Source organism: Rhinopithecus roxellana, chromosome 7, assembly GCF_007565055.1.
Source record: "Rhinopithecus roxellana isolate Shanxi Qingling chromosome 7, ASM756505v1, whole genome shotgun sequence".
Lineage (NCBI taxonomy): Eukaryota > Metazoa > Chordata > Mammalia > Primates > Cercopithecidae > Rhinopithecus > Rhinopithecus roxellana.
This window is the reverse complement of record NC_044555.1, coordinates 136,133,606-136,277,784: the sequence shown is the minus strand read 5'-3', so window position 1 is coordinate 136,277,784 and position 144,179 is coordinate 136,133,606. Positions and strand designations below refer to the sequence as shown.

At 41.9% G+C, this 144,179-nt stretch overlaps 2 protein-coding genes and 1 long non-coding RNA gene across 7 annotated transcripts; 1 reads left to right on the top strand and 2 right to left on the bottom strand.

Annotated features, from left to right (window-relative positions):
* Positions 1-41,042: 41,042 nt before the first annotated feature.
* LOC104664546 lies at positions 41,043-113,834 on the bottom strand. The gene is made up of 6 exons (XR_004058292.1): positions 113,818-113,834; positions 113,480-113,562; positions 110,483-112,806; positions 110,264-110,352; positions 97,821-98,004; positions 41,043-44,091 (listed from the first exon to the last, which is right to left on the bottom strand). It is a non-coding gene; the product is annotated as an uncharacterized LOC104664546 (long non-coding RNA).
* A 5,174-nt stretch (positions 113,835-119,008) lies between these two features.
* Positions 119,009-128,852, top strand: C7HXorf40B (chromosome 7 CXorf40B homolog). Of its 5 annotated transcripts, XM_030934165.1 has the most exons (7): positions 119,009-119,673; positions 120,377-120,443; positions 123,722-123,854; positions 123,956-124,237; positions 125,095-125,273; positions 127,787-127,853; positions 128,540-128,849. In XM_030934165.1, exons 4-6 carry the CDS (start codon positions 123,985-123,987, stop codon positions 127,838-127,840), a joined length of 486 nt encoding a protein of 161 aa, XP_030790025.1. In that variant the 5' UTR covers positions 119,009-119,673; positions 120,377-120,443; positions 123,722-123,854; positions 123,956-123,984; the 3' UTR covers positions 127,841-127,853; positions 128,540-128,849. The 5 variants fall into 5 exon arrangements, with proteins under 5 accessions (XP_030790025.1, XP_030790024.1, XP_030790026.1 ...); XM_030934164.1 differs by having other exon boundaries at positions 127,787-128,852; XM_030934166.1 differs by lacking the exon at positions 119,009-119,673 and adding an exon at positions 119,688-120,239 and having other exon boundaries at positions 127,787-128,587.
* Positions 128,853-132,140: 3,288 nt separating this feature from the next.
* LOC115898649 (heat shock transcription factor, X-linked member 3-like) lies at positions 132,141-133,660 on the bottom strand. The gene is given in 3 exon segments (XM_030933672.1): positions 132,141-132,619; positions 132,622-132,709; positions 133,178-133,660. Coding segments are annotated over 3 exon segments (1,050 nt in total).
* Positions 133,661-144,179: the final 10,519 nt, after the last annotated feature.

Genomic DNA, 144,179 nt, shown 5'->3' with positions numbered 1-144,179 from the left:
ACGGCCCCAAAATTTAGCTTTCAGGAAACTCAGTGGGCATTCTAGTCACCTCAGCCAGCTGCCTCCATTCCATGACAAAACCAACAGCTTGAAAAACAGGCCCTGTAGGAGATGGTCAAACAGCTTTCCCTAGTCAGTTCCTTCCGAGTGAATACTGTCATGCGGTTCACTGGATACTTTGAGGAAAGTAGCCACAAGGCAAAAGAATTCTCCAGTGAGCTTCCCCAAAATCTACGGCATCAGCTTAGCATCACAGCATACTGCTTAATTAAGATGACTCTTTTTCTCATCACCCTTTCCACCTTAATTCAGTATCTTTTAGTTAGCTGTCAAAAGGCTGTGCTCTTTGCAACAGCTGCTGCTCCCCTGGCTGCCAGGGCTGGAACGTTGAGGTCGCCTGGCAATTTCGTAATTCTGATCCTAAGTTGAGGACAGCATCATGGCAACACTTGAGTGTCAGGGCAGAATATCCAGTGTAAACACTTCATCCTGAGTTGGCTTCTGTGGCTTGTTCAGCACATTTTGGATTTATTACCCTCTCTAACTTCTGTGACCTCGAGGAATGAAAAGCCATTTTAATAGTAGTGTAAGTAAAGCTAATTTAAGAAGGGAAATCTGCTATATAGATCAAATAATGTCTTTCAAACTGAAACGAGTGACTTTGGGGTGACTCATTGCCTTGGATTATCCTTTTGAATTATTCATGCTTCTTTTATTTCCTCCTTTAACATAACTGAAAGCTGGCATCACCATCCTACCTCAATTCTGGGGAGCGGGTAGAGATGATAAGGATTCTATTTACTAATATTTGTAATGGATACTTTGAAAATAAAGAAGAAATTTTAAAAAAACAGCTGCATTGAGACAGTGCCTACTTTCACAGAGCTCAACACGTGTTGGCATCATCTATTTGATGGCATCTATCCTCAAGGTCAATTTGTAAGTATGAATTGAGTGTCTACCATATGTGAAAGAGAACATTCCATGCTGTAAGCACAGAAGCCTAAGTAATAATAGATGTGATGCTGTCATTTGAGTAAGAAGAGATCAGGAAATGGAGAGGGAACCTGAATTTCTGAGTACCTCCTGCTTTGTACAAAAATGAAGAAACTTAAAAGTGGGTAGATATTAAGTAGTTTTTCCATGGCCATACAGGCAGCATGAGGTAGGGCCAGGACTCAATCCTAGTTTCTCTGACTCCAAAGACTGTGATCTTTTCACTATACCATGTTGGTATCTAAAAATATAGGTCTTCAGATCTGGGGCAGGAAATTTACATAATGATCCCAGAATATCTTATCATGCCTAGCAAGGAAGCTTTCAAAACCCACAGGATTCATGTAAAAAGGACTCAGGGGCCAATTTAAAGAGGTTCCCTATGGCCAAAGAGGGGCCAATGTGAGCCTCAATATAAGAACAATGAATCAAAACATATAAAATATGTTTAAATCCATGAATTCATTATTATATTTTAAAAATAATCACTCATTGATTATATTAGTGGATGCCAGTGAGCTAGCTCATTATTTGGAATTAGGCATTTATCCTGCCTTCTTATATAAACTGTACCACTGGATAACCAAGTAGTAGATGTACAGAAATATTCCAGCTAACAAATAAAGAAGAAATAACAAAATACAAACATCACCATTTTTGTAACCCTTAATGAATGAATGAATCTAGGTTTGATTGTCAGTGGCTGCTAACACCACAAAAACAGAGACAACCAGATAGTATGTGCCTCTAAATGTAGAGCAAAAACTATATATGAAACAGTCGACCAAAAACAAAACTAAAAGCAAAGAAACTTAAGCCTCTGAAACCAACTATTAATTCAGAGAAAACACAGAAGACTGCAGAGAATGTTAAACTTAACAACGAAAATGCAATGAGTAAAATCCAGTATAGGAAATGCTACATGGAAAATTACCCATTTTCTTCAAAAAATAAATGGCAAATGGCCAGGTGCGGTGGCTCACATCTGTAATCCCAGCACTTTGGGAGGCCGAGGTGGGCGGATCATGAGGTCAGGAGATCGAGACCATCCTGGCTAACATGGTGAAACCCCGTCTCTACTAAAAATACAAAAAAAAATTAGCCGGGCGTGGTAGCGGGCGCCTGCAGTCCAAGCTACTCGGGAGGCTGAGGCAGGAGAATGGTGTGAACCCAGGAGGCGCAGCTTGCAATGAGCCAAGATCGTACCACTGCACTCCAGCCTAGGCGATAGAGCTAGACTCCATCTCAAAAAATAAAAAATAAAAAATAAACGGCAAAAAGAAAAAAGGAGGGGAAACTGTAGATTAAAAGAAAGTTAAAGGTCATATAAATCAATTATAGTATCTAGCCCATATTTGGAGTTTTATGACAACTGTAAGATAATTGGAAACTTTAACACTGACTGGATATTTGTAGATTTTAACACAGTTTTGTTCATTTTTAGATGTAATTTTTGAATTGTGGATATATTTTTAAAAGAATCTTAATCCTTTAGAAATACACACTGAATTATTTACAGATTAAGTGTTATGATGTCTGTGAATGGCTTCATGATATTACAAAAAGAGGTAAAGCAGATGTGGGTATAGATGAAACAATAGTGGCTGGGTGTTGATCATTGTTGAGGCTGGGTGATGCGTATAGGGGGCTCATTATATAGTTCTATCTGCTTTTGTATATATTTGAAATGTTTCATAATTAAAAAGATGTATCTATACAACACACACGTACATGATTTGACGATACATGCATGCATATATGTGCCAAAATTCTTCTTCTTGGAATTGATCCTGTGGATACATAGTGGAACCATACCACATGCATATGTGAGTTATGTAAATTCAAATATATACACTCGGTATACAGAGAGAGCACAAAGAGGCGAGAGAGTGGGGAGACAGAGACAGAAAGTTAGAGAGAGGAGAGAGTTGAGGGAGAGAGGAGACAACAAGTGAAATGGTATAGCAGGATGTGCCCACCATTTTGCTCAATGATCCTGCTGTGCCCAAGAGAGAACATAAGGTAAAAGCTGTGGTTCTTCTACTCCATCGGTAAGTTTCAGTCCCTGTGTGTCTCTCATACAGTGAGCATCTCACAGTGATTGTGGTGTTTAAAGATACACATATTTCATTCAACATAGCTCATAACCACAAGCTAACCTCTTCATCTGGTGCTGAGCCAATGACTCAGTGATCTACTCCAACATTGGGGGCAAATAGGCTCTGCTGGAATAATGAAGATATGGCATGTCAGCCTTCCTGAGGAAGTTTTTGTTGTTGTTGTTTGTTTGTTTTTTGTTTTTGTTTTGTTTTTTGAGTCAGAGTCTCGCTCTGTCGCCCAGGCTGGAGTGCAGTGGTGTGATCTTGGCTCACTGCAAGCTCCGCCTCCTGGGTTCATGCCATTCTCCTGCCTCAGCCTCCCGAGTAGCTGGGACCACAGGCGCCCACCACCATGCCCAGCTAATTTTTTTTTTTTTTTTTTTTTTTTGTATTTTTAGTAGAGATGGGGTTTTACCATGTTGGCCAGGATGGTCTCGATCTCCTGACCTCGTGATCCGCCCACCTCGGCCTCCCAAAGTGCTGGGATTACAGGCGTGAGCCACTGCGCCCGGCCTCCTGAGGAAGTTTTAACGGTGGTTTTGACTCTATGGGATATTCATGTTACGTGCTAAATATAATCTAGCAAAAAGGTGTTAAAGTCCACCGTACCTATATATGTGTGCAAGGTCATGTGTCAAAAGATATGTTTAATGTTTAATATGTCACTGTAATATTTAAAAACTGGAAAAATACTAAATGTTCACTAACAGAGAACTGGTTAAACATAGTGTGTTTTCACAGTAGAATAATTTATGGAGTCATTACAAAGAATAAGGTTGATAGCTTCCATGTAATAATAGGAAAAGATGTCTAAGATATACTGTTACATGAAAAGAAAGCATGTGGTAGAATAACATATGTAGTGAGTTTATATTTTTGTAAATTACAAAAAGAATAAATACATACCTGTAGAGACATATATATCATTATTCTTTTACAACACATTTCTAAAAGAATACACTAGAAACTAGTAGTAATGATAGACTCTGAAGAGAGGAAATAGGACTTTAGAGTGAGAAGATAACTTCCTTTTAATTGCACACTCTTTAATATAGTTTGAAATTTTAACATGTGCATGCATCACTATTGAAACTTTTGTTGAAACATTATACACATATAGAAAGGTGCACAGTCCATATCTGTACGGTTCAATGAGTTAGCATAAAGTGAATACACAGAAGTAACCACTACCCAGACCCAAAACAGAACATTGCCAGTCTCCAAAAGCCCCATCATGCACCTATAATTTTCCTTTTTCTCCCCTTGGAAATTAACTACTATCCTGATTTCTAACACCACAGTTTAGTTTAATATGTTTTTTTAATCTTTATAGAAATTGAATCAGACAGTATGTATTATTTAGGGTCTGACTTATTTCAATCAGTATGTTTGCAAGAGCCTTTCACGTTCTTGCATGTAGTTATACTTTGTTCATTTTCATTACTGTAGCGTAGTCTATTGTACAAATGTATTGAAATTTATTTATATATTTACTGTTGATGAACATTTTGGTTATTTTCATTACTTGACCAGTACTAAATTAATGCTCTAATGGACATTCTTGCATATGTCTTCTGCTGAACACTGGCAGTGGAATTTCTGGGTCATAGGGTAGGTATTTGCTTAGCTTTAGTAGATACTGCTAAACAGCTTTTCAAAGTGGTTGTGTCAGCTTACCCTTCAATTAGCTGTGCATACACACAATAACAAGAATGAAAACAAAATCCTACTTCAGTTCACATAAGCAGTGTTGATTTGACTGGTATTTCTGTGTTGTTTGTAAAAATTAAAGACATGAATCACTATGTTACCTAATATGTTTATTCAACATTCCTGTGACAAATGCCTATTTGAGTTTTGTGTCAGGGAGAAGTTGACATTTAAAGAGGAATATATCCCTCTTCTGGTTCTCAAGTTATTTATGCCACTGTAACTCTCACCCTTATCTGCAAAAAAAATCAGTCAAAGTCAGTGCTCAACATGCATAGTGTTCTGATCATGAGGTATCTGGTAATATCTACTCCTTCTTGAAACACGCAATTCTTCTCTATGTCTTACTTTACATGATACTTAAACGTGGTAAATTTCTGCAAATCCTTTTGGAAATAAAGGGAGGAGGAGGTTAAATTGTAAATAAATAAACCAAAAATAGTTCTAGCCCCAGATGGTGAAGTTTAAAAAGGAACTGTAAGAAACTAAGGCTAATGCAGTCCAAACAACAAAAGTGCACAAAGAAAGCAGTATAAAATGCAGTGTTCAGTAATGTGTGATTTGCCAACCACCATGCACATGGCTGGTGGCCAGGACAATGTCAGGTTTGCATGAGTTTCAAGCTCTCACAGAACATACTGCCACATTTTGTCTTGATGGGCGAAAGGTAGAAACTCCCAGGATTTGGAACCTTGTGACTCCTGCCCAGAGGATGAGCCCCTTTCCCCAGACAAGGGTCCAATTTATTCTTCTTGAACTGGAAAGAAATTATCCTTTGTAAGAGACACACAGTCTACTACTACGTCTCTCAGTCAAGTATTGCCACCCTGGAATATCTTCCTATCTGTGCCTCCAGGCAGACAGACGCCCACATCCTTCTTGCTCACTACCAGAAGGAGCCCTAAGCAATCAAAAGGCCCACTTGTCTCTCCTTTGGATGCTGTTGTGGTGTTCATTTAATACTTGATGAATGTATCAATAGATTTCTTAGATGTCACAGTAGTGACCAGATAGATTCAATAAGATTTTCCATTTTGCTGGGGGCTAAATCTCTGCTGAGTTTGAAACTGGTATCACACAGAGTAAGAGTTCAGGGGAGAATGCCTGGGATTCTGGAAGAGTATATGAGGCTCTAGAATTTAATTGGAGGTTTAGAGAACAGATAAGGTATAAAGGCAATAATTAACATGAAGTTTGGGAAATCACATATGTTGAGTAATGTATCTACAGACCAAAGCAGAGGGAATAGGTATTGGGAAAGGAGATTTGGATTAGTTCATGGAGGCCCTTCTATTCCAAATTAAGGAATTTGGATTTTATGCTATTATTGAAGATTTTTGAGTAGGGCGAGACGAGATCATAGTGCAAATAATATTTCAGGAGATGAATCTGGCCATGATATTCAGCACATACTGGGACTGGGGAGAAAGATAAGCAGGGATTTCACTGCTACTGCTATGATTCAGGCAAAGACAACACATATGAAATTGGTTGAGAGCAGCATGGACGGAAAAGCAGAAACAGAGAAGAGGACAAAGGAAGAACTGCTGGGTTCCGAAGTGATTAGGTGTACAAAAGGAGGCAGAAGGCAAAGCAGGCTTGGAGCCAGGAGAACCAGGAGACAGGCACCTCCATTACTGATGGTAGCATTCTTTGTAATAGCAAAAGATTAGAACCAACCCAGATATCTGTCAACAGGGACTCCCTGGTTGAATAAGCTATGATTTCTCTTCAGGCTGGCATAGGATGCAGTTATAAAAAACGAACGAGGAAGAGCTCCATACAATGACATACGAAAATCTGTAGGATATGTTAAGTGGAAAAAACAAAGAAGCAGGGCAGTGTTTATAGCACGTGATACATTTTGTGTGAGAAATATGGGTGGAATACAACTACTAACTCTCATTTGTTTAATATTCAAACACATAATAGATCTATAAAACAAAACCTAATAAAAATGATTACTAAAGAGGGAAGAAGGAAAAAGAATGCTGAGCACAATGGAAACAAGACTTCAAGAATATCTCCTTTCATATGATTCCAACTTTGGAACATATAATCAATGTAAAGATAAATTCAAAAGAGAAGGAAAACAATCCCTAAAACTGAGGGAAAAAAATGAAGCAAAGGAATTAAACTGCGTATCAAGTTGGAAACATAACTCCACAGGGAAGGAAATTAGTTCAAGCAACATTAAAATATAATACTTTGACTACCTCCCTAACAGGACTTGACTTTAAGAACAACAAAATAGCAAAGCAATCTTAAACTGCATTTCACAGTCTTAGCAGTAACACTTGAATTGTTATTTTTAAATTGTTACAAATATCATGTAGGGTAATGCAAGTAATTATGTTGATGTCATTAGGAACCAAGACTTTTAGAGTAAGAGAGAAGAGATACAGTTAAAAATCACAAAAGATAAGTAAAAACCCTATGCTCTTCAATTTGACTTTGAAATATCAGTATAAACTCATCACTTCTATTGTTTAAAAAATATGTTATCTCCTAGCTCTTTCACTAAAAAGTAAATACATGACAATCTAGTAGCGATGAGGAAACCCAGCCCTCAGACTGTGCTCTCTAAATATCATTTCCCATTAACGGGAGCTAGAGCTCTTTGGATAAATGGTTGACCCCTAGTTTGGGTTTGGAATTGTGTAAGATGAGCCTGAAGCATCCTATATAACCAAAAATCAAGGAAGCTATCATGACAAAAGAAAACAGAAGCCAACTTAAAAGATGTAACTTAACAGTTATTATATATATTATAACTATAGATTATATATTACATTATATATAACTAGTTATAATATACAACCATATGTTATAACTATAGTTATAATATACAACTACTATATATAACTACTCTGCCATTATTACATCAATTAATTATATCATAATTAGTACTACTAGTTATGATATATACATAAAATGACTCTGCCATTATCACAATTAATAATTCATTATATATAATTCATATATATATATTCCTTATGAATTGTATAAGGAATATATATAGGCGTTACCACTATATGAGAAGATAGAAGAATTGAAAAATTGAAAGGTATTACTGCTAATAAAAAGAGAGAAGATGGGAAGAGAAGTCAGTTCGGGGAAAAAAGATGAGGATTTTGAGACATGAAGTTTGGGAAGTCAGCCAAAGAACCAGGTTTAGATATGCAGCAGGAGGCTGAAGACTCAGACTTGGAGCTCAGAAGAAATGTCAGAGCTGGAGAGAGATTTGGGAGTCATCTATACAGATGCCTCTAAAGAGCAAAGCCTTGGGATTAGATTAATTTTCACCAGAAAAGGAGAGGGCAGGGCCAGGACCAAGCCCTAGAGAATATTTATATCACACTGGGGTGCTAGTGGTGGTAGGGGGGAAATGGAAGAGGTAGTGGTGAGGAAGGAGGAAAAAAGAGACTTGGGTGGGTACGGTGGTTCGTGCCTGTATTCCAAGCACTTTCAGAGGCTGAAGTGGGTGGATTGCTTAAGCCCAGGAGTTCGAGATCAGCCTGGGCACTGTGGCTGAAATCCTATCTCTACAAAAAATTCAAAAATTAGCCAGGCATGGTGGCACACACTTGTAGTCCCAGCTAATTAGGAGGCTGAGGTGGGAGAATCACCCGAGCCCAGGAAGTTAAGGCTGTAGTCAGCTGTGATCGTGCCACTGCACTCCAATCTGGATGAGAGGAGTGAGGCCCCATCTTAAAAAAAAAAAAAAAAAAAAAAAAAAAAAAAGAAAAAGAAAAAAGAGTCAGAAAACACAAGGAAACCCAAAATAGTTTTGTCTTACAGAGGCCAAAGAGGGAAATAATGCCAAGGAAAGAGTGGTCAACAGTGTTAAATTCTACAAGGTTAAGGAGGATAAGGCCTCAGAAAATGCAACTATCTCTTACCCCAAATTCCTACCTTATATCCAAATTAATTTCAAGCTGATGGTGACCTCACTAATAGTGAGCCTGTAAGACACTGTCTTAACCATCAGCCTCCATCTGTTCCTTCATTCATTCCTTCCCTCAATCCCCCGCTCCCCAGTCATTCATTTAACCAACATTCAGAGTGCCTACTCCAAGCAAACCCCTGCTACGTTCTGCAGATACTAAGACAAATGAAATATCGGCCCTCCAGAAGCTCACGGCTTAATGAGGAAGACAGACCTAGAAATATAATTACAGCATACTGTTAACACTTCAGAAATGACTTATTGAATGTAAATTCTGGGGCAGACACTATGGGAGGCACTAGAGATACAAACAAACAAGTAGTTGTGCCTGCTGGGAGCTCAGAATATAGCTTGGAAGGCAGATAGAATTATAACATGTTATGATATGAAGTACAAATAAAAAGAACATACAAATTATATGAGAGCACAGAGTAGGAAATGAGGCTTATGAGGAAGTCCTGTGAGGTAAGGGATATTCGTATGCCCATTTTACATATGAGGAGATTGAGGCATGGGGAGATGAGGTGATTTGCCCAAGGCTATATAGCTGTGAGTGGTAGAGCCAGGGTTCAAGTGTGGGTTTGGGAGACTCAGGAGTTCAGGCTTTACCCACTCTGCCATAATGCCCGAAGGCCTCTTCCAAGACTTCCCATGCTCTTTCCACTGTACCACCCTAGTTGCACTTTCAAGGGCACACAGTAGGTGCTCAATGAGTGTTTGTTGAATGAATAAATGGATAAATAAATGAACGATGCAACCACATAGGGTTGCTGAGAAGGTTCTGAGATAAGTACTTTGTTAATTAGAGGTCATTGGATAGAGTCACTGTGTAGGATGGCAGGTGAGGACAAAAAGATTCCACACCCAAGTGAGAATCTCTGGTGTGTGGGCCACTATTACCAAAGAAGTCACATCCAACAAGTGTGTTGGGATAGCTAGAGACTGGCATCAGGGAGCTCTGACAGTAGAAGGAAGGGCGTAAGTCACAGGGGCTGGAAGGGGAAGTGCCAAAAGCCAGGCAATATCTCAACCCTAGAGTGCTCATGCTGTGAATGAAAGGGTCCAGGGCCCAGTTACCCAAACTGGGCCACTAGGTCAGAGCCAGGTCAGCTTGGTCCTGAGTCCATCAAGCCACTAGCCTGAGGTTCGAGAAAGTCCTCTGAAAATGGGGGGTGGTGGGGTGGGGTGGGAAAGGAGAATGAGAAGGATGATGGAGAGGAGGAGAGGAAAAGTGAAGGTCGACATTTACCAAATGCTGATGTTGGCCAGGTGCTGCACTAAGTGCTTTCCAGGCTGTCAGGTTACCCTCGCAACATCCTATGACAGATACTTAACTTCCCAATTTTCTTGGCTAAACTTGCCAGCCAAGGGCAAGGGGCTCTGCTCTCTTCTTCATGCACCTGTACAAGCCCTGCCTGCAGATAGCAGTGGCCCCTGCTGATGGCTCTAGAGGAGCCTAGTGAGCATAGTAAAGAAGTGTGAATCAGCTCCAAATGATACTTTCCCATTACAGAGAAAAGGGGATGGGGTGGGAAGAAGCAAAGTTCCAGCCTCCTCCTGTGAATTCCTGAGGTTGCCAATCCCCAATCTGTAACATTGAAGATGCTAACAAGGTCATGCACAGGGCTTCTGCCATACAGCTTAGAAAGTCTTTTACATACATGACTTGATTATTATGCCCCATTAGTGAAAACAATTAAAAGACAAAAACAACAATAAGATGGTTTTCGGTCATGGAGATTTTCCCCAAAAGATTATTTTTCTCCGCTTCAATCCATATATATTTCCCAGATGTCCTCTGGTCTTCTGCAATTTCTACTAAGAATTTCAGCTATCCTAACAAGGATGTTCAAACATCATAGTTTCTACTAACATATGGAGCCCATAACTCTTGGCTCCAAATTCATTTCCCTTTCCACCACATCTGGCGCCTATGCTGCCAAAGGGATAGGAGAAGGAAAATCAGGTTTCACAGGAGCTGGGGTGTTATTCCTAGATTTTGTCTCATCGGCCCCCAGTTCAATTTCCTTCTCCTACTCAGATTCCTACAGTTGGAACTTCCCCCTAGAGGCTAGGGCCCACTCCAGTTCCCTGACCAGCCCATTCACAGGCACGAAGTCAATGCATGGCCTCAGCCCTGGGCTGGAGCATTAGAATTAGGGTGCTCTCCCCTGTCTGGGACCCCCTAGAACAGCTGTCTGAAAGAGCTGTAATGCTCCCAGATTAGAACTCTTCCCAAGCCTACCTCTTACATTGACCCATGCTTAACAGCTGGTCTTCTGCTTTGACTCCCACTCTTAAGACCTAGAGTTGTCCTGCCTACCTTCTTACCCTCCTTGAAACTAAACGCTAGCCTAAATGAGACAGCATCTTACTTAAATCTTCCTTCAACACCTGGCGCAGAGGATGGTCCTCAATACTAGACTAATGCTGGATAGATGAGTCACTCTACCTGCCTTGTTTTTGCCCATCCTTCTCTCTGGAACTGGCACCTTGACTCAGTGGCTAGGGTGTGGCCACTGGTTAGAGGTCTTGCAGATGATGATTGCCCAACTGGCAAAAGAGCCAAGTAATACCCACATACTCCCTAAGCTGTGTGATTTTGAGTAGGTTATTTAACTCCTCTGTGCCTTAGTTACCCCCTATGTAAAGTAAGGAGATACTATTGCTGCCTCACAGGATTGTTGCGAAGACCAAAAGAATTAGTATATGCTAAATACTTACCAGTGTCCATACAAGTGTCTTCTTGTGCTATTGTTATTATTATGTTAGTAATGCTGTATTCCTCAGTATTCACCATTTTCTAGAATATCACCGAGGCACCTAGCTCTGTGTGGAGACTATTCTTCTCACCTTCTTGTCTGCCTCTACCTGTAACAATGCCACTTTCCCAAGCCTGTGTCCTGCTCAGTGGCCATATCCTGTACCAGGGGTCAGCTATCTTTCCTCCCTGACTGGCCTGCTTCTGTCATTGAGACCATGATTTGAGGTGCACAAGTCCAACATTAGGACAAACAGCCACTTCTAAACCCAAAGATTGAGTAAGCAAACCATTCTCTTTTAGGCTAGGAAATAGGAGAAAGCACCAGTATGGTCTGAGAAGCAGCAGTTTTGGAGGAGTGAAGCAGAGATACAAAAAGCTGGACTGTGTCTCTGGCAACTAGGTGCAGTTGTACAACCTCCCAAAGGCTAGGAAGCCCACTTTCCTTGATGGGAGAGCTACCCCGGGAAGTGTTGGCCAACAGAACAGGGAGACAGCTAAGCTGTTGCTTTGTGGGGGATGGGGACCTGCCAGTGCAGCTCCTGACACACCAAAAGCGAATCCTAGCATCTCAGAAACTCAGGGTTACATTCTGAAGAGAGAAAAATGGCCTACCAAGAGCACTTGTTTGTTGTTCAGAACCCTGGTGTAGCCCAGCTCTGCATATCTGCTGGCTCAGAGAATGTTTGACTGAGGGACATGCTCAGAGCTCATTTAGCCAATGAGCCTTTCTTCTACTGGTGAGAAAACTGAGGGCTTCTTCTGTCCTCTGCATGGCTTTTTAGAGGAGTTGCTCTATCCACATACCATACATGAGCTTCACTTCAAAACTCATCTCAAACAATGCCAAGCCTTGGAAACTGTACCAAAGCACTCTTACCTTCCTGTGACTCACAGGGCTTGCTTTGTTCCGCACTCCCCTATCAGTCATCTCAGTGCCTCCTGATTTTGGTTCCTCAGTTTGGGCAATCCACTTGGACTTCCTCTGGCTTGTAGACTTGAAAATAAGTCTATAAGCCAGAGAAAGGCTTGAAAAATACCTGAGGGCTGTCCCTTGGGTATTTTCACTACTCTGGTTGTGCTGCCTCAGGCAGTGTCTGTAGAGAGAATCTCTCCTTCAGCCCAAGCCAGATCAGTTCCCTCATCTGTCTGCCCCCCAACAGATTTTAGGTCATGAGATTCAGACACTACGGCCCAGAAAAATAATGATAGTAACACAAGCTCCTTGTCAGAGGTGAGATATTTTTTAACTGTTAAAATAAAGAACAGAATGCTGGTACAAATCTCAGCTCTAGCTCTGCAGAACTACATGATTCTGAATAAATTATTAAACTTCTCTGAACCTCAAATTTCCTCCTCCATAAAATGAAGACTAAATGTAATATTGTATGTACATTCCTGGAAACAGAAAGTGATCACTAAACTGTAGTTAGTATTAGTAGCAGTAACAGATAATCTAATAACCTGTGCTTCTTCACTATCTATCAAGCTGGTGCCACAGAGCAATTGTTCAGTAAGTGTTGGGTGAAAAAGATGATTCCCTATTCAACAGGCGCAACCACCAGGTGGGGCAGGTATAGAGAACTTTGGTCTCCCCAGCGATGGAGACCTGAGGCTGAATGGTTAAATGACTTGTCTCAAGTCACAATTACTGAGCAGCAGAGCTTGGATTGGGAACTTCTGTTTCTTGACTCACTGTTTGTTGTTTACTGTTTTAATTTGCCTGATCAAATTTAGGCCAGAAAGGAATTTAGAGATTATCTAGTATAATCTCATCATTTCAAGGTTCGAAAACAAGCCAAAGAAATCAAGGATGTTTCTCCTAGAGCTAAACAGCTAGTCAGCTGGGGAGTACAGCACAGATCTCCTGACTCCAGCTTAGTGCTCTGTCAATAATGTAACAGCTTACTTTGCAAAAATCACCTTTCTGTTTGTAACTCAGCAAACACAGTCATTCTAGGTGCAGAGCTGCTATAGCTTTCTAGGAAAACACCCAAATGGTAACTGCAAAGGCCTTCTGCAATAACAGGCCCACCCTCAGTGTACCAGATTCATTCTTCATGGAAAGTGCACCTTTGGTGTGATTTGAAGGAATGTGTCAACATGAAGCCCGGTGACAACCAAGTGTGCCAACAGCCACAAGCTTCATGGTGTGGAGTGCCATCTTTGAAGCCGACCCTACAGTACCACTGGTACGTAAAGCATGAACTATGAGAAACAGCACCACTTGGCAGTTCCTTCTAAAGCAATAAAGACAGTTAAATGAGGCCCAAAGAGCACAGGATATTATTGTTTACATGCAACCCTTATCCCATGGCTGTAGGAAATGGAGCCAAATTCCACAAGCGCTTTCGTTATAAGAGTGCTCTGCAAGACAGAGGAGGCCAGCATTGTTGCTTGGTCTGCTGTTCTCTCTTGAAGTCAGCTTCATTTGAGAATGAAAAATGTTGTCAGACCTCAAACTCCAATGCTGGGGAAATGTATTAGGTTGTTCCACTTGCAGTTAATCTGAGGATGCAAAAGTTAAATAAGCATTGTGTTTACCTCAAATGAAATACATAATAAGGAAGGGGCAGAGGTGAATAACTCATTTGTCAATGTAACTAGAAAGGGATCTCCAATAACTTCTAATTTAAAAGGTTTTGAATTTTGAAGAGTTTCTGATGGAACAGGAGGGGATGTTTCCTATAGAAGAAAATCAACACCTTAGATTCTAATACCACTCTTTATTCCACCTTCGAAAAATCATCAAAACACAGTGATTATCCACACCTGTGCTATTGCACAATGGTGGCTACAGAAGCATATGATTGATGGAAGAGGCCTGACTCTATGTCCATGGCATGCCCTGGTCAAGCACACAAATCAGGAGTACCTTGCCCTACTCCCCCAAGCACAAGTAAGTTAATAGCAGTGTTTGTGGGCTCAGTAAATGCCGTATCTCTTGGTTTTCTCTGCTCCTATTAGAAACAGCTAGCAAGTCTTGGGTAGGTAGTCCATCTTAACATGCTTGCTTGGGTCTTGGCAGTAGAGGATAAAAGCCTTTTTGAAAGCACCATCTTCACGGCCAGTCTCCCAAAATGGTAACATTTTACAGTTGGTTTTACTCTTACTGCATTCATTCAACATATTTACTACAGGCCACGTTCTGCACTTGGCATTAGAGACAGGGAGAAGAATAAGAAAGGAAGCAATCAATTTTGTCTTGTGGAGGAACGATTGGGCTTGATACGATTTGAGTTGTTCCTGGAGGACATGAATAGTGCTTCAACAGGCATGGGGGTGGGGATGGAGTACTAATGAGAGAGAAGATGTAAGAAGGAAAGAAGCTGGCTAATGGCTCATACACTTATTTGCTTAAACAGTTTGAATCACTGGATTGTAAATGGTTGAGGCTGTTTTGTTGATGTGAATGAGTATATTCATGGAAAACGTGCTTGTTATTAAAATGACGCGATGCCTTTTTGCAAAAGACCGCATGTAGTTAAAAGTGCTCCCATAACTATGCCGGCTTCTAACAAACAGGAATTTGGTGTGTATCTAATTGGGTTTTAATGGCTCTGGCAAAATTAAGAACTAGAGTAATTTGATATGGCTTTTTTCATTCAAACTTTGTATCATCCTAATCTCCTTAGAAACTATAAATTATAACTTACTTTCATCAGACTCTAAGCAAAGCCCATAAGCAAAGGAAAAAATAATTAATCAGATATTTTTAGTTTTATTAGATAACAAATATTACAACCCTGGCCCAATGTCTGGTCAGTAATGCCACAGAAAAAAATCGTTCATTATTTTGCAGCCTATTGATGAGACATTTTGCAAAAATCAAAATTATCTTCTATGCCATTAGATCTTATGTCTGTAAAGATGTATTTTACATCTGTACCCCTGATGGTAATACGTCTATGTCATTAACTGGGTAAGAATCTAAAGCTGATAATCAATTAATTCTTCTTCATTGTTATCACTGTTTGAAATTCTCAAGGGTCTTCTAGGGTTCAGGAATCTCTCCTTTTTAAGTTCCAATGTCCTGAAATACATACCTAGAGAATTTTAGGTATTTTCACTTTTTTAATACATAGAATCAGTTATGCCAGTTCTTATCAAAATTGCAAAATTACAACTAGTCCTCTCTCCAGAACCAAACCCTGGCCATGTCACATAATCCAGAGATGGATATTTCTACCAAATAGCTAAAAAACGATGAGGAAACCACTGGTAAAACAGAAGGGCCTGTGGATGGATCAGGAATCTGAGTAGGGTAAATTAGGGAAAAGGCAGCCTAGAAAAGAAGAGGGCCAAGCACAATGGACAGGAGTTAAGGTAGGAAAAAAATTTTTAATGTGTCCATTTTCTCTACTTACTACTCTGAGAACACCATTCTTTTCCCTGCTTTGCCACTGGGAGACATTTAAACAGTAGACTAGTACCCACTAGGTGTGAAATCAGGGCTGGCTGGGATGATGGGTACTAGATATCAACTGCATGTGGAATGACCAGGCTTTAAGAGTTTTTTCCCCACTTCCATCTGTATCTCGACACCCTGAACACTAGAGAACTACAACTACAGAGGATTCTTTTGAAAGAAAGCAATGCCAAGGCTGAGTTACCATTTGTTATGCTAGAGGCTCTCTCCCCAGCAACACAGCTCCCCACTATCAAACTTATTGGGTTGGGAGGGGCACTAGGCAAGGCTTAAGTTTTAGTTGCTCCCCATAGTTACACATTACAATCCAAGACAGTCAAAACCCTAGTGGAATAGGAGTTCACAAGGAAAAACAGCTAACGAGTATTCACTGAAAAGCATAGTGGAACAATTGAGAATAGCAGCTGAAACTGGTGGAGGTCGTCCACTCTCCAGTACTAAGTGAGTACAAAAGGTCTATGGCAAGAAGGACTAAAGAGGTTGTAAGAATCTAGCCACTATGAGTTCTCAAAAATGACTTGTCAAGATTCCTTTCTAGGACAGAATACCACATTAAAGATAAACTGCTAGGAGTGAAATCAAAATTGAGCAGGATCATTGCTTCTGCTTCTGATATGACTGAATAAACTCCTACTGATTGCAATCCTCCTGGAAACAGCAATTTTAAACACTGAACAAAATATACATAGAAACAACGATATAAAGAGACTGGAAAGTGAACAGAAGCAGACATATTCTTAAAAGGAGTTGACATTTGAATAAAGGTATGGCATAACGTGAGCAACCTATTTTTACAGCTTTTAGACTAAGGGCAAGCCAAAGCTGCCAAGTGGCTAGCACACTAAGAGTAAACTGACAATCATTCTGATATGAAGAACCAAAGAACAGAGCTTGGGACAAACTAAGCCACTAGACAGTTGGGGGGAGAATCCTGTAAAGGAGAGAGAGGCCAAGATAGAAGGAGCACTAATTTCTGTATATACAATATCCAAGTCTCAGTTGACCCCTGAACCACACATACATGGCACGGACTCTAGCTAAGGATAAAAGCACTGAACTAACATTTTAGCTACCAACCAAGAGACAGAATTTAGTTTCAGTCTAACCAAGTTAACTATCTGCTAAAACAATAAAATCAGTATTTTTCAGACACAGAACCCAGAGTCTCCATAATATAATATTCAAAAGACTCAGAATACAATCCAAGGTTACTCAATATATGAAGAACTAGGAAATTGTGATCCATTCCAAGAGATAATACAATCAACAAAGAGAAAACCTAAGATGATTCAGATGTTAGAATTAGCAGACAATAATTTTAAGGCAACTAGTAGAATTACACTCAAGGGAGTAAAAGAAAGTATTTTCACAATAAATTAAAAGATAGAAAATCACAGCAGAGAAATATAAACCATAAAAAGTGAAAATTACACAATTGGAAAATACAATTTCTAACTTAAAATCACTGAATAGGCTAAATAGGCTTAACAGCAGAATGGAAATAAAAGAGGGAAGTTTCAGTAAACGTAAGATAAAACTTAAGTTATGCACTCCCATAGATAGAGAACAGAGAGAAAAGCATATGAGAAAAAAATGAACAAAGTCTCAAGAATGTGTGGGGCAATATCCAAAGGTGTAATGTACATGAAGTTAGAGTTCTAGAAGGAAAGGAGGAGGAGGAGAATGGGATAGGAAAAAATTGCATGTGTAATGGTTTAAATTTCCCTAAATTTAAAGATTCTAGAGGCTCAGCAAATCCCAAGAGGACAGAAAACAAAGTCTGTGAATATCATAGTCAAACTGCTGAAAACCAGATATAATGAAAAAATCAAAAAAACAGCCACATTTTACACAAAGAGGAGGAAAAATGACTCAATTACTGACACCAGAAATGATGGAGGCCAAAAGAGAGAGGACCAACATCTTCAAAGTGATAAGAAAAAGAAGCCAACCTGGACTTGGCGAAGAACAAGATGGTGGAATAGAAATCTCTACTGATTTTTCCTCTGTGAGGACACTAATTTAACAACTATCTACACACCAAAAAAAACACGTTCTTAAGAACCAAAATCAGGTGAGCACTCACAGCATCTGGTTTTAACTTCCTATTCCTGAAGGAGGCACTGAAGAGATACGAAAAAGTATTGAATCACCAATGCCACCCCTCCCTCATCTCCCAGCGGTGGCAGTGTGGTTCAGAGAGTGTTCCTGTGTATCACAGAGAGCGAGATTGCAGCAATTGTTAGGCATTGAACTCACTGCTGCCCTGTAACAGAAAACAAAACCAGACCAAACTCAGCTGAATGGAGGGAACATTTAAGCCAGCCCTACCCAGAAGGGAATCAGTAGTCACAGTGGTTAGAACTTGAGTTCCTGCTAGTCTTGCAACCACAGGTTAAAGTGCTCTGTGTCTCTAAATAAACTAGAAGGGCAGTCTAAACCACAAGAGCAGCAACTCCTAGGAGAATCCTAGTGCTGAACTGGGCCCAGAGATAGCAGACTTTGAAAGGATTTGGGTGTTATGATCTAAACTGTATCTAAGCCCTTTTAAAGTAGATTCAGCCGAGATAAACCAGAAAACTATTAGAACTGTTAAACAAATTCAGTAAAGTTGCAGGATACTAAGTCAAAAGCAACATACAAAAATCAATAGCATTTCTATATGCCAACAATGAACAATTTGAAAAAGAAATCAAGAGAGTAATCCCATTTTTAATAGCCACAAATAAAATTAAATACCTAGAAATTAACCAAAGAAGTGAAAGAGCTCTATAATGAAAAGTATAAAACACTGATGAAAGAAATTGAGGATACCAAAAATGTAAAGGTATTCCATGTTCATTGATTTAAAGAATCAATATTGTTAAAATGTCTATACTACTCAAAGCAATCTACACATTCAAGGGAATTCCTATAAAAACGCCAATAAAATTCTTCACAGAAGTAGAAAAAAATCTTAAAATTTACATGGAACAATGCAAGACCCAGAATAGCCGAAGCTATCCTAAGCAAAAAGAACAAAACTGAAGGAATCACATTACCTGACTTCAAATTATACCACAGAGCAATATTAACCAAAACAGCATGGTACTGTTATAAAAGCAGACACATAGACCAATGGAACAGAATAGAGAAACCAGAAACAAGTCCACACATCTACAGTAAACTCATTTTTTTATGAAGGTGCCAAGAACATATATTGGTGAAAACACAGTCTTTTCAATAAATGGTGCTGGGAAAACTGGTTATCAATATACGGGAGAATGACACTAGACCCCTACAAAAATCAAATAAAAATCAAATCACCATATACAAAAATCAAATCAAAACGGATTAGAGACTTAAATCTAGGACATCAAACTATAAAATACTATAAGAAAACATCTGGGAAACTCTCTAGGACATTGGTTTGGGCAAACATTTCTTGAGTAATACTCCGCAAGCACAGGCAACCAAAGCAAAAATAGATAAATGGGATTACATCAAGTTTAAAAAACTTCTGCACAGCAAAGAAAACAATCAACAAAGTGAAGAGACAACCCCCAGAATGGGAGAAAATATCTGCAAAGTACCCATTTGACGAGGGATTAATAACCAGAATATATAAGAAGCCCAAATAACTCTATAGGAAAATATCTATTAACCTGATTAATAAATGGGCAAAAGACCTGAATAGACACTTTTCAAATGAAGACATACAAATGGCAAACAGGCATATGAAGAGGTGCTCATCACCACTGGTCAGCGGAGAAATGCAAATAAAAACTTCAATGAGATATCATCTCACCGCAGTTAAAATGGCTTATATCCAGAAGACAGGCAATAGCAAATGCTGATAAGGGTGAAGAGAAAAGGGAACCCTCGTACACTGTTGATGGGAATATAAAATTAGCACAACCACTGTGGCAAGCAGTTCAGAGGTTTCTCAAAAAACTAAAAATACAGCTACCATATGATTCAGCAGTCCTACTGTTGGGTATATAACTAAAAGAAAGAAAACAAGTAGATCAAAGATATCTGCACTCCCATGTTGTTGCAGCACTGTTCACAACAGCGAAAATTTGGAAGCAACCTAAGTGTTCATCAACAGATGAATGGATAAAGAAAATGTGGTACTTATACAAAATGGAGTACTATGCAGCCATAAGAAAAAACAAGGTCTTGTCATTCACAACAACATGGATGAAACTTGAGATCATTATGCTAAATGAAATAAGCCAGGCACAGAAAGACAAACATTACATGTTCTCACTTACTAGTGTGATCTAAAAATCAAAACAATGGAACTCATAGAGACAGAGAGAAAAAGGATGGTTAGCAGAGGCTGGGAAGGGTAGTAAAAGGGTGGGTGGGAAGTGGGGATGGTTAGTGGGAACAAGAAAATTGTTTGGAAGAATGAATAAGACCTAGTATTTGATAGCATGGGAGGGTGACTATAATCAATAATAAATTAACTGTACATTTAAAAATAACTAAGAGTACAGTTGGATTGTTTGTAACACAAATGATAAATGATTGAGGGGGTGGATACCCCATGTTACATGATGTGATTATTACATATTGCATGCTCATCTCAAAACATCTTATGTACCCTGTAAATATATACACCTACTCTGTACCTACACAAATTAAAATATCTTTTTACAGTCAACCCAGAATTCCATACTCAGCAAAAATGGTTTTTTTAACAATGAAGGCACAACAAAGATACTTTGAGATACAACAAAATTCTAAAAAAAATTGTTATTAATCCCTTGTCAGATGGATAGTTTGCAAATATTTTCTCTCATTGTATGGGTTGTCTCTTCACTTTGTTGACTGTTTGTTTCCTTTGCCCTGGTGTGGTTATTACGCGTTGTATGCCTGTATCAAACTAGCCTATGTACTCCATAAATATACACAACTACTATATACCCACAAAAATTTAAAATTAAAAAGATAAAATAGTGAAATTGTTAAAGAATAAGGGAAGAAAAAATTCTTTGCCAGCAAACCTGAACCACAAGAAATGCTAAAGTTGTAGGAGAACAGCTCTACCGCATGGTGCTCCAGTGATCATTTTAGTCTCCATATGGGCCACTTAGGCAAGCCTTTACCATAATCTGACCTGGGTCTTTGGAGAACACCACGCAATTCCTCTTGGAGCAAGGGAATATAAACAGCCTGGTGAGGAACCATCCCAAGGCTGTTTTTCATCCATCTCCCTAATGTCAGTGAGCACAGAACTGTCCACCTTGTTCCACTCCCTTATGATACAGCTGTATAAACATGTTTGGCTATGGTTTAGAGTTGGTTTCTCAGTGTCAGAGCAACCTGTTATTCATGTCTCCTGGTTCCTCTGGTTCAGTGTAATCCTGTTGGACTATGGATACGGGCAGCTAATGCCATGTTGATCTTGCTGTTACTGTCTAAGTAATAAACTGAATCTATCTGGGTTTGTTTTTCCTTACTGGCTGAATCTATGAAAATGTGACAAGCTGACCTAGCAGCTAGACAAGTGATCCTATTAGCTTCACTAAGCACGCCAATGCTGCCTAGATACTGCTTGACTTCTTGACAAAAGGAAGTTCTTCACCAGGCTGAGGGAAGATGAATCCAGATGGAAATGCATATATTAATTTTAAAAATAAAGCAGAAATTAGAAATATCTGGGTAAATATTTAAAAAGCCATTTCATTCCTCTTAATTTCTTCAAATACATAGGATTCCTTAGACCAAAAATTATGACATTTACTTATAGGCTTCATATGTAGATGTAATACATTTGACAACTATAGAAAAAAGGATAGGGAGTGGTTAAATTGACCGCTAATGTTGTAAGTTTTCTACATTTTATATACAATCTTATTTTCTTTACTTAAACTGAAAAGTTAGAGATATGCATACTACTAATTCAGAGAGCACACATTAAACCCTACTGTAAAAATGAGTATCTAAAAAGCCAAGAACTTTTATGTCATGCAAAGAATTTGGAGTAAAATGCTTTCAAATAATTATTTGCTTTAAACTTGAAATAGGTTAACATTAAATTATTTTACCTTATCTTGGTTGATGAAAGTGTTATTTGGATAAATGAAAAACATTTTTAAAGGCAACAAATAGAATGAACCTGGGAAGACTTAACGTTGTAAAAGTGTCAATGACCCCCAAATTAATGGGTAATTCAATGCTATTCCAATTAAAATTCTAGCATTGCTTTTGAAGCTTTTTCTTCTGAAATAATTACAGACTTACAGGAGGTTGCAAAAATAGTTTACAGAATGCACTGAATGCTTCCCTTGGCTTTCCCTAATGGTGCATCGCAGGTGATTATAGGAAAATACAATTAACTAAATTACAGAGTTTTTCAGTTTTCACCAGTATTTAAATGCACTCGTGTGTGAGTGAGGTATAGTCCTGTGCAATATTATCACATGTGTAGATTCACACAATAAACATCACAATCAAAACACTGCTTGCACCACCACAAAGGCATTCCCTCATGCTACAACTTTATCTCCTTTCTAATCACACCCACTCCTCATCCTTGTTCCTGTCCCCTGGCAACAACTATTCTCCATCACTGTATTTTATCATTTCAAGAGAGTTATATAATGGGAATAATATGGTACTGACCTTTTGAATTGGCTTTTTTCACTAAACATCAAATCCTTAATATCCATGCAAGATTTGTCAAGTAGTAGTACATAGTATGGATGTAACACAGTTTGTTTATCCATTCCCCCATTTGAGGGTATTTGGGTTGTTTCCAATTTAGGATTATTATGAATAAAACTGCTATGAACGGGCCAGACGTGGTGGCTCATGCCTGTAATCTTTGGGAGGCCGAGGTGGGCAGATCACCTGAGGTCAGGAGTTAGAGAACAGCCTGGCCGATATGGCGTAACCCCGTCTCTACTAAAAATACAAAAAATTAGCTGGGCATGATGGCAGGTGCCTGTAATCCCAGTTACTCGGGAGGCTGAGGCAGGAGAATCACTTGAACCCGGGAGGTGGAGGTTGCAGTGAGCTGAGATCGTGCCACTGCACCCCAGCCTGGGCAACAAGAGTGAAACTCCGCCTCAAAAAACAAACAAACAAACAACAAAAAAAAAACTGCTATGAACATTTGTGTACATATTTTTATGTGCACATGAGTCTTCACTTATCTAGAATGAATGTCCAGGAGTGAAATTCCTAGGTTTTATGGTAATTGCATGCTCAGTTTTTAAAGAAATTTCCATACTTTCTTTCAAAGTGGTTGTACCATGTTAAATTCCCACAAACAATACACAAGAGATTGAGTTTCTCCACATCTTCATCAGCATTTGGTGTTATCACTGTTTTTCATTTTAGATATTCTAATAGGTATGTAGCAACATCTCATTATGGTAATTTGCATTCTCTGATGCCTAATGATACTGAACATCTTTTCATGTAATTATTTGCCATCTGTGAATCTTATTTGGTGAAATGTCTCTTCATGTCTTTTGCTCATCTCTTAATTGGATTTTTTTCCTGTTGAATTGTGAGATTCTTTGTATATCCTAGAAATGAGTCATTTGTTGGATATGTGGTTCGCAAATACTTTCTCCCTGTCTGTAACTTGTCATTTATTCCCTTAACAGCGTCTTTCATAGAGCAAAAGTTCTAAATTTTTTAACTTTTAATTTTGTAAAACTTTTTTTAAGAGCTCTAATTTACAAACATTTCCTTTTATAGATCTTGCTTTAGGTATCAAGTCTAAGAATTCTTCACCAAACCTTAGATCTGAAATTTTTTCCTATATTTTCCTCTAAAAAGTTTTATACTTTATATTTTACATTTAAGTCCATGAAACATTTTGATCCAGTTTGCTTTAAAATACATTCTGAGTAAATGGATAATGGGCAGGAATACTCAATTCACTTCCTCACAAGAAGAAATATAACTGCTAAACAAATATACAAAATTCAGTCTCACTATTAATCAAAGAAAGCAAATTTGCAGTAACAATAAAAGTTATATTTTAAGCAGTTAAGTTAGTAAAAAATCAGGCCATTTTTCCTGCAGAATTCTCCACCCTCTAGATTTGGTTGATTGCATTGACAGTTTTTGGTCTTTTAAAACAGGGGTTCCCAACCTCCAGGCCATGGACCAGTACCAGTCTGTGGTCTGTTAGGAACTGGCCACACAGCAGGAGTCGAGCAGCAGGCAAGCCAGCATTACCACCTGAGCTCTGCCTCCTGTCATCAGTGGCAGCATTAGATTCTCATAGGAGTGCAAACCCTACTGTGAACTGCACATGCAAGAGATCTAGGTTGCGGGCTCCTTATGAGAATCCAATGGCTGATGATCTGAGGTGGAACAGTTTCATCCTGAAACTACCTCCCCAGTCCCCCGTTTTGGTCCATGGAAAAATTGTTTTCCACAAAACTGGTCCCTCGTGCCAAAAAGGTTAGGGACTGCTGTTTTAAAATGTAGGTTTACTATTCAGGTGTTGTGAAGCCAAAGATCAGGAGACATCTGTCACTGAAAAGACAGTTTGTGGCCAGGCGTGGTGGCTCACGCCTGTAATCCCAGTACTTTGGGAGGCCGAGGCAGGCAGATCACTTGAGGTCAGTAGTTTGAGACCAGCCTGGCCAACATGGTGAAACCCCATCTCTACTAAAAATACAAAACTAGCCAGGTGTGGTGGCACATGCCTGTAATCCCAGCTACTCGGGAGGCTGAGGCAGGAGAATCACTTGAACCCGGGAGGTGGAGGTTGCAGCAAGCCGAGATTGCTCCATTGCACTGTCAGCCTGGGCGACCGAGTGAGACTCTGTCTCAAAAAAAAAAAAAAAAAAAAAGAGAAAAAAAAAGAGAGAAAAGACAGTTTGTTACCCACAATTCCAAAGGGAGGGGGAACACCATGCCACAACATGCAGGGCCACATGGGGAAGCACCAGCCTCAGTAAGAAGGCAAGTCTCCAAGAACTTGCTCCTTCAGGATCTCACACCAAGGTTGGTAAAAGAGGTGCTAACTACAAGTGAGGGCAGCAGGGCCTTCCAGTTTCTAGACAAGATTGAAGAGGATGATTATATCCATGGACAATTAATGAATTATCTTTTTGTGACTGAGAAGAAGCTACATAAAATACCAAAACTAATCAAAAATTAAAAAGATAACAGGGGCTTTAGTTATCTAATATAATGCAATAGGAACTGAAATTTAAGCAATCCAATTTTCTAGTTGGCCACAGAAGTTCAGATTCTGACCTTCCCACCTCAGAGGTAAGACCGTGCACAATAGCGAGGAATTGAACAAAACAAAAAGGACCCCCAAGAAGTGGAAATTCTATACAAAAGCTCTAAGAGGAACAGGGAGGTTTCTTTCCTATTCAACCCATTCTCCTCCCAGGAAGGTACAAAACAAATGAGGAAAAAAGAGAAGTTTTGGACCTGGTCATTGGTCTCTAACCTGTTGACCTCTTATTGACTGTTCATTTCCTGTTACAGGAAAACTCCTTTCCCTTTTATTTCACAATCTGGCACTTTTAAGTTCAGGATCCTTCACTTAGCATCTAAAGCCTAAAGCTCTTCACAGCATGGTCCTACCCTTTCTTCCCAGTCACATTTATTTCTGAGTCATAAAGCTTAGTGGCTAAAAAGTTAGGCTTTGGAGTCTGACAGACTTGGTTTGAATTCCTGTTCTGCCATCTCTTAGCAGGTGACCAAGTTACATAATTGTTCTGAACTTTATTCTCCTGATTTGTAAGGTAGGAATAATACCGCCTATAACAAATGAGACTGATGTGGCAATTAAATAAGAGAATGCATGTAGAACACTTAACACTATGCATAGCACAGAGTAATGACTCAATACATAGGGACTATTACTAGCCCTAAATGGATCCTATGATCTTCCACCTTGTTACTTTTGCCCAAGTTGTTCCTGCCTCCTAACATGCCACTACCTGTAGAAATTATATCTGTTGTTTATGTCTAGTCCCCAAGGCTACCTTTTCAAGAAGTCTTTCCTTTTGTTCCACCAGGATATCCTATCCCTGCTTTGAACCTTCAGTTCATTTGTACTCTTCCCTTGGCACTTCCTTCACACTGATAAGTGTACCTAGGCACTGCCCAGGGCTGACCTTGCACTGAGCAGATGCTTCATGACTATATACTGAATTAAATCCATGTGGTGTCCAAATGTTACATGATTTTCTGGAATTTTAAGTAAGAATTCCAAATACCTGAGAAATAATTCAATTAATTCCATATGCCAAAATTGCTGCTAACACCCTCAACTCAATGTTATTATAAAAACACATGACCAAAAACTGAATTGGGGGTGAGAAAACATGGAGGAGATAATGGTGAGGAAGAACTCTCTGTTGGCACTTGCTAACGTGATAATGTTGGCCTCCAGGATGTGCCTGTGTCATATATTTGTTTTGGGGACCTGCCACTGCCATTTTCTGCTTTGCCCAGCCTGTTTTCTTTGGGATTAGCAACAAAATAACTATGAAAAGTCTGAAAATAGTTCACAGGCAAGCATCTTAAACATCTACAAATGCTTTTTAGATAGATGAAGAAGATGGCATTTGTTTACAACAGGGAAAAGACATAACTTTGATGCCCCTTACCAACCTTGATGTCTCTTGTTCTGCCTGCCTCCAAATATCAACAAATAGTGTCAAGGGAAAGTAAACGTGGAACACTAACTACCTATCCACCTCTTCCCTGGAAAGCAAAGGGGTCCAATACAAGACAGGTGCATCACCCATACAGCCTCAGTGGGCACTTGTTATAGAACCACAGATAAGCAAAAAGTACTGCCTCACTGAAGAGGGAGGAAGGGAGATTTTTCACCAACTCTGTGGAGATGCACTGAAAAATTCCCCCCAAAAAGCAACCCTAGAATCCCTTGTGGATTACTTTCCCTTCTTTTTCCTGGCCTGGGAATGTTTACTGGCATGCAAGCATATAATTTTCCATCATGAATGACTCAGAGGGAGCTTAAGTGTCATGGAGAACCAAATAAATGATTAATTCAAGTGGATTCAAACTAAGCTGCTTTTAATATTTTCATGGTGAAACGAATAATGCTCAATTATCTTCAAGTCACTCATAGTCAAACTTAACACAGGAGATGATCTGCTGAAGTGCAAAATATTGACACACACTGGGATGTCACTTAATCCTCTGTGCACAAAAACCAGAGAGAACAACCATTCTCTTGAATGGAAGCAACCCTAGCTTCATCTTCTGGCCTGTAACTTCCTCCTTTCCTTCCTTTCTGGCACAGACATTTAATAAATACCTCCCATGTGCAGAACCCTGAGAAAGGTACTACTGGTAATACAGAAATGAATAATACTGCATCCTCAGGTAGTTTATAAGCTTAGCAGAAAAGATACGATTGTAATAAAAGCAAAAATGAGCCACTTGAGATTCTTAAAGAATAGCCTAAAAACTCCAGACTGGCTCCCTCAAAAGAACTCTATCCTGGAGATGTCGTCACAGTAAGAGGAAGACTGACAGATCTGAGAAATTAAAGGAACATTTGCGAGAGGATTCTGGGGAAGTCATCTCACTCATATTTATTATAAATTCTCTTTCATTGAACTTATTTCAAAGACAGTCTTTGTGGTAAACTTTTTGAGGCCTTGGATGCCTTAGAATATTTCATTCTTACATTTAAATGATACTTAGCTGGGTATAAAATTCTAGATTCTAAGTTTTTTCCCTCATTACTGAAAATTAATGTTCCACTGTTTTCTTCTATCTGGGTTGCTTTTGAGTATTGAGGTGTCAATATGATTTTGTTTCTTTGTAGGTAATCTGCTTTTTCTTCCTGGGAAGGCTTCTTTTTTAAAATTTTACTACTGTGTGTCTAGATATATGCTTTGTCTCATAAATCCTGGTTAGCAAACTCTGAATCTTTTTAAACTGAGATCATCCATACTTTCCTAAGATTGGAGAATTCTTGGTCTTTGTTTCCTCAGATACTTACATCCCCTCCACATACTCTTCTCCCTCTCTCTTTCTAGTACTCTTATTAAACTGATTTGACATTTCTCCTTCTAAAGTATTTTTCCCCTACAGTATTTTTCCTGTACTTCCCAACTGTTTATCCCTTTCTGATGACTTCTGGGAAAGTTGTTCAATCTAGTATTCCAGGTCAATAATTTATTCTTCATCTGTATCTGTTGTTATTAACTCCTCCACCACGTTATTTCAACTCATATTTTCATAGCTGCTATTTCTGAATGATGTTCTTTGTTTGTAACTGCCTATTCCTGCATCAAGTTACCAACATTGTCTCTTAGCTTTTCAATGATATTCTTGTTGTTTTCAATCACTGTTTTGATTAGTTCATTCATTCTGCTTTGTCTAGTACATTAAGATTGTTGTCTTTCTTTTGGGGTAGTTGCACTCCTCAAAAGATATGTTATTTAAGAAGACCGATGCTCAGTAACTTCTAAATTTATTTATTAATACTTAGTGCAGCTTTTTGACTGAGGAGACCATTTTGGTTATAACTTCAAAACAGATTTCTCAGACTAATGTCAGTGATCCTACTCTCATTCTATTAGGTTTAGGTCATACATTCATCCTTCCAAAGGTTCATTCACCCATCAAAGAGACAATCTTACAAATAAGATAAGGCATCACTGTGGTTGTTACTGCTGTGGTTGCATAGCCTGAAGTATCAGTTGTGTGTGTAGTTTCTTGAATTAGACAACAGCACTAAATATTGTGAGATATTGCTATTTAAACTTTAAAATACAACGTTTAGCGTCAAAGTATGCCAGCTCTAACATCCCTTCACACTAAGTTTATCATTTAGTTTCATAAGGATATACTACTCCAAATAAACATCAATATTTTATGTACAGATATTTCTTTAGAATAAACCAAAAAATAAATTTACTTTTACATGTAAAGCATGCAATCCCACACAAAACAACAAAGATGAAAGTCTGTATGCAAAGGGTCCAATTTGTAACTTACCGTGCAGTAAAACTCAGTCTTTAATCATTTTCTTGCTAATCTTATTCCTAATTATAAGCTGCCTCAGGGCATTTTCACAGCTTTCACCAGTCTGTCCCAGTTTAGTTTTAGGTGTTAAGTCTATAGACTCCAGCTGCTAAACACTAGATTAATAAGTCCTAAGAGTTCCAATATCTCAGTAAGCACTTTTGCCCTGAGCCTAATCTTAACCAGTAATCAGCCTTTGCACAGTTCCCATGTCTCAGCCCGTTTCTCCAACTCTCATTTTTCTCTCCTTCTTGGAGTATCTGAGCTGCCTTTTTTGCTAGAGGCATATGAAGGCATTGTGCCTACCCCAGCTGTTCTTAATTTTCTCTCAGATCAGCTCTCTTGAAGGATTCTCTGCAGGTCCAAAGACACAGCCCTTGCTTCTAGGGTGCAGATGAAAAGCTGGAGTGGAGGGAGAAAAAGGGCAGTTCACTAACCCATAATGACTAATCCTAGTAAAATAAAGGGCAGGGCCCTTTTAATAAACAGAGCACTCCAGGAAGAGGGTGGAGCCAACTGAATAAGCCCCAGGCTCTGATGAGCTGGGGCTGTCATACCAACAGGAGTTTGCTATTCAAGATGTGGACTATCTCTACTTAAGGCAGTTCTCTACAGCCAGGACATCACTCTCTAAGGCCATCCTTGCTTCTCGCTGTCTTTAAGTACCTGGCTCTAACTACCTGCAAAACCAGTCTCCTGCCTCAAAGCAAGGGCTTTCCTTCCCTGTCTAGAGAGTTAAAATGGATTGTAGGAGACGCTAGACAAATTTAGCTCTCTCCTCCATAGAAGCCCAGTGTTTTGTGGTGTTACAGAAAAAGCCCTGATATACCAGTTCACATGACCCATAATTCTGACTGAATTCATGTGCCGACATCCAGAAGTGCTGCTTGAAAAATGATGATGTAATGATGCTTTATGAAAAGGAATGAACCTCTGAGGTGAAAAGTCTTACCGTAAAATGACACCTGGCTAGAGTAGATAGGATAGTGCCCATGTGCTATTAGCTTTGGAATTAGTTTCCCACTGGGATAGTGGTAGAAACATTTTAATTTTTTGTCTCATCCTATTTAGGCCAGCAGCCAGTTGAAAACAAATCCCTTCAGAGCACAGCAACTTTGATGGAGGAAGGGCGGACTAGGGAGTAGGAGAGTATAGTGGAAACCTATGAGGCGGGACCAAATGGATGAGGTAGCAGTGGTTCTCAGCTCTGGCTACACATTAGAATCTCCCAGGAGGCTTTCTTTAAAATTTTATTTTGAAATAATTTTAAAATTACAGAAAAGTTGCTAAAACAGCAAACAGTTGCTGCACACACTGCATTCTTCATGTCAACATTTTATATAACCATCATAGAGTTATCAAAACTAAGAAATGAACTTTGGCACAATATGATTAAACTAGAATTTATTTGCATTTTACCAGTTTCTCCACTACATTGCATCTTCTGTTCAGGGTCAAATTCAGGATTTCACATTGCATTGTCTCCTCTAATCTATGGCAGTTCATCCATTCTTCTATGTCTTTCATAATCTTAACACCTTGAAGAGCACTGATCAGTTATTTTGTATAATGTACCTCAACAGTTTTCCCATTGACGTCCTTTTCCTGTTCCAGGATGCAATCCAGAATATTATGTTGCATTTAGTCATCATATCTTCTTATTTGCTTCCAATCTATGGAAATGTATTAATGTTTCCTTGTGTTTCATGATCTCAATAATTTTAAAGATAAATGGTCAAGTACTTTGTAGAATATCCCCCAATTTGGGTTTGTGTAATGTTTTCTCATAATTAGACTGGGATTATATATTTTGGGGAAGGATAGCAGAGGTGAAGTGCATTTCTTATCACACAGCATAAGGGGTTCAAGATATGAACATAAACTTACCAGTGATGTTAGTCTTGATTCCTTGGTTAAGGAGATTTCTGCCAGGTTTCTCCACTGTAAGCTACTTTAAGAAGTATTTTATCGATATAATTGTAGAATCAGATGAAGTTGTAAACGTAATACAGAGAGGTCCTGTGAAACCCTCACTCAATTTTTCCCAATGGATACATCTTATGTAACTATAGTACTATACCAACACCAGGAAATTGACATTGGTGCAAAGTATTTGTGTAATTCTATGCCATTTAATCACATCTGTATTCTTGTAACCACCACTGCAATCCAGAAACAGAACGATTCCATCACTACAAATATCTTCCTTATGCTACCTCTTTATAGTTACAACTCCCCTCACCAGCACCCCTAACCTTTGTACAGCACCAATCAGTTCTCCATCTTTTTAATTTTATCATTTTTGAGATTATATAAATGGAATCAATCAGTATATGACTGTAAGGACAATGGCTGTGCTGCAGTCAAGTATAGGCTGAGGTACACATCCTGCACAGTATGACACAGTGGGATTGGAGCACAGGCACACAATCCCATGCATTATATAATCACACCTATGTAGCCATAACATGGGAAGGTTCATCACCTGGCTCTGAGCCATTATTGTCTGTGAGGTGCATAAATGCAGCACTGACAGTGTGAGGAAACTGCTGAATAAAGCCATGTCCCACCTACCTGGAACCTAACAGTGACCTTTTGAGATTGCCTTTTTTCACTCAGCATAATGCCAATGAGATCCATCCAAGTTGTATATATCAGTAGTTTTTTTTTTTTTTTTTTTAAATCATTGAGTAGTATTCTATGGTATGGATGTACCATAATTTTTTTTTACTATTCACCTATTAACCAAACACCTGGGTTGTTTCTGTTTTTTGATCATTGAAAACAGCTCTGCTATGAACATTCATGTACAGGTTTTTGTATGCATGTATGTTTTCATTTCTCTGAGATACACACCCAGTAATATGATTGCTGAATAGTATAGTAGGTGTATTATTAGTTTTGTAAGAAACCAATAAGCCATTTTCCAGAGTGGTCATACCATTACCCATAAGCAATGTGGAATGATCCATGCATGGAGCTATAGTGATATCACATTATGGTATTAACTTATATTTCTTTAATGGTTAGTGATGTTGACTGAACTTTTCATGTGCCTATTTGCCATCTGTATATCCTCTTCAGTGAAATGTCTGTTGCTGTTTGTTGCTTATTTTCTAATAGGATTTTTTTATTCTATTGAGTTTTGAGAGTTATTTATATACTTTGTTGGATATGATTTACAAATACTTTCTTCCAGTTTATAGCTTGTATTTTCATATTTAGAAGGATCTTCCATAAAAACCTCCACAGAAAGTTTTTAACTTCGATGAGTTTCAATTTATCAACTACTTTTTCCTTTTATGGATCATGCTTTTGGTGTCAAGTCTAAGAATCTGTTGCCTAGCCTTAGATCTGGAAGATTTTCTCCAGTTTTCTAAAATATGTTTCGTTTTATGTTTTACAAACTTACATGATCCATTTTGAGTAAATGTCTACATAAGGTGTAAGGCTTAAATTGAACTTTGTTTGTTTTGCCTATGAATGTCCACTTGTTCCAACACAGCACCATTTATTGAAAAGTCTATCCTTCCTTCATTGAATCACCTTTGCATCTTTGTTAAAATTCAGTTGGGAATATTTATATGGGTCTATTTCTGGGTTCTCTATTCTGTTCCATTGATCTATATATTTAACCCATCTGGCAATACTGCATGGTCTTGGTTACCATAGCTATATAGTTAGCCTTAATGTTAGATAGACTGATTCCTCCAACTTTATTACTCTTTTTCAAAATTGTTCTAGCTATTCTAGGACCTGTGTCTTTTCATATAAATTTTGGAATATTACTCTGATTTAAGTTCTGACAAGATCGTGGAAATCATCACTCCCATCCTGACAAGAAGAAGCAGGACAAACAAAATCAATGACTTTTCATGAATCCTTCAGACAAATGAGGTTGTAGGGAAATCTGGAGAGTCAGGAACATCCAGAGAGACATAGCTGCAATTTGCTTGCTTGGACCGGAGTCACTGGAGTCATAAACTAGTAGGAGTACCAAAACTGGCAATTTGAACAAATTGCTGGAGGCTGAGTGTAGACTACTATGAGAATGACAAATTGAGGACTGCAGGCATAGGGAAAACCCCAACATTTTGTTGTCTTTACCTTCCAAAAAATCCAACAAGTTCTTACAGTAAAGATCTGAGTAAAATTATCTTGTGGATCTGTCAGCGAGAGCAAAAAATAAATATTGTGAAATATGCCCAGAGCCTTCCCCTTAGCATTGGACAACTTTACAGGGGAAAAGATTTTTCTAGAGTCTTATCTAAGCTGGGGAAGGGCATTGCTCCTACCTACTCCAGTCCCCTCTAGCAAAACTGCAGAAAACCAAAGGAAAAAAATCTTGAAAGACAAGAGAGAGACAGAAAACAACTTATAAAGGAATAAGGAAAAGAATTACATCAGGCTTCTCAAGGAAACATGCAAAAAAGAAGAGAGTAGAGTGAAATATTTAGTCTTGAAAGAAAAAAAACAAAAACAAAAACACCAACCCACAATTCTATATCCAGTGAAAGTATCCTTCAGAAGTGAAAGGGAAGTGAAACAGTTTTCTCAGGAAAACAAAACAAAAACCGACAGAAATGAAAACCAACTGGCCCTGCAAGAAATGTTAAAAGGAGTTCTTCAGGGGGAAAAAGTTACAGTGATCAGAAACTCAGTCCTACAGAAAAAAAGGATGAGTGTAGACTGTTGGAATATATGAAGGTAAAATAAAATCTTTTATTTATTTTTCTAATTCTTAGCTGATCTAAAAGAACTTTTTTTTTTTTTTTTTTTTTTTTTTTTTTTTGAGACGGAGTTTTGCTCTTGTTGCCCAGCCTGGAATGCGATTGAGACGGAGTTTTGCTCTTGTTGCCCAGCCTGGAATGCGATGGCACGATCTTGGCTCACCGCAACCTCCGCCTACCAGGTTCAAGCGATTCTCCTGCCTCAGCCTCCTGAGTAGCTGGGATTACAGGAAAGCGCCACCACACCCAGCTAATTTTGTATTTTCAGTAGAGACGGGGTTTCTCCATGTTGGTCAGGCTGGTCTCAAACTCCCAACCTCAGGTGGTCCGCCCGCCTCGGCATCCCAAAGTGCTGGGATTACAGGCGTGAGCCACCATGCCCGGTCCAAATATAACTGTTTAAAGTAACAATAACAACAATGTATTGGTTGATTATAGCATATGGATAAGTGAAATAAATAGCAATGTCACAGAGGATTGGAGGGAAGATTTGATAATACTCTGTTATGAGGCACCTGCACTGTATGTAAAGTATTATAGTGTTATTTGAAGGTAGACTCATAGTTAGCAATGTATATTTTAAACTGTAGGGCAACCACTAAAAAATTTAAAAGAAGTATAATTGATATTGTAAGAAAAGAGATAAAATAGAATTCTATAAAATATCAATTAAAAACAAAGAAGGCAGACAAGAGTTGGGATATGAAAATGAAAAATACAATAAATAGAAAATAGTTACAAATGTAATCCATATTAATCTAACTATATCAATAATAACTTTAAATTTGAGTGACCTAAAGGCATCAATTAAAACAGAGGGGATAAAAAAGACACAGCTATATCTTTTCTCCAAGAAATCTACTTTCAATATAAAGACATATGTAAAAATACAGAGATGGAGAAAGATATACCAGTCTAACATAAAAGAAAACTGGAGTATCTATATTAATTTCAGACAAAGCAGAATTAAGAACAAGGAAGATTATCAGGAATAAAGAGGGGCATCATACAAATTTTAGAACCAGTTTACCTACAAACAAACTTTGTTGAAATTTTGATTAAAATTGCATTCAACCTGTAGATCAATTTGGGACAGATTTGACAACTTCACTGGGTTGCGACTTCCAATCCACACAGTGTTTCTCTCCATTAATTTAAGTCTTCCTGATTTATTTCATCAGCATCTTGTAATTTTTGGCATACATATCCTGTACATGTTTTGTTACATTTTGTTAAGCTTATACCCAAATATTTCATTTTTTTGTAGCAATTGTAAATGGTATTGTATTTTGAATTTTGGTTTTGATGTGTTCACAGTTAGTATTTGAAAATGTAGTTGATTTTGGGGGGCTGACATTGTGTTTTCCAACCTTACTGAACTCAATTATTAACTCTAGAAGTTTTATTGTAGATTCTTTGGGATTTTCCACATAGACAATCATGCCATCTGCAAATTGGGAGAGTTTTACTTTCTCTTTTCCAATTCAAGTGCTTATTATTTCTTTTTCTTGCTTTATTATACTGGCTACAATTTCCAGTACTATACTACATTGAATAAGAGTGATGAGAGCACCTGTTCTTGCCTTGTTTCTGATCTTAGCGCATTTTTCACTTTTTCTGATGCAAGCATTTACTGCTATATGTTTCCCTCTCAATATTCCTTTAGCTGTGTCCCACAAATTTTGATATGTTGTATTTTTATTTTCACTCTGATTACTTTATTTTTTGCTCCATGGATTATTGAGAAGCGTGCTGCTTTGTTTCCAGGTGTTTGGATATTTTCCTGATATCTTTCTGTTGATTTCAATTCTTCTAAACTTCTTGAAGTTGCTCTAAGGTCTAGTATATAGTTTATCTTGGTATATGTTCCATGGATGCTTGAAAAAAATGTATATTCTGCTGTTGTGAGGTGGAGGTTTTTATAAACACTATATTCTGTTGGTTAATAGTCTTGTTGAGTTCTTTTACATCTTTGCTGACTTTCTAATTGTTCTATCAGTTGTTGAGAGAGGAGTTTGAAGACTCCCACTATAATTGTGAATTTATCTGTTTTCAATTCTATTGAATTTTGCTTCACAGATTTTGTAGCTCTGTTATTTGGCACACACCCATTTAGGATTGCTGTCTTCTTGATTCACTGACCATTTAATCATTATTTAATGACCCTGTCTACCTTAGTAATTTTCTTTGTTCTTACGTCTATTTACCTAATGTTAACACAGCCATTCCCACTTTCCTTTGAATAATATTGGGGTGATATATCTTTTTACTTTCAACTTACTTATATATTAAATAGAAAATACAAATAGTAAATCGTAAAACTACTAAATTTCCCTTTCATGCTTTATTAGAACTGAGTTAGAAAGTCCAGCTCACACTCAATGAAGGGGAATTTATCTCTACCACCTGTAGGGTGGAGTATCAAATAATTTGTGAACACATATTAAAACCACCATAGTAATTAATACAAATTTGGGAGCTAATAGTTTGTAGCTATGTAAATATCTTGTCCTCTGAAATTATTACTGTGGTGTATTCTCTCATTACCTATTTCTCTAAGAAGGTCTAATTCTTTTTAATTGAGAATGGTATTTAGGTAACAAGATGTAGTTCTAGGTAAGCTTAATTCTACTTCAGTGTTGCTGCTTCTAGGCCCTCTCAGTGGACAGAGATCTGAAATACAGTCAGCCTTCAGTATCCACAGAGGACTGGTTCCAGAACTCCCTGTGGAGACCAAAATCCATGTTGGATACCATGAATGCCCAAGTTCCTTATATTAAATGGTATAGTATTTGCATATAAATTACACACATCCCCTTGTATACTTTAAATCCTCTCTAGATTACTTATAATAGCGAATATAATGTAAATCCCATGTCAGTAGTTGTTAGACCATATTGTTTTTCCTTTGTATGTTTTTTTATTGTTATATTGTTATTTTTTTATTGCTTCCCCCCCCCCAAATACTTTAATCCACAGTTGCTTGAACTCACGAATGCAGAATCTATGGATATGGAGGGACAACTATATACATATACATATACACATAGATATATATCCAAGAATACATCTGCTGAATATTTGTGTCCCTCCAAAATTTATATGCTGAAATCTTATTCCTAATGTGTTGGTATTAAGAGGTGGGTCCTTTTGGGAAGTGATTAAGGGATAAGGGCAGAAACCTAATGAATGCGATTAGTGGCCTTATAAAAGAGGTCTAAAGGAGCTTCTTAGCTCCTTACCCCTTCCACCATGTAAGGACACAGCAAGAAGGCACCATCTATGAAGCAAAGAACCCTCACCAGACACAGAATCTGCTGGCCCTTTGATCATGGACCTCCCAGACTCTAGAACTGTGAGCAATATATTTCTATTGTTTATAAATTACCCAGTCTAAGGTACTCTGTTATAGTCGCCTGAACAGACTGTGACAACACGGTATCAACATTCATTTCTGTATCTACTTATCTTTACAGATAGACAGATAGACATATTTACTGGTTTTTCATATGGATCTCTCTGACGCTAATCTAGTACCACAGGGTTTAATTCTAGCTTTCGCTCTTTGCTTATTTCTACTTTCTTTCTACAACAGAGTCTCTGGAATGCCTTTAAAAATGCAGATGCCTAGAGCCCTATCCAATGCCAATTAATTTGGATACATCCATATATTTTAAATATAACCCCAGACAAGACTGGATATGTAATTTGTGGGGCCCAGTGCAAAATGAAAATGTGGCATGCCTTGTTCAAAAAAAACAGAGAAAAAGTGCCTTTAAAGGTATTAAAATATGGCATGCCTTGTTCAAAAAAACAGAGAAAAAGTGCCTTTAAAGGTACTAAAATATAACGATGTTTTCCTTTCTTCTGTGGTTTCTCATTCAACCTGCCATGGTGTTTCCTCTTTGCTATTCAATGTCATTCTAAGTAAAGAAAAACTAAAATTTTAAATCATTAATAGATATTTTACTGTTCATCTTTATATTGTACGACACAGTGATATCTTAAATTAAAATATCAGAGCATTTAACTCCTATGCAGAATCACCAAAATTGTACAATTTGTATTTCATACTTCATCTCTGGAAGGTGCCTTGAGCTGGCTGGAAGAGACTAATGCAAGTCAGATTCAGGAAGGTTGGAAGGAGAAAGAGAGGGTCTCTCCAGACATGAAGCAGGCCCAAAGGACATTCTCTTGGGCACGGGGATAGTCATGGGCTGAGGGTAGACCCTTGAAGGCACCCAGGAGCCCCACCCAGTGACTTGTGTCTTGTGTGTGTGATTGGGCCTGACAACTATTGGGTCCTCCCTTCCACCACTCACCAGACTGACATGCTGTGCCTTATCAGAAGGCAAGGAAATTGAGCTTTAGCATCTCTCTTCCCATGGGCCCACCATCCCATCCCACAGAAGACAGGCAACTCCCAAGGATATTACAACCTCTTTACTAGGGTACACTTAGGTACCTAAATCAGGGATGGACAAGAGGCTTGCTGCCACTGTGTTTCCCACTGAATGTACCTGGTGCTGTGAGACAGGAGCAGAGATGATCGGTGTCATGCCCTACTTAGAGGGGCTGCAGGGTGCATGCATCTGATCCTGACTCTCCCAACATCCAGGCTTCTGCTGGGGATGGATGAACAAGTATGAGAAAGGGGGGCCCAGGTAAGGCCAAGGGCACCAGAAATCAAGGGAGTGGTGGCCAAAATCTCATCCTGGAGATGTGGGCAGTTGGTAGGAGGTAGACCCATATGTGAATCAAGATTTCAAGCCCCCAGTACATGCTTCATTGTCTCATTATACTTCACTTACAAAACACAGGTTCGAAGATAAAAATTACTAAGTTTCAAATGGAAACCACAGAGCATTAATTTCCCAGCATGGCCCTCCCTTCTGTGCAAGGGGTCCTGTGTAAATGCACTGGTCACATGTCTATTAAGCTGGTTCTGATCTCTGGAGATCCTAATGTGCAATCATGGTTGAGAATACTGAGCTACATACTATAAAAATAGGTGGTCAGGTTGGTTTTGCTCAAACTCTCAGGCTACCAGACCTTCCACAGAAAATAATGGATGGAGATACTGACCTAACAGTTGCTGAGAGGAGATCAAACTGGGTATCACTGCCTAAGGCAGTGGCATTATAGTGATCACAGTAAGTAAGCAGAAAGGTCAAGCCCTCAGTTTTGAAGAAAATCTCTAATTATCTCTCCCTCTCAGAGCCCACGGTCCTATCTCAGTGCCTGCCGGTTGCAGGTTGGCCTGCCTTGCCCAATGTGAGGGATTTTAAGACACAAGTTATACACATCTAATCAAATTGCAGGTGCCAGGTAAGCCACCGAGGCCACCTTTCCCAGACTCTTCTCCTTTCACTTATTTTACCTACCAGCAGGCCAAGAAAGTACCTCAGGCTGCTCCAGGCAGTCACTTGGGTCCTGGGTTCAGTGTTCATCAGCTAAATTCCAGAACTAGAATACAGAAACCCTCTCACCTTTGGCCCCCAGCATGATCAAGCTCCTCAAGGGCCTTCTTTCTTTGTTATTCAATCTTGACTCTTTTTAGAACCTTTTAGCCTGTGTCAACTGCTTGGCACATAGCAGGCACTCACTCAATGGTTGCAGCCTGATGGATTGGCTCACTTTTGGCTTGCTCATGGAACAGTTCTTACATTCTCTCCCCTAGCTTCCATTGCCTTCTTTGGCTCCTCATTCAGGCAGAATGCCTTCCACCTCTCAGCATTCTCTCTCTGACCTTTCCCTAGTACCCAAATGTACCTTTATGATACCAGTATAACTGCATTTACATTACAGGGCAAAGAGAAGTAAAATGAGTATATATCTGGAGATTTATCACAGGCCCTTTCTGACACCACAATCAAGTGGGGTTTATCACAAGATTGTAAGGTTGCTTCAATAATAGAATAATTCAATTGATATAACTGATCATACTAACAGTGTAAAAAAGTCACGTAATTGTAGCAGTTGATATAGAAAAAGCACTTGACAAAAGCCAACATCCATTAATTATTAAAAATAAATCTCAGCAAACTAGAAATAGAAGTAAACTTTCTCAACTTTAAAGAACGTCTCCAAAAAACCTACAGATAACATCATACTTAATGGCGAAAATCTAAATGTTTTCTCCTGAAGGCTGGTAACAATGTAAGACATCCACTCTTACCACGTATTCCGTATCATTATGGAAGTCTTAGCCAACGCAGCAAGGCAAAAATCAATCAATAAAAGGCACACATATCAGAAAAAAAGAAAGAAAACTCTGTTTGTAAACAGCATGACTATCTACATAGAAAATCTCAAGAAATCTACATAAAAACTCCTAAAAATAAGTGAGTATTATCAAGGTGATGGAAAACAAGTCAACACACAAAAATCAAGCATATTTCTATATATTAGCAAAGCACCACTGAAAACCAAAATTTAAATATGTGTGTGTGTGTGTGTGTATATATAATTTATAATAGCTCAAAACAAATTTAAATACTTAGGTATAAGTGTAACAAAATATGTACAGATTCTTCATCCTGAGAACCATAAAACCCTGATGGAAGAAATCAAAGAAGATTTAAATAGAGTTATACCATGTTTATGGACTGAAAGAAACAGCATAATTTAATGCAATTCCAATCAATATCCCATAGAACTTTTTGTATTTACAGATAAGTGGAATGTCAAATTTATATAAAAAGCAAAGGAACTAAAAGAGCTAAAACAATTTTTAAAAAACAGAATAAAACTGTAGAAATAACACTATCTGATTTTAAGACTTACTGTATATACACAGTAATCAAGACGGTGTGTTATTGTCAAAGGGAAGGACACATAGATCAATAAAACAGAAAACAGAGTATAAAAATGGCTCACATAAATATGGCCAACTCATTGTTGACAAAAATGCAAAAGCATTTCAATGGAGAAATATGTTTTTTCAACAAATGGTACTGAAATCATTGTATAACAGTATGAAAAAAAAATAACATCAACCTAATCTTATACCTTATACAAAAATTTACTCAAGGTGGATTATAGATCTAAACATATAACATAAAACAATAAAATGTTTAGAAAAAAATAGGAGAAAATTTTCCTGACCTTGAGTTACCTGAAGAGTACTTGGATATGACATTAAAAGCATGATCCATAAAAACAGAAGTTGATAAATTGGACTTTATCCAAATTAAAAAATTTTGTTCAGTGAAATACACTGTTAAGAGAATGAAAAGACTAGCTACAGACTAGAAGAAAATATTTTCAAATCACATATCTTACAAAGGTCTTTTATCTAGAATATAATAAAAAACTCTCAAAACTCAATAGTAAGAAAAAAGTTCAGTTAGAAAATGGGGAAAATACATCAAGAGACATTTCAACAAAGATGTGTAGATAGCAAATAAGCACATGATATTTTCAACATTGTCAACTATTAGAAAAATGGAAATTAAATCTGTGATGACATAGCACTGCATAGTTGCAAAAGAGACCTCATGGCCTTCAAAGCCTAAAATATTTACTTTCTAGGGCTTTACAGAAGCACTAAAATATGCACTTATCCACAGTGTTCTCAACACATCTGGTGGGCTACAAACAAACGCTGAGTCTACATTTCATGTATGGCTGTCAGGTCTGATCAGAACTCTTACCAGTATTGGACAGTATAGGAACTGCACAGCATTAGAGCCCAGGGTTTGCCCTCAGCTAAAACACAATCTTCCACCCGCCCCCGCCACTTGTTACTATGTAAACACCTCTTTACCCTTTAGGACTTAGCCCAAGCACCACCTCTTCCTGAAGTCTTCTCTGACCACTCATTCCCACTCCAGGCTGGGAAAGGAACCTTCTCTTTATTCCCATGATACCCTCTGCATGCTTTTGTCACTTTGAAATAGTATTTGCTATGGTCTGAATGTTTGTGTCACTCCCAAATTCATGTTGATACCTAATCCCCAAAGCAATAATATTAAGAGATGGGACTTTTAGGAGGTGATTAGGTCATGAGGGTGGATCCTCATGAATGGGATTAGTGCTCTTATAAAAGAGTGCTCAGAGAGTTTATTAGCCTCTTGCCCTTTTCACCATGTGAATATGCAGCAAGAAGGGACCATCTATGAAGGAGAGAGCCTTCACTAGACAACTGAACTTGTTGGCACCTTAGTTTCTGGACTTTCTGAAGCCTCAAGAACTGTTAGTGATAAATTTACGTTATTTATAAATTTTCCAGTCTAAGGTATGTTGTTATAGCAGCCCAAATGGATTAAGAGTGTCTTATAACTGTTTGCTTGTCCCTCTCTCCAAGAGTATAAGCTCTTTAAGGAAAGGAAAAGTATCAATCTTTCTATCATCACTACTCAGCAATGGTGACAGAAATATAGTGATGGGTATATTTCATAAGTGCTTTTTGAATGAATGGACAGATGGTTGGATGAATGGATAGACGAGAGAGAGAGAGAGAGAGAGAGAGAGAGAGAGAGAGAGAGAGAGAGAGAGAAACTGAGAGAGAGCGGGTAAGTCCATTTCCTAAAGTCACACAAGTTTTAGCCAAATAAGGACATCCCTTAACAGCAATCTCATCATCTCTCTACTATGGGATTATTTGATATACTCTCTCACCCAAGCCACGTGTATGTGTGTGTGTGTGTGTGTGTGTGTACATGTGTGAACCTACTTTTGTATGATGCTGTGACAAAAGAGGACTTATTTTATCAGCTGCAACCCACAAAAGGAGACACCAAAGCCAGAGCCCAATTATCCTCATTTGATTCAGACCCTCACTGTGATTGTACATGGTAGCCCCATTGTTAGGGTTGCATACTAACCCTGGATTATTACCTCTTAGCACTCACAAGATCATTCAAATTCCACTTGCCCTCACTGAACATATACTCTATGCCAAACTGAGTGTTGGATACTTCCACATCAAATGCCTCACTGAATCCTATACCAACCCTTGGAGGTAGGTAGTGATCATTACTTCCATTTTAGAATGAGACAATTGAGGCATAAGTGCTAAACAGAGAACAGATACTCAGCTCAATGGGAAACTAGATAGTAAGGCACTTAAATCTTAATCCCAGATTATGCCATTTTGATTTTCCATTATGAAGCCATGTTATGAGTCAGGGAGTTATTAAAGGTTTAATTAAAGGTTTTTGGAAAGAAAAGTTTTCACTGCAATAAGTAGCACTCTAGGTAGGGGAAACCTGGTCATCTGAGTTGATCCTGAATTAGGGGCATTTGCCCAAGTCATTGGCTTCCATGCCTGCAAGGTATAAAAGGAGAGATATCACCTGATTAAAGGAAAGACTCTCTGGTTGACCAAGGGCCTACGTGTTCTAGTGTATGGATGGGGGAGCTCATGGTGTCTTCGTCTGCAGGAGAAGAGATATTCTCAAGAGTTTCTTTCAAATTAAGAGATAAAAAGTGGAAGTAAAACAGAGAAGTGAAGGAAAGAAAAAACACCATAAAATGCCATTTCTTCTGCCTTAGCAAGATCAGTTCAACACAGTATGTCTCTCCTCTTGCTTCCTTTCTAATTTCACTCCTTAGATCACACATAAAGTATTTAGCTTTATGACTTTTATTAAGACATAATCATTAGTGTAAATCACAAGGTCAAAAAGCCATACACCTTTAGGGAAATCCAACTTGATGTGGTGATCAGTAATTTGTGTATTCAGGATCATCAACCCTACTGCATCTTTTAAACATCTATCAAAACTAGTGCTGATGAATGGAAATACTGCCTTCAATTTTAAGAAATCTTATGGCATAAATAATCCAAGCTCAGATAGCATTCTAGTGACAAGATAGGCCAAACCAAAATGGACTACACAAGTGTAAAGGCCTTGTGTTAAGAAGAGTTGAACCATATCTCACTCAGTGTAAAGGTTTTCATTTGAAGTAGATTTAATGTGGTCCATTCCAAACAGGCCCTTTGCAATTCACTGGGAGCTTTAAGAAAGGTGGGAAACTTTAAAGGCACACTTTATTCAAAAATTCTTTGTTGGACACCTGCATACAAGAGTGACAATCATTGGCAAGAATAAAGGTTTTATCTCATTTCCACAGTATATTTTATTTAATATGCCTCCAATCAGCAGTGCTCTACCTCTGGAATTCCAAGCTCAACTTGTATCTAAGCACTGTCAAATGAAAAGGAGATAATAAAATTACTAGTGTGTTGCAAGGTGATTAAATTTACATAATGACTCTGGATTTGATTAAATGCCAGATCCCCCTCTAAAAAAATTACCTGTAGAGGCATTAAATCTTCCAGCCACACACACTTCACTGCGTTTACACTTTATCCACAGAAGCTCCCGTTTATCTTAGCAGAGATTACTGCCATCCCACCACAGGAACACAGCATGCAGGTAATGCCTGGAAGCTTATTTAGAAGAGTGGCAGGGGCTCATGCACTGATTTGCAGAATAAATATCAGAAAAATGTGAGAGAGACAATCATTGTGTTCATCCAGAGAACAGACTGTACTAAAGACTCAGATGCAGACTTTTTCTACTCTACCAAAAATGGAATGGCTTCTTAAAATGCCATCCAAACACGTTCTCCTGAAACTCAAGGCTTCCCCACTACTAACAAATTCTAAGGAGCTTACCATGAGCTGGCCTTTCCAGGAGCACACTGGTGAGAATTGAGGCTATGGTGTGTCAGATTTGGAATCCATTCCTGTCAAGCTGGTAGGTAACTAATGCATGTTCTCTCATCCTAAATATCATCTCAAAATAGGATTGCATAGTGGAATATTTCCCTATTGCTTGTTTGCTGCATGGCCCTGGCTGGCAGTCTTTGGAATAAAAACATTCACACAAACAAGTAAAAAACCTATGCATTATAACGATGACACACAGCCAAGCAAACAGCACCATGATACGGCTTCCAGAATACCCATCATGCCTATTGAAAAAAATTACACAACAAAAGAGCTCTGAAATATGATTTGCTTCTAGAACATACCACTGCAAATGGTTGGTACCAGCTAAGAGAGAAAAAGAAGTCTTACCACTTTCCAATAAAACATCAAGAATAGGGACTGTAGCATCAGCATGTTGTTGACTGGGTCCAGACTGCTTTAGTCAGATAAAAGCAATTACTTCTCTACTATGACTGATGTAAACTGGTCACTCCACATATCCCTAGCTTCAATAACAGGCAGAGTCTTGGCTGGACAACTACCGAAACCTAAACCCCACTAAAGCTCTTGCTGTTGTTCAGTGTTCTGTTATCCAACCCTTTCAAAGCATCACACTGTTTGCTATTAAATATGCACCAATCTCTTGCCAGTCTTCTGTAGAGATTTATTTTATTTTACTTATTTTCTTTGCAACAAAAGCCACATTCAAAATCTTCTGTAAAGATTTAGAGGTAGCTATGGTCCACCCATGGCCTACCTACAGTACACCTGTACTGCATTCAGTGAAGGTAAGACTCAAGTCTCAGGTCAGCATTATCAGTAAATCGTAGAGTTAACCACAACTGTAGCAGGCGGGTTGCCTCAGCAACCTGTAACAATACTTTAGCATATGTCCGACCAAGAGTACTTATGAAATAAGCTATAAAAAGTGCCATTATTGGCCGGGCGCGGTGGCTCAAACCTGTAATCCCAGCACTTTGGGAGGCCGAGACGGGCGGATCACAAGGTCAGGAGATTGAGACCATCCTGGCTAACATGGTGAAACCCCGTGTTTACTAAAAAAATACAAAAAAAGAAACTAGCCGGGCGAGGTGGCGGGCGCCTGTAGTCCCAGCTACTCGGGAGGCTGAGGCAGGAGAATGGCGTAAACCCGGGGGGGCGGAGCTTGCAGTGAGCTGAGATCCGGCCACTGCACTCCAGCCTGGGCGACAGAGCAAGACTCCGTCTCAAACAAACAAACAAACAAACAAAAAGTGCCATTATTGGGCTATTTTTTATGTGTGTAACAATTTGTATATAAAAAGACCAAATTTTCAGTTGCCAGCACCAAGTAAGGACTACATACTAGTGGATTAAAGACTTCTAGGCATCTTTTACGGCACTTAAGAATATGTGTGAGTACAATAAATAAACAGTTTGAGATATACAGGATGTCTTTTAGTATTTCAATTTTTTTATTATTTGTTAATTTTTGTAATAATCATTTGGAAGGCTAAAACTGAAATTTGTTTCCCTGAAAAAATGTTTTTATCACATTGGTTATTATGGAAGAGTTATTGTGAGTCATGAAACTGCCGTGTTCCATTTTTCTTTAAAAAAAAAAAAAAGTCCCCAGGGAACTCAGGGAATTAAACTCATAAATTTAATTTCAATATCTGGTAAGCTGTGAGGACAATTATTAAGGCAGTCATTTATGAGTATCTAGGGGAAACCCAAGTGATAAACAGTAGTCAATACAGATTCTTCAAACACAAATCATGCCAAACAAAGCTAATTCCTGTTCATGATAGAATGACAAGCTGAATGGTGAAAGAGGATGGAGCAAAGTTAACATATCTTGGAGAGAGAAGCATCTGATATAATTTAACCTGACATTCTTATAGGAATGTCAGAGAAAGACCATAAATAGAGCTGGTAAAGAGAAACCTGATGGCATAGCTAGACTGGTTTGGTATAAGCTCAATGGAACATATTACAGAGTAGGATAAATTTCAGATGCAATACCACCCAGATCATGCATAACCACTCTTAGGTTATATCAACACAGACTGTAATCATAGTCAATGATTACATAGTGTATGTAGTTACATACACTATTGGGGAGAGAAATGAATAAAATACATTATTGATATATCAGAGATGTTTAAATCAACTTATGTGTCACATTTTTAAAAGTCAAGTATTTCTCACAGAGAATCTTCACCAAATGAGTACAAATGTAACTAGAAGGAATTTGTCTGTAAAAGGGGCTACTGAGAAAGAACCAAGTGCTATGATGACAGGAAACAGACTCCTTTGTGATTCTGAGGGGTGGGTATTCAAGAGTCCCCTTAATCTACAGAGCAAGTCCACACTCTTAGTCTAGTATTCAAAGCTCTTCATAAACTGGGTCGGACTTACCTCTCCAGTTGTATGCCATCCTGCTCTCCACCTTACCAGACTAATTGCCATGCATTCCCTGGGATTGCACACCTGCAGAATGTGTGGTTCTTCAACCTAAACTACCTTTCACCTCAATGTCTTCCTATAATAATCTCATCACCCCAAGACAAAGCTCAAAACCACCTTCTTTCAAGCAACATACTTCCAGATACTCTAATTCGAAATAATTTTTTACTCTTCCAATATTCCCGTAACACCTTGTTTAAACTTCTGTATAGACCTTTATTATTGCCTTCTTTGTATGAGAATTAACAGTGCACATGTCAATTTCCCATTACAGTGTGAACTCCTGGAGAGTGAGAGCCATGTCTTATTCATTCTTTATCTTATTCACAGCAGGCATTTGACAAATATTCATTGGATTGGATTGGAACTGGAATAAACACACCATCTAGACATTCGTTATTGGGAATGCCCCCACAATTCCAGGGCAACTGCGATTGGTTTGGCCTTTCCCTTTCCAGATTTTCAGGCTTATTTTCCAGTGCTAGAAATAAACTAAAAATAATAAAACTAAAAACATAAAAACAAACCCCTTTGTAACCATTAAATTTCTATCAGACAGTGAATAAAGGACAGTTATCTAACATCTGAAATGCCCTTCCTTTTGGATACTGAGGAACTAGTTAGAGATACAGACTTGCAACCCCTACTTTGACCCAAAACACCAAGACACAAGAGGGAATGGTCTTTTATTTTATTTTCCTGATCAGAGTTCTGTAGTTTCCTTATCAATGTTACTCACCCTGGGTGTTGCCTCTTTGAATTCAGATTTGTGTGAATGAGGTTTTCTAAGAGAAACCTTGGTAACCAAGAGACAGTTTCTATCTCTGCCTTCTTCTGGTGGACTCCAATCCTGGCTCTCCAGCTGCCTTGCCTTTGTGTTTTAGGGATTCAGAATCAGGATGCGATCATGGCCCAATCACAGAACTGAACATTTCTAAGTTCCTCAGTGTCGCCCAAGGACAGAGTGGACACATGGTGTTCAGGAAGGAAAACCAATCAAGTTAATTTTCATCTCCATGGAACATTTGCAAGCCGCCAGAATTCTTCAAGTGTGAGAATGCATAACTGGGTAGTGCCCTCGATATAGAGAAAAAGTAAAAGAAACCTGAAGACAGCAAATGAACACTGAATTTATACATTCAAAATCAAATTCAGTGCCCTCTACATAAAACTTATCAAAACCTCAGGGTTTTCCTAAAGTTACATTTCAACCACGTAGCCTTTAAGGGAGTCAGCAAGACTGAATGTGCTGACATGGAAAGGATGGAAAGGTACACATGTGACATGGTTTCAATGTGTGTCCTCTCCAAATCTCATGTTGAAATGTGATTCCTAATGTTGGAGGTGGGACCTGGAGAGAAGTGACTGGTCAGCCCCTTTAGCTGCTTAGCATCATCACCTTGGTGATAAGTGAGTTCTCACTTTGAGTGCACATGAGATCTGTTTTTTTAAGAGTCTGGGACCTCCTCCATCTCTCTCCTGTTCTCTCTCTCACCATATGATGTGCCTGCTCCACCTTAGCTTTCCACCATTATTGTAAGCTTTCTGAGGGCTTCACCAGAAGCAGATGCCAGCACCAAACTTCCTGTACAACCTGTAGAGCCATGAGCCAAGTAAACCTCTTTTCTTTACAAATTACCCAGCTTCAGGTATTTCTTTATAGCAAAGCAAATGGCCTTCCACGTTGTAATATGGAAATGGATGTACAAAACTGTGTTTGCCATGCTCCAGTCTGTGTTTTCTAAGAAAGCATATATAAGTAAATGTGTGTGTTATCTATGTATACATATATGTATGAATGTATACATTACATACACACTTATATACATATAGAAAATTTTTACAAGGATATGTAAGAAATTGTTATTGATGTTATACAAAGGAGTGAAACGAGGGGCTTGATGTGGAAGAGGATCTTCTTTCCATTTTATATCCTTTTGTACTGTGCATTTTTACCATAAGTATGTATTATTTTTATAATTTAAAAAGGGACAACAACTCAGAAATAACTCTAAAAACTCAGTACATTGTACAGTACTTTGCATGAAGTAGGTCGCAGTAAATACTTGACTGAATGGATGAAAGTCACTCAATCACCGCATCAGTTGGTATATGGGATGGCAGAAAAGCATATACAAAGAAGAGAAAAGAAATAAAAGGGGAGAATAGCAAGAAGCAACCTGGAGCAGTTTTCATTCCCTCCAAAGATTTAAAAAAAAAAAAAAAAAAATGGAAGGAAAGTCACCAAAGGAAAAAGCTGACAAGTATCTTCCCCACCCCAGTGGCGCCTGCTGTCAAAAATTGCAATGTGCTTTGCAAATACTGTCAGCAGATCTGTGAGAGCATGTAAACAGAAGGCTCTTTAAAGAGTTAATCAAAGCTGTGCTGTGCTCCAAACAGGGAAGGAGCAGAGAGGAGGTTAATGTCCTCCTCCTGGCCATGAAAGATGCTTTGCCATGAGGATGCGTCTCAGTGAGGAGCCCAGGGACTACATGCAAAGTACAGTAAAACACTCCACATCGGCAATAATAGATGCCATTTGTAGAACACTGCTTTCCCAAATATGAAAGTTTGTAACGAAATGCTTTTCCACAAAGAGTGGTAGAAATTATGGGTACAAAACCCTACTAGGTTATCCACTGTCTTTTAGATTGGATTTAATTCCATATAAATCCTCATATGGATTTAATACTACATAAATCCTAATGCTTTCAATGATGTATAAGGGGGATTTACACTAATAAATCCTAAATAGAAAACACAGGCACAAAGCAACAATAGTAAATGCAAAGGAAAGAGAGTCACCTTCACTGATTCATCTTGATACACACCAAGGTAATTATGAACTGCCAGCATGTTTTAAAATTTAGGGTTTTTTTTTTTTAAGAAATTACAACTTCATTGAAAGTTTAATGGATGAAGCTATCAAAGTCAAGTTAAAACAAACAAGCACAGATGCCATTTTCATTGATCAATTCAATTTAGTATGCTCATGGGACAGAACCGAATTCCTGAACAAATACAGAAGAGAAATAAGGAAGCCTGGTCCCACAGCAAGCACAGTGTACCTTTATTTTAACAAGGGCAAACCTGGCCTTTGGTCAAGGTGGTCAGACTGACTGCAGTGGCCTTGTTCCCACTAGAGAAGTCCACCAGAGAGCAGATTTACTCATCAATGAAAACCATATAGATCATTTTCTTTTTTTTTTTTTTTTTTTTTTTTTTGAGACGGAGTCTCGCTCTGTCACCCAGGCTGGAGTGCTATGGCCGGATCTCAGCTCACTGCAAGCTCCGCCTCCCGGGTTCACCCCATTCTCCTGTCTCAGCCTCCCGGGTAGCTGGGACTACAGGCGCCGCCACGTCGCCCGGCTAGTTTTTTGTATTTTTTAGTAGAGACGGGGTTTCACCGTGTTAGCCAGGATGGTCTCGATCTCCTGACCTCGTGATCCGCCCGTCTCGGCCTCCCAAAGTGCTGGGATTACAGGCTTGAGCCACCGCGCCCGGCCTAGATCATTTTCAATTTTGTAATTTAGTAGTTAGGGGCCCTTACAAATATGTTATGTTATTTCACTTTATTTTTTAAACCTTTCTATTTTCTCTCCATTCTATCCAGCTATGAAAAATAGGACACTTCCAAACTTTGGAACAATTACTCACCAAATGGCCCACAGAAAAAGCATAATGGGAATCCAGACTTCTCTTCTAGCAAACAACCTTCATCTCTTTCCTTCTCCTTTCTTCTCTACCTTACTTATTATCAGGAGATGTGAGTGTGAGGGCTGGCTGTGCCACCAACTTGCTGTGTGGCCTATAAAGGTGGCTTCTCTTCTCTCAGGTTCACTCTCCCTATGTGTACAATGAAGAGGTGGACTAAATGAATGCTAACTTGCAATGGCATTGACTCCATTAATATAAAAAGTCCTTCTTGATCCCAGTATTAACCTGACAGAACTGGAGGCCTTTTCTATTCAGATCCCCATTCCCTGATGGAGGATACCCAGCTTTTGGTGCTCCCTTCAGGAGAGTAAAGCTTCTCTGACAGGAAGATGAGAGACTTCCACTCAGGCTCTGGATTAGCATCTCAGAAATCTTGAGTCAATAGAAATTGTGCCAACCAACCTCTATGGCACAATATATGCTCACTTAGTAGACATAGTAATAATTAATTATTATTACTCAAATATTACTTAATGTTTTATGACTATTTGGGTGAAAGAACTCATAATGACAGCTCACTCAAGGCTCTCCATAATCCTGCAACTGTCTCTGCTCAAAGCCACATTGCTATCTTCATCATATCTGTTTCAGTCATAGTTATCCAGACAGAACAAATAGGAGATACACACACAAACTCACACACATGCACATGCTCATACATGTGCATACACACACATAAACACACACACACATTATCTTAGTTCATTTTGTGCTGTTCTAACAGAATACCATAGACTGGGTAATTTATAAACAACAGAAATATGTTTTCCACAGTTCTGGAAGCTGGAAGTCCATGATCACGGTACCAGCTGATCTGGCATCGAGTCAAAGCTGTCTCCACTTCCAAGATGGCTTCTTGAATGCTACATCCTCCAGAGGGAGAAACACTATTCCTCACATGGCAGAAGAGCAAGAGCTGAGAGGGAGAGAGCAAAAGGGGGCCAAACTTGCCCTTTTATAACATACTCACTCCTATTCAACAGCATTAATCCACTAATGAGGGCAGAGCCCTGTCGATCCAATCACCTCTCAAAGGCCCCACTTGCTAAATATTGTCACGATGGCAATCATATTTCAACATGAGTTTTGAAGGGGACAAACAACATTCAAAAAATGTGTGCGCATGTGTGTGTGTGCGTGTGTGTCTGTGTATGGAGAGAGAGAGAGAGGGAGAGATTTTAAGGAACTGGTTCAGTTAATTGTGGGAGACAGTAAGTCTGCACATGCAAACAGGCTAGAAACCCAGGTAAGAAGTGATGTTACAGTCTGGAATCCAAAATTTGCATGGTCGGTCAAGCAGCCTAGAAACTCAGGCAGGGTTTCCATGTTATGGTCTTGAGGCCAAATGTTGTCTTCTTTGGGAAACCATTTTTTTTTTTTTTTTTTTCTAATCTCAAGGCTTTCAATGAATTGGATGAGGCCCACTCACATTATGGAGGGTAATGCTTTACTCAAAGTTTACTGATTTAAATGTTAATCTCATCTTTAAAAATCCCTAAACAGCAATATCTAGACTAGTATTTGACCAAACAACTGGGCACCATAAGCTAGTCAAGTTGACACATAACATTCACCATTATTAGTGTCCAAATATGGTCTGCCTTTGCTGCTCATCTAGGCCATTTACTCTTCTCCTTTGAACTGGGTTTACCTTGGACTAGCTGATACTGGCTTTGTACCCTTTGCCTGGTCCCTAAATCCTGTCCTATCTTATAAGAATAGTCCCACACATTCTGTCTGCTCTTCTTCTACCCTTTAACTGCTTCCAGAATAACTTGGGTCTAAGCTACTAGACAAGCAACAGCAGGCACCAAACAAAAAGAAGCCAGTAGCCCCTGTACTCCAGCTCAGGAAATTCCTCTCCACTCAGGAAATTCCTCTCCTTCAAACTTCCTCATGTATTAGCTCTGCTGGCCCCAAAGTACTTGGCTTTCTGTACTGTCATGCTGGTCTCATCTAGCTCCATGTCAAGCTGTTTGCCTTCACTCTGACCTCAGGATGTTGATCCAAATCTTCCCTGTCCACCAATACTGGGAAAGAAGTCCCATGTCTGTAAACTCCATCCATCTGGGAAGGAAGACTAGATAACCTGCATGATGCATTACAGTTCTTAAAACACTTTCACATCCACTACCCACTAACTGGTATTCCTTGGCATTGCCTGAAAGCTTATAAAGATATCATCCACAAAGCCTTACTTGACATATGAGAAAATTGAGGTTCAAAAAGTGTAAGTCCTCAACACAAGGACATGTAGCTAGCCAATACACGCAACCCTGCTATGAAGCTGAGGCTCTGGGTCATTTCATTAAACCAGAAGCGCCTTGGCAAGGAGTTGAATACTACTAGACTAAGTACTACTACCACTACCAATGCCACCTTAGATTCACATGCAACTTAGCTTCCAAAATGATCACAAAGGCATTTCTCACCTTTCACCTAATTTTCTCAGGGTGGCTCAAAAATTCCCAACAGCATCCCTCTACCTACGGTAGGCTACAAAGACACAAAAATTCTGCTTCATCATCCATCTCAGAATATTAACTTGAATTTAGCCTACAAGGTCATCAAAAGCAAAGTTTTACAAGGTTGTTCATTAACTGGTACATAGTGACTGAGAAACAAGACACAGTAGCTTTCATCTCGAGAGACGGGCCCACAAACCTGGCCCAGGCAGGGCAACCTGGCCCAAGGACTGCCCATATAGTCTTTGTAAGTTATAACTAAAACTTGGCTGGGATTAGAATAGACCAGCCTGGGGAAATCTAAAACACAGAGACTAGGCAGGCCCGTGATGGCTTTGAGGTTAGGGTCTCCAAAAAGAGATGAGAAGTAGAGACTAACCAACTGTGTTGTGTAGGCCCAGATATGAGTTACAGGGCAATGTCCCCACAGAGCAGATGAGGCACACCTTAAGAGGGTCTGGTAATAAGCAGCAGGCAGAGGTCTAGGCAAGGCAGGCCAGCAGCCTCACTGAGGATCAACAGTAAGCAACAAAAGGCTATGCTGGCTAGTAGGCTATGAGGCATTATGGAGTCTTGGACACAAGCCTTAGACAAATATCTCCATGGACAGGCAGATGAGTGATCCCAGATAATTCTGGCAGTGGACAAGCCCAGACCCCAGGGAGACTGAAAAGGGCAACAGAATTTCAGTCCACAGTGGAAAAAGACACCAAGTACAAAGCCAAGGTAGGGACCAGGCTCCCTAAAAACAGAAAGTAGGTAGTAGACAGGTAATGAGCTCCTGGATATGGAAGAGAAGGCAAGGTGTGCCAGTCACAGAAAGGTGGCAAGAATCTATTTATTAGGACTAAGGTGAAGAGTCCAAGAACAACTTGCAGCTGTACCGCATCCATGACCTGCTTTTATGACTGGATCCTTCAGATCTCTCTTGACTACAAGGTAGGGCCTCAGAGCCTTGCTAGGTAGAGTGGAGTAAGGTGCAGGGCCTCATTTTGGGAGTCACATAGGCCCAGTTGCGGGGAAAGGAGGAGTGAAGGAGCATGAAGTCAACAGGCCCATTATAGGGTTTGTTGAGTGGAGAAAACACTTACCTATCCAGGGAAAAGCCTATAGGGGGAAATCACAGTTCTCTTTACGTGTCACCCACCACTCTGATCCAGGGATCCTGGGATGTGGGTCTCTTTCTTATTTCACAGGATGTCAGTTAAGTACCCGCCAGAGCCACAGCCGGGAGAATTAGAAACCTAACTATTCCAGAATCCTAGAATTGGAAGGCAGAAGAGCTCAACACCTGGCATTTAAAAAATGGAGAACCCGAGATCTGCCCAAGATCACCTAATAATTTAATCATAGAGGCTGAGACTTAGGTTTCCTGACTCCTAGCCTGAGGTTCTTTCCACTAAACCCCAAAGATGAATATTCCGACACCCACACAAATCTGAAGATGGCTTTATGACAGCCCCAATTTCCATCTGTGCCTTGGACAATCAAGCTGATTTATCTCATTTGCTTTCAAAAAACATATTTATATATATAGATCAAGTAAGGGAGACTTCAGCAACCACCATATATAATAAATTAACTTTCTGTCTAAAGCCTGACTTACTTTGTCATTTGAGAAATAATGGAAATACCTACAATATGAACCCCTTCACAAAACGTGATATATTTAGCAACTTTCAGTAGCATGTTAATTTCAAAATTCCAATATTTCCCTGTTGCTATAGCTATGGCATCTGGTTACATCAGAGTTCAGCAGCTGTGGGCAATGCTAATACTGATTCCAGCCAACTTTTTGCTTTGTTTCTAATGCAGGATGAGGAAAATGAGAGCAAAACAGTCACATTCTCTCCCACTCCCTCTGAGGAGCAAAACCCCTTAACTAGTCTGAGTTAGACAACATATTAATTCTCCATCTGGCACCAATACAACTGGAGCCCTAAGTCCCAAAGTATTGAATTGATGATGCAAGTAACTCCAGATCTATAACTGGGAGTTACATGTTCAGGACGTGCTAATATGTGAAAGCTGTGATCTGCTCATCCAGAGAATCTTGCTGCTTAGTATAGCTGCATGCTTTTGTCAGTTCCTTTTACAAACATACCATTTGAGGATTCCTGGACAGGAAAAAAATAAGGGCTTTCAAATAGAGTCATCACTTTGGGCTACACAGCTCACAGACTTCCATTTTTAAACTTCCATTTTGAGCTACTATTATTTGAGGGCTTCTTTTACTCAATTTTTCAAGAGAAGTTATCTTAGGCAGGTTTCTTAGGTCTACACACTGGGTCCATTAATGGGCTCTAACCTGTCTACACAGCCTTCTATTTCCTTGACTCCAAATAGTGACTTGGTCTCTAAATGTTATTCCAAACATTTATGGGCCATCATAAATACACATGACAGAGATTTCCAAAGTTGTGACAATAAAATCAATACAGTATAAATTATGGCATAGATATGTGATGGCATGCTATCTTATAGGATTGGAAAGTAGGGCTGGGACCATTTTTAAAAAGGCATTTAGCAGGTTTTCTATAATCCTTTCTCTCAAATGTTAATTTTGTCTTCAAATTTTCAAAGTTTTGTTGCCACAGATTTTCTAGAAAATGGGGTCTAGAAAATAGCATCTATACCTGAATTTAAATAGAAAGACCCAAGTCTGACAGAACTAGACTTGGGTCATTCTTAAATAAGGCCAATGGCTCATCTCAATCAGTATAGTTTCTACCTGGGAACCCTCAGCTTAAGAAGGACCTAGACTCATAGGAGATCTGCTACTGAAATGTTTTGGGGGACTACATAAATGGGAAATCTAGACATTGGGATTGTCTTTGTTTTTCAAATTAGAAATATCCACAAAGTGCCTGCAGGGTGAATACCTTTCATCTGTCTCCAATATCCTAGAATTCTAGCAACAGCTCCCCATTTCCACTTTAATGTGCATTTCCAATGTACACGTGAAGAACCAGGTACATTGCACACATGTCCGGAGGAATTCAACGATTTTGAGTTTCTGTTTAGGCTGATGTTGCCATAACATGATTATATGACATCAGGGTTTTATTACACAATAATATGCATTATTGGCCAATATTTTCTTCTTATTCTCAAATGTCTTATCAATATTCCCTTGTGGTATCCATGTTATTAGACACTCATTGTACAAATTCCTCATAGTAATGGGGACTTATCCTCACTGACGCGCACATTAATTCAAAACTCAAAAAGACACAAACTGCTAAGTTTTTGGTGAATAAGGCAGGGTTGCTTTGGAGATCAATCCAAGAATCTTAAGAGCATTCTTATGTAACTCTGTAACTTTTGAAATATATTTTGAAGTGAAATATAATTGGTTAACAGTGACCGGAGAGAAGGTAATAAAAGGATATCCTTTACTATCTGGCTGTTGCTTGTGTCTCAAGTTAAGAAAACACACACAGAAAAGCACTGAAATGGTAATCAAAAGACATGGATTAATTAGTCTTTGCTCTGCCAATGTAGCTGTGAGACATTGGGTATGTCCTTTGGCCTCTTCAAATCTCAGTCTCTATCTATCAAATCTCTATCTATAAAATGATGGAGTTTCATTAGCTGATTGCTAAAGGACTTTCCTATTTGCAGAGTCTATGGTTTCCTAGCATTTTCATTCTGCAGATCATGCTGAGGGTGATCCCTAGTTTTTTGATGTCCATGCTCATGGCCTATTATTAGCCTAACTTATTAAAGACATAAGCTTCTGAAACTGTATGACCAGACTTGCCTTTATTATCTCATTCTCAAATACTTCCATATTTGATTCCTTTCCAAGATTATTTTAATTTGTGGTCATCTCATTGAAATTATTTAGGCCAAAAACAAGACACAAGAGAAGGAACTGACACATTTTACTACATAGGTGAGGGTTTTGTGCCCAAAATGATAGACGGGTGGGAAACAATGTCATCTGATGACCACTGAAGGAATTTTAAATGCTTACTCTAGACAGGAGTACTTGAAAACTATTTTTACATATATAAAGGGCTTTCATACTTACAAAGAATTTAGTGTGGCTGTGTGGCCCCAAGAAGTTTAATCTAGGAACAAGCAGTAGAAAATACTAGTTGATAGATTTTGGTATGGCCTAAAGAAAAGCTTTCTAATAGGGCAGCCTGATGAAATAAGCTGCCTTGAGATATAAAGAGCATGCTGTCAGTGGAGGTACTCAAAGCATAAGCTAGACAACCACTTGGTAGCGATGCAGCCAAAGGTACTTAGCCTACACTACTAGCTCATCTTTGAGGCCCCTTCAAACTCTAGAATTCTATGGGCCAATTTACTCCCTCACTCCCTTTTCTCACCTTCCCAGATAAAAACTGCTCCGTTATCTGTGTGATGCTCTCACATTCTAAATACTTTGACATATTGTATTCTGTGGTGATGTGTTAGGTGACTTGTGCATGCAGCCACGTCTAAAAACACAGAATGCGAATGTGCCCTAAATGAATTCCCAACCTACAGGGTTTAATCTTCAACATGGCATTGCTGAGTTTGTAAACTGTTTAGCTTCTTTAATAATATTTCTTTATGCTTTGGTCACAATTCAATTTTTAGATGCCTAGGATGGAAAGGTTCTATTATTATGATTTTTTCTTAGAATCTTAAAACATTAGTTGCCACAGCATCCTGAGGAGAAAGATGCTGCTGTGAAGAAAAATGCAAATTGCTTCCTTGTGGAATATAGTGAGTCAGTAGCAGATGAACAGGCATAATTTAATTTTACAGGGCTAGAAAATATGGAATGGAAATAGAAACTAGAAATGCTTTACTCTTCCTAAATGATGATTTCTACTTCTTCCTGTCCCAGATTAAGGTCTTACCAAGTCAGAGTGGCAGTATGAGAGCAGGTGAGCAGTAGAAAATAGTGAAGCCAAGACAGGTTAGCAGACAGGGTTGGATCCAAATAAATGAGCTATTGCAGGAGCTGAAGATGAGCAAAAGATCACACAAACTGGTGGGCAGAGCCAGATGGGAGGCTTTAAGACCATACAAATATCTACATAGTGCTTATGTTTGCACAGACTCACTACGGAAGGACCTGAAAGAAGGTAGTCATAGCAGTTGCCTCTGGAGGAGGGAATTAAGGAACATAGGATTAGTTAGGACAGGCGAGGCTTACATTTCACTGAATATACTTCTGTTTTATTTGCATTTTTATCATGTAGGTCTTAACAAAAAAAAGAACCTATCAAAAGAAGACAAGTTAGCAACTGTGAATAGTGAAAATGTTGAAGGAACAGCACAAGATGCTCAACAGCCAGAAAATAAGCAAAACTGTCCTGACCTAAGCAAACAAGACAGGCCAGAGAACAAAGTAAGGCCCTTGATCTTGACCCTGACCCTGAGAGCAGTGCTGTCCAAATCACAGGTACCTGTATTAGTTTGCTTCTCACCTTGCTGTGAATTAGTCCTGAGCAAACCTGATTTAGATACCCACAGATATAAATGAAAATACCTGGCTGGGTAGAAGGTGAGCTAGGAAGGGCAGGGGGCTTTCTTGGTAGAGGGACTGCTTTGATAATCAGGTTTCTTAGTGCACATTAAGCATATGTTCTTGCAAGAGGTTTGATGAAATTTTCTAAAACCTATACACTGATAGGCATTTAAAGAGTGATGGTCACTTATGTCCCAAATGATAACTCTACCTTACCTTGGTGACAGACGTAATATTCATATACATTGAATCAGATTCACTTATCACCTTGAAAATACAAAACCCAAACTTGAACAGGCTTGTGTGCAGGCTTGAATGAGATTTTAAAAGTCATGAAGTTCAATCTCATCAGATGTTTAAGCCCCCTTTACGGCTTCCCTGCCAGGTAAGTGATCAGTTCACTACTTGAACTCTTCCAGTGACAAGGAACTCACTACCAAATGAACTAGCCCACTGAAGTCTTGGATAGCATAGTCATTAGAAAGTTTTCCCTTGTGTTGACCCAATAATCTGACTTGCAGGCATTTCAATCCATTAGTGCCGATTCTGTTCTCAGGAGATTACAGAACCAGACTGTTCTTTGCCCTACATGTCAACCCTTCAAATCTTTGCGAGTTGCTACAATAGTCCCCAGACTCCTCTCATAATATTAAAGTAAATTATCTCCAGTTATTTCCACTGTTCTCTATACAACCAGGTTACAAAGTTATCCACATCCTGATAACTTTCTGAATGGACTCTCGTTTGTCTAGGTGCCTTGTATGACAGGAACACAAGTAAGAAGTAAACAGAACAGGTGTGTGCAGGTATGGACCACTGCTTCTTGTAATCTAGGCAACAGCCTTCAATAAGGTGGTTTGAGGTCACATCAGTCCTTTGGAGCAGCAACATCAACCTGTTAGGTACTGTTGGTCTTTCTATCAGTTGAAATCCTGAAGGCTTTTTCCTACCTAGTGCTGTTAAAGCAGATCACTCTTGCGTGGTTCATTGGGGTTTGAAACCCATATTTCCCTAACTGTTACATTTCTTCCTCTTGGATTTGATTTACTGTTACTTTCTGACAGCCAATGACTGTGTGAGCCAATGCCTTCACTTAGCTGCCCAGCTCCCCCATCTGTGAATCTCCTCACAGGCCATCAGTGGTCTCTTCATGTCACTCCTGACAGTGCTGAACAGGTCAGAGGAAGGGATGGTGCGCTGAGCAACAGCACCAGCAGCCTTTCTCTGCGGACATTAGTCTAGCCATCAGCATCTGTCACTGTAGGTTCAAAAAGGGCACATTTCTCTACCTTTTCCTTAATAGATGAGAAAAGCCTTTGAATTTTAGAAATCTTCTTTGCAAATACAATGTACTCATATTCTTCTAACTCATATTTACTTTTTACTTTTCTCCAAGGATATAATAATCCTTGCAAAGACTTGCTTATTTCATACTTGTCTGAAGAAAGTAAACAATCTTCTATTGTAAGGTGAAGCCATTTCTTCATACATAAATATTTACTGAGTATCTCCCTATGTACCAGGCACCAGTCTAGGAGTTGAAGATAAACAATGAAGAAAGACAACATTCCCTGCCCTCTTGGCATGTACACTCTAGCATGGCTCGGGGTCCAGATGAATGTTCTTGATGTACTAAGAATATGCTAATGAGCTAAAGTGTTTCTCTTCAAAGTGCAGTCTAAACAAACAATTCGGTCCCTCCTGAAAGAAGACTTACTGCCTAGGAGGGTTCTGAATCTTGTTCATCTTCAAGGAACTCCACAGAGTTTTGTGGTTCAATTCAGTTCAGTGAGTATCTGGGAGGTGCCTATGTGTAGCCAGCACAATACTTGATACTGTCAGAGACAACAGGGACCTAGTAAGATGATGGTCTCTATCTTTTCTAATAAGGTTAACCACCTAACTGGGGAGCAAGCCTGCATTTAGGTTCCCAAACTTAGTTACAGAAATACAAGATGAAGAATAACAGACTTGAGAGTATCTTACCTCAAAAAGAGCTCACTGACAGACTTTGAAGAATTCCCTCCCCTGCTCTGAGACCCATTTCCCTCCCAAATAAAATGAAGGGATTATACTGGCAGTGGTTCTCAGTGGGGATGGTACCACCCTCTTAGGAGGAATGAGGAAATATATGTGGTGGGGATTTTGTTGGTCATCAGAATGACTGAGGGGTGCTACTGGAGTCTAGTTGGTGGGAACAAAGTGTACTACACATCTTGCATTGCACAGGACAAACAGTCCCCTGCAAGGAAGCATGGTGCCACCTAAAATTCCAATAGTGCCTGATATGGTTTGGCTCTGTGCTCCCACCCAAATCTCATGTTGAATTGTAATCCCCAGTGTTACCGGAAGGGCCTGGTGGGAGGTGACTGGATCATGGGGGGTAGTTTGTAACGGGTTAGCAACATCCTCCTAGCACTGTTTGTTTAAATGTGTTGCACCTCGTCCAACTCCTGCTGGCCATGTGAAGATGTGCTTGCTTCTCCTTCACCTTCTGCAATGATTGTAAGTTTCATGAGGCCTCCCTAGAAGCAGAAGCCTGTACACCCTGCAGAACCGTGAACCGATTAAACATTTCTTTATAAATCACACAATCTCAGGTATGTCTTTATAGCAGTGTGAGAACAAACTAATACAGTGCCCCTATTGAGTTGCACTGGTAGATCATCCCTCTAAGGGCCCTTCTATCATTTTAACTTTGTGACTTTGTGACTTTAGTTGATCACAAGACCTGATAGGGCTGTCAAACTACCACTACAACCTTGGACTACTTTGTTAACCAGAGACCCATGTTTCTTTCGGGACCACCAGCATCATGATCACCTGTGATGTCTGTTAAAATACAGAGTTTCAGGTCCTACGTACTGAAACAGGATCTCTGTAGGTAAGGCCCAGGATTGTGGATTCCAGTGCCCATTAAAGTTTGAGGGTTTACATAAAGAGAAAGCTGGTCCTGCCCTTCTTGACACTGATGATTAGAGTGCTGGATTCCAACTTCACTACCCCATGACCCTGTAAATGAAATGTGCCCAAAACCCTCCAAAATATCCTGAAGCTTACATCCTGTTGTCTGTCTCTCCTAAACTCTCCTCATCAGGGTTCTTTAACACTCCATTTTGCTGTTTTTCCTCCTGTTTCTCTCACTTCTCCTCAGTTTTCTTCATTGACTTCTCTTTTCATCCTATTCCCTAAAATAGCAGTTCTCAGGTTGTGTTCAGGCCCTGAGCTATTCATTCATAACCCTTGCTATTGAAGAGCTTAGTGTTATCTTGAATGATTTATGACTAGCATACTTTAATCATACATGAAATTCAGAGAGAAAAAACTTAATTATACAAAATTTACAGACAATAAATGCTTAAATACTATGGGAGGTCAAAATAAGAGATATTGTCATGTCACATGCCACCCAAATATACTACTGTATCCTCTTAGAAGAAAGAACCAGGAGTAAAGGTGGCAGATGAAGGTAGGATCCAGAGGAGTGTGTGGGAAAGTGCCTTCATAACACTGCCCAGGACAGCAAAACTATGACTTCTGCTAAAAGTCTTCTCTCTGAAATATTGCCAAACTCTTTTGCATTTTCCTTCTATCCTGGCACTGAGCCACAGTTGGAAGGAAAGGGTAGAACTGCAGCTATAGTGAAGTCATTGTGCCAGAAGCCATGGGACCCGTATTCTCCAAGTGAGTGAGCCAGGTAACCATGTCACTGGAGTCCGGAAGCTCTGATAACGGTGTGGTTAAGGCCAGCCCTGGAAGCAAGCCACTATCCCCATCTAGGAAAAGTACCCTAAAGTAAATAATATACTGGAGAGAAAGTAATCAACAATGTCTTCTTTGAATACAAAAGTCAATACACTGAGATGGGATATGGGAGGGAACTACCACTTTCTCAGCAATTACATGGTAGGTACTACACTTAAAATAACCCTATGATGTCATGATTTTTATCCCCATTTTTGCAGATGAGAAAATTAGGCTCAGAATGATAAAGCTGGCAAATAGAGAAGTCCTTTCAGAATCAATTATGTCTAGTTCCAAGGGCTATACTTTTTTGTTGCTGTTCTAAAAACTTGGGATTACTGGGCATGGTGGCTTATATCTGTAATCCCAGCACTTTGAGTGGCCGAGGAAGGAGGACTGCTTGAGCCCAGCAGTTTGAGAACAGCCTGAGCAACATACCGAGATCCTGTGTTAACAAAAAATAAGAAAGTTAGCCAGGCATGGTAGTACATGACTCCAGTCCCAATTACTTGGGTGGCTGAGGTGGGAGGACTGTTTGAACCCAGGAGATGAGGCTGCAGTGAGCTGTGATGGCACCACTGTACTCCAGCCTGGATAACAGAGACCTTGTCTAAAAAAACAAAACAAGACAAGACAAAACACTAACCAACAACCTTGGGATCTGGAAATCATATTAGGGAAAAGCCGATATTGGAAGGCAAGTGAACCAGGAAGGATCAAGGTAGCTGCCAGCTAGGTTCCCCAGAACATGGTAGAGGGCAATGTGTGTCTGCTCAGGACAGGCACAGTTCAGAAGAGCCCTAGTCAAGTACTGCTATAAATTATTCCAAAGGATAGGATATGACGGGCAGCAGGAAACAAAGGTTCATCTATCGACAGGGTCATGGTAGCTAAAGTCAAAGGTTAACAAAGAAGAAGGTCAAACCTTGATATGTGAGGTACCACCTTGCAGCCCCCCAGATTATCAGACTGACCAAGGGATGAGAGGAGGCTGGCATAACCTGGCTGGCAGCAAAAAGGATCGGCTGGATCCAGATGTAGGTCCCGTCCCCACTGTTTCTTTTATTTTTTATTTTAATTTTTAAGTTCCAGGGTACATGTGCAGGATGTACAGGTTTGTTACACAAGTAAAAGTGTGCTATGGTGGTTTGCTGCACTTATCAACCCATCACCTAGGTATTAAGCCCCGCATGCATCAGCTATTTTTCCTAATGCTCTTCCTCCCTCCACCCCAATCCACTGTTTCTTAATGGAAGGCATCATGGCCCAGCCTGGTAAAATCTTAGGAGGACTCTAATAAAAAGATAAATGATATTCTACTGACATAACTTTATCCACATGCTCAATAAATACACCACCAAAATTCATTCATGCACATAAAAAACATTTACTGATACGGTATTATATGCCAGGCACCATGACAACAACAGAAAAGATGGCACAGTCCCTATCACTACCCATGTGACTCTGAGTCAGGCATTTTTAGGAACATTCAATACATTTGTAATGATTCATTTGATATCTGCCTTCACCACCAGACTGGGAGATTTACTTGTGCAGGGAGCAACTGTATCATTCTGAATCACCCCAGTATCTGTAGCTCTCTCAGCAAGAACCTGGTCAATAGCTGACATTACCGTTGCAAATACGTCTGCTGGATTAACAGTACATTTTTTGGGTGGTGCTGGGGAGTCCACAGGAAGGCATCTAAATTAAATTGGGATAAGGGTGGTCAAACATTTTTTTCCAGAAAGAAGGGGCTCCTCATACTGAATTCAAAAGAATGAGTAGCGTTAGCAAGAGGAAGAAGAGGGAACAGTCTCAGCAGATGGAACAACAACGCCAATTGCCAGTTCTGACTGAACTAGCCTAAATAAGTACTAATCACTTAGCAACCCCTGAATTCATTCAAACAATTAGATTTTAACCAATCAGAATGAAAGCAGCAGCTGTGTGTAGAGACAAGACTATGCACTGTGCCCTGTGCATGTGTGTTTGCCGCAGAGTTGGTTGCTGTTCTAGTATGATATATAATGCTGAGCAGGAGGTGGGGGGCATCACAGGAATCATCCAAGAAAGCACAAGGTAGCAACCTCAAACTCAGCAGCTTAATCCTCAAACAGTATTCACTATACCACTCAATAGGCTTTCTAGTCACTTCTTCAAGGTAGCCTCTGCCCCTGGACTATTTGCTGACCAGTCTGCTTCTTGTTCCACTGTCATATAATCTCATCAAGCAGCTCTGGCTGTCTGTGACATGTTAAAGTTGTCCATCAAGTCTCTGCTATTTCTTTCATTGAGAGGCAGAATCTAATTACCTTCCCTTTGAATATGGGTTGGTCCTCAGTGACTTGCTTGACCAAGAGAATGCAGTGGAAGTGATATTTTGGGACTCCAGAGGCTGAGTCATAAAAGGTTGTGCATTTTCCACTTGGATCGCTGGAACACTAGCCCTGGGGCCCTGACATGACATGTAAGAAGTCCAACTACCCTGAGGTTACCATGCTGGTGAGGTCATGTGTAGGTTCTCTGGTTGATGGGGTCAGCTGAGCCTAGCCTTCCTGCCATCCTTGCCAAAGCACCAGACAAACATGTGAGTGAAACTGGAGAGGGGGGATGCAGAGAGGCGGTTACCATACCAGTGCATTTACCATCTGAATGCCACTGAGTAATCCATGTTGATCAAAAGAATCACCAAGATGAGCCCTGCCTGAATTTCTGAATTGTGAGCTATAGTAAAATGGTTTTTACAGTAAAATCATTTTTACATTAAGCAACTAAGTTTTGAGGGTGGTTTATCACACAGCAATAAGCAAGTAGAACACTGTCTTAGTCACCATTATATCAATGGTGCTGGTATTGTGCTTGGCATGTAGTCAGCTTGCAGCATAAATTCACTGACTGAAGGAATGAGTACTAGAGAGAAGGATACGAAAAAGGGATATCAGGGAAAGATAAAGATGACTTCCAAGTGGCAGTTGTTACGTGTTTATACAACTTCATATACAATGAGTAGAGTTTTTTAAATAACATGGTACCTACTCTGGGAAACTAACCAGAGTAGACATTTACATTGTCCTGGAAGGGGTAAAAAAGAAACAACTGAATCTTTGTGCTATGTTGCCTACCATAAAGTACAGCTGCCCAATGGCTGTCCCTTTGTCCCAGATCTCAGGATATTCCAGCTCTCATGATCTAGACCCAGTCCAGCTACAATTAATATGCTTTTCCTTCTCTTCACTGTAAGATCTCTGAACTTTCCTGGAAGTGATTAATTCCCAAAAAAAAGGCCAGCAAGAAACTACGAACAAGAAAATAATTACCATGAATCTTTTCATCTTATTGATAACAATTTTATAAATTAGTTTCCACGGAATAAAGATTATTCTTGCTTTAAAAAAGAAAATAATTACCAAAATGAATGTGCTTTCAAGTTTGGCTTCAGAACCAGACCCACTTTCTAAAGTATACATACAGACTGTGCCTCCTGATGGAAACACAGAGACTTTGATTCTAAATGTAACTATGTTTTACTTGCCTCACCTTTAATTGTATGAAGTTCAGACCTAAATTCAATCAGTAGCCTATTGTTTGTTGCTTCCTGGGAAGCAAGTAGCAGCTGAAAGGAGAGCCGGGGAAGAATTGGGTGGGGTTGGAAATCTGAATCTTGGCACGACTCTTATGAATTTTCTTTTCCACTTTACTCACCTCCTTCTGGCTCTGATGTTATCAGTAATTTCCCAAGACAGAGAAAACCCAGACTTCCTCAAAGAGTTCAACTACCTGCCTCAGCAAAATCAAAAATGGGGAGACCAGCTCCTCCATAGAAACTCTGCTTCTGTGTTTGTGTCCAAGGAAACTTACAGAAAGGAAACACACTGGCAGGGCTCTTTCATTTCTGCCTTCCTCTAGCTGGCTAAGAAGCAAAGTCTGTGGTGATTCTGGGCAGTCCATCCAAAATCTGGAATGGACAGGACACTCTTGCAGCCAGTGAATAGGCAGCAAAGAGAAAATCAAGCCACTTTTGATGTATTCAAAGACATGAGCAAAACAGCACCAACAAAATGGATGATGGGCTCTGCAAAGGACAGCGCATAAAAGCAAACTTACTTTTAATTTTCACATTGAGTCTAGGGTTGCAGTTGTTTGACAACAGCTTTCAAATGGCACAAATGTTACAAGACCAAACCTGGCTTTTTCTACCTTACACTGTTCACTTGAATTCCTCTGGTTCCTCCAAAACCACATCTCTGAGTTTCTGCTAAGCTTTTGAGAGTTTTGAGATGAAAAAGCCAATGACTTTTTTATTCAAGTACTAAAAGGCAATATTGTATAGCTTTACAGATGCAAAATGTAGATACAGATCAAGAAGCAGTGTACTTGGGCTCTAGTTCTGCTTATGCTGTTAACTGACTATGTCATCCTAGACTATTCCTTTCCCCTTCTCTAGGCTTAAGTCTTCTCATCTGCAAAATGAACAGCATGGACAGACAGTGTGTAAGGGCTCTAAATGGCAAATATAATGAAATACTCATTATCCAAGGCTCAGTTTTACAAATGTAGCTTCTCTGTGGATCGCCTTGGTTTCAAACTTATGGATAACAACACTTTTGATGAATGCCCTCCCTGTTAAATTAAGGCTTTGCTGCCATTTCAACATCTTCTTAACTTTGTATTCAAAACTACTCTTGGAAATCCACATGCTTAACTACCTCCCATGTTGTAAAGGAAATCTTAGAGGGCAATGATTAAGAGAACTAAAAAATGAGGGGCATATATCTAAAATTAAGTACAAAAATCAGTCATCAAATAATAGTGACATTGTGTTAAGTGACCACCATATGTGAAGACTTTACATGCATCATTTTAACCCTTATGACAGCAATAAAGGTAATAAAGGATTAAGTTGTTGGTGAGAGTCAGACACTGTATTTGACACTCTGAAATACATGATCTCTGACATAAAATGCTGCATAGCACTTGCTACCTGCCAGGCCTTGTTTTAAGTGCTTCCTGTATATTGATTTCCTTAGTACTCACACTGACCTCATGAGGAAAAAGGTATTATTAACCTCATTCCACAGATGAGGAAACGAAGGCACAGAACGGTTAAGTAACTTGACCAAGGACGTACAAGTTAATAGATAACAGAGCTAGGAATCAAATCTAGAAAGTCTGATCCATACAACCCTACAAGAAAGATAATGTCCTGTACCTGTAGGGATGCTTTTCAGCTGTGGATTAGCTGACAAATCAACCACAAAACCCCAATGGCCTAACACAACAATGGTTTACTTCTCACTCATGCTACATGTTGATTACAAGTTTATGAGTGTCTGTGTTCCATATAGTCACTTAAGGACCCTTTATTGATGGAGGTTCCACCATGGAGATTGTTCCCTGTTACCTCAGCAGGGGTAAGACAGCACATGGAGATTGCACACTTGCTTTTTTCTACTTCAGCTCTAAAGTGTCACAGGTAATTTTCCCTCACAGCTCATTGGCCAGACCTAACCATATGGTCCCTATGGTCCTAACTACAGGAAGGTTGAAAATTAGTCTTTCATGCTTCCAGAAGGAGAGAATCAGATGGTAGTAAATACTAGTTATGTCTATGCAAACTGCATGTATCAAAACATCCAACTAAATGTTCAGCTACATATATAATGGGAAATAGCATTCTTTTAGCAAGGGAGAAGAAAATGGCTAGGATAGGTAAGTAGCAGTGTCCATCATATACCTTAATCTTAAGATGAAGAATGTGAGACTTAGAGAGGTTTAGTAATGGATTAAAGGTCATATAGTAAAAAAGTAGTAACACTTGAATTTGAACCCTGGCCTGACTCCAAAGCCTATAATCCTTTTGCTCCAGCAAACCGCCTCCCAAAGACAGGAAAAAATTGTTTTGTGATTATCCACTACTCAGAATTATCCACAATGGTCCACAAAGTCTATACAAGAGAACTAGAGCTAGAACTGGCTATTGACCACTGCTGCATCATATAAAACCAGAGATGTCAGAACAGGAAGGGGTTCTTACATGACAGATCAGACCACCTATTGCCACCTTAGTACTTTTCAGATATGGAAACTGAGGCCCATGATGTGGAGTATGTTGTTCAAGAATACATGGATGATAATGAGATAGTGCTACTATAACATTTGTATCAAGCAGGGTCTTGGCAGGAAACAGAGAACATTCAAAAGGTGTAACTGAAGGTAGAGGCAGGGTTAAGGGAACCTATAAGGTATAGTGCATTGGTCCTGGATCAGTAGCAGGAAGAAACCACTACCATCTCTAGACTTGAAGTGGGAAGGAGAGTAATGGTTACCAGAACCTGGTCAAAGCTGAGGCTGTCAGAGAGGGACAACCCAATAGAAGGTGTGGCATGAAATAGTGGAACACAGCCACTGCCAAATGCGACCTGACAGAGAAGAAGCTGGAGAAGTAAACACCAAGATCTGGCTTTCCTCTCAACCCTCTGATCCTTTCTCCCTCCCCCACTGATACCTCTCATTGTCAAACCTAACTGGAAGCCAGAGGACAAGGGAGCCTGGTTGATGCAGCCCATAGCAGTCAGTCTCCAGGGGCCCAGAGCAGGGTAAGGAAGGGTAGAGAGTGTAGCTGGAGTGGGAAATTCAAGAGTATCCATTATAGTGACTTTCCTTTCTTTTCACTGATTCATTCATTTATTTATTTACCATGCATAGTATCAGAAAGCGCTAAACACATTTTAATTTCCATCAACATTCAAGTTTTGTCTTTAAAATTCGGTGGTGAAAGCATGTCATCCATCCAAGTATAATGCTATTTTTATTTCAAAGACCGGGGTAGATTTTAAGGCCATGCTCAGTTTAGCATGACGTAAAGAAAACTACATTTTAAAAATGCTACCATAGCTTGACTTCTGGTTAAACATGGCAGACCGATGATACATGATTATCTCTCTCCCTCCCAAAGTCTCATTAACAGAATTAAAACAATACAAATAAAAACAGTGTATGTGTGTGCCTGTGTGTGTGTGTGTGTGTGACAGAGAGAGAGAGAGAGAGAAGAGAAAGACAGAGAGAAAGAGGTATAAGTCCACACAGACTAAGAAAACAGGGAAGGAGACATGAGTGGACAAGAATTGTTCATAAATGTTTCGAAGACAGGAAATGATTGGAAGAATGCATATTTATTTCAGAGAGTAGAGGAAAATCAAGTTAGAACATAAGTGCTTGTAGAAACACATGCCAATGAAAAGTGAAACAATTAGTCCCCAGTGAATCCTGGGAAGGCTTAAGGGTTTAGAAATACCAAGTACCACAGAAATTGGGATAAGACACGGGAAAACAGGAATTAAAACTCTGTATATGGAGCAGCAGGCTCCCATATATACTTTTCAGCATGCAGCTACCCAGGTTAACTATTTTATCCTCCCCTTTTGCCCCCAGGAAACAAGAGAGTTCCACTCTTCAATATGAATAGACAGCCAAGGATCACAAAACATTTGAAGAACTCATCCAACATGAGAGAAGTCAAAACAAACAGAGAAAACAGAGATGATACAATAACAGAAGAAAACTTAAAACTATAATTAAAATCCTCAGAGATAAGAGAAAAATTTATATCCATAAGCATAAACAGGATACTACAAAAAGGAAGCAACAGAAAACAAAGGCATTTAAGGACACTGAAAATATGATAATCAAACTGCAAAAAAGTAAAAGGATTAAAATAAGAAAATCTCCCAAAAAGAAGAAAATAAAGACCAAGAGAGGAAAAGATAAGAAAAGTAGAGGAACAACGTGGGAGGTCTAATACCCAAATAATTGAAATTTCAGAAAGAAAAAACAAAGGGGAGAAAATTATCGAAGTCATAACATAAGAAAAATAAAGACATAAATTTCCACATTTAAAGCTCCTAAGGAAGGATCAGTAAAATGAATGCATAAAGATCTATACCAAGTCACACTCAAAATATGTCTGAATTGTAAGGGCTAAAAAAAAGAACCTAAAAGGCTTCAGAGCAAGGGAAAAAACAACGCTTATACAGAAGACTCTTATACCAGGACTAGATTGGCATCAGCCTTTTAAATAATAACACAAAAACAAGGAGACAACGAAGCAATGCCTTCAAAATTCTGTGAAAAACCAATTCATAATTTTATATGCAACACAGCTATTTATTTCCTTTGGCAAAAAAGTATAATTTTACCTGTGGAAGGATTATTTTTATTTTCCATGCTTATTGACATCAAGCTTGGCCATAAGACTTGATTTTCCAATGACATGTGAACAGAAGTGATGTGTACCACTTCTGAGCAGCGGCTTTGAGAGTCAACACTGATTCAATCAGTGCTATTTTTCCTCTGCCTTGAGAACTGCTTCTCCTAGAGAGGGGCTGCTCCCTCAACCTAGGTGCCAGAGTGAAAAAGACCTAGCTAGAACTACTGCTAACCCATGAAAGACATAGGATACCAGTAAGAAAGAAATCTTGTATAAGCCGTTGGGATTTTGGAATCATTTGCAACCATGGTATAACCTACTAAAACGCTGACTAATACAATTCCTCATACACCTTTACTTAGGAAGCTATTAAAGCACGTGCTCCAGCAAAACAAGTGAGCAAATAATTTTTAAAAAGGAGACAGAAGACCCAAAAACTAGGGTCCTAATACAGGAAACTGGCAAAGGGAGGATGATTCCTGTACAGCAGGCCTAGAGAGCCAAGACTGAAGCGGGAGGCTGGAAGACTCCAGGAAAAAATAAAATTGGTAGGTCACTGATATATTTCAGTACTCAAAAAATAACACTGAGGACTACTTAATAAATCTGATGAATGTTGTGCAGAAAATAAGCAATAAATAAAAAGAAAACTAAGCAAATAAGAAATTAGGCAATTATTGACTCTGGGGAAAATAAAATATTATTCAAAAAAGGAAATGAAAGCATAATGCATTGCTTGGCTTGGCACTGGACATAAATGCAAAGCTATAATAACAAACATTGAATACCAATTTTGAAAAAATTCATGATTTGCTTATGTCAGCGTAATGGGGGAAGAACATGGAGGGGCTGTATGGTCGTCATTAGGGCTGTTCACAAATATTCCAGAGCATCTCTTCCCAGGCACATGATAGGGTTGTACTTCTAGGCCTCTTTTCAGATTAAGTATAGTCATGTGGGTTGCTTTGACCAATAAAATGTGAATAAAACTAATTTATATCATACCTGGGAAGAAGTTTTGAGAGGCAGCAGGAAATTACCTCTTTATTTGCCCATTTCGTAGATCATAGGATCAGGTGTTGAGATGGAGCCTCCATCAGCCCATGTCCGTCCTTCAGTGACCAACATGAGCCAGAGGCCCCCTGCCCACTTACGCTGAACATGTAGCATGAACAAGAAATAAACTTCTGTTCTGTAAAGCCCCTGGTAACTAGGAATGTCTTGTTATGCAGCACAGACCAGCCATGCCTGACTGATAGGGACTATGAGACAGCCAGCCTCTCATCTATCATCACAGGAAGTAAACACACAATATCTAAAATAAAGAAGCAAGTAATGGCAGCATAAGCATATTATATAAAATATGAAGGTAAGTACCAAAAGCAAGAGGAGCAGGATTGGGAGGAAGCAGTACTGGACTGATTGGTTTTGTTGATGTTATTATAAGCCTGATTACAAAAATTATTCATATTATTGCATTGATAAAAGTAACTTTAAACCCATATATATATATATATATATATATATATATATATATATATGCACATTTTACTGGAGATCCAGTATAAGGAATAAGATATTGGTAGCAGCAAGGTTGTAGTATGAATTTCCTCACCAATGCTCAGGATTCCTAATGGAGAAAACAGGGTCTAGCCTTCACTGTTTTTAACAGAGGAACTCAATGATCTCTTGGCCCTTAAGACAGGTTCCTTTAGATTAAACATTAACTCTAGATACTTTGTAGAACTTTATCCTCAAGGATCATCATTCCCTAAACAACAATGCTAAAAACAGTAGAAATGGATAAATCAAGACAGTTTTTATACTAAGTAATTAGGGATACTTTAGAAACAGTTTGTGAGAAGGACTCGGAGATTGTATTATTTTAAAAAATCACATTGAATCCAAGAAAACACACATTTCTCCGAGGGCTAAGCAGAAAAAAAGACAGCTATGTCATAATAGAACACCTGCCCAAGTAGACCCTGGTACCTCCATCAAGAGATTTTTCTTCCTTAGAGAGTTTCTCTATTCATGTTTGGAAGGATTTATGCTGTACTATTTTTTTTTTTAAGACGGAGTTTCACTCTTGTTGCCTAGGCTGGAGTGCAATGGCGTGATCTCAGCTCACTGCAGCCTCTGCCTCCCGGGTTCAAGCGATTCTCCTGTCTCAGCCTCCTGAGTAGCTGGGATTACAGGCCCCTGCCACCACGCCCAGATGATTTTTTGTATTTTTAGTAGAGACGGGGTTTCACCATGTTGGCCAGGCTGGTCTTGAACTCCTGACCTCAGGTAATCTGCCCCCCTTGGCCTCCCAAAGTGCTGGGATTACAGGTGTGAGCCACAGCGCCTGGCCCTGCTGTACTTTTTTAAAGGAGCAATACCTTTTACACACCAATAGCAAAAGAGGAAGAGCAGTCTATGAAAGACCCATGTATCTCACAGCAAAGCAACATAGATATGAAGCAACATAGATATGAAGCAATATGAACGACAGCCCATGGTGAAGGTGAAACAACATCAGGAAAGAGGACCTCTGGCAAAATCTATGTTTCCATGTGGACTGCCACATCAATCCAACCATGCTCCCTGTTATAATCATGGTGTGCATTTGGAAGATGGTAGGTCGGGGACAAGGATAGTGCTTGTGGCTATGGGCCGGAGAGTAATGATACATGTGCCTGGATGAGGGTGCACTGTAACCAATAGCTCCTATCATCCCCAATGTGTTCCTAAATGGTCTGACCTCTGGCTACTCTTACAAGCCTAGTAAGCACTTGATTATGGCTGCTTGTGAATTGAAATCATATAAATAAGCCAAATGAGTCCTTTATATCCGAATCAGATGTGAGGTAGCCATGCTTACTTTTAAATATGAATGGCTGTGTGTTCTGGGACATCACAATATTTCAAGGCAATAATGAAATCAAACTATAATTTCGGGCTGGGGAGCAGCAAAACTATCCAGCTCTTCTATCCCTCCTTCCCAAGCCTTCCTCAAAAAATCAAATCTTCTCTCTCTTCCCTAAGCTAAATATACATCACATACATTTCAGACTGATGCAAAGCTCTGGCCACCAGCCATGCTGGATGCTCTAACCTCTGACACACACTGTCCCTAAGGCTAAGGATCACTATTTCAGCTTCAATAACTTTTTCTTCTACCTCCTGCTACTCTACAAAAAAAGTTCTAAGAATGTAGACAGAATCATTACCTTGGACCCAACACCTTGAGTTCAAGGGATACCAACATAATCTTCTAAAAGCTAAAAGTCTCAATTCTTCAAAATCTGACCTGAGTCTACCTTTCCATCTTGTCTCTAGTCATTTTCTGCCAATATCCATATTACTACATAAGTGATTCCCTGAACAAACCATGTATTTATCTGTTCTCAATTTCTGTTCATGCCAGTGCCCTGACCTGAAATTTTCTATCCAGATTGTTAGGTATTAGAGATAGCTGTTGATGTCTCTCTCTCTCTCTCTCCTACTAGACTGTGACACAATCTGCGAACAGGGGTTGTGCCTTTCTCATCTGTACATCCCCAGCATCCAGCTCAGCACCTAGCCCATAGGAAAAATATGTGCTAAATAAATCTTAAAAGGCACCACAAACCGTTTGCTGATTTCTTATATTAACATATCTACCAACTAAAACATACCACTCCCTGCAATGCTTCAAATGGCCGAAAAGCCTACACACCCCATATATGAGCTCAAGAACAACAACAACAAAAAGGCAAAGAACTAAACTGAGATGATCATAGATTCCATCTTCAAAAACAAAAGCAAAACAAGACCCAAAGAAACTTCATTTCTGCAAATACTACTTTAGTGTGACCAGAAGAAAAGCCCATGGAAGACTTCTAACTCTGAAACAAAAGTGCAACGTATGGTTCTGGGCCCTCCATGTGTTCTGAGCCTGGAACAAATGACTTTGCTCTAGATAGGATTCTGTTTGTCAACTGGGCATTGAGAAATTAGAAATGTGGCAGGAGAAAATAGCCAACCGTTCTTAATTAATGGGTCTGTGAAGATTATGTTGAAATTAACACAGAATAAGAAGAAATGAAATATACCTTAATCCATCAACACAAAAGAGAAAAGAGGAAAGTGGGAAAGCCCCACTGAAGGATGGTCCAGGTACCAACTAAAAGATCAAATACCAACATTCACTTCGCCTACAGGGCATTAATGCTATAATACCCCTGTACCCTCGTGAACTGGTTTAAGGGCTTAAGCCTAATAGATGTCATCAAGAATTTTAAAATTAGGTATAATGTGGATAATCTATAAACGATAAAGAATGGGTTATTGTACAGACCAAATACCACTCTACTGTAAAGGTCATCCAGAAGTCTGCTGACATGTACCTTTAGGCACCATTTTTATCCAAAGCCTGAAAGTCTGAAGGAAAAAAATGGCATCTCCAATCCTATATAGAAAGCAGAGGGAGGTAGGGGTAGAAAAACAAGTGTAAGAGGGAGGGACAGGGGGTTGACAGCAGTCAATAATGATTTATGTAATTGGACTTGTCTGGCCTACCCAAAGACCTTGAAGTAAACATAGCCACCAGCTGACAGAAGCAGTAGCAATTCAAGTCCATTTGCCAGAAGGGCAAGGGCAAATCTTATGGAGAAAGAAAGGAGCACCACTTTGGAGCTCTGTAAAGCGACCTGGGCACAGTGAATATTAAGAAAACAAAAAAGGAGAAAACCATTTTTAAGAGATACATGAAAGTACCTTTTTAGTTATCACAATACCCTGTGATGAAGATGGAAGGTATGTGGAAAACAATCAATAACCTTCCCTAATAGCTTTTTGGGAAAATGGCGGTAATACTTTTGTTGGCTTCTCCTCAGCCATGTACTGAGGACATATGGCATCTCCGAATTCCTCCCAATGACAATTTGCCCTGAAGGGTCTCTCATACTGAACTACAGAGGAGAGAGAAAAAAATTTCAAAAAACTAAAGCAGCCAATTTTTGCTGAAAAATCTGGACAGTTAGCTGTTTGGTATCTGATAGCATTTTATTTCATAGGAGACTAGTGAATCCCCTTGTGGCTTCTTTGGTTAATACTTCCTGAAGAGGAGAGGCAGGAATTTCAGGTTCAACTCAAAGTGAACAGTGAGATGTCCATAGCTCCCTATGTATGTGTAACTAGGCTACGGGATAAAATAGGCTATTTTCCATTCTTTGCAACAGAACTTCTATAGCAATGGTTGGGATTTCCAAGACTTCAATGTAAGAAGAGCAGAGAAAGAAGAATGAGCATAGATCAAGAAGAGTCAGAACTTGGAGAGCCCCAGAGTTGTCCCTAAGAGGGCTGACTGGCTATCCAAGTTACAAAGATGAAAAAATCATGATAAATGCAAGCTGAACAATCTGGCTAGAAAAGACCTTGCACAGTGGCAATACTAAGCTTGGAAATACGGTGCTGCCACCTTGCACCTTGCATACGGTGGCAGCACTGTATTTCTAAGATGTTTTATTTGAATTGAGTGTTAGTTGGCAGTTTGGTGGAGAAACAGAGTCCAACAACCTAGGGAAAAACTTAGCAATGGCTAGGCTGGATGCCAGAGCCCCACCCAAGCAGGACAGCCACCAGTTCAGTCCTGGAACACATCCTGGTTTCACCTACACCATCGTGTAAAAAGAAAAAGCTGCAGATTAGTGAGTCTCCATGGGCCCCAGGGGTTCTTCTCAGGGGCACTTAACACTTAAGGTATCAGACTAATCTAGAATTAGAATTAATTACCTACTATGTGTAGGTACTTCTACTATCCTGTCAAGCTTAGTTACCTACCAATGCTTCAGGTACTGGGAGACACTGAGTTTGCCAGCTGCTGGCCTTTAGTGTCTACTCCTGATTGGGGCTGGGACAGCCAGAGTCTGACAATCGGGTGACAGGACTGGAATGCAGGGTCTATCTTACCATCGTACTCTGCCAAGAATCATCAATCCACTGGTGCAGGAATCCAGTGCCATATAAGGAAATGGAATTCAGTCTTTGGTTCAGTGACCCAGGGTACTAGCTCATATTGTATCAATATCTAAATGATAGCAGTTGATAGAAATCTAGCCTTAACATTTCAGTGTCAGTGGCCTCATAGAGAGCTTCAACATATGTACCAGATGGATTCACTCTCTTAGATTTAGTTCCCTTCTCTCAGAAAACTCCTGCAACACCAAAGGAATAATTACTGCTTAGTGAAATGCTGCAGAGTTCTAGCCAAAAAATAGTCACATCAATTTAAACCAGCAGATATGAATTTTTGGAAGAGAAAAGAAGCCTCTTTCCAGAGGCAATTATTTGTCTCTTCAGAAATATTTGCCAGTATAAAATCTCCATCCCAAATCTGTGGAACTCAAAAATGAGAATCACAGCAGTGTATCTGCATGGAAGAGGCTGGAAAGTGTCAGGAAGAGGGGTAGATATGGCTTTGCACAGAACCTTATATGTTGCTGTGACCTGAAAGCTGCAGTGCTAAGGAGAGGGCAACCTAAATCTAAAACTCAAGTGCAGGTGAAGACACATTCACAAAGGAGAGACAACAAATGGCAGAATGATCATCATTTCTTCATGCACGGACTTGACAGGTTACAAAGCACTTTTCCATCCATTATCTTACTAGAGCCACCCAACATCTCTGCAAGGTAGGCAGGACAAGGACTGTTAGACCCATTTTATAGAGGAAGAGGTGGGGTGTGAGAGCTGGGACAGCAATCTGTTGATCTTCATTTCAGACTTGCCTCCGTCCCACAACCATGGCATCATACAGGTGGTGCTGAACACAAAATGGCATATTTTGCCCCTCCAACAGCCACGCCATCCCAACCACACCAGACACTGCTCTCAATTCTTTAAGAAAAGTGGCCTGTTTCCAGGAGAATGGCGTGAACCCGGGAGGCGGAGCTTGCAGTGAGCTGAGATCCGGCCACTGCACTCCAGCCTGGGCGACAGAGCGAGACTCCATCTCAAAAAAAAAAAAAAGAAAAGTGGCCTGTTTCTTAGGTTTGAAGGAAGGAAGTTGTTCAAAGCCCTCCACAGTCACATCCACCTGTCTCCTATGGAGGCTAGTAGCTGATCTAATCAAATTGTTATTAGGCACTACAGGAGGCACCTTCGCTGTACACCTTCTACACATAAGTCAATGAATATGTCTCTAGCAACCAAAGACTTTGTTTATAACAGTTCACACTGATTCCCTCTTAAAGCAGTAATGGTCCCACCACCGTAACTTCCCCACACTCCAAAGAGCCACCAAGACCCTAGCTGCTGGCCAGGAGCTATGAAGGAGCTGCCCACCTTGCAGAGATGTTGGGTGGTTCTAGTGAGATAATGGATGGAAAAGTGCTTTGCAACCTGTCAAGTTCGTGCATGAAGAAATGATCATTCTGCCATTTGTCGTCTTTCCTTTGTGAGTGTGTCTTCACCAGCACTTGAGTTTTAGATTTAGGTTGTCCTCTCCTTAGCACTGCAGCTTTCAGGTCACAGCAACATACAAGGTTCTGTGCAAAGGTATGAATTCAAGGAGCTATGAATTACTCTCACTCAATCTCCATCCCCTTGAATATTTAGGACACCTTTCAATAGTATCACTCTTAGATTGGGACAACCAGATCCTGCCCTAGGCCCCATGGTTGGCAGGGCCTTACTCTGGCCCTGCTGCAGCCACACTCCTCACAGGGCAAAGGGTATAGAGGGCCAAGGGGCCTTGCCAACCCCAAGTCTATGCTTCCCTCTTAGAGGCTATCCTCAGGATACCCATGACCTTGAAATCCTCTGCCTATGTCTATTTGTCTCAGGACTGCCTTTGTAGCCTGTGTGATCCTCTTTCCTAGTTCTGTCTTCCTAAGGATAGACTAAACCCTAGGCCTGAAGGGTGACGGAGGGGTGGCCACAGGGCAGCTGTTGCCCCTCCACTCAGTGGTGATGGAGCTTGAACACGCGGGCTATGGCAGTGTTTCTCAAACTTTAATGTGCATGTGAATTACCTAGTATCTTATTAAAATCCAGATTCTGGTCAGCAGGCCTAGAGTGGGGCCTGAGAGTCCATAGTTCTAATAAGCTCTCAGGTAATGTGATGCTGCAGACTGGGGTCCACACTTTGAGAAGCAAGGCTCCTCAAATATAATGTGTTGAAGTCCCCTTAGGGGAAGGAACAGAGCAAGAATGTTGAAGAGAAGTGGGACTTTGCAGTGAGTCTGTATTTTGCACCCTTGCCCCAGGCCCCCAAAGTTAGGAGTGGCCTTACCTTCCATCACGCCAAGGAGAAGTATTAAAAGTATGCTGTCCCTGGGCAACAAAGAAAGTCAAGTGGGAGATCCCATTTGTCCAATTTGTTCCTGCTTCATAGCCTATATATCCCTCCCACGATCACCCTCCATGCCAGAAACTGGAACACTACCTTCTGAGACCCTTCACAATGACATGTCATCAATGTTCAACACAAGTGCCCCCTTCTACAGACATTTACATGGTGTTTTACTACTCCACTACAATGTCTGGCTCTTAGAAAGAATACATTCCACCTTGCCTGTCGGTAGTCAGCATCAGACACTGAACAATAACACCTCCTACCAAGCAATCATTCATATGCCCTGGCCTGAGAAGGAGGGTTGGGACCCTTTATGTAGACCTGATCCACCCATACTACCACATAGCCAAGAACCCATAAAACCCCAGTCTCAGGCACTGGTCCACTAACTAGTCACAGACAATCTATATTCAAATTACCAAACCCACATGAGCAAGCCTGGATTTTTTCCTGTCTTTTACTATTGTAAAGAGAAAGGTTAAAATAAAAATAAACACAAAACCACAAAAATATTGTTTAATTGGAATATTCAACTTGGGGAGCAAACCAGCTAATGTATTCCTGAGGTGCAGTCATTTTTAAAACTTTTACAACATAGAATCATCTATTTAAATCCAATAGTAGTGTAAGTCCATATAAAACAGATACAAACACAGCTGTCTGGCTGAAACGGGGGTTGCCAGCCCAGGGCCCTATTCACTTGACACCTCAATGAGTGATATATATATATGAGGCCCCAAGGCAACTCCAAGAAAGCCCTGGTGCTCCAAGGTGCCCCATTTGAAAATCAACACTGAAGCATATGTCACTTTATTATGTCCTGGATTTTTCCTGTCTTTTATTATTGTAAAGAGAAGAGTAAAAATAAAAATAAACACAAAACCACAAAAGTATGGTTTACTTAGAATATTCAACTTGGGGAGCAAACCAGCTAATGGGTTCCTTTCTTTCTAATCACACTGATTAGCACTCGGGCTTAAGAGAAGCAAAAAATGATCAGATGAAGGAAGTCATGCCACAGTCATCTGGGGGGGTGGGTCACAGAGCTGCCAAATGTTTTAACAATGCATCTAAATGAAGCCTCAAGATCACTCGAGTAATACAGAGAACTGGGTCTGAGTCCTACTTCCACAGCTAACTCGCCCTGTGATGTTAAATAAAGCCCTTCCCTTCTCCCAGCCTCAGACATAGGATTCAGACCGATTTACCCAGCCAGCCCTGACGCTCTGGGATTTTATGGTATTTCAGAATTCCATATTTAAGTGAAGATTCATGGTCACATTGTCCATCAGATAGATGCTAGAGGAAAATAAAGGAAACCTTTATGTTGTTCCTGCTGGCATGGTTCCATGCTTTCGTTCAGAAGCTTAAAGCATTTTAATAACTTATTCCATTGGATTCATAGCAGAAAAACAAAAAGGAAATTAATATTGAAGAAATCATATGTCTCTGCAATCTTTGAATATCTCTTAGTAAGGTTCCAGCTACTTCTGCACATTGGCAGCCCTTACTGACTTCTGGATGCAGAGAGAGAGAGAGAACAGCATTTGCCTGTTTGGAAGGAGGGAGGTGGTCTTTAGGGAATAAGATTAGGGAGGCAGGGAGGAGGAAGAAGCATTTGCAGTAGTCTAGATAGCGATAAGATAATGAGGACCTGAACCAAAGCCACGTCAATGGAGGTAGAAAGAAAAGGACAGATGCAACAGACATTCCAGAGAACAAACTGACAGGACTGTGCGCTGACTGATGTTCCAGAGGAGGGAGGGGGAGATGGCACACATGATGGTGACACTATCCAAGTTATGACTGGGGAGAAAAAAGATTTGAGAGACAAGAAGACAGATGATAGGTTGGAATGTTGACTGTGAGATGTCTGGGGTCATTGGGTAGAAATATCCAGCAAGCCTTTCGTCATACCGGTATAAAGTCACACAGGCCTAGGCAGGTCAAATGTAACCACAAGAGTAACTTGGAAGTCCTCAGCATATAGGGCCCCTGCCTCCTTATAATTATACCACATTGCCTCATTTATTCATTAAAGTACTTAAAGTCCCTCCCCAAAAATATTTATAGTCCCTACTTACTTTGCTAGGCAAGAGGATACATGGGTTAATATTTGAGGTGGTGGATATGTTAATTAGCTTGATTTGATCATTCCACATTGTCTTCATAAATCATAACATCACTCTGTATCCCATAAATATATGTAACTAACAATTTGTTAATTTACAATTAAAAATAAAAAAATTCAAAAATAATAAAATATAGGCATGGTCTCTGTCCTTGTATAGCTTACATTCTAGCTGGGGAGACAAGTTTTTAAAAAAAAATACAAGTATAATTTTAAATTGTGATAAATACTATGGAGAAGACAAATGGGTATAATGATTAAGAATACTAGGGGGAAAAAGAGAGACTTATCTGAAAAGGCCTTTAAACCAAGGTTTGAAGAGCATTCCGAGACAATGGAACAGACTACATGAAGACTAGAGGCAGGAAGAATTTAGTCACAAGGCTGGGAGACCCATTACCTTGGTCTCTGTGCTATGCCTAGAATATTTGCTGCTGCTGTTACTGATACTTAAATGATAGTGGCTGGGCGCAGCAGCTCACGCCTGTAATCCCAGCACTTTGGAAGGCTGAGGTGGGCGGATCACAAGGTCAGGGGTTCAAGACCAGTCTGGCCAAAATGGTGAAACCCCGTCTCTACTAAAAATACAAAAATTAGCTGGGCATGGTGGCACGTGCCTGTAATCCCAGCTACTCGGGAGGCTGAGGCAGGAGAATTGCTTGAACCAGGACCTGGGAGGCAGAGGTTGCAGTGAGCTGAGATCGCGCCATTGCACTCCAGCCTGGGCTACAGAAAGAGACTCCGTCTCAAAAAAAAAAAAGATAGTAATGAAGTACTACAATAAGAATAAGGCATGATCATAAAATTATACCAAAGCCAAAGCACTTAATGCCTATGAAATGGTGTTTAACAGTTTTATGTTGTCACTGATGGGGCCAGATACAGATGGTTACATTAGTTGGATGTGTAACTTAGGCAAAACTTTAAATAAAATTGCTACAGAGATCTGCATTCCATTACCAATAGCTCTGATTGCCTAAATCGCACTAGCATATTGAAGCCACACTCTGGGCAAAGTCACCATTCTGCAGAGTTTCTGTCAAACACTGTTATTGAGGAAGCAATACTTAAAATAACATTCCTTTTAATGATTAGAGTTGGCACAAACTGCAGGACAGAAAGAAATTCTATATAGCCATTGGGGAAAGGATAAGTAGGTTGTGTTTTGCAATTCCTTCCTGGTGAGTTTACAATTATTCCACAGCATGACAGCTAAAATGCCTAAGAAATCACTTACCTGAATCTCAATAATAATTAGTCCCCTATTCTTTGTATGTTCACCATGAGTTCTGTTGACCTCACCACATGGAAAGATTAAGTTTACCCATTTATAGTTCTAAGTATTTATTCCTTACAGGCAAACAAAAATATGCTAGAGGTTTAACAATTTCTGGCCAACTGTGTGTATTTTAACTAGGATGTTTAAGATGTATCGGTTGAATAATTAATGTATAAATCTTAGCCAGCTGGGTAAGGAAAATGAAACAAGCTTTATTTGTTATAGATATAGATTTAGCTATATTAAAGTCTTTCTGCTTTTAAGATGAAGTCTTTGTGTCAAAAAAAAAAAAAAAAAAAAAAAAGCCAAAATACAGAAATACTCCTGTTCGCAGTGTAATTAAAAAGGAAATTAACAAATTGTGTTAATTCGTTGTACTCGTAATTTGACTGAAGACTGTGGTGTTGCAGTATTACCATTTGGGTGTGGGAAAGCATGCAAATGAATCCACCAGCACTTACCAACTCTTCACTTATTTCCGCATTTGTTAAACTATTCAGAAATGTGTGGCCTGCCTATAGTAAGCTATAATTAGGGCTATTTCTAATAATTAAGGGTTATTTTTAAAATTAAAATTTTAAAGTTCACTGGTAGCCCTTACATCTTTTGTCTCACACTGGCAGGACCAACAGGGTGGCCAGTTCAGAAGAAGCAAGAAGCAGCACTTAACTTTACTGCAGCCCTCAGCAAATGAGCCATGTGTGATTTTGGCAAAGGAGGAAGGTCATCCAGCTTGCTGGTGGTATGTGCGTCACTAGGGGGTCTATCAGCCCCATCAGAGTCCCTGGAACACAGTGAACCTCTGGTTTAGTACTGGTATGTAAGATATTGCATCTTAGAGGTCAAGGAGCACAACTGTTCAACCCTATTCAATTTGCTTCCTGCCATTTCCACAAACGCTAAAAAGCTGACTGTCTTCAACACTCCTGGCTCTAACAAACAAGCTGGGGAAAGGATTTTACTATTTATAGTTTAGTTTTGACTCTCAGGGTTTTCATAGGTTCAACTCAAACGTAGTGCTTAGGGTGTATTTACTTTTCTCAAGTCAAAAAAGCCAAATGCCAAAGCCACAGAATTCTTTTCTATGCTTTAGAACTCACAACTGATAGATGAACTATACATCTGTGCCTCCTTGATCCTCATTGTATATATGGGGAAACTGAGGCACCAAACATTTAGATAACTTGCCTAATGTTTCATGGCCAATTAGTGGCAGAGCACTAGCTAAAACCCAAGCCTCTTGCCCCCTCTTCCACAAACCTCCATGGAGAGCTCTTCCCAGCACACTGTATCATCCCCACCAAAAGTCAGACACAAAATGTCTGGGCAGTGGGTTGTATAGGGTAATTTACTGGTACAAAGAAAGATCCACAGGGTTGTCAGTGAACAGACACTCAGGCTTTTAAAGAATGGCCTACTTACTGAGCTGCTCAGCCTCCCCCTGGGGTCAGACCAAAGTTTAACAATGTGTTGCATTAAGAAAGATAATGAGGGGCCCCCAACAAGGTCAGACACCATGGCTCAACCAGGGTTTGGCTGGTTTAGACTTGTTCCTTACAACTGTTACCTCTAACCCTGACCCAACTGCCTATGATCTGGCTCAAGACCAAGACTCTTCGGCTCCTCCCTTGGTTCATTTTTAGATTCTCACTCTTTCTTCCTCCCTCCCAGCTTCCATCCCTCCATAATTCCTCCGTTCTTGAATCTTCTACCCCACCCTGCCCCCTCATCCCAGGATTCAAAGTCTAGGACACCACAGCTGGAGTACTCTCTCCCTTGGTGCACTAGTTCTTGCAGATGAGAACCAGAAGTGTAGAATGAGGTAGGGAAGGCAAGAGTATTTAAACATCTTTCCTTTTTAAAAAAATCAACTAGAAGGTTCTATCAATTTTTTTCCATAGGAAGGAATTGCAAAACACAATCTACTTATCCTTTCCCCAATGACAACCTTTGTCATAGCCATAGTACAATGAAAAAATAATCAAAAGCTGACCAGGGCTTTGCAAAGATCTTGAAGGGCCTATGGAAGCATCAGGAAGATGAAATTTGATTCTACCACAATTAAGACTGAATGTACTTTCCTAAATTCTTGACTTTTCAAAATTGTTCACCTCTATATGGTTCGCAGCAACTTATTCCTAGTAGAATATTTTCTAGGTATAAAATTACTATTATTTGGGGCTATTGTTTTTGTGATGTTTTTCAAAGAGCCAGGAAGTCACCTCAACAATCATAAAGATAATTCCTCATTAAATGGCATGGGTAGAGATCTTTCATTTAGCAAAATAAGCTTTCTGTAGGGAAAGTTACCAAGAAAATTAGAACTTGTTTAGCAAATGTGTGTCACATCAGTGACTGGCAATAAAATAAACACAGAAAAGTATAATTCAATTCATGCCATTTCTAAATTTGTGATAACTCAATCATGGCTGGCATATTTTACCTTTCCTCTATCTATTAAAGAAAGAGCAACAACAGGTTTCTGAGTAAATTAAGAGTATAAACATGAGCTCTTAGGGGACTTTGTTGTTGTTGTTGTTGTTGTTGTTGTTTTTTGAGATGGAGTCTCGCTCTGTCGCCCAGCCTGGAGTGCAGTGGCTGGATCTCGGCTCACTGCAAGCTCCGCCTCCCGGGTTCACGCCATTCTCCTGCCTCAGCCTCCCGAATAGCTGGGACTACAGGCGCCCGCCACCTCGCCCGGCTAGTTTTTTGTATTTTTTAGTAGAGACGGGGTTTCACCATGTTAGCCAGGATGGTCTCGATCTCCTGACCTCGTGATCCGCCCATCTCGGCCTCCCAAAGTGCTGGGATTACAGGCTCGAGCCACCGCGCCCGGCCCTTAGGGGACGTTTAACCCAGTTCAGAGAACAACTCTTTCCAAGATCTCTAACATTCATTTGCATATAAATAATTAGTGTGCTGATGTCATATGATCTGTACCTACTCAGTGGAGCATACTCAATCAAGACCTCTACTTGGCAATATTTTATTAGCTTTTTGTAATATCATTTCTGCTTGAAAATAAGAAAAAATATTCTTTTAAAGAGATCTCATTAAAGAACATTAAGAAAATGTCTGTCCATAAATGCCTCATGCAGTAATACATGAGGTAGTTTGCCCCATTATTCAGGGTATATAAACCAAGTCTCCACTTAGGATCCAAAATGCCCAGTACCTCAACAGACTCAAAGGGAAAGACCATGCACTTGTATTGCTTTTACAATTTAAAAAATCTACTGAGTGTAGAAAATTTCAGAAAACAGGTAAATAAGTGTTCTAGTAACTCAAACTCTATCTGAGCCTGAAAGGTAACTCAGAGGTCATGCAGGACGACCCAAACCCTGGCAACAAAACCCTCAGCATATGCCCAGAAACCTGGCTTCTGCTTAAGGACATCCAGAGCCTCAGAGCTTCCCATCTCCCAAAGCTCTTCCCATCATTCAACAGTCAAAGTATTAGTCTTTCCTCATATTGGGCCAAATCTGTCTCCCTGTAATTCCTACATATTGGTCCAAGTTTCTACGGGAAAACACAAAACAAACAAACAACAACAACAACAACAACAACAACAAAACGATGTTTCTATGGTTCTTTACACAGCACTTTCCACATACACGTTCTCATTGGACTATCTTAATAATCGTGTGAAGCAGTTATTCCTACTACCCTTGTTTCCTAGATGAAGACCTGGAGGCTAAGAGAGGCTCAGGAACTACTGAGGGTTGCAGTGTGGTGAAGTGCCAGAAGCAGGGCTTGAACTCAGGTTTTCTAACTCCACCTTTGATGGCATTTTCAGTATCCCTTGTTGCCTCAAACATTAAAAAGAGAGAGAGAGAGAAACAAGCTGCTTCTGCTTCCCCAGGGTAAGAGCCCTTGAAGTTTAAAGGGGGTAGAATTATTGAAGAAGCACTCTCTACACATTCTCTCTGAGAGATGGGGTCTTACTATTCACTTGGATTTAAACTGCCCAGACACAGGTGCCTGGACCTGTATTTCCAGCCTAGACACATCCTGAGTTCCAGAACAAAATAGCTACTCTCCCCTCTGGAAGTCCCACAGTACCTCAAATTCAGCAGGTTCCAAGCTGAATGTATCCAATTTTTTGTACATTCTATCTCCACTGTTCATTCCTGAATTTGGTCAAAAACACCACCATCTACTCAGACAGCCAGGCCAGAAACCTGGAGAATTACCTTAGACACTTTTCTCTCCCTCGCCAACCTACCCCACAACATCCTAAGAGTTTCACCATTTTGCATCTGCCTCTTCCTCTCTGTCCTCACTGCTACTGCCTTATTCAGTCCACCGTATCTCTTAGATGAATTCAGTGACTTTCAAAATGGTTTCTAAGCGTCTAGCAGCATCCCTTTCAAATCTACCTGCCTCCATGTAGACTGTCACCAGAGTGATCCAACATGGCAGGCTATGTTACTCACTGCCTCCACATGTGACTCTCAAATCTAGCTAATTAAGAAAATACCTAAGTTCCCCAGATGATGTTAATAATTCAGCAATGCATAGGAACTAATGGTGTACAAAGCAAAGTCTACGTCCTCAATGATCTGAATCTTGCCTATCTCTCTAAGTCATCATTTCTGCCATTTTCCCCTTGCCAAGAATACTCCAGCAATCCTAAAAACGTACCATACTGGTTTGCACCTCTGTGCCCCGACTGGGGCTGATCTCTCAGCCTAGAATGTTATCTCTACCCTTGACCAATCTCCACTGAACCTTCAAAACTTAACTGAGGTGTCACTTCTTCAGGCAGTCTTTCGCAACATTATCAGACTGGATTAGGTGCCCCTCCTGTATAACTCCATAGCATCACACAAAGTTCTCTATCATGACACTTAGCATATTGTATTGAAATTATTTGCTTATATGTCTGACAAGCCTATAAGCTCTCAAAACCAAGGAACATGCTTATTCATCACTGATAAGTACCTGTCACTTAGGAGGCGCTAAGTAAATGCTCACCTGAAATGGATCTAATTTCAAGTGTAGGCTCCATACTTGGCTAACTGTAGAGTTGTATTTTAGGAAACTCAATTCAGCCACTTAGACCTCAGTTTGCCAAACTATAAAACAGGCACAATAAATCCCCATGTTTGGCCAGGTGTGGTGGCTCATGCCTGTAATCCCAGCACTTTGAGAGGCTGAGACAGGATGACTTCTTGAGGCCAGGAGTTCAAGACATGCCTGGGCAACCCTGTCTCAAAAAAAAAAAAAAAAAAAAAAGCCAGGCATTAGTGATGGTGCGTGCCTTTAGTCCTAGCTATTTGGGAGGCTGAAGCATTAGGATCACTTGAGCCCAGAAGTTCAAGGCTGCAGTGAGCTATGATTGCACCACTGCACTCCTGCCTGAACAAGAGTGAGACCCTGTCTCTCTACAAAGCAAAATAAAACAAAACAAAAACCTCCAGGTTCATTCATACACCAAACATGTGATTACTAAGGGACAGGCACTGGCTTCTGTGAAGATTTAATAAATTGAATAATGTATGTGAGAGTTTTTGTAAACTGTCACATAGTATTACAAAGGTATTTCTGCAATTTTAGCTTCTGCTTAGGGTCTCAGCCATAAATAATTTCATTCCCTAAAGTCAAAGTCAACTAAGCTGTAGTCTCCATTAGGCTCACCAAGGTATCAGAGGAAGAAAGCCATGTGAACAAATATGAACCTAAAAGAGTAAATCCTTCAAGATGGATCCCAAGTGGCTAACTGGGCCTAAATTTAAAATACAGCCAGGCAGCCATTTGCTGCCTAGAGGTCACACACATACTCTGAGTTTCCCCAAAACTCCCACCTCTCTTTAACTTTGGGACTTTCAGAGCTCACCTATACCAACCAATTAGGGCTTAGCTGTATTTACCAATCAGAACTCAGTTGCATCACCCAACTAGAACTAAGACCATTTCAATCCTTCATTTGCATAAATAAAGCTGATTAGGAACTCAGGCAGAAACGTTTGCTATAAAACCCAAACACTCTTTGTTCTCTGAAATGTACCTTCCTTTTATACAAAAGGCTGTGTCTCCTGAGTTTGCAAACTGTTCACTGGAATAAGGTATCTTTCCTCCGAATTCCTTTTCAGAAAACATCTTTTTCACAGCCACTTAACTCAACAGGAACTACACTGGCCTAAACGAGAGTGGAAGTGCACTCTGGGAAAGCATAACACAGTAAAAAGCCACTTTGGCAGAGGCAGTGCTAATTTCCTACAGACACAGGCTTCACAAGTAAGCACTACTGAGGAAAGGTCACTGAGCTCCAATCCTTCTCCTCACTGACATCTGCCCTAACTTGTACTCAGATTTCCAAAGTAAAGGGTGTGGATCCTGGTGGAGCAGGCAAAACTGAGCTAAAAAGCTGATTTCCAGAGACTCATCCGGGTCTTCCTCGAGCCTGTCTACTCAGGTGATTACTGAGACCCCTGAGATTATCCTGGGGAGGTCAATCCCAGGGGCAGTTTTAAAAGTTTAGTCCCACAGAGCTGAGGGGAGCCAAATTGATTAGTTTGCCCTAAGGAATTTGAGCCCCGAGCCCTGCACTGTTCTTTACTCAAAAACACTGCCATCCCTGAGTGCTTGTATCCTGTAGGCCTAGATGGGACCATAAAATTTCCCAAAGTCCTTGGACTAGAGGTTCTAGGGCCTGTTTGAGGCTCTCAGCCTCTACCATAGAGTTGCTCATCCTCTTGGGCTAAGTTCTAGTCTGAAGATTGCTTCTCAGAATCCCAAGCTCTGCAGGCTTCTATCAATAACACCATGTGACATCATTCCCAGGCCACTAAAAGAATCTGATCTCTCATTGCTCCAAAAGTGACTACTAAAGCAGGAGAACTCATTGCTCCAAAAGTGACTACTAAAGCAGGAGAACTATCAGAAGTTATATGCCAAGAGCCAAGCAAGGAAGGGCTGGAAGCATTTCCTTTACATACAGAGGTCCCAGAAAGTATGTAAATTCACATTCACTGAAGCCGGTTCTTATCGACCATCCCTTCTGGATTCCAGCCATGTGATCGTGTCTACCTCCAAGAAATCTCAAATGGTGGTTCACTAAGTAAACAAGGCAGGAAGAAGTGTCTGAGCAGAGGGAACACATTAAAAGACAGAAGAATATTTCTGGAGTGACAAGAGACAAAGCTGAAGAAGTAGGCAGGGAGCAGTACAATATGACAGGCTAAGGAGCTTAAACTATATTCTTTAGAAAAGTAAGTAGCCACCAGGGAGACTATAAATATTGTTGTACTTGTTCTTATTTTGATTTGTTCTTTGCAGTGAAATGGCATGACTAAATTTTCAATTTAGAAATTCACTTTGTCAGTAGACTGCATGAAGGGGGTTGGGGGGCATGGTAAGAGACTAGACAGAAAGGCAAGATTGAAAATCATTGAAATAGTCTAAATGAGAGATGATAAAAGCCTGGACAAAGAAGCAGCATGGGGATAAAGACAGAAGATCAAAGAGAGTTTTAGAATAGTACTGACTTGGTGAATATTTGGCTTTAGGGGAGAGGGAGAAAGGAGGAATGATGGTCAGATGTATGTCCTGAGAACCCCAGGATGGATGGTCTTGCCATTGACTGGAAATATGAGTGGAGGAACAAGTTCGGGGGCAGCTAAGGTGGGGAGAGTTAAGTTTGGACATGTATACAATTGCACATCTGTTCTACAAATGTCCATCTATCCAGTTGGACATCTGTCCCACAGACAGTTTGATGTATGTGTCTGAAGTTCTCAGAATATTCCAAGCCTAGAAATACTTATTTGGGAGTTATGTGTGTAAGTGATAGTTCATATCTTAAGATTACATACAAATAGCCAAGAAGGAAAGTATACATTGATTTGTAAAAGATTGTGGACGGTTGGACACAGTGGCTCGTGCCTGTAATCCTAGCACTCTGGAAGGCCAAGGCAGGTGGATCGTTTGAGCTCAGGAGTTCAGAAGCTCAAGACAAGAATAGGAAACATGGTGAAACCCTTCAGCCGGGCATCGTGGTGTGCACCTATGGTACTGGCTACTCAGGAGGCTGAGGTGGGAGGATCACTTGAGCCCAGGAGGCAGAGGTTGCAGTGAACTGAGATCATGCAGATAGGTAATTTAAGGGGCAAATAAGAATAACCTGAAATAAAATGATCAAAAGCAGGAGAACCAGAAGAGTAAGGGATCAAAAAAGTCAGAATAGGACAGAGATCAGGAAGGAGAGAATACAAAGTAAAGAGAAAACATATGCAAAATATTATGAAAGTAATGTGGAACTTGGCAACAAATTGACTCTTTCCTATTTCATTTATCTTACATTTAAATATGATGCCAAATTGAAAGTCTGGATGATTAGAAGAACAGTCATATGATTAACAGAAATAGGGAACACAGAGGAAGAATAAATTGATTGGGAGGAAAGACAATGAATTTCAGTTGTGATACACTGATTCTGCGATTAGGGCAATAATGGCTAAGAAACAGATGGGAAACTGCGACAATCTTAGGAGAAAGGTCAGAGTTGGAAGTAAATATTGGAAATCATCTGCACAAAGGTTTTAGTGAAATCCATGAAATTCCCATGGAAAAGAATATCAAAAGTGAAGAGGCAAAGAAGATATACAAGTGGCCAATAAGCACATGAATATATGTTCAATGTCATGAGTCATTAGGGAAATACAAGTCAGTCATAATGAGACACCAGTTTACACCCACTACGATGTCTATAATAAAAAATACTGATGATAACAACCATTGGTGAGGATACAGAGAAAACGGAACCCGTCTACACTGCCAGTGACAACGCAAAATGCCACTAGCAATGTAGGAGGCATGGCAATGTAAAATGGTGCAGCCGCTTTGGAAAAGTTGTTCAGTTTCTCAGAGTTAAACATTCAGTTATTATATGACTCAGCAATTCTACTGCTGGGTATCTACTCAAGATAAATGACAACATATATTCACATAAAAACTTCTACCAGGGTGGGCATGGTGGCTCACACCTGTAATCCCAGTACTTTGGGAGGCCGAGGTGGGTGGATCGCCTTGGTCATGAGTTCGAGACCAGCCTGACCAACATGGAGAAACCCCGTCTCTACTAAAAATACAAAATTAGCTGGGGGTGGTGGCATATGCCTGTAATCCCAGCTACTTGGGAGGCTGAGGCAGGAGAATTGCGGAGGCTGCGGTGAGCCGAGATGGCACCATTGCACTCCAGCCTGGGAGACAAGGGCAAAACTCCGTTTCCAAAAAAAAAAAAGAAAAAAATTCTACCAAATGTTCATAACAACATTATTTACAATAGCCAAAAGGAAACAACTCAAGTGTCCACCAAGAGATAAATGGATAAACAAAATGTGGTATATCCATATGATGGAATATTAGCCATTAAAAGAAATTGGACTTTAGTAAAATTAAACCAAAAACCTTATACTCTGTGAAAGGTACTGTTAAGAGAATGAAAACAGAATTCATAGAGTGTGAGAAATATTTTCAAAACACATTATCTGATAAAGGATTTGTATCCACCATACACAAAAAGAAAACAATCAATTTAAAAATGGGAAAAATATCTAAACAGACATCACATCAAAGAAAAAGTATGGATGACAAATAAGCATGTAAAAAGATGCTCAGCATCATATGTCATCAGAGAATGGCAAATTAAAACCATGAACTACCACTGCAAACCTATTAGAATGACAAAAATCCAAACAACTTACAACACCAAATGATGGCGAGGATGTAAAGCAACAGGAACTCTTATTCATTGCTGGTCAGAATGCAAAATGACAAAGCCACTTTGGAAGCCAGTTTGGCAGTTTCTTACAAAGATAAACATAGTCTATGCTCACTGGTATTTATCTAAATCGGGTGAAAACTTATGAGCCCACAAAAACCTGCACACAAATGACTGAAGCAGCTTTATCCATAATTGCCCCAAATTGGAAGTAACCAAGATGTTCTTTAAAAGCTGAATGGATAAACTGTGGTAAATCCACACAATAGAATATTATTTAGCCATGAAAAGAAATGAGCCATTAAGCCAAAGAAAGGCAGGGAAGAAGCTTACATGCACATTACTTAGTGATAGAAGCCTCTCTGAAAAGATTACATGTTGTATGATTCCAATTATATAACATTCTGGGAAAGCAAATCAAAAGATCAGTGGTTGGTAGGTGTTGACAGGGCGGAGGGAAACACTGCCCTAAAAGTTCCCTGTGTTTTACCTTTTCATCAAAACTACTCTGTATGATACTGTAATGGTAGATATATGACATCAGACATTTGTCAAAACCCATAAAACTGTACAACACAAAGAATGAACCCAAATGTACAGACTTTAGTTAATAATAATGTGTCAATATCCGTTCATCAATTATGACAAATGTACCACACCAACGCAAGATGTTTGTGGGCAAAACTATGGTCAGGAATGGAGAGAAGGGGAGTATAAGGGAATTCTCTGTACTATCTGATCAACTTTCTGTAAACTTAAAACTGCTCTAAAAAGTAGTCCGTTAATTGAAAACAAAAACTTAAAAAGAGAGAGAGAATAAAGTGCTGCTACATGCTACAATATGGATGAACCCTGAAAACATTACACTAAGTGAAAGAAGGCAGCCATAAAAGACCATATAGTATGTGATTCCATTTATACGAAAGGTCCAGAATAGGGGAATTCTATGGAGACAGAAAGGAGATTAGCAGTTATCTAGGACTAGTGGGGGGTATTAAGGGGAAATGGAGGGTGACTGCTAATGGGTATGGGGTTTCTTTCTGGGGTTTTGAAAATGTTATAAAATTTATTGTGGTGGTTGCGGTGATGGTCTAGAGCTCTATGAGTACACTAAAAATCACTTTAAGTGGGTGACTTGTATGCATATCTCAATAAAACTGTAAAAATGGTAAAGAGTTTGAAAATCTCAATAAAAAGGACAATTTTCTAGAAAAATTAGCTAACTGGAATCACAAAGAAGTAGAAAACATGGGGAAAAATAGGGTGTTACAAATTTTCTTCCAATGATTGTTACAGTGCCCAGACAGCTTTATGAGCAAGTTCTTTTTAATTTACAAAGAACAGGCAATTTCCATGCTCTACAAGTGGTTCTCATTATAAAGTAAAAGAAGGAATAAGCCCATTCATTTTATAAAACTAAAGTTATCCTAATCACAAAACCTGACAAACACCCACACAAATACACACAGAAAGAAAACTGAAGACTGATGTCACTTAGGAATATAGATGCAAAAATCCTAAATGAAATGCCAGCAAGCCAAATCTGGCAAGACATTATGAGCAAGGAGGGATTATTTCAGGAGTGCAATTTATTATTAGGAAGTCTAGACAGATAATTCATCACAACAATCAGTTGAAGGAGAAAACCTGAACAAATAAACAAGAAATTAATATTTTAAATTTATTTTTAAAATCTATTAATAAACAAGGAAAACATAAAATTGGGCAAAACAGAAAAAAATAGTTCAGTTTTACTTGTGATTAAATAAATGTTAATTTTAAAATACGATAATTCTTTGTAGTCAAATTGGCAAAATAGTAATATCAAGAATTTGGGGAAAAAAAGAATATACCAATATTCTGCCTCTAAGATAAAAATTGTTATAGGAACATTTAGCAATACCCATGAAAAGCCTTAAAAATTAACATACAGGTAAAACACAGTTGCACATTTAGGAATTTCTTCACAGGGAACAATCAAGGACTTGAAAGACGTAGTCACACACTACTTACCTCTGCATTGTTTATAGTACAGAAAAACAGAAAGTGACTGAAATGTCCAGCATTAGAAGATTCATCAGATAAATTCTGGTATGTTCATTCAATGAAATGCCATGTAACCAGTGAAGGTAAAAAAGAACAATGAACTTAGGTATTCTGAATACATTCAGAAAGAGCATGTAGAATACAGAGAAAAGAAAGCTGGGTGGTTACAATAAAATGTTAATAGTGGCTATCTCTGAGTGGGAAGAATACAAGTAACTTATATGCTGTCTTTTTTGTATATCTGTGATTCTGTACATGTTCTATAATAAACATATATTACTTTGGTAAAGAAAAATATAGTAAGAGTATATTTTAATGTATATACTCTTAACTAAGAAGTTTCACTGCTAGAAATTTATCTTTAAAATCAGATACTCACAAGATTTATGTATAGGAACACACGTTATTATAACAGCAAAAAAAAGAAACCAACTAAATGTCTAGCAATAGCAATTATAAAGTATGAAATAACTATGGCTATACAATGGAATACTAGGTAGCTATTAAAAATCATGAGGTAGAAGAACATATAATGACAAAGAAAATTAAGAAAAAAGGCAGATTATAAAATAGTAAATACAAAATGAGGCTAATTTTTTTCTTTTATACATTTTTAATTTTTTAATTTTTAATTTTGTGACTACTAAGTGTGTATATATATATGTGTGTGTATATATATATATATATATGGGGTATAATTTTTAAAAATAAAACTATATGGAAAAAATACTGGAGGGAAACATACCAAAATGAACATCAATTACAGTTCTCCCGAAGCCAAAGAACCACTGGTAATTTGTTTATTTTTACCTTTCTGCATTTCACAAATTTTCCACAATAGATTTTAAACTCTAGGCATTTGAGGAGCAAGCAAGGAGCGAGAAAAGGTATAAAACCATAATAATTCTCTCTGCTGCCATTATACTAGGCATTTATAGTATCCCATAACTGAATGCAAGAATTGGTCCTGTATAAACGGGAAGAACATGGATTAAAACAAACGAGAAAAGGGGCAATGTACTAATATGTTATCTGCATAATTTTTTAAAGCATAAATATAAATCTGGAAACCAACATATTACGAGGTTGAGAATGGTTACTTCTTGTTGGTAGGAATGTGGGTAATGGTTAATTTTGTAAGTGTGATTTTCTTTAATTTTTGAAAAATAAAAAAATTAAAATTAAAACCAAACGAGAGACCTATAAATATTTCCACTCACTGGTGTTGGGGCAGTGTGAGTACACTTCCTCCTCTGTGTCTGAAACTGTGGGAGGAGCCCAGTCAGTCCCTGGCATGGGAGGGAACATTCATGGCCACTGCTTTCCTCCCCAAGTCTCAGGAGCTGAACATTGGTGCCCTCTCAGTGAAATAACACAGCGATGCTCGTCTCTCCATTCACTGCATGCCAGGGAGCCCCTGATCCTATGGCAACTGCCCCATAAATCAGGCTCATGGACCCCTAACCCTTCAGAGCTCCTAGTCAGCAGAGTTCTCTCCCACACCATCGCCCTCTATTCCAGCTTCTGCACCCTGCCATGAGATCAGGAGCTCCTGGAGGGCAGGGCCTATAGTTTAGCTCAAAGCTTGCCTCTGTGACTACCCTAGTGCCTTGCATAGAGTGGATATTCAATTAACATTTATGAGACTTTGAAAGGCAGGCAGGTATGAAATATCATCTTGGTGCCTGACTTGGGAATAGAGGAACATGGATACTAGCATATATCCATGAAGCCTTTCATCCTCTCAGGAAAAGCACAACCCAGCCCATGGCTTGGCTACTTCTTGACGAGCGCACAGGTGCAGTGGTCTCATGGATGACAATGCCACCTAGTGGCACGGATGTGACAGTCTCGTGGATGAGAATGCCACCACGGTAGGCATGGGCAGTGATGAAAGCAGGTCAAGGAAGAAATTAAACTTGGTTCAAACAGATCTTCTTTGAAATAAAGATATACAAACCATCACAATAAGTGGAACAGTGGGGGCTAGAAGAGGTGTCTGTATAAAGGCATGGCAGCTACAAAGTCAATATAGCATCAATATACAAATTTACCTGTGATGCAATAGGTTTCCTTTGTTTCAAACTGAAAGAAGACATTCCATCTCACTGCCAAAGGCTTACAAATTAATCCTGAGGGTCAGGGTTCATGGTACTTACTCAAGGTTCCTGTGGATACTGTTGTAGCCCATAACTTTAAAATTATTCTATCATCCTTGAGCACTTTCTCTTAGTGGGGAGATGACGGAATTTGTTGATCATAAGAAATATATAATGGGAGAAATCTCCTTTGCTAAAGGTTCATGTAATGAAAGTTATGAAAAACCCTTTTTTTTTCATTAAAGCAAACTAATTTTTTCACTGAAGAAAAAGTAATTATTTAAATGTTTAAAGAAACAACTTTTTTCATTAAAGCAAATTAATTCTTTAAATATGTCAGAGTGTCTCTAGGTACTGACTAGTGTTCTTAAAAAAAAAAAACCTTTTAGGAACAGAAAAATTCAGATGAAGAGAACACAGCCCTTATCTTTCCCCCTTCAAATATAAGTCAAATAGTGGCTGTGAAACTGAGTGCAGGGAAATCCCTCTATTTTTTATAACATCAAAATGGAATAAGGCTTCATTGCTCAAGCTCACATATACCAGGTCTGAAAGCACATGTGGGTTAAATATCTCAGACTTGGTTTGTTTGAAATGATGTTCTTGCTTTCAATATGATTAACTAAAGTCAATTACTCTGGACTTAGAGCTTCATGGAACAACATAGACTGGATTATGCCAAAAGTACTTTACACAGCTTGAGAAGTCCACTCTTAACAAGTGCCTTTGGAAGTCAAGGCAAAGGATTTTTTTAAAAAAATGAGCTGGAAGAGATCCTGACTGGTATAACTAGACAGCCTGTGGGATTCAAGAGGTAACAGCTTATCTGCTTTTAAACGCTAGTACAGTAAAAGAGTTCACAATAAAGTTGGACAACTACCATAATATCTTTTATCGAAACTGTCTCAAGTTTGTAACTAATCCTTCTGTTTTCACTTGACCCAATTTGGCCAAACCCACACAGCCTACTAGCACAGGCTCATAATGGTAGAATTATGAGCCTGTGCTCCAGTCAAACTAAATTTCTCACTGTTCAACTGTGTCAATATTTTTTTAACTCTCTAGCACTGAAAAAAATTGAGTCACCCCAAAAGGTTGTTAGGATCATTCTCAAGTACCGTAAAAACCCTGTCCAGAAGAGACATATCCTCAGATACGCTGTCACACAAGACTCTGCCTTTGGAAATATAGATCCATGGAGGACGAGACAAGAGTTTACACCTCTCTGCACCTGACCTGGGTTGTTTTATTGCTTGTTATGCTACTGACTAATCCAGTGCTTCCCAAACATTTTTGGAGTTTTGACATTTCACTGGTTCTAAGCAAAACAACTCTTTGAATTGTTTTTATAAAATGTACCTATCTTACCCCCAAGAATGCTGTAACTTTTCAAAAAAAAATTAAAGTTAATTAAAATGAATTTGGCTTTGAGAAATTTAGAACAATTTTGTGAGGTACTTTGAAATCCTATGAAACACTCTAGAATTCCCAAAACAAGGAGTTGAGAATAACTATTTTGGCAAATATGTTTGTCTCTCCATGCTTTGTTATTCCCACCTATAAAATGAAAACTAATGATGTTCCTACTCTTTCCCAAGTTTCCCAGTCTGTATATTATGAGAACACAGGCTTATAGAAAGAACTTTGCTTTCCCCAGAATAAAGGATTCCCATCTAACCCAGATAAAGAAATTTAACTATAACTCTGAAATCTCCTTATGAGATAAACATTCTACATGTTACCAGCAAAATATGAGATACTGTAACATTACCTGATAACACAGAGACATAAAATTCTTTCAGGCTGCAAAAAGATATTTATGTTACTAAACTTACATTTGAAGATCACAGTGCTTGAGAAAGTGTAGATCCAACATCCAAACATAGTTGCCACTAGGAAGGAACTGCCTTTAGCTTCTGTGAACAGAGGAGTCTCTTCTGAGGTAGGGATGGGAGTTCAGGACTCTGAGAAGATAACATGTCATAATTTCCACTGGGTTCTCTGTTGAAATGTTTCTTTCTGCAGAGAGATTAGAAGTGCAGCACTGGGAGGAGAGGCTGAAAAACAAACATAAGCCTCCCTTGTTGGAGTACATTTTGTCCCCACAAAGTTATTTTGTTTGTGATCACAATTCAGTGAATTCTTTTTGAGAGAATTCTTTTATTGCAACTGTCTCTAAGAAGCTAAATTTCTCCAAGCAGCACTCTGTGGAGAATCCCAGCATTAGACAATAATTATAAATAAGAGTTCTACAAGTAACCAGAGACACAGACGAAAGGGAATGTGATAGGCCATACAGGGTACTGCTCTGCCTCCAGGCTGGATAAGAATCCTAACCCAAATGGACTGGGAAAGAGTTCACATCATTCTAAAATAGTAACAGGAGAATCTGTTACGGACTGAATGTGTCCCCGCAAAATTTATATGTTGAAATCCTGACCCTTAAGGTGATGGTATTAGGAGATGGGTCCTTTGGAAGGTGATTAGGTCATGAGGGTGGAACCATCATAAATGAGATAAGTACCCTTATAAGAAGAGGCCAGAGAGCTAGCTCTTTCTTCCTTCTGAGGACACAGCAAAAAGATGGCCATCTGCAACCCCAAAGAGGGTCCTCACCAGAACTCATATTAGCACCCTGATCTAAGACTTCCAGCCTCCAGAACTATGAGAAATAAATTTCTATTGTTTTCAAGTCATCCAGTTAGTGGTACTTTGCTTTGGTAACCCAAACCTTTCTGGATGAGGCAGAATCCAAGAGTTAGAGATCTGAGAGTCAGAAAACACCTCTAGAGATCACTTGTTGTAGCCTTTTGAAGAGAACAAAGGTATTATGCTAATTTTCTGTAGGCCTAATGTTAAGGTATCCTCAGGTGAAAATAATGAATGTGATATAAGTTACATATAGTATAATACTGTACAATCTCAAATAACATGATTACACAACTTATTAAGATCCTATGACTATTTTTTGCATATAAAAAAGAAGTTAGCATAAATTAGTTGTTAGCTAATGTAAAAGTATTGAACAGTCCTTTGTGCTTTTTTTTTTTTTTTTTTTTTGAGACAGGATCTCACTCTCTCACCCAGGCTGGAGTGCAGTGGCTTGATCTTGGCTCACTGTAACCTCCACCTCCTGAGTTCAAGCGATTTTCCTGCCTCAGCCTCCTGAGTAGGCGCCCACCACCATGCCCAACTAATTTTTATATTTTTAGTAGAGATGGGGGTTTCATCATGTTGGCCAGGCTGGTCTCAAACTCCTGACCTCAAGTGATCTGCCTGTCTTGGTCTCCCAAAAGTGCTGGGATTACAGGCGTGAGCCTACTGAGCAACTGCTTAGGTTAACCTACTCCTGCTCTTACCCAGAATCACAGGTGACTTTGAGCTTTCAGAAGAGGAATCTATCCTTTAAAAGACCCCAAAGAAACCTTGGAGTGATAGAACAACACTTCCTTTTCCCTAGGAATTTCTCCGTGTTTAGAGAAGGAGGTCTAGATTAAACCAAGCCACTTCTCAGAGCTAACCAGACATACTAAAAGGAGGCTGCAAGTTTCTCAGATCATAAACCAGGCAAAACCACACACAATTCCTGCATGAATGGCCACAATTTAAAAAATTAAAAAATAATAGATGTTGGTGTGGATGTGGTGAAAAGGGAACACTTTTACACTGCTGGTGGGAATTTAAACTACTATAACCACTACAGAAAACAGTATGGAGACTCCTTAAAGCACTAAAAGTAGATCTACCATTTGATCCAGCAATCCCACTATTGGGTATCTACCCACAGGTAAAGAAGTCATTATATGAAAAACACACTTGTACATGCATGTTCATAGCAGCACAATGTGCAATTGCAAAAATATGGAACCAGCCTAAATGCCCATCAACTAACGAGTGAATAAAGAAAATATGAGATAGATAGATAGATAGATATCTCCCACGTATACCATGGAATACGATTTGGCCACAAAAAGGAATGAAATAATGGCATTTGCAGCAACCTGCATGGAGGTGGAGACCATTATTCTAAGTGAGTAACTCAGGAATGAAAAATCAAACATTGTATGTTCTCACTTGTAAGTGGGAGCTAAGCTATGAGGACACAAAGGCATAAGAATGACATAATGGACTTGGGACTCAGGGGTAAGGGTGGGAGGGGGATGAGGGATAAAAGACTACACATTGGGTACAGTGTACACTGCTTGTATAATGGGTGCACCAAAATCTCAGAAATCACCACAAAAGAACTTACCCATGTAACCAAATACCACCTGTTCCCCAAAAAACAATTGAAATAATAATAAAAATAAAATAAAAAATAAAGATGATGACATTGCTGGTGTGAATATAAACTGATGGAGCCACTCTGGAAAACAGTTTGGCCATTAATTCTTTCAAATGTTAAATATAAATTTACCATGTGAACCAGCAATTCAACACCTAGGCAATAAATAAAATGAAAACCTGTATCTGCACAAAGACTTGTAAGTATGCTCATGACTGCATTATTCACAATAGCCAAAAAGTGAAAACAATCCAAATGTTCATCAACTATTAAACAGATAAACAAAATATGATACATCCATACAATGAAACACTAGCCAGCAAAACAAAGAACAAAATACTGATACATGCTACAACACTGATGAGCCTCAAAAACATTATGCTAAGTGAGAGAAGCCAGATACAAAAGACTAGATATTGTATGATTCTATTTATAGGAAATTCCAAAGACAGGAAATCTACAATAACAATTTTGGTTGCCAGGGTTGGGGATAGGAAGGTAACTGTCCACAAATAGGCACGAAGGATCCTCAGAGGTGACGGCAATGTTTTAAGAGTAGGTTATGTTACTGGTTACATAACTGTAAATCCACTAAAAGTTACTAAATTATACACTTAAAAGGGTGAATTTACAGTATGTAAATTTTACCACCATAAGTCTGATTTTTAAAATGAGGGAGAAATAAGGACTTTCTCAGGAAAACAAAAATAATGATGGAAATCCTCGCCAGTATTTCTACACTACAAGAAATCTTGAAGAGGTTTTTTTATACCAAAGGAATATATGAGATGGAAGCATAAATGTTCACAGATAAATCAAAAGGGCTAAAAAGAAATAAATTAACTGATCTAAAATATTACTAGGAGTAAAATATTGTGCAGAAGTAGCTATAGTAATATCAGACAAAGTAAACTTCAGAACAAAGAATATTGTCAGAAATTGAGATATTACACAATGAAGAGGTCAATTCTCCGATTAGATATAAAAATTGTAAATGTGCATGCACTTAACAGAGCTTAAAATATATTAGAAAAATGTGACACTACTGAAAAAATAAAATGACAAATACACAATTATAATGGGAAACTTTAACACTTCTCTCTTAGTAACTGAAAGAAAATGTAGGCAGAAAATTAGTGATGATATAAATTACTTAAACAGCACTACTATTCACCTTGACTTAACTGATATGTATTTTTAAAACTACATCCAATGCATGTTTTTCAGCAGCACATGGAATGTTCATAGAGATCAACCATACTGTGGGCCATAAAAAACTCAACAAATTTAAAAGAATTTAAATCATTAAAAGTATATTCTCAGGAGCTGGGCATGGTGGCTCACGTCTGTAATCCCAGCAGTTTGGGAGGCCAAGGCGGGCAGATTGCTTGAGGCCAGGAGTTTGAGACCAGCCTGGCCAACATGGAGAAACCCTGTCTCCACTAAAAATACAAAAATTAGCTGGGCATGCTGGTGCGCGCCTGTGATTCTAGCTACTTGGGAGGCTGAGGTATGAGAATCGCTTGAATCTGGGAGACAGAGGTTGCAGTGAGCCAAGATAGCATCACTGCACTCCAGCCTGGGTGACAGAGTGAGACTGTGTTTCCAAAAAAAAGTATGTTATCAGGAGATATTGGAAATTAATAAAAGAAAGATATTTGTAAAGAACACTTTCGAGAGAATAAAAGGACTAACCACAGACTGGAAAAGAATATTTGCAAATCATAAATCTGAAGAAGGACTTGTATCCAGAATAAAAAAAAACAACCCTCAAAATTCAACAGTAATAATGATCCACACAGTATGGTACTGAAGGAGGTATAGACACATAGAACAATAGAACAGAATAGCATATACTTTGGGAGGCCAAGGTGGGAGGATCACTTGAGGCCAGGAGTTTGAGACTAGCCTGGGCAACAGAAGGAGACTCTGTCTCGACAAAAAATAATAATAATTAAAAAGCTGCATATGGTGGCGCACACCTGCAGTCCCAGCTACTCAGAAGGCTGAGGCAGGAGAATTGTTTAAGCCCAGGAGTGAGCCATGATTGCGTCACTGCACTCCAGCCTGGGCATGGAGACCCTGACTCTTAAAAAGAAAAGAAAAAGAATATCAGAGACAGAAATAGATCCACACAAAGATGCCCAATTGATTTCTGACAAAGGTGCAAAACCAATTCAAAGGAAGAGGCAGAGCTTTTTCAACAAGTGGTGTTGAAGCAACTGGACATACATGGAGGGGGGAAAGAAAGAAAAAGAAAAATGAACCGTGACTTAAACCTCAAACTTTAACTCAAAATGGAACATAGTATGAAATGTAAAAATGTAAAACTTTTCAAAAAAACACAAGAGAAATCTTCAGACATAAGATGAGGTGACGAGTTCTTACACTTGGCATCAAAAGCATGACCCATAAAAGTAAAAATTGAAAATTATACCTCATCAAATTTAAAAACTTTGCTCTGTGAAAAACTCTTTCAAGGAGATGAAAAAAGACAAATTACAGACGGAGAGAAAAATCTGCAAGTTATATATCCCACAAAGGACTTATATCTGGAATATATAAAGAACTCTCAAAACTCAACATTAAAAAAAATCCAATTAGAAAAGAGGCAAAAGACATTTAACTGAAAAGGATACACAGATGCCAAATAAGCACATGAAAAGATGTTCAATATCATTAGCCCTCAAGAAAATGCAAATTAAAACCACAATGAGATACTACTACAAACCTATCAAAATGGCTAAAATAAATCACTGTGACAACACCAAATGCTAACGAAGATGTGGAGCAAATGGCTGACATTGGTGGTCAAAATGTAAAACTGCACAATCACTCTGGAAAATAGTTTGGCAGTTTCTTTTTTAAAATTATTTTATTATTATTATTATTATTATTATCATACTTTAAGTTCTGGGGTACATGTGCGGAATGTGCAGGTTTATTACATAGGCATACATGTGCCATGGTGGTTTGTAGTTTTTTTGAACACTAAAAATGGACTGGCCAGGCACGGTGGCTGACGCCTGTAATCCCAGCACTTTGGGAGGCCAAGGCAGGCGGATTATGAGGTCAGGAGATCAAGACCATCCTGGCCAACATGGTGAAACCCCGTCTCTACTAAAAATATAAAAATTAGTGGGCGTGGTGGCGCATGCCTGTAATCCCAGCTACTCAGGAGGCTGAGGCAGGAGAATCGCTTAAACCAGGGAGTTGAAGGTTGCAGTGAGCCAAGATCGTGCCACAGCACTCCAGCCTGGTGAGAGAACAAGACTCCAACTCAAAAAAAAAAAATAGATTTACTAAATGACCCATCAATAGCACTCTTGGGCATTCACCCCAGAGAAATGAAAACTTATGTTAATGTAGAAACTTGTATATGAATGCTCACAGAAACTTTATTTGGAATAGCTGAAAGTGGAAACCACCAAAATTGACAATGCTTAAATTATAGTACATCCATACTACGAAATACTATCCAGCAATAAAAAGGAATGAACTATTGATACATGTAACAACTTGAAGGAACCTCCAGGAATTATGTTGAGTGGAAAAAAAGCAAATATGAAAAGGAAACACACTATATAGTATGCTTCCATGTATATAACATCCTTGGAACAACATTATACAGATGGTAAACCAAATAGTGGTTGACAAGGGTAAGGGATATAAAGTAGGAAGTGGGTGAGGCTGTGGAGAGGTAGTATGAGAGGAACATTGTGGTGATGACACAGTTCTGTACGTTGATTGTTGTGGAACCTACACAAAACTATACTTGTGATAAAACTGCATAGAAACACACACACACAAGTATATGTCTGGTAAAATCTGAATAACCTCTGTGGATTGTACCAATGTCAATTTTCTGATATGAATATTGTACCGTAGTTAGGCAAGATGTTAACACTGGGGGAGAGTGCGTGAAGGGAATACATTTCTTTGCAACTTCCTTTAAATCTATAATTATTTCCAAATAAAGTTTTAAAATTAACCATAAGAAAACAAGCAACCCAATATTTTGAATGGACGAGAATATAAACAGAAGATTTACCAAAGAAGTTATATGGATGGCAAATGAGCATGTTAAAAGATGTTCAACATTAATAATCATTACATAAATGCAAATTATAACCAGAAAGAGATACCACTATACACCTTAGAGTGGCAAAACAAAACAAAAACATACACAGAAAAACTAGCAGTACCAGGTGCTGGCAAGAATGTGGAACAACTGGAACTCTCAAGCCCTGCTAGTGGGAATACAAAATGGTACAGCAACTCTGCAAAAAGTTTGACAAGTTCTTAAAAAGAACTATAACCCAGCAATTTCACTCCTGAATATTTACTCAAAAGAAATAAAAACTATGTTCACACAAACCCTGTACACAAATGTTTATAACAATTTATCCATAATAGAGAAAAAATGGAAACAAACCAAATATCCCTCAACTATAGGACTCATAAACAAAATGTGGTACATCTACACAATGTAATATGACCCAGCAGTAAAAAGCAATGAACTCCTGGGCTGGGTGCAGTGGCTCACACCTGTAATCCCAGCAATTTGAGAGCCAGAGGCAGGCGGATCAGTTGAGGCCAGGAGTTCGAGACCAGCCTGGTCAACATGGCGAAATCTTGTCTCTACTAAAAATATAAAAATTAGCCAGGCGCGGTGGTGCACGCCTGTAGTTCCAGCTACTTGGGAGGTTGAAGCACGAGAATCCCTTAAACGTGGGAGGCAGAGGTTGCAGTGGGCCAAGATTGCACCACTGCACGCCAGCCTGGGCAAGAGAGCGAGACTATCACACACACACAAAGGAATGAACTACTGATAACACAACAACATAGTTAAATCTCAGAAGCATTTTGCTACCTGAAAGAAGCCACATCCAAAAGCTTACAACCATATCATTCTGTTTCTTTGATAATCTGGAAAACTATGGGAATGGAAATTAGATCAGTGGCTGCCAAGGCTGAGAATGGAGAAGGGGTTGAATACCAAGAGGCGGTACAAAGCAATTTCTGAGGCGACGGAATCGTTTGGTAACTTAACTGTAGTGATGGCATTAGGCAAAAGCCATAAAACTGTACACCACACCAGTTTGTGCACTATGTAAAAAAATAAGTAAACATGCCAAAAAAGGATCCCCCTGCATACCCACCTAAGTGACAACATGTGCTGTCAAGGTTGGAGAGCAAATGGAACTCACACATTGCTGGTGGTAATGTAAATTGCTACAGCCGCTTTAGAAATCTGTTTTTCAATATCTGCTAAAATTAAACATATGCATATCCCATAAATCATCAATTTTACCTCTAGACATATACGTAACAGTAATACATATTCACCAAAGAAAGTAAATCCAAGCATGTTCATAGCAGCTTTGTTTGTATTACAAAAACCTGGGACCAATTCCAGTATGTACAAATAGTGGAATGGGTAGATAAATCACGGTATACTGATAAAATGGAATAGTATATGGCAACAAGAACAAAGTATTGCTCACATGACAACATGGATGAATCTCACAAGCAATATTTAATATAAAAATCCAGACAGTAATAAAAGTACAGTGATCCCATTTATGTAAAGTAATAAAAAATGTTGCAAAATAGCAATTACCTTTGGGCAGAAGTAGTGACTTGGAGGGTATTACAAAGAAGTCCTAGCGGTGTTCTATTTTGTGATTTAAGTGCTGGCTATCTTGTTAAGTTGTAAATGTTCATCAGTGCATTCACTTAATATTTGGGCATGTTTTCTATTTGCAAATTATACTTCCATTAAAAATGTTTTAGGCCAGGCATGGTAGCTCATGCCTGTAATCTCAGTGCTTTGGGAGGCTGAGGTAGGAGTATTGCTTGAGGCCAGGAATTTCAGACCAGCCTGGGCAACATAGTGAGACCTCATCTTTAAAAAAATTTTCTTTTAATTTCCTGGGTGTGCTGGTGTATGCCTGTGGTCCTAGCTACCAAGGAGGCTGAGGTGGGAGGATCACTTGAGCCCAGGAGGTCAAGGCTGCAGAAAGCTATGATCACATCACTACACTTCAGCCTGAGTGACATAGCGAAACCCTATTTCAAAAAAAAAGTTTAAAAAGTTTTAAATGTATGCTTCATTTTCTTTTCTTTTTAAAATTTAGGTTTGCTTATATAGCCAATAGCTGTAAGTCTGTAACTAAAACCAAGATTACAGTAGCTCAATGCATAGAAGTTAAAGATAGATAAGCCAATTTTGTAATCTCGCCTTTTACTTTTTGTTTGTTGGCTTTTACATTACTTAAAAATTGTTAAGGTGTAATAAATGCCTGTCCACGTCCATTCCCGTCTGGCCTAGAAAATTTAAATTGTCTATAAGTCTTTTGGCTGTAAGTCTCTTGGCCACAGTGGTCCTACCACGGGACAGGATGGACCTGGGGCAGGCAGCCAAACCATCTCCACAATGCTATGGGACAAAATAAAAGTTTGGCCATTGATGTTGCCTCTGACAAATCCTGGCCAGAAGGAAAGAATGTAAACCAAAAATACAATTCTAAGCTCCCCAACCATCTGAATGGACCCCTCCTCTTGGCCAAGGGCATTCCAAAGTTAACCTGAAAAACTAGTTCAGGACATAATGGGGAAGGTGGAGTCGGACATGCCTCATTACCATTAACATGAACACAGACCTTAAGACTGACAGAATAGACTCTTTCAAAGTCTACTAAGAAACATTTACAATCTATTCTCTCTGAAGCCTGCTACCTGGAGGCTTCATCTGCATGATAAAACTGTGGTCTCCACAACTCCTTATCACAAACCAGACATCCCCTTCTAATGAGTCCAGGTCTTTAGATAACAACTCAACCAATTATTAATGCCAGTCAGAAAATTTCTGAACCTGCCTATGACCTGGAAGTCCTCCAACTTCCATTTGTCCTGCTTTTCGAGACCAAACCAATGTATATCTCACATGTATCAATTGATGTCTTATATCTCCCTAAAAACCAACCTGTGGCCTGACCACCTTGGGCATGTCACCAGGACCCCCTTAGACAGTGTCACAGGCATGTCCTTAGCCTTGGCAAAATAAACTTCTAAATTGATTGAAAAAAAATTTTAGGTTTTCTGATAAGATTGATTCCAAGTGAGAGGAGTGAGAATTATACACGAAAGCTTTTGTTTCCAATCGGACAGAAGGATGCAAGCAACTTTTGATCACCTGCTCTACCATGAACAGTGCCAGGAGCTTCATAATAACCACGAGAGGTATGTATTTTATTTCCATTTTAGAGATGAAGAAGACTCAAGAACAAGAACATTACTAGTTTCAACTACAATTATATGATTCCAGCATTTCCAGAATGAAAAACTCAGGGAATATCTGAGAGAGAAAGGTCTGTAAAGAGCATTTAATCCAGCCCCTTTATTTAACAAACTGGGAAAATCTGTCCCAGGAGGGAAAGGGACTAGTTCAAGATTACCCATCTACTCAAAGAGAAGGAACTCGAATTTCAGTCTCTTGAGTGCCACCCAGTGGACAATGTACCATGACCGATACTTACAGACAAGTTATCAAAAAACTTTACAGAGTAGTGGGAAAGAGCATTCATTAAATTGGGAATTGGAAGAACTGGATCCTGTCCTGGTTTTGCCAAGTAAGGTTAGCTTCCCCTCTCTTGGCTTTAATTTCCCCACCTGTGTAATATGAAGTGACAATAGGAAAACCGACATGAGGCAGCAAGTCTTGGATCCAAGACAGACACAGATCCAGGTTTTGTGGGGCTTGAAGCTTGTAACATTTGGGGCCTTCTTTAAGTATAAGAATGCAAAATTACCAATATAAAATTGGGAACAAAAGCCAATATTTAAAATGAGAAAAAAAAAAGAACACACACATTTGAAAAAGTTGACAAATGCTAGAAACATCTGAAAATTTAAAAAAAAAATACATAAATAGCTACTTATCTTTAGTACTTAATTGCCTCACACACTTCTGTAGTATGTTATTCCTGCTTTTCTTGTTTGTTATAGTTGGAAACACGGGATTCAGCATATAGTTATAATCACAACTAAGATTTATTACAGCAATGTACTTAGGGCACACAGCCAGACCACAAGGGGAAAAGACACAGGCAAAGTTTGGAGGAGCCCATGAACAGACTTCCTTATGCTTTCTCCCTCCCATGAGGGGCCACGCAGAGCACATGCTTCTCTCGGCAACAAATATGCAGTGGCATGTGTGATGTTTCTGGCCAGAGAAGCCCAGACGCATTGCCCACAGTTTACACTGGGGTTTGGTAACAGAGACATCCTCTGCCTAGCATGCACCAAAATTCCAGACTCCCAGAAAGAAAGCAGGTGTTCAGCATAAACTACATTGTTTGTATTAACAGTCAAGGCACAGTGAGCCACCTTATTAGTTAACCGTTGACTAGGGAAATTCTGAGAGTCAAGTTTCCAGATGCCAGCAGGAAGCATAACTTCCAAGCAGGTCTTTCTAAGGGTAGCAGTCACAGGAACTGTGACTGTGCCCTTTCTAGCTCAGGACACATTTGATGCTGTCACTGTTTGGGAATTCAGCCCTGACCAATTTAAGAGGTTGTGTTTCTTAGCTGTCTCTGGCCCCTGGTTTGCCCAGTTTAATTCTGTGCCTGTCCAGCAAAACTCTTCTGCATACTATTCAATGTTCCTAGTCCTCCTACAGGTCCGTGTCCTACAATCACAGGAATTCTGAAAAATGCCATTTTACAAAATCCCCTTCCAAATGTGCAAATAAATGTATCTTGTATTTACAGTTGCGTACACTGTACGCTGGGTATATTCCTGACAAGAGGGCACTTTTGCTTTTCAATGAAAATGGAATCCTTCACTTACAATTTTACACACCTGATTGATGACTGGAAGATTTTTCCACAGACTAGCTTCTGGTGCTATACACTGTGAATCTTGGTTCTCCTCCACTGCCAACATACCCCTGATGCCAAGTGCTGCAAGTCACAGTGACATTGCAATGTACCCTCCAGCCTCACCCCTCTTGTTCTAACACCGGATGCATTAGCACAGTAAGCAGAAGTATTCCTGCAAGCTATTTCAATAATAAAGGGCAGCTGGCAATAACTGGGAAATATACGAAATTGCTTGTGGACCCCTATATCCTAAACTAAATGAATCCCAACTTAATGTCCCCTTAGTTGAATTCCCAACATGACCATGGTTATTGCATTGCTACCCAACACACAGGCAAGACGGATAGAGACAGCATAGTGGAAAGAAAGATTCCCCGAACCAACTGTGGTTAAAATATCTTTTGTAGATTTTCCAAACCATACAACTGTAGGACCATGATGCTAGGGGCTGTGTAAGCAAGAGACACTGAAGCTTTATCTTAAACTTCATTCACTTCACTGTGTACTTGTGTCGGGTCTAGAGACTTACAGAAGAGAAACCATGAGAAAAGACGTAGGGCCCAGATAATGAGACAGAACGGAAGAAAGTACACAATCAGAAACAAGGACAAGGAGATTAAGACAAATTCCAGATAAACAAAGTGCAAAATTTACCTGGGAATGTGTGACCTGCATGTGACCTAGCATGGGAGAGGCAGCCTGAAGAGTTATTCTTCCTAAGCTGGGGCACAAGGATCAAAACAACAGAGCTGGCTTTATTCCATGGCTGAGCCAGGAGAATGTACCATGAGATTCTGTCGATATTGAGTGAACAGGAGGAGGACTAGTTCAGAGACGTCAGGATTCTTGGACCAGACAGAGAGAAGTTTTGCTGAGCAGGCCAGAATTAAACTGAGCAAACCAGGAGCCAGAGACAGCTAAGAATCACAACCTCTTAAACGGGTCAGGACTGAATTCCTAAACAGTCACACCATCAAACGCGTCCTGAGCTAGAAAGGGCCTTCTAGGTACCATACTCCACCATTCCACCACTATCTTGTGGGTACAGAGATCAAATCACCATAGTCAGGGTCAAAAAGACTGGTTGAGTCCTGCCTTGATCACTTACAGCACAAGCTGAGGCAAATCACTTCCCCTCTCTGAATTTCAGCATCCTCATCTCTTGAGTGAAGAGAATGATAATGTGGTTCCAGGAGACTGTGAAGAATTCAGTATCACATTAGGATGAGAAAAAGGACCTGGAGAGACATTCCCGCTGACCCAGAACACAACACAAGAACCTAAAGGCAAGCACGCTGTAAGCTTCAAAGCCTTGCAGGAATGTTACCTTTGCTTTACTACAGAGGAGGCACCAGCAGGAGAACTCTCTCTCGGAAGACAGCTGGAGTCCTCAGAAAATGCTGATTCTCATGAACTCTTCTCTGTCCCTAATGTACAAGTAGTTTCAAGCAGGAGTCTTGTTGGTATTTTAGGGGGAAATTGATGGTACTACTTTGGGATTAATTTGATAAGACTAACGGTCATTTTATAAAGAGAAAGTCTCCCCATAAGTAGTATGGCTGCGAAGGGAGAAGGAAGGAGGGTACAGGGGACCTGAGCAAGCATTGAAATATCTAAATGAGAGGTAAGAAAGCAAGGGCAGTTATGCTGTGATTGAAGGTGACACTTGCACCCCTATCACCTCCCCACCCACCTCTGGCCCAGATGACTTACTGGCCACATGAGTGAATCAATGAATTCTTCTCAGGAAGAGAACCAGTTCGCCTTTTAAAAATGCTGACAGTGAAACCCAAGTGAGGACACTCACCTGCTGCACCCAGCGTGCAACCCACACTCCTTCAGTGGGCCTTTAGGAGTTGGACCCAATCTAGTTTCCCAGCCTCTTCTCCCACGACTTCACTCTACGAATGGGTCTGCTCCAGCCACCAACTTCTCTGGGCTCCTTGAAGGTACCTAACCCCTTCAGGCTGTCCTTCCCCCATTTCCCACCTAACAAAACCCTTTCGACCTTCAAGGCCCAGCTCAAACACCCGCTCCTCTACGAAGCCTCCCCCAGTCCCCTGCCCAGAGTGAGCAGTTCCTTCCTCTTCACATTCACCTAACTCCTCTTGCCTGTAAGATGCCCCCTTACAAGTAACAGAGACATGAGTGTGCACCTACCTTCAAGGAGCCTCTTCCAGGAGGGGGCCTGGCTTCGATCTGCTTTTTGACATGATACTTTGCACTGAGATCCGCCCTCTCCTGCCAGGCTGTGCTCACACCAATACCAAGAGATCACGAGACGCCCTACCAGCAAATGCCCTGGAAGCACATCCCCTTCATGCCCCTGGCAGTTGTCTAATGCACACACGAGATGAAAGCAGCTCTCGGGTGGCCTGTTGCAGGGCACAGCACAGTTCTGCCTATGCCAAGGCAGATGCTGGGCCCTTCCCTATTGTGCTCAGCACATACCCGTTCTCCAGGGCACCTTTCCTGGGCATTAATTCATCCAGGCAGTTAATATGGATTGCACAGCCTGCTGTGTGCCAGGTACCATGTGGACCCCACCACCCATGCCCAATGCAGGCCCCTCTAGTGGGCAACCCTTGCTCCACACCTCCCTGCTGGGCTGCTCAAGACTGTCAGGTCGGGCTCAACCTGCTCTCCAGCCCTGCTTCCTTCCTGTCCCTTTCCTGAGGGTTAGTTAGCCCCAGTAAACCTTTGGTCCTGCCAACTCCCTCTCACAGTCTGCTTCCTGGAGGACCCAATCTGAGACAGTGGGTTCCAGAGTGGTCCGAGAAAACAGGTGGTAAGATGGGGTCTTGGTACAGGATTGTCCTGCATCTGCCCAACTGGCAACGAGGTTCCCATCTTCGGGGATAGGTGGCACGCAGGTGGCTCTAGGGACAAGATGGCAGGCTAGTTGCTAGACCTTTGATGTTAGAACTTTTGCTGGGATGGTTGGCTTGTGAAGAGGAAGTTCCTGGAAGGCGAGGAGATCCAGGCAGGGCAGATGCCTGGAAATGAAAACTCAGGGAACGGACAGTGGTATGTTTCCTGAATGACCCACGGGGATTAATGAGAAGCCAAGGGCAATTAACAAACATCTAAAAATTAAGCAGAAACACTGGAGTCTTCCTGGTGGTTTACAAAGTAGCCCCCGATCCAAGCAATGGGCAAGCAGCAAAGTCTGAAGAACAAACCCAGGACTTGCTAAGGTGGCTGAACTCCAAAGACAGTTGAACGCTCAGCCAAGGCGGGTCTGTCATGCCAATGACACAAGTCCTGCTGGGAAAACCTATGTCCCTGATACATGGAACAGGCACGTCTAGGAGAAGGTCTCTGAATATCTGGTCTCCCTAGATGCCCTTGAAACTTCTGAGCTTGCAGCATCAGCCCACCCCCTCCCATGAAGCACTGCAGGCACCCTATCCCGAAGGAGAAATAAATAACACAAGAATTTTCCCCACAGGTGTCCTCCCTCCCAGGAGTGGCCCTCACCTTATCACTGGCTGCCAGGTAGGGTGATCAACAGTCCCAGTTTGCTGAGGGACTTGCAGTGCTAAAAGCCGGCGAGTCCCAGGGAAGCAGGAGGAATTGGTGAGCTGACTGCTACACCCGTGACTAGAGTGAAGGTGCAGCACAGAGCTGCACAGGCAGGGTGTGCTGGGTCTGGGAAGGGGAAAAGCGATGACATCCCTGAGGAGCTGCAGGATCAGCATGCACCTGTAGTGGCCGCAGGGTCCCTGTGGGATGGGACCCGGATGCAGCTCAACCAGTGGGGGCCGGAAACAAAAACTACATAAGGGACTTGGAGACACTCTGCTGCTCAACACAACTGAATGCCCTGGTAGGGAGCCAAAGGCATGGGGCAAACCTGTGGATGGTATGGGATGGGCATCAGTGATGGTCCAGGCCTGAGTGATGGTGAAAGGCCCGAATTGTCATGGCAGATGGTGAAGGAAGGGATTCAAAGGCTAAGCAAAGTGAGCTTGCTGAAACTGGACAGAAGAGGTGAGGCCAGAAGACACCCTGGAGGATCATGCTCCCTCTCTTCCCCTTCCCCCTCCTCTTTTCTTCCCTCCTGCTCCCCTCCAGCTCCTATTCCTCCACTTTACCTGTCTCCTCCTGCTACACCACACGTTCACGCGACCCTGTGTGAGTCCAGTGCAGAAAAGGAAAGCTAAAAGGCGGACAAATGAGTGCAAGAGAGCAAAGAAGGGAGTCCTCTCTAATCTAATGGGCAGGGCTCTGGACGCATGGGAGCACCTCCTCTTCGGGGGAGGGGCCACAGCCTCCAGATGGAGGGGCAGTGGCACACTCCATGACTTCTGGGGTTACTTACAATTTGGAGTGCTTAGGTGAATACTGAGTCCAAAACAGCCCTGCAAAGAGACGGAAGAATAAGCCCCTGAGCGGACGAGGTCTCTGAAATACAAAAAACCAACATGGGGTTTGTGGCAGAATTCAGAAAGAGGTCCTACAACTCCATACCAACAAAGCAAGTGACTCAATAGAAAAACGGGCAAGCCGGGCACAGTGGCTCACGCCTGTAATCCCTGCACTTTTGGAGGCCGAGGCAGGTGGATCACCTGAGGTCGAAGTTCCAGACCAGCCTGACCAACACGGAGAAACTCCATCTCTACTAAAAATACAAACTTAGCCAGGCATGGTAGTGCATACCTGTCATCCCATCACTGGGGAGGCTGAGGAAGGAGAATCACTTGAACCCAGAAGGCGAAAGTTGTGGTGAGCCAAGATTGCGCCAGCCTAGGCAACAAGAGCGAAACTCCGTCTAAAAAAAAAAAAAGAAAAGAAAAGAAAAGAAAAAAAAAAAACGGGCAAAAGCCATTTCCTAGACGAGGAAGGCAGGCTGAACAAGAAGCATCTGAAGGGAAACCATGAATTAGGGTCAAAGCGGTCCCAGACTGGCCGTGCCCCAGAACACTAGGCTGGATCAAATGTGAACCCTCTCCAGAGGAGGGCAACTTCCTCCTGGGCCTCAAAGAGTCAAAAAAGGACAGCGAGGGGAGGTGGCTGCACTCTGGAAAGTCTCAGTGGGGAGGCAAAGGAAGAGGAAGGAGGTGACAGGCTCAGAAAACAGGAGGAATCACACAGAAATCACGCTGAGCAAAAAAGAATGCTTCCCTAGGGGAGCATGTGGGCAGAAGAGAGGGACTACACAGTCAGGGATACTGAGCAGAGAGAGGGAGGGTGATGGCAAATTCCCAAGGGACAGCTGTGGCCAGGGAGGCTACCCTGCCATGGAGGGAGAGGACAGAGCAGGAGAGGGCAGGGCACAGGGGTGCAGGGCAGGGGAGGGGAGGGGAGCGGAGGGGAGCAGGGGAGAGGGGAAGGGAGGGGAGGGGAAGGAACAGGAGGCAAGGCTCAGAAGGTTACTGGGATGGACAGGGAGCTTGGCAGGGGGCTCCCTGGGGATGAGGAAGGAAGGAAGACCTGGGGGCGGGGGGTTGGTTTCAGGAAGGAGGCAGTATCCTGGGGGAGGCAGGCAGAGGGTACAGTCAGCTACAAAGCAGGATCTTTGGAAAAGGCAAGGACTTCCTAAAAGAGATACGATGTGTGGCACGATAGGCATGCAAGCAAGGCCTGAAGAAGAAAGCAAACCTTGAGGAGACACACCCCCAGCCCCAGGAGTTGGGGTCAGTTGAGTGTGCCAGCAGGGTACAGCCAGGCAGAGTGGTTTCATGGGACCACAGCAAGGAACCCAAGAAGGCCCCGCACGCCCGCAGTTGGCTATTGCCTGGGGCACCAGAGCATCCATGGAGGGCCCCACAGGGGAAGGCAGGAGCAGGACGGGCCTGGGGAGGTGAAGGCTGACCTCATCTGCTAAGAGACAAGCAGAGAGGGAGGGGAAAGTCTTGTTCCTGCCAGGACATTGTTAATGGGAAGAATGAGGAGGCAGCAGGTGAAGAGAGTGTGGCGTGGAGGGCAGAAATCAGAGCGTTTTCGGGTCTGGTGCTGACCTGCTATTGGGAATGAAAATCAAGACTCAGGTGCATTCTGGTCCCTTTCTCAGGGATAGCTGAACACCACCCGCATCCCTACCTGGCCTGGTGAGGCCATTCTTCCTAGGCCCACTCACCACTGCAGCTGCTTTACTTGGACTTCCTCTCCTCATCCAACCACAGATGAGACCTCTGTGGGAGGTCTCAGGGAGAGTGTGCACCTACGTGCGCATTGCACCCCACTGCCCAGCACACCCAGGAGTGAGAGTGAGGGGTGTTTGGACGAACGGAGGCAAGATGGCGCACTTCCGGGTTCTTCATCACCAACTTTTCCCGCGCGCGCGAAAATGCAGCCGGCGCCCAGGAAGGTTCAGACCAACCTGGCATGCGCCAGGTGATGTCAATTCGAAGAGACCAAGATTCACCTGGTCGCACCTACAGAACGCCCCCGACACGCCCGTGCCCCGCCTATTGCCCTTCCACTCCTAGAAAAGCCACTCCTGGCGAGTGCGCCGCGCAGGCTTCCTCAGCCCCCACTCTTGTCGGAACTGCATCAGGAACTCCGCCCGAGAGCTCCACCAGGCGACTCTCTCGGCCTCCTTTGCCAGAGGCCGACAGACCTCACCCTACACACCTTCTTCCCTGAAGCTAGGTGATCAAAGAATAAATTTGCAGTTTTGCTCCTAACCTTGCCTACTCGCTGGTTCTTTTGTGCTCGCTCTGGTGGTCTTAGAAAAACAAATCAAGGGGCAGCTGGGAGAGTTGGAAAAGGGAGCCCTTATGTAGCCACCACGGGCTTCCCCGCTAGCAGCCACATGGTGACTATCCAGCTCATTATGCAAGTTCTAGTCCTTCATACAAGAGGTCACAGGAGGAGCAACAGCAACTCACCATCCTGGGGATCCTCACTCATGATTTGAAACCACTCCCAGCAGGTTCTGGGGTGTTTGGCAAAAGTTGGCAACCATTCTTGGGGGGAAGGAACCCAGGAGGGGATGCTAGCATGCATAGGAATTGCAACTGGTGATCTGAAGGTCCCCTGCAGCCCTATGGCCTACATCCCATAAAGAGGGACCCTCTCCTCTTCACCTCATCTCCAGCATTCCTGCTTCCTCAAGCTTCTCCATGGAGAAGTAGGTGCATCTCACTAGAAAAAAACAAGAAAGCAGCCCTTTGCTGGTTTAACACTTACTAAGCAGATACTGTGCTCTGGGCACCCAGTTTCAGAAATGAGTAAAACACTGGCCTTGCCTTCAAGGAACTCAAGGGACCCTGCGGCAGCCACAGACTCTTACAGAGCAATTGCCACCAGGGGTTGCAACAGCCTAATGTGGGGTGGGGATGGGGGATGTACAAAATGCTATCAGAGCTGAAGACGAAAGTCCCTAATACTCGGGGTGGGACTGTGAAAGTGACATTAAAGTTGTGCCTTGAAGGAGGCCAGGAGTGCACCAGGACAAGGCCATGGGAAATACCGGTGCAAAGCAAGGAGACCTGGAACAGCAGGCTGGTGGGGACCAGTGACTAAACAGCACAGTGTGAACCCAAAGAGTGTTCGGCTTAAGGGTGGGGAGAGCTGAGCCGACTCCCTGAACTGTTAGGACTTAAACCTGAGAAGGCCCGGCCGCGTTTTCACTAGAGGATTGTTGGGGACAGATCTGTGACTTAGAAACTGAGCCAATGGAATGTGGAGGACAGACCTGAGGGAGGAAAGACAGAGGCTTCCAGGTTGGTCAGGAGGCTCATGGAACAGTGCAGGCTCCAGACCACGAGCCCTGAGTTCTGGAAGTAGCAGCGGGGATGCAGGATGAGGAGCAGTTTTGTCTCATCAGGCACTCCAGAGGCAGGGACTCAAAACTGGCTTATGAAGTCAATGCGGGAGACTAGATAAGGGGAGGGACAGAGAAATAAAGCATGCCAGCACTACAGAATCTGAGTCCCTGACTGAGATGGAGAAGAGAGTTTGAAGAGCAAGTTTGCCAGGGAAGTTGGGCTGTGTGTCGGGCGACTTAGGTCGGAGGAGGCAAGACATTAAGAGTGTGGATGTTTCTCATCACTTGCAAAAGAGGCGTTAAAAAGACGGTCCCTCTGGACCCCACTGGCAGGCACTGACAGCGACTAGGACACAGAAGAGCAGGCCTGGGGGTGCTCAGCCCTGCAAGACTTAGCCTAGAGCTGCATGGAACCCAGGCAAGTGTTCCCACCCTTCTTGCTGCTTCCATGCCCTCTGGGGGTAGACACTGGAGGTACCCTTAGGTCGCTGCACGCAAGTTTGGACTCTTGCCTAAGGGTGCATCACAGAAAGGCCTCAGCTCCCTCCCCCAGTTCCACCCACAGCTCCATCCGCAGTTCGGCTCTGCTCTACCAGCATTTCCACCCCCTGCTTTTCCTCTTGAAACTCAGTCCCCAACTTCTCTTCTTGCTGCTTCGCTCAAGCTGCTCCTCCCACAGCTCCACCCCAGCTGTTCTGCCCCCCTGCTCCTCCTCCCTCAGTTCCACCCCAGCTGTTCCTCCCACACTTCCGCCCCAGTTGTCCCGCCCCAGCCCCTCCTCCACCCAGCACTGAACTAGTTCCACCCACAGCTCTTTCCCACAACTACACCCTCCTCTTGCATGCGGCTCCCCAAGAAGCTCTGGCCCAGTTCCCGCTGCAGCCACAGCCCCAGCTTCCTACCCCCACCTCCTCCTCCCACAGCTTTTTCCCACAGCCCCGCCCTACTCCCCCTTCATCACTGCTCCCAGCTCCGCCTCCTCTAGTCCCCTAAAGCTTCTCCTACCCCTCTGCCCACTCCAGCACCTTTCGGCTTTCCTCCAGCTCTGCAGGAGCACCTCCCCCGCCATTCTCACATGGCAGCCTTACTTCAGCTTGGCTCCTCCTCCTCCAGTTCCTTCCCGCAGCCCCGCCCCATCTGCTCCCACAGCGCTTTGCCACAACCCCGCCCTTCTCCTCCTCTGGGACTGCCGGGCTTTCCCTCAGCTCCACCCTGCAGCTTAGCTGTGCACCAGGCCCTCCCACAGAGCTTTCTCGTGATTCCACCCTACACCTCCCCAAGCCCCCTCTCCCCCAAGCTGGTTCTCAGGAGTCCGCGGGGTCCTCCCGCAGCTGCTCCTTGCTCAGTTCTCCCACTGCCCCTTCTCACGCCACTGATTCCAAATCCCGGGTCCCAGACCCTCCCCAATGGTTTCTCTCAGCCCCGCCCCTCCCGCGTCTGCTCCAAGGCCCCGCCCCCAGCCCCTCCCCAGTGGTTTCTCAGCCCAGTCCTGCCCCGAACCCCGCCCTGCTTCTCCTGCAGCTGCTTCTGTAGCCCCGCCTCGCCCCGAGCCCCGCCTCTCCCCAGCTCCTCCCCGCTTCTCCTGTTGCTGCTTCCAAAGCACCGCCCCCAGCCCCAGCCCAGGGCTTTATCTCGGCCCCGTCCCCAGCCCCACTTCGCCAGCTTCTGCTTCCAAAGCCCCCAGCCCCCAGCCCCCACCCAATGGGTTCCTCTCGGCCCCGGTCCGCCCCCAGCTCCGCTTCTCCAGGGACAGGTTCCAAAGCCCCGCCCCCAGCCCATCCCCAGAGGTTCCCTCCGCCCCGCCCCACCCCTCCCCGAACCCCGCCCTGCTTCTCCTGCACCAGCTTCAAAGCCCTGCCCCCAGCCCCTCCCAGCAATTTCTTTCAGCCCCACCTTCGTCCTCTCATCAGCCCCCTCCCTCCCCGCGCTCGTTATCAGGAGTCCGCGAGCTCCTACTGCAGCCTCTCCTCGCTCAGATCGCCCACAACCCGCCCCAGTGGTTTCCCTCAGTCCCGCCCGCCTCCCTCTAATCCCCGCCCCGCTCTCAACCACGCCCCAGCGGTTTTTCCCACTCCCACCCTTCCCCTCCCCCAGGTCCGCCTTCCTCCTCTCAGCCCCGCGCCCCAGCCCCTCCCCAGTGGTTTCTCCCAGCTCCTCCCTGCTGGTCTCGCAGCTCTGGGCTTAAAACTCCTGCCTGGTGGCCTCGTCCCGCCCCTCCTCTTCCTCTTCCTCCCTCGGGTTCCTTTTCCTCCTTCCGGTTCTTGGTCCAGGATGCCGGTTTGGAGCTCCCTTGGCCTTGGCCTGGTTGGCTGGTGCGCGTCACGATCCGGTAAACTGAACAGCGTCTCCTGGCGGGCCGTGCGTGCGTGCGTGCGTGCGTGATGACGTCAATGCGTGGCTTCGTGATACGTGGATTCCTAATGACTTGACGGTCTATAGGCGTGGCTGAGTACGTGCCTCCTGCGTACGTGCGTGGTGTACGTACTTGCGTGTTACGTGCACACGTGCGTTCTTTGCGAAAAGGATTTTGGGAGCCGCTTGAAAGCGGAAGAGTTATGGACCGCTAGCACCTGTTACTGGCGCCCGGTTTCCCGGAGTTAGCGGCAGCTACCTTGCAGCCGTGACACGAGCCGGCTGCTCTCTCTTCTCACTGCGGTCACGTCTCCTCGCTGGCTCCAGTGGCCTCGCTGGGTCGTGAGGAGGCGGAGGACCGTTCTTCCCTGTGGCCAAAAGCCAGAGTCGACTCTGTACGCCCACGACTCTCAGGGTCCGGAGGCCGTGAGACTGGCCGCCGCTGAAAGGTACCAGGGCCCGTGGTGCCGGAGCCTGTGTGCTCAGCCCTCTTGCGGGCGGTGCCTGAGTGCTGGGGTTTCCCCTGGGTTTGGGGCAGGGAACCCGTGCGGGGCGCGCCCGAGGCACCCTTTCGTGTCCCCTGCTCTCGCCAGCGTCTGGGCCCCCCTCCTAAGCGCGTGTACCTGCGACGAGCGTCTGCAAGTGCTGCTCCACGCACAGCGACCCCACCTCGGCCCGGACTTCCCTGCCTCCCGCTTGGCCCTTGTGCTGTAAACTCGCCTGGAACCGAGGCCGGGCAGTGCACAGCTCTGTGGTCTGTGGCCCCGTGCTCAGCATGACCTACCCAGAATTAAACAGTGGACAATGGGATTTAGGTCCCCCAAAGACTCGCCCGGTGACAATGGGAGGGGAAGTGGCATTTTTCTCCCCTCGGAGCGTGCTCAGCTGTAGGAATGTGACTCAACTTGCTGAAATGATTTTCTGCCCTGCGCGCTGGTGCACCCTGTGACCCAGACAGCTGCGGAGGGTCCCACTGCTGTGATTAGCAGAACCAAATCGTGAGTGAGGTGCACAGGTGTGTTACTCTTAGGACCGGCCCTCTCAGCTCATCTTGGTTTCCAATGCCTGCTGAGTAGAAGACCTTCCTAGGGCCATTAACCAGCTTTGCTGTCTTGCACTTAATGACCTTTCCTCTTTATCTTCCTTGTGCAGGTAAAGAAGCTAAGTGGAAGAGTGTTTTCTCCTCTGGCTGCAAAGCAGGTACTCTCTGCAGCACCAGGTAAGAGGGGACTCAACCTCTTCTTGCCTTTTCAGTTACATCAGTTCCCACTAGGGATTCCACACACACACACAGTTTGCATTTGTTCCGATTTTGTGGTGATGATGAGAAAAGGGTTGGCTAAGAAACTGGGCGGCAGAAAAGAGGCATTTACTGTAGCCATGTATCCCGATGGAAGTGGTCAGGCCTTGTGGGGGACATTCAGCCTCTGTCAGAAGTAATCTAGAACTTTGGGACCTGGTGATGTTTTGTCACCCATCAGGAGAATAATGATGCTCAGGGGCCACAAGTGTGTGAGGAAATGGCGCCATGGATGGGTTGGTGGAGGGTACACAGGTGAGTCTTTGTGGAAAGTCATTTGCTGGCAGATATCAGCATCTTAGATGGGCATGCCAGGTGGCGAGGCATTCTCTTCAGCATGTCTTCACACAGCAAGTGTTAGAGGTAATGTCGTTTCTAGTGGCAAAAGTGGGGAGCAGCTTGTAACTGCATCAATGGAGGAATGGTCAGGCAAATTATGAGATGGCCAACAGTGGGATATCACACAGGCAGTGTAAAACAAGGTAGATGAAGATTGTCAGGTGGAAAGAATGGACTTGATGTGCTGTCAAATGGAAAACTCATGCCCTATCCTGTGGAGATGTGTTGGGACCAGCAGTTTGCCAAGATGGCTGAAGCAAAGGACCATAAAGGGGCTGGCTTAAACAACAGACAATCATTGTTCTGGAGGATGGAAGTCTGAAATCAAAGTGTTGGCCAGGTTTGTTTGTTCTGTGGGCTGTGAAAGACAATCTGGTCTGTCCCTATCTCTTAGCTGCAGGCGGCTAGCCAGCAATCTTTGGCACTCATTGGCTTGTAGAAGCATCTCCCTTATCTCTGCCTTCATCTTCTCATGGTGTTCTCCCTGTGTGCATGACTGTCTCTGAAATCCCCTTTTTCATAAGGACGCCAGCCACATTGGATGTGGGTCCACCCTAATGGCTTCAGTCTCACTTGATTGCCTCTGTAATGACTCTGTCTTTATATATAAGGCCACATTTTGAGGTTTAGGACTTCAACATACGCATTTTAAGAGGACACAATGCAACCCATCAGAACTGACAAAGGCCCTGAGGTAGAAACAAGCTTGGCATGTTCCCTCAGGGGATGGAAGGCCCCTGTGGCTCTAGGGTGGTGAATAAAGGGGAGAGGAGAGGACATGGCTGGGGTGGGAAGGCAGATCAGGAGGGACCTTGAGTGCCCTGAGAGGAAGTGTGGATTCTGTTCTAGTTGGCGCAGGGAGCCCTTGAAAGCTTTCAGTAGAGGAGTGACATAATCTCATTGTCCCTGTACCAAGATCATTCTGATGGCAGTGTGGTCACAAGAGTTCAGAGGACAAGGGCTGAGGCGGGGGTGGGAGTGCTATCAGGAGACTTCTTCAGAAGGCAGGGGGTTTTAGGGGATTGGATTGGGATTGTGGCCATAGAGATTATGGAAAGGGATCAGATTCAGTGTCGGTTTTGGACACGGTGCCACGGGATGTGGGCCACAGAGAGGGAGGGCAGAGAGCAGCTAGGTCTGGGGCAGGAACACTGCGTAGCTGGTGATGCCACTCACAGTGGAAGGGAGGTAGACTTGGTGGTGGTGGTTGGGGTCCTGAGTATGTACAGGCCTGTCCACCTAAGGCTGAGTCTGAAGGGGCGTGGCCCTGCACCACAGGATTCAGAGCAGGCTATGAGTAATGTGGGGGTCCCGGAAAGAGGGAAGGAGTGTGCTCAGCCCTGCTGGGGCTGCCGAGCATGGAATAAGATGAAGACAGGACTGGCATGAGGCCGGCCATGGGTGCTTGTGGGGATAGGTCAGTCAGTGGAGTGGGTAGGGGGGTGGGGAATAAAGGGAGAAAGGTGGGGGTGGGGGCAGAAGGTTCAGAGAGGAAGTAGAGACTGTGCATGTAGACAGCTTTTCTGAGGTCTCGGCTGTTCAGGGTTTAAGAGAAGGGAGGCAGAGCAGGAGGCGTGCGTGTGCTCAGAGTAGGGATGCTCAGCAAGCATAGATGGTGGCTGGTGGCACCCAGGGCCCGGAGTGAGCCAACGGAGCAGGGTCCAGAGCACAGCAGGCAACCGGCTTGGCTGGGGCAGCTCACCCCAGAGGCGGGAGAAGAGCAGGAGATCTGGCGCTCAGAAGGCTGCACTGCAGATTGGGAAAGGAGTGAATACCAGACAGCTTTGGTCCTGTCAGGGCTTTGTCTCATGAGGGTGGGTGTATTTTCTTAAAATCATAGAATGTATTAGAGGTCGAGTTTATGTGCTGAAAGGAAGGACAGAGAGATAGTAACCAGAATGGAGGGGGGCAGCTCAAGGGTGGAGTTCAGGGCCATGGGGCGGAGCCATAGGCCTGATGATGGTGACGACGTTGAGGGGCGAGGGGAGCCACTATTTGTGAGTGTTCTCTTAGGTGCCAAGTACTGGGCTGGGTGCTCTTCGTGCCTTGTCTCCCATCCTCACAGCCATGTGGAAACTGAGGCATCTCGAGAGTCTATGACTGGGCTGAGGTTCTGGCTTCAAGCCCAGGGCTCCTTCCAAGGCACAGGGCTGTCCTCCATGCAGGAGGAGGGGACCCTCTCCCAAGCCACACACGCAGGAGGCCAGGCAAGAGTTGTGGGAAGTCAGAGCCCGTGTGACCGTGGGCTGGTGCCTCATTCTCCTCAGCCATAGAGTAGACCTCCCAGTACCACTGACCCTGCTGGGTCACTTGAAGATTCAATCTGATGATCTGAGGATCATGCCATCCCAGAGGCTGGCACGTGGAAGGCATGTGTGTGGGGTGTGCCAGTTTGTTCTGATTATCATTCTTCTTTTCTCCACTCAGATTGGGACAGGGGCATCTGCTGACAGTGGAGAGCAGTGGTGGGGGAAGGGGCTTGAGGAAGGTGGTACCCAGAGGGGTGGAAAGGAGATATCTGACTGAGGGCCATCTGAGGTCACAGTGCATCCTGAGAGCAGAGCTGAGATTGGGTATCAACGATGTGGGCTCAGCAGCCCTGGAGTAGGAGCTGGGAAGGTCAGTGCCTTGGTGGCGGCAGGGCCAGGGCACTGAGAGTATTGACAGAGCACAGCAGGGGGAAAGGAAGAGAAGCAGAGCCTGGGACTGTCCCTCTGTGCTGGAAGACGGCTAACACCAGCCCTGACTCTCCACTCTGGCTAGGCTGAGGGGGCCCTCTGTCCTCTGTGTTGCCCTAGGGCTCAGTGACCTCTGTCATAGCACTGACCACATGCTATCCTGCCTGTGCCTTTCTCTAGCTGTCTCCGCCCTACTCCAGACTGCCCCAAAGACTCTGTGGGATGAACCTGAGTCAGCCAAATCCCAGCCCCTTCCCTTGGACCTGCCGTGGCTCGGGACATCAGTGACAGACGGAAGCAGCGGACCATCAGGGTCAGTGGGATTTAGGCCACCTGAGAGACACAGGGGGAAAGTCAGGCCACTGCCCGTGAACTTGGAGGGCTGGCATGTGACGCGCTTCTGTGCTTCCACAGGCCATAGGAGGCCCGCGGCGCTTGCGAAGATGAAGTTTGGCTGCCTCTCCTTCCGGCAGCCTTATGCTGGCCTTGTCTTAAATGGAGTCAAGACTGTGGAGACGCGCTGGCGTCCCCTGCTGAGCAGCCAGCGGAACCGCACCATCGCCGTCCACATTGCTCACAGGGACTGGGATGACGATGCCTGGCAGGAGCTGCTGGTGGAGAGGCTGGGGATGACTCCTGCTCAGATTCAGGCTTTGCTCAGGAAAGGGGAAAAGTTTGGTCGAGGAGTGATAGCGGGTAAGTGACGATGTGCCAAATGTGCAGACAACGCCTAGAGTTGCCACCCAAGATCTTGCTTGGGAGTTTGGGGACTTTTGTTGTTGTCTGAACTGATTGGCATGTATACCACAGTTTCCTTTGGCAGCACACCTTCAGAGGGACGGCAAGGGCCCTGGGCTGGGGGTTGGCAGGCCTAGCTTCCGTGAGCTCTGGTAAATCATTTCTCCACTCTGGGCCTCAGTTCCTGTTTCTGATCTCAGTGAGAAACCAGGTCAGGTCCATGTGCATGTGGTGCTTGTGGTGTTTGGCTATGTGTGTATGTGTGTGTGTGCATACATGTGTGAGTGCACATGTGTGGCAGAGACCATGAAAAGCAGCCCAGCCCACCGAATGGGTCAGGTGGCCTCTAGAGTTGGGCTGCTTGCCTGGCTTCACGAGCCTGCCCCAGCCCCACCACTCGCGGCACCCTGGGCAAGTCCCCTAACCTCTAGGTGACTGAGGCCTGACAACAGCATCTGTCCCCTGGTGACCTGCTCAGGCATCACCTGTAGCTTCCCAGGCAGTGGCTGGTGCCCTTCCAATCTGCAACCGCTGCCCTCAGAAGTCTGGCTTGGACCTGCCTCTTACTTGTGTGGCTTCATCGAGGACAAGGCCCTCTCTGCCTTTCTGGAGCCCTCCCCCGCCTCTCCCAGCATTTCCTGAATCGGGTTTGGCTCGTTATCAAAGCAATGGAAGAAGGACTTGACTCCCTTCTTGTCATTTTGCTGATGCCACCTTACTCTCCGATTGTGACTTTGAGTAACCGTGTTGTCACATGGGCAGGCCTTGGGCTATGGAAGTGAAAGGCATTCATGTGTATCTCTCTTTGTGTACAGGACTCATTGACATTGGGGAAACTTTGCAATGCCCCGAAGACTTAACTCCCAATGAGGTTGTGGAACTAGAGAATCAAGCTGTACTGACCAACCTGAAGCAGAAGTACCTGACTGTGATTTCAAACCCCAGGTGGTTACTGGAGCCCATACCTAGGAAAGGAGGCAAAGATGTATTCCAGGTAGACATCCCAGAGCACCTGATCCCTTCGGGGCATGAAGTGTGACAAGTGTGGGCTCCTAAGAGGAATGTTCCAGAGAAACCAGCTAAATCATGACACCTTTAATTCGCCATCATGACGCAGACCTATATACATTAGGTTAAATCTGAATTTCCACTGCTTTGGAGAGTCCCACCCACTAAGCACTGTGCATGTAAACAGGTTTCTTTATTCAGATGAAGGAAGTAGCGGGAGGGGCTTTCCTTGTGTGATGTCTCCTTAGACACAGGCAATGTCTCAAGTACTTTGACCATTGAGTAGAAGGAAAAGCTGCCAGTAAATGTCTCAGTATTGCTGCTAATTTTGGTCCTGCTAGTTTCTGGATTGTGTAAATAAATGTGTTGTAGATGACTGGTTAGTGTTTGAGGCTCCATTCTATGGAGACATCAGGTGGGAGAGGTTCCCCAGAGAAACTCCAACCAGCCTACACACTGGGAGGAATGTGCACTGGGGTGGAGCCACAGAAGTTCACTCCGCTTGCACTAGGGAGGAGCCTGGCCCCTCCTCTTCCTGGATGGAATCTTGGATTCAATCCGTGAGGCAGGAAGTGCACCAGCAGGGACCCTGGCTCTGTGGAGGGTCCCTGTTTCCCCTCTTTTCCTTTTCACTCAATAAAACCCTGCCTCACCCTTCAAATCGTCTGTGAGCCTAAATTTTTGTGGCCGTGTGATAAGTACCCCATCTTTAGGTGAACTAAGGAAAAGTCCTGCAACATGTTTGGTGTGCAACGTTGATGCTCAAAACCTCTCACTGTTGTGCATCTAAGCGTTTTCATCCTCGGATTTCTGAGCTTGCGGGAAACCATGCCCCCACTCCTGTTGCTCCCAGGCATTGGGAAGGTCGGCCTTGGTCTTCATGGCCTTTTCCTTTTTGGAGGGGGATGGACCAGCTAGCAGTGGCTCCCCACCACCCTCCCCTGCCTGCCGGGGCCGGGACACATGGCTCAAGGCTCCCTGGGTGGCTGACTGGCAGTCCATGTCACGCGCTGCTGGATCCTTCTTCCCAAGCCAAGGGGTTTAACTCTGTTGGACAGTAATTAAGCTTTTCTCCTGGTGGAGGAACCGGTTGCATAAGAATAAGAGGTTCTTCCCGCCATTTTTAAGCTTCTTTTTTCCCTCTTCTCCACCCTGTGAGCAGTTAGCTTTTAGAGGTCTGCCCTGCTACCTTTAGAAGATGTTTTACTAGGCTGGAAATAAGGATCCCTGTTTATATTCTCTGTAAAGCTTTAATTGTGAAAAAGGATGTGTTAAATTGTAGACAATCTGCTGTGCTTTGCTTGCCTTTATGGTTTGTAGCAAACTTCCTTGCAACCCTCAGTCTTCTTGTCTTGTTTTACATCCTGGGGGGCATGGCTTGTAACTCAGGTGGCAAGGCTTTGTTTAGCAACCCTGCCTTAGGGAATGAGTTCCTTTCTTTTTTGATATCTGCATGTTTTCCTAGCCCTGTCTCTTTAACTCCACCCAGGGACTGGGTTTTCTCCTGCCTGTCTGTGTAGGGGTGTGTGTGTGTGCGCGCGTGCGCGTGTGCGCGTGTGTGAGATAACTGTAAAAAGAGCTCTAATTTGGCCTAAAGAAAGACAAGTGCTTGGATCAAATATTTTTTAAAGGGAAGATAAAAGCTGTGATACCTTTCAGTTCACATGGTTTTAATGTTTGAGAAATAAAAATAGCCTTAAAGATTATTGGTAAAATGCAGGTGTCATTAAAATGTAAATAGGTGAACTGAATTATGCAGGTTAGATGCAAGGTTTGCTAAATGTTTTAAGGTTGTAAACTACTTTTTTTGTTTTGAGAACTGTCTGTCTTGCCTGCTTCACAATTCGTGGGGCCTGGAGATGTTTGGAACTAACCACACCCTTAATTAAGAAGGAAACCTTGGTGGCACCTAGCACACAATTAAAACAAAAGGTTTTACATTAGAGTTAAAAATGGCTAGGAGTTACCATTATAACATGTAACTGAAACTACTGAAAAATAGATGTACATGGAAGATGTGTAAGAATAGTAAAATGTGTTTTTTAGTAAAAGGTTATAAGAAAGCATGGAAATGTAAATGTTTGCCTAGGGTTAAAGGATTGTTTTAAATTAGGTAAGATAAAGCTGAAGGTTCAAACAAGTGGAGGAAATACTATAGAAATTAATCTTGCAGAAGAGGTTCTCTATGTGAACATATTGACTAAATTCCAGAAAGGTATTACATTATATTCCTACCTCGTAGGTTTTTCTGTAAATTGATCATTGAAATAAAAACACAACAAGGTTTTCTTAAGGTGCTAATTTGCTCTTTGGCAAAATTTGTAAAGGATTTTAAAAGGTTTTTGCTTTAAAATTTCTGAGTCATGATTTTGGCAACATAAATAACATGGTAATTTGGAATTCTATTTCATAACATCAAATACTTTAAACGTATTTAACAGCCTTTTCAAAATCAAACTTCTATTTCAAAATTGTCTTTCCTGACACTTGGCTTTTCAGATACTTCAGAGGGCCCCTGAAACATCCAGAAAAGAGGTCAACAGGATTATTTGACATGTTTAGTTAGGTACGTGGGATTGCCAAAATGATGTTCAGTCTTTAGGTTATATTTTTATGAATAATGCTAATATATGTTCCAAGAGTATATGGGATTTCTAAAATTATAATGTCTGAGTATATGCTGTCAATCATAATTAAGGTTGTTATGTTATTGTAAACCACAGAGATAACCAAACTTCTTTGTCAGTTATGTTTCTAACTGTAATTATCCTGGGCATTTTGCTATTCACAGACAGTTGTTGTCTTGTTTGAATCCTTTTCAAAAGATGGCGTATAATAAGCTATAGGACTTTGACAGGTGCTCTCAAATACAGGCTTCTGTCTGATAACTTTGGAGATTGTGACATTGGAATAAAGAAAAACGTACAGGACTCAGAAACAGCTGAAGTGTTCATGAACTGAAGCAAAACAAGAACTAAATGGACTGAACTCAGAAAGCTAAAGCAACCTTTTTGACTTTTGCTTGGAGTATTGTTGATCCTTGTTTTGCTTTCCAGAGTCAAAGAAACTTTGAACTATTTACGGCATTTAATAATTAAGCAAGGTATACTCTGGTGAGCAAAATTTGGAGCATGTTTGTTTCTCTCTGTCTGGTTCCTGTAGAATTTGGAAACTATCTGTGAATATTGTTAACGTATGGCAATATAGTTGTTTGCATCAGTGCAGTAAGAATCCATTTTTCTTTTGCAACAGGATGCAAATGGAAAAACTCATGATTTTACCAAGGCTTTGACTGGAAGGGTATGCTTCACTTTAAGGAGTCAGTTTCGACTTGCAAAGCCAATAAAAGCCGAGTGGGGAAACTGGCCTCATACCCTTGCCTGTGCAGTCCCTGTACAGGATTCCCGACCTGTGGTCAGTAAAGAATGTCACTTTCTAACAGGTCCAGGAGCTCCACGTTTATCTTGGGACTGTAAGAGGAGAGGATCACCCAACTCGCTGGTATTTGAGGATACAAACCCATGGCTGGGCTCAGCTTTAAAAGGTCTTATTAGGCCGGGCGCCGTGGCTCAAGCCTGTAATCCCAGCACTTTGGGAGGCCGAGACGGGCGGATCACGAGGTCAGGAGATCGAGACCATCCTGGCTAACACGGTGAAACCCTGTCTCTACTAAAAAAATACAAAAAACTAGCCAGGCGAGGTGGCAGGCGCCTGTAGTCCCAGCTACTCGGAGGCTGAGGCAGGAGAATGGCATAAACCCGGGAGGCGGAGCTTGCAGTGAGCTGAGAACCGGCCACTGCACTCCAGCCCGGGCAACAGAGCGAGACTCCGTCTCAAAAAAAAAAAAAAAAAAAAAAAAAGGTCTTATTTAAGATTCCTTATAGAACAGAGTTCTATCAAAACCAATCTAAAAGGCCTATGTAGAAATACTTATTCTTGCTATACTTTATGCAAATAATCAGGCCGAATATAAGACTGAAGTCTATTTTGCAAACCACTGAGCCCTATGATTTGTTTTTTTTTTTTAACAAAAAGTGAGGACTGAAGAGAGAGAAATTATGTTTTAAAACGTATATGTCATTCAATCCTAAACTTGGTTGTTTTTAGGTGTTCACCTACATTTTAGACTAAATCTGTTTTTTCCTGTGAACCAACCAGCAATCTCTGGCTGCAGCTCAGAAGGAACAAAAGGGATAGGTAATGCAAAACTCTGGATCAGTATCCTAGTTCTGAGGAGGTATCCTGCAAATCCTGCCAGAGGATGGAATAAATAGGATGCCCATCTCTCAGAGGTCGCCTTTTGGGAAAGTGAGACCAGGGGAGCTAACTAAAGCAAGCACCATGCACCCAAACCCTACAGGCATAACTGTATCTACCAGTTGTCTGGGTGTATCACAGGACATCCGTTTCTCTCCCTCGGAGGAGGACTCAGTTCCAGAGCTTCACCTTAGCATTCGGCTTATAATAAGGAGTTCATGCAGTCCCCGCTGAGACATATTTTTGTCCCAAACTCAATTCCAAGCTTTGGGTCAAAGCCCTAGGAAGGAAAACTGGATCTGAGGAATCCAGAGGCAGATGATAATGGAATTTAAAAGGCACAGTACAGGTGAGCGTGGCTGATTCCTGCCAATTAAGCCAAGCTTCAAAGGCCATGTTAGCATCCATGGCATAAATGAGGTCTAAGGAATCCAAGGCTTCTGACATCAGGGTGTACATGGGTAAGAGTAGATGATTCCTATCCCATAGGTCCCCTTGCTTCATGGGTGCAAGCCACGTTGGCACCCATGCAGCACCTGCCAAGGTTCCCAGGACTCTGGGAGGCGAGGATGGAAGAGGGAAAGAGAACGCTCTTCCCTGTCTCCCTCATGTACCCTGGGTACCTGCTAGGAAGAGAAGGGAACCAAGGACACCTGCTCTCCTCCTTCTAGATGAGTAGCCATTCATCTGCAGCCTGTACCCCTTGCGAATGTATCCTGAACTCCTGGGACTCCTTTGAAAACACCTTTTTCCCTTTCTCCTCTGTTCTCTGTTCATAGATAGGTAATTGTGTCTCCATACTATGGGACACTCCCCTTGGATACATCTTCCAAACTGGAAAGAGTTAATTTCCTGAACCTTTAACTGGTTGGCTCAGGATTGGACTCAGGGGAAGGGAACCCAGAAGCCCAACATGTTGGCAAAAGGGTAAAGTATTTTTTCCCAGTCAAGCTTTTGGCTTCCCTCTCCCTGTGCAAACTGGTAAAAGGCCTCAGGATTTTTTAGCTGTCCTTAACACTCCCCTTGTTTCATTTTGATACATGTTTTCTAAAAACATGGTTTGTCTCTGCTTGCCTTCAGGCCATCAGACTCCAAAGGGTCATGCAACTGGAGTCCCTGACGATGGCCCCTTTTGCTGGGAATGCTTAGATTGGCTTCTGAAGGAGCTCTGACTGCCATTTTTCCAAAACAGGGGTCCCGTTCAGCAGGAAGCAGTTAAGATCAGACCTTGTCCTTATTCTTATTCTAATGGAAGCTAGATGGACTTTTTTAGAGGGAAGAATGAGACAGCCAGGTGGGAAGGGGTCCCCAGAGAAACTCCAACCAGCCTGTGCACTGGTAGGAGTATACACTGGGGTGGAGCCACAGAAGTTCACTCCATTTGCCATGGGGAGGAGCCAGGCTCCTCCTGGGTAGAACCTGGGATTCAATCTATGAGGCAGGAAGCATACCAGCAAGAACTCTGACTTTGGTGAGGGTCCCTGTTCCCCCCTTTTTTTCCTTTTCGCAGATAAAACCCTGCCTTACCCACCCTTCATCTGTGAGCCTAAATTTTTGTGGCCGTGTGATAAGGACCCCATCTTTAGCTGAACTAAGGAAAAGTCCTACAACACTGTGTTTTCCCCTGTATTTGTTCTGGTCAGAAGTCATCAAATGTGTGAATAACATCCAGGAAACATGGAAAGTGTGGGACCTGATAGTGAGCAGCCATTAATGGACTAACTTATCCAGGATGAAGAGGGCCTCAGACTTAGAGCAGGTGTCTGTCCTTTCAGGTTACTCTCACTGTGTTGTGAAAGTGTCTGTTGGTTTCTGAAGCATGTGTGTTACCTGCATCACATAGCTACTTCCTATCCTAGCAATACATCCAAAATAAAGCTCTGGTAGAGTGAGGTTAACTTTGAAAACTGATTAGTGTTGTTTTATTTTTTAGTAATTTTTTTTCAGTAATTTCTTAGCAGTTTCTAGTGGTTATCTATGAAGATGATGGACTTTTTCCCCTAGACGTTAACTGCAGTGGCCTTTCTCTTCTGAGCCAGGATGTTATAGTGGTCGTACATCCCTTGGCAGATGGGGTGGCCTGACTTTGAGATGGGCCTCTGGAGGCCCCTGGATGCTAGGCTAGGGATGCTGAGCTGCTATTGATCAGGAAGTGATCAGACACTTCCTGGCAACACTGGAAGGAACCCATGAGGATAGAATCATCTGTTTGAAGATACAGGAATCATGTAAGATGATACTGCCAGAATCAGGAGCAAGGCTGTTCTGTCTCCTGACCAGCAGGCCAGACTCAGGGGACCAGATCTTCCTGGGCTTGGTCTCAACATTCCCTAGCAACATCCTCTGCTGAGTGTGTGAACATGCTGCTGCTCCAAATGAACGAGGACAGTGGGGACCAAAGTCTGTCTTGGACAGGATTTCCAGCCTCCCCTGGCTTGTCCCAATGAGATGTGTATAGGATAGTAGGTTAGAAAGAGCACAGACTCGCAATTCTCATTTAAATTGTTTATTCTCATAGAATTTTGTTTGTTAGGACCAAAAATGTGTTTCTCACTAGAAAATGCCAACTTTTATCAGTCATCAGTGGCCTGTGAGTTCATGGACTTGGAAGATTGTCCCCAACGTGTTCACAGAGTACACACTTGTAGTCTGAGGGGCCTTCCTCCTCCTCATCAGGGGGCTCATCTGGAGACATGACCAAGATGGCAACCGACAGAATAGAGTAACGGGTATTGTACAAAGACATTACACAATCATAGTCTGGGTAAACCAAGGTACTAGGCACTTTCCCTGTGCTTTCCATCCCTGTGCACTTCCCCTGTGCAGTAGTCAAAGACGCAAATGTGACATCCTCAGAGGTGCCCTCCCCGCTTGGGTCATTTGGCTCCTGAGGGGGCCCACTTCCCAGGGAATGCCCAGTGATACTGTTCATGGAACACATACCAGGGGACAAGAAGGACTGGGTGTCACTGGGTCCCTGAATATTGTTGGCTTCTTTCATGGCATTATTGTGATGAAATCGGGGGGAGTGTCTTATAGGTACCAGCTTCTTTCTCTTTGGAGCTGGGACACGGCTTGCTGAGCGGTGTTTCTGAAGTCATCTTTAGTCTGGATATTCTCAAGTAGCCTGGGCATGTCTCTCTGAAAATTGGAGTTGCAGTAGATCTGAAACAAAATGAAACATTTTAGTAATTCTGGGATAAATTGTTTATTCCTTTCCTCCCCTCCTCCCAAAATGATGGTCTTGTTTTACAATGGAGAAAAGAATGTTTTAAGTGGCAGCAAGTGTGGTTATGCTCTACAGCATGACCTGACTAAAGATAAACAATTCATAGGTCAAGGCAGTAATATATAAATAGCATGGATTTTGATATTAAACTGCAACCCCCTTAGAGGTAATATGCAGGTCCGCATAATATGATGCTTACATGATCTCTAAGGGGGTTGTAGTTTAATATCAAAATCCATACTTTTTAAGTTCTATACTTGTCATCTTTCAATAAACAATATTTCACATTTTAGAATGCTATCTTTGACACTTAAGCTCTTATAGTATATTCTTTATATTAGTGTCCTATGAAGATACGTTTGAGAAAGAGAGAAAAGGGATTACAGAAATGCTTTCTACTTTACCATCATTTTCTTGTTTCCTGGAGAGTTGCTTGGGCGTGTTTTGCAGAATCCATAGAGGTTCAGTTGGTGAATGAAACTCTTCAAGCTGTCTGTTTCGAAGATCTTCTCTGTACCTCTCTGTTGAAGAACTTCCCTCTGAAAGAGATCCTTCTCGATGATCACGGCGTCTCCATCATCGTTCCAGCTCACAGACTTGAATATGTCTTCTTCCACCATCATCCAAAGCTTTCTTGGGAAGGAGAACCTAAAAAGGTGGTTGTCTTCCGTGTTGACCACGCATTGGTTTCGGTCTTCTGGTGGTGAGTTAACTTGGGAGCCTGGATCTTGGCTCACGGCGTGGTCCTCATGTCTGTATAAAACCTCACTGGAATCTGGATTTGGATCAGGTGAAGAACTAAATGGGTCCCCCCCACTGGTCGGCTCTCCACCAACAGACGGGGCCAGTTTGTCTTCGTATTCCTGTTCAGTGTTCTGACTCGCCATGGAGCTACACCAGAATCAGGAGCATTTCGTACCCTAGACCCTTATCACTGTCCTAGCAAGTCCAAAATGCCTTCAGTCAGAGTAGGCGTGCCCCATAAATACTGTCCACAAAATTCTAGAGTCTCGGTATTGGGGCAACCAGCGGCTTAACTCACCATCTGCCATATTTGTCGCACGATGTCACAAAGGTGGCTCTCAGCCAATCTGGAGAGGGAGCCCTGGCCAGGTGTTGGGGGAGTAGACAGGTGGCATGGCCTTCAGCTTCTCCTTTTTCTAAAAGTATAAACAGGCATGGTTCAAGTTCCCAGAAAACTCTCCCATCTTCTGATAGTCACATTGTGTCATAGGGCCAGGCCCCAGATAAGCTGAGAAACCATGGCTGTATGGCCACTCCCAACCCTGAAGACAGGGGAGGTCTGTTGCTGGTCTCTCTGATTTGCTCAAGGGCCAGCCTCCAGTTAGCTCTAGCTTGGGTTTCCCCAAGACTACCTGAGTCAGCCTGGCACGGTGGCTCATGCCTGTAATCGCAGCACTTTGGGAGGCCAAGGTGGGCGGATCACAAAGTCAGGAGATGGAGACCATCCTGGCTAACACAGTGAAACCCTGTCTCTACTAAAAATACAAAAAAATTAGCTGGGCATGGTGGCGGGAGCCTGTAGTCCCAGCTAGTCGGGAGGCTGAGGCAGGAGAATGGTGTGAACCTGGGAGGCGGAGCTTGCAGTGAGCCGAGATTGCACCACTGCACTCCAGCCTGGGCGACAGAGCAAGACTCTGTCGCACAAGAAAAAAAAAAAAAAGACTGCCTGAGTCAGACGGGTCCCTCACAGGTGACTGTGCCTTCCAGGAGATGGTGGTCCCTACCAGACTGGCCTATTCTGGATTGGTAGCACCCCATTTTCCAGCCCCCCATCTCCTTCCTGCTTTGGTCTCTTCCAGCTACTCCTAATGGTTGGTGGGATGTGCTCCAATGGACCCAGATGAAGTGTTCCTTATTCCACTTGGTCGAGTTGTCCCCAGAGTGGTGCTGTGCCTGAGCTTGGTGGGAGCACTCCCCTCACTCCTCTACCACTATGTTACCCAGAGCACCATTTGTGGTTGGATGGCCACATCCTCAGCTGTGCTTTGGAGTCCCCTGTGGAGCTCTGCTTGCCCCTGCATCTAACCCTCTTGCAGATCACAACAGGAGATTACCTTTAGTTTCTATTCTTGCCTATAAGTACTGTTCTCATTGCCCAAGACATGCTCACTTCATGTAATTCAACACAAAACTGCCCATTATTGTATATTTGAAAATAGATGAAAGTCTCGGTGTGTGATGAGGGGATGATCAGGAGGACAGAGAAAACCCAAATGAAAGTCATTTTCAACCACAGATGAGAGAATACAACAGTCTTTTTGGTGATATATTTTCTCTAGCCATTGTAGCCAACTTTGTTCTTAATATTCACTCTGTATAAAGAGATGGAGTGATACAGTGGAAAGGCCCTAGGCTGAAAGGACCCTGGGTCCTCATCCCACTGAGTAGCACCCTTTGCCCTCTCTGAGGGTCACCCCTGACCGCGAGCAGGGTTGGAAGAGGCTCTCCCAAGGTGCCTTTCAGTCTCAGGGTTCCCTAATCATTCATAGTGCCCCCACAGCTAACTCAGGCATGAGGACCAGTGGCCCCATGGAAAGTGGTCTCAGTCCTGACTCACTGCTGCTTCTGTGTAGCTGTTTAGTGATGGAGAACAGTGCCAAGCTCTCGACTATGGGGTCCTAAGGCCTGGAGCCAACCATGGGTCAAGACTCACTATGTAGGCCTTGCCTGCCACATATTCCTCCAGGGCCTCCCTCGTCCTCTCACTAGCTTCCCAGGAGCTTCTTCCTTACTGGTCTTTCTTCTGGGCTCTAGGATGTGTCCATACAGTTGTTTCATCCCATCTTGGAGGGGTCTTTCTAAACTGTGACTTGGAACTTGTCAGTTGCTTAGGCACCAACACCTCATACCTCCCAGGCCTTCCTTTCCCAGCCTCATTAGCCACTGGGCTCCTCTTTCTTACATACTTAGACATCTGCCATGCCATCTGCCCTTAACCCTCCTTCACTCAGCATTTGCTTGGTGCTGGGTCCTGGGTAAAACAATTCTCAAACTCTGGTTCCCCCAGTGCTGTTTTCTGTGCACACTGTGAACTTCCTTGCTGGTGTTGGTGCTTGTACTGCCCCTCCTACAGAAATGCCCTTCCACCCAGAAGCCACTCAGTGTGTTAGGGTCCAGGTCACTCCATGAGGTCACCTGGCAAGACTTGTTCCCAGGGGCTGGCCCAGCACAGCTCTCCACCATTGGTTGGGTGGATCCTGAGTACCTGCGATGTTGGGCATGTTGATGGGCTGTCTCCCCTCTGGACTAGGAGGTCCTTGAGTATGGCCAAGACCATGGTGTGAATGTGACCTTCAATACATACAAGTTGGAATGAAGAAAGTTCTGTGGTTCTGTGTCATAAGTAGCTGAGTGGGGTTTAGCATCCTCGGGCATGGCTCTGCATTAGAATAGTGATGATAAGACAGTTATTGTGAGCTCCTATGTCACGCTACTTTGCTAAGCACTCCGCTGGTCTGTGTCATTTACTGGACACAATCATCTCTCGGGTGAGTGTTAGGAATTAGCCCATCTTTCCGATGAGCCAACCTAGGCCATTGAGGGATTGAGCCATGGTGCAGGTTCCACAGTGAGGAAGCAACAGGGCCAGAATAGGCCCACATGGTCAGACTGTCAGACTCACAACCTCACTCAAGTAGAATAAATGTTCCAGTGATCTGAGCAGAAAAGGTGGGCATTGTACGTAGAAAATTGTTGGAGAAAGCAGAAACAGAAAACAAAGAGCAGACTAGTCATTGATATGGTTTGGCTGTTTTGTCCCTCCAAATCTCATCTGAAATGTGACCTTCATTGTTGGAGGTGATCTTAGTGGGAGGTATTTGGGTCATGGGGGTGTGTCTCTCATGAATGGCTTGGTGCTGTCCTCATGGTAATGAGTGACTTCTCACTCTGTAAGTTCACGTGAGATTTGGTTGTTTAAAAAAGCCTGACAGTTCCTTGTTCTCTCTCTTGCCATGTGATACACAGATTCCCCTTTTGCCTTCTCTCGTGATTGGAAGCTTCCTGAGCCCTCACCAGAAGCAGATGCTGGCACCACGATTCTTGTACAGCCTGCAAAAATGGGAGCCAAAATAAATCTTTTCTTTATAAATTACCCAGACTCAGGTATTCCTTTATAGCAATGTAAAACTGACTAACATGTAAAACTGGTTCAGGAATTGGGTGTTGCTATAACAACATCTGAAGATGTGGAAGCAGCTTTGGAACTGGGTAGTGGCAGGGGTTGGAAAAGTTTGGAGATCTCAGTAGAACACAGGAAGATGAAGGGATGTTTCAAACTTCTTAGAGACTTGTTAAGTAGTTTTGACCAAAATGATGATAGAAATATGGACAGTGAATGCCAGGGTGATAAGGTCTCAGATGGAAATGAGAAATTTATTGGGACTGGAGCAAAGTTCACCCTTGTTATACTTTAGCAAATAACTTGGCTGCGTTGTGTCCATGCCCTAGGGATCTGTGGAAGTTTGAACTTAAGAGTGATGGCTTAAGGTATCTGGTTGAAGAGATTTCTAAGCAGCAAAGCATTCAACATGTGGCATGGTTGCTTCTGACAGCATATTCTCAGATGTGGGAGCAAAGGGATGACTTACAGTTGGAATTTACAATTAAAAGGGAAGCAGAACGTAAAAGTTTGGAAAATTTGCAGCCTGGCCATGATGTAAGGAAGGAAAGAGCATTTTTGAGGATGAATACAAGTGGGCTGCTGAGGAACCACTTGCTAGAGAGATTTACATGACTGAAAGGGAGCCAAGTGCTAATATCTAACACAATGGGAAAAAACCCTTGAAGGCATTTCAGAAATCTAGACAGCCTCTCCCATCACAAGCCCAGTGGGCTAGGGGGATTGAATGGCTTGGGGAGGCCAAGCCTGGGACCCTGCTGCCCTACATAGTCTTAGGACACTGCTCCCCACATCCCTCCTGCTTCAGCTCCAGCCATGGCTTAAAGGGCCCAAGGCACAGCTCAGGCTACTGCCTTGGACAGCACAAGCTGTAAGCCTTGGTGGCTTCCCCATGGTGTAAAGTCTGCAGGAGCACAGAATGTAAGAGTGCAAGAGGCTTGGCAGCCTCCACTAGATTTCAGAGGATATGTTCGAAGGCCTGGGTGCCCAGGTAGAAGCCTGGTGCAGGGGCAGATCCCCTGCAGAGAGACTTTTTTAGGATAGTGACCCAGGGAAATATGGGGTTGGAGCCCCTACATGGAGTCCCAACTGGGGCACTGCTGAGTAGAACTTTGAGAAGGGGGCTGATACTGGAAGAGCCACCAGCATCTTGTACCCTGAGACTGAAAAGGCCATGGGCACTCAACTCTAACTCATGAGAGCAGCCATGGGGGCTGGCCCCAGCAAAGCCACAGGGGCAGAGATGACCAAGGCCTTGGCAGCCCACCCCTTGCACCAGTGTGCCCTGGATGCAGGACATGGAGTCAAAGGACATTATTTTGGAACTTTAAAATTTAATGATGGCCGTGCTGGGATTCAGACTTACCTGGGGCCTGTTGCCCCTTTATTTTGGCTGATTTCTCCTTTTTGGAGTGGGAATATTTACCCAATGCCTGTATCACCATTGTATCCTGGAATTAAATAACTTGTTTTCGATCTTACAAGCTCATAGGCAGAAGGAAAATGCCTCAAGTCTCAGATTTTGGAAGTTTCAGTAGATGCTGAAATGAGATGAGACTTTTGAGGGACTATCAGCATGGGATGATTGTGTTTTGCAGTGTGAAAAGGACAGGGAATTTGGAGGGCCAGGAGCAAAATAATACAGTTTGGATGTTGTGGCCCCTCCAAATCTCATGTTAAAATGTGACCTCTAATGTTGGAGGTGGGCCTATTGGGAGGTGTTTGAGTCATGGGAGTGGGTCCCTCATGAATAGCTTGTTGTTGTCCTTACAGTAATGAGTGAGTTCTCACTCTGAGTTCACATGAGATCATGGTTTGGCCCTGTGTCCCCACCCAAATCTCACCTTGAATTGTAACCCTCATAATTCTCATGTGTCAAGGGTGGGACCAGGTGGAGGTAATGGCATCATGGTGGCAGTTTCCCCCATGCTGTTCTCATGATAGTGAGTGAGTTTCACAAGATCTGATGGTTTTATAAGCATCTCTGGCATTTTGCCTGCTTACACTCATTCTCTCTCTTGCTGCCCTGTGAAGAGAAGAGGTGACTTCTACCATGATTGTAGGTTTCCTGAGGCCTCCCCAGCCATGCAGAACTGTGAGTCAATTAAACCTCTTTCTTTATAAGTTGCACAGTCTCAGGTATTTCTTCAAAGCAGCATGAGAATAGACTAATACAGTAAATTGATACCATGGAGAGTGAGGTGCTGCTATAAAGATATCCAAAAATGTGGAAGCGACTTCCTGGATAACAGGCAGAGATTGGAACAGTTTGGAGGGCTCAGAAGAAAATAGGAAGATTTGGGAAAGTTTGAAACTTCCTAGAGACTGTTGAATGGCTTTGACCAGAATGCTGATAGTGATATGGACAATGAAGTTCAGGCTGAGGTGGTCTCAGATAGAGATAAGAACTTGTTGAGAACTGGAATGAAGTTGACTCTTGCTATGTTTTAACAAAGAGACTAATGGCATTTTGCCCCTGATCTAGAGATCTGTGTAACTTTGAACTTGGGAGAGATGATTTAGGATATCTGGTGGAAGAAATTTCTAAGCATCAAAGTGCACAAGATGTGACTTGGTGCTCTTAAAAGTATTCAGTTTTCTGCATTCACAAAGATATGGTTTGGAATTGGAACTTATGTTTAAAAGGGAAGCAGAGCATAAAAGTTTGGAAAATTTGCAGCCTGACGATGCAATAGAAAAGGAAAACCCATTTTATTAGAAGAAATTCAAGTCAGCTGCAGAAATTTGCATAAGTAAAGAGGAGCCAAATGTTAATCACCAGGACAATGGCGAAAATGTCTCCAGGGCATGTCAGAGGTCTTTATGGCAGCCCCTCTCATTAAAGGCCTGGAGGTCTAAAAGGAAAAAATGGTTCCATCGGCCAGGCCCAAGGCCTTGCAGTCTCAAGACTTGGTACCCTGCATCCCAGCTGTGACTAAAAGGGACCAAGGTACAGCTCAGGCCATTGCTTCAGAAGGTGCAAGCCCCAAGGCTTGGCAGCTTCCATGTGGTGTTGGTCCTGCAGGTGCACAGATGACAAGAATTAAGGTTTGGGAACCTCCACCTAGATTTCAGAGGATCTATGGAAACGTCTGGATGTCCAGGCAGAGGTGTGGTGCAGGGGTAGAGCCCTCATGGAGTACCTCTGCTAGGGCAGTGAGAAAGGGGAATGTGGGGTTGGAGCCCCCACAGAGTCACCACTGAGGCACTGCCTAGTGGAGCTATGAGGAGAGGGCCACCAATCCTCCAGACCCCAGAATGGTAGATCCATTGACAGCTTGCACCGTGCAACTGGAAAAGGTTCAGACACTCAATGTCAGCCTGGGAAAGCAGCTGGGAAGGGTACTGTACTCTTCAAAGCTACAAAGGGAAGAGCTGCGCAAGACCATGGGAGCCCACCTCTTACATCAGCATGACCTGGATGTGAGACATGGAGTCAAAGGAGATGATTTCAGAGCTTTAAGATTTAATGACTGCCCCGTTGGATTTTGGAATTGCAGGGGCCTGTGGCCCCTTATTTTGGCCAATTTCTCCCTTTTGGAATGGGAGCATTTACCCAATGCCTGTACCTCCATTGTATTTTGGAAGTAACTAACTTGTTCTTGATTTTACAGGCTCCTAGGTGGAAGGGACTTGGCATATCTCAGATGAGACTTTGGACTTGGACTTTTGAGTTAATGCTGAAATGAGTTAAGACTTTGGGGGATAGTTGGGAAGGCATGATTGGTTTCGAAATGTGAGGACATGAGATTTGGGAGGGGCCAGGGGCAGAATGATGTGGTTAGACTTTGTGTCCTCACCCAAATCTCATCTTGAATTGTAATCCTCATAATCCCCACATGTCAAGGGAGAGAACAGGTGGAGGTCATTAAATCCTGGGGGCAGTTTCCCCCATGCTGTTCTCGTGATAGTGAGTTCTCATAAGATATGAGGTTTTTATAAGGGGCTCTTCCCCCTTTGCTCAGCAATTCTCCTTCTTGCCACCTTGTGAAGAAGATGCCTTGCTTCCCCTTCGCCTTTCACCATGATTGTAAACTTCCATAGGCCTCTCCAGTCATGCTGAACTGTGAATCAATTAAACCTCTTTTCCTTATAAATTACCCAGTCTCAGGCAGTTCTTTATAGCAGTATGAAAACTGACTAATGCATGGTTGTTTAAAAGAGCCTGGAAACTCCTCCCTTTCTTTCTTGCTTGCTCTCTCACCGTGTGGTACACTCTCTCCCGCTTTGCCTTCTGCCATAATTGGAAGCCTCCTGACCCCTCACAAGAAGCAGATTGTGTCACTATGCTTCCCGTACAGCCTACAGAACCATAAGCCAAAATAAACTTCTTTTAATGACAAATTATCCAGCCTCGGGTATTCTTTTATGGTAACGGGAAACTGATGAACATCATTTCAAAGTCACTTTCCATCTAGGATTAAAGCAGAGAGGACTTCCTTATTATGCTGGCTTAGGTTAAATTGAATCTTCTGGGATTTCTGTATTTGTTTTTTGAAAATTGGCCTACTTGAAAATTCAATATGATTATGTACACTCAGCACAAGTGACCCCATTCTAGTTTGGTGTGGTTGGTTGGGGCTTAGTGAAGGATGCTAATTCATTGCAATGGCCTCCCCTGAACATTGTTTCACAGAGGCTCTTGGGTTAATGAGCCTTTCTAAAGAGGGCTGTGCTAGCTTTGGTTATCAACCATCTTTTGTACCTTGCTGTAGACAGGGACAATTGGATGCTCATGATTTCTACTGGTTTTCTTTTCTTCTTCTTCTTTTTTTTTTTTTTTAATTTAAGTTCTGGGATACATGTGCAGAACATGCAGGTTTGTTACATAGGTATACACGTGCCATGGTGGTTAGCTGCACCCATCAGGCTGTCATCTACATTAGGTATTTCTCCTAATGCTATCCCTCCCCTAACCCCCCACCCCCTGAAAGGCCCCGGTGTGTGATGTTCCCCTCCCTGTGTCCATTCCACTGGTTTTCTACAGTATCTTAAAATCCTTTTGTAGGAAAGTTTGTCTGTAAGGAATTGTGTTAAAATTTTTCTGAATCAATATCTATTTAGTGCTTGTGTGCTTGCTCACTCTCTCTCTCTGTGTGTGTCTGTGTTAAACTTTTCTGTTTTTGTTTTTGTTTTTTTTTTTTTTGAGACAGAGTCTTGCTCTGTCACACAGGCTGGAGTGCAGTGGCATGATCTCGGCTCACTGTAACCTCTGCCTCCTAGATTCAAGCAATTCTCCTTCCTCAGCCTCCCAAGTAGCTGGGATTGTAGGCATGCGTCACCACTCCCAGCTAATTTTTGTATTTTTAGTAGAGACGGGGTTTCACCATGTTGCCCAGGCTGGTCTTGAACTCCTGACCTCGTGATCCACCTTCCTCGCCCTCCCAAAGTGTTGGAATTACAGGCGTGAGCCACCGTGTCCAGCCTGTGTTAAACTTTTCAAGCATGGAAACTAGAAAATGTTTCAGGTGATAATTCTCACCTACTGGAATCCCTGGAAAAGAAATCCACATGGAAAAGAGAGGCAGTCTCCAGGTGGAGATAACATCTTCAGGGATTTTAAAAGCACTTTTCAGGTTATGTTCTAAATGGATCAGAGATTACCTGTATGTATAACCCCTAGGCTGGAGGAAAGCCTTGCCTGTTGTTTGTACTTGGTATGTTGCTGTCAAAGGGCTTTGCAGCATGTCAGCTTTCGTGCAGCACTGTTGACGTTTCTCTATTGCTTTTCTCCACCACACTGATACCTGTTGGTCTCAGCATGAAACTCAGATTTTCACACATCCAACTTGTTTTCAACATAGCTCAGCCAAGCAGATTGTTAGGCATTGAAAGCCTTCCTAGCTTCTATACCCTGATAAAACTCTCCCCAAACCTACTAACCACAGATAAGATAGAGCCTTGTGGTTAGAAGATTCCCAAGCCACTCTGCCTAGCTGCTAAGCAACATCCCCTAGACCCATAAGCCCCTTTTCCAACTCCCATCTCACCCAGTAGTTCGCTGCTTTCCTCCCCTTCTGATGGTGACCCCAGACCCATAAACTCTGGACAGATTTCTGCTCTGAGGATATGCACTCTCCTGCACCTTGTCCAAGCACAACTCAATAAAGCTCCTTGTGTGATACTGCCACTGGTAGTCATACTGTTGTCCTTGATTAGTCCCCTAATCCCAAACAGCTTGCAGTGAGCTCTTATGAACTCAGATATTTGACCCTTAGAGGCTGAGGATTGAGCCGAGGTGCATGATTTGAGTGGGTCTGTTTGAGCTGTAGGACCAAGAAGGCCACAATACCTTAGGAAAGCACACCAGGTGGACTTCTAAAGGGGTCCTGGAATGCTGCTGCTGTCTGGTCCAGCAGGCATTTCAGCTTTCCTGTGGCTATAGAAAACTCTCTGACTCTTTTGGAATCTTGAATTCACAAGTCTCAATAGGCTGATCTAGACTCTTTACTGAAACTTGAAACTATCCCCTCTGGGCTGTTTCAGACTCACCACAAGCTGCGCTGAATAGAAAGTGGTCATAGGGGCTGGGCACAGTGGCTCACCCCTGTAATCCCAGCACTTTGGGCACCGGAGGCGGGTGGATCGCCTGAGCTCAGGAGTTCGAGACCAGCCTGGGCAACATGGTGAAACCCCATCTCTACTAAAATACAAAAGATTAGCCAAGCGTGGTGACATGCACCTGTAATCCCAGCTAGCTACTCAGGAGCCTGAGGCAGGAGAATTGCTGGAACCTGAAAGGCAGAGGTTGCAGTGACCTGAGATTGCGCCACTGCACTTCAGCCTGCGTGACAAGAACGAGACTCTGTCTCAAAAAAAAAAAAAAAGAAAAGAAAAGAAAAAGCAGTCATAGGTTAATGCACTGAAGGGGTCTTTGACTCTGGGACTCTGGTAAGTTTTGGACAACCCTCTTCAGGGGCTCAAAACTGTCACATTCCGGATGATGCCCTGGACCATCTGCATCTGTTTCAGATGCACATGATGAAGGGCTTGTTCTCAGATGGGGCAAGCTGGAGTTGAGCTGCTCATGGGCACTGCATTTCTGATGCAGACAGGTTGCACTTCTAACTGGTGATGTCTGTCGAAAGCTGCACATCAGGAGAGGGCACCCCACAGGGACTGTGATACCTCCACCCACTCATGACAGATCAGTCTCAGACCCCTTCTCTGGGATGTCCACTGGTGGTGACTTGTGTCCAACAATCCACACCAGTTGCCGTTAGGGACAGTGACAGCCTGACTCTTCTTCCTGTCCTTCCTCT

Excerpts from the sequence above, each read along its gene's own strand:
- C7HXorf40B (XM_030934164.1), top strand. The coding sequence starts at position 123,985 with ATGAAGTTTGGCTGCCTCTCCTTCCGGCAGCCTTATGCTGGCCTTGTC. Across the intron at positions 124,238-125,094 it reads TGGTCGAGGAGTGATAGCGG|GACTCATTGACATTGGGGAA; the intron begins GTAAGTGACGAT and ends CTTTGTGTACAG. Across the intron at positions 125,274-127,786 it reads GAGGCAAAGATGTATTCCAG|ATACTTCAGAGGGCCCCTGA; the intron begins GTAGACATCCCA and ends TTGGCTTTTCAG.